General features: G+C 28.9%; 4 protein-coding genes across 6 annotated transcripts; 2 read left to right on the forward strand and 2 right to left on the reverse strand.

The window, feature by feature from the left end:
• Positions 1 to 11706: 11706 nt before the first annotated feature.
• LOC129975777 (angiopoietin-4-like) lies at positions 11707 to 64540 on the forward strand. Its single transcript, XM_056088992.1, has 9 exons — positions 11707 to 11727; positions 29311 to 29488; positions 31976 to 32137; positions 35201 to 35317; positions 37295 to 37426; positions 39234 to 39424; positions 47545 to 47651; positions 51572 to 51736; positions 63311 to 64540. Exons 3-7 carry the CDS (start codon positions 31981 to 31983, stop codon positions 47635 to 47637), a joined length of 690 nt encoding a protein of 229 aa, XP_055944967.1. The 5' UTR covers positions 11707 to 11727; positions 29311 to 29488; positions 31976 to 31980; the 3' UTR covers positions 47638 to 47651; positions 51572 to 51736; positions 63311 to 64540.
• A 4332-nt stretch (positions 64541 to 68872) lies between these two features.
• Positions 68873 to 73940, reverse strand: LOC129976601 (protein transport protein Sec61 subunit beta-like). Of its 2 annotated transcripts, none has more exons than XM_056090243.1 (4): positions 73840 to 73940; positions 73380 to 73474; positions 71135 to 71236; positions 68873 to 69087 (listed from the first exon to the last, which is right to left on the reverse strand). In XM_056090243.1, the coding sequence occupies exons 1-4, from the start codon at positions 73840 to 73842 to the stop codon at positions 69000 to 69002; spliced, it is 288 nt and encodes a 95-aa protein (XP_055946218.1). In that variant the 5' UTR covers positions 73843 to 73940; the 3' UTR covers positions 68873 to 68999. The 2 variants fall into 2 exon arrangements, with proteins under 2 accessions (XP_055946218.1, XP_055946219.1); XM_056090244.1 differs by lacking the exon at positions 73840 to 73940 and adding an exon at positions 73732 to 73756.
• Positions 73941 to 74142: 202 nt separating this feature from the next.
• Positions 74143 to 97899, forward strand: LOC129976600 (tropomodulin-like). Its single transcript, XM_056090242.1, has 10 exons — positions 74143 to 74249; positions 78669 to 78811; positions 80570 to 80729; positions 81773 to 81901; positions 83857 to 83946; positions 88556 to 88686; positions 92502 to 92609; positions 93293 to 93436; positions 94713 to 94860; positions 96947 to 97899. Exons 2-10 carry the CDS (start codon positions 78683 to 78685, stop codon positions 96976 to 96978), a joined length of 1071 nt encoding a protein of 356 aa, XP_055946217.1. The 5' UTR covers positions 74143 to 74249; positions 78669 to 78682; the 3' UTR covers positions 96979 to 97899.
• Positions 97900 to 98797: 898 nt separating this feature from the next.
• Positions 98798 to 105829, reverse strand: LOC129976337 (immunoglobulin superfamily containing leucine-rich repeat protein-like). Of its 2 annotated transcripts, XM_056089851.1 has the most exons (3): positions 105144 to 105829; positions 103328 to 103479; positions 98798 to 99037 (listed from the first exon to the last, which is right to left on the reverse strand). In XM_056089851.1, exons 1-3 carry the CDS (start codon positions 105182 to 105184, stop codon positions 98886 to 98888), a joined length of 345 nt encoding a protein of 114 aa, XP_055945826.1. In that variant the 5' UTR covers positions 105185 to 105829; the 3' UTR covers positions 98798 to 98885. The 2 variants fall into 2 exon arrangements, with proteins under 2 accessions (XP_055945826.1, XP_055945824.1); XM_056089849.1 differs by lacking the exon at positions 103328 to 103479.
• Positions 105830 to 115168: the final 9339 nt, after the last annotated feature.

Here is a 115168-nt window from a genome sequence, read left to right on the forward strand (position 1 = left end):
ACAATAAAGTAAATAAAAGTGGTGTTTAATATGGACAACATCAAACACATTCTTGAGTATAAGATCAAGAATTAAGTGGGATCGGGCTGTAGTCGATTGCTTCCAACTGGGCGACGTTCATAAGGTCTCTTTCATATTTCCTTCATACAGGGTTAATTTTTCTTCCGCCTTGACATGGATCTTAACAAACATAAAAAAATCCTAGTAGTCTTTTTACGAAGGGTATTGTATGTTCGTAACATAAAATTTACAGCTACTTTGTCTATTTAGTAGGGGAAAAAAAGGGAGGCACGAGAAGGGCATTGGGACCAGACATTTCCGTACGAGTTAAACGTCCAATAAATCATTCTTAACTCATTGAAAAAAGGGGCTAGGGAGTGATTAGTCTTTGCTAAAAACGCATAAGCCTGCTGGCAAGAATGTTTAGTGAGAAAATGTATTGGTATTTTAACTAAATTTTGGTATTTAAACATAAGGAAAAAGCTTCTGTCTGCTTGTACATGTGCTGACTTTACAAACCAGCCTTTTTGACATGTATCAATCAAATTTGGCAAATATTTAGTTTGGTGGGTAAAAATGTGCTTTTCAGAGTGATTAAAAATTTTTTAATTAATAAATAATTAAGCGAAATATTGGTCTTTATTCGGGATAACTTTTTAAAAGTTTACAGTAGAAAAATAGTTTTTATAGCATTATAAAATTTATATATATATATATATATATATATATATATATATATATATATATATATATATATATATATATATATATATATATATATATATATCCTTTTAATGATACCAAATTTGTTTATCATACAATTTTTCTTACAATATTTAATAAATTTTTTGAAATATATTTTAAACGTATTTTGCAACAATATATATTTCACTGTTGAAAAAAAAAGCTCAAAGCCGTTTTCAATGTTACTACTAATTTTGTATCAGCTTTTTTTTTTTTTTTTTTTCCTGTTTTTATCATTGTTACCAGTTTTTTGTCTATCATTGTTTCTATCTTTTTTTAGAATTTACAATTTAGAAGAATTCGGAAAGTTAAAACTCTTCAGCAACGGAAATTATTAACTTCTAGTCCACTTAACATGCTATTTACTAATGGATCTGTGGCGAAACTTTTCATGAGCAGAAAATAAAAATTTCAAGGCATTTCTTCTTTAAAAAATAATTAGCATTTTATGCATTGGATTCTGGTTCATTATAAAAGTGGTGTTTTCTATAAAATTTGAATAAAGGATTTTTTAAATAAAAGCCTTTTAACTAGGAAATGTGAATTTATGAAATTATTGTTCTGCACTGAATTTATTCAAAAACAAGATATTTGTTCTTAATTCGAATGCTCCTGTAATCCTGAAAGGTTATTTTTAAGAATTTTATTTTAACTTTTGCGAGCTCAAATGCTCACAAAAATGAGTTTTTTTTTTTTTTTTTTTAAATTTTTTAACTTTTTTCCATTATGGTAGATATGGATATTCTATCAACATTTTTATTTATTAATCACCATTTTAACAAGGCGCATTTATCCATATGTCATTAATGGGAACATTTGGAATAATATAGTTTTTTTCGTGAAATAATTTACAGAAGGGGGAAAAAATCCCATTCCGATTTCTTTTTTGAATGAAAATATGATAGTTGAATGCTATGTGAGGAAATTGAAGAATGCCTTTGGAAATAAAATAAAATTAAAAATAAAAATAAAACCATGAAAATTTTGAATTTCTGGCTTGTGATAACAGATAAGACGCAATTCAAATTTATATATTCATCTATGGATTCTCTTGACAGTTTCAGTTTCTTTAGCATTTGTAGAAAGAAAGTTTTCCAACTTGAAATTAATTACGATCATTAAATCATTAATTATAAAACATACTTACGATCGTTAAATCATTAATTATAAAACAAACTTACGATCATTAATTCAGCAAGGAAGCTTAAATTGTTGGGCAGTTATATCGATTGGATCTGAAATCAGCTGGATTTAGGATTTATATAAAAAGTTCGCAAAAGGAAATAAAAACAAGAAAAATTGCTCCCTAATAATAAACGACAATAATGATCTATGAATTTTCAATTATTTTTTATGTAAGTCCTAAAAATTATTTATTTCTGACGATGTTCTTGCATTTCAATTTTCTTTTTGTACCAAATAAAGAATTTTCATAAATCTTTGTTAAGTCACTGAAATAAATAGTATAGTGACCTAATTACTTATTACAAATAGTATACAAATTTTTGTTCATTTGTTGGCTAGCTTATGTGCATTCATGAATTAAAAATTAAAGCATATGTTTTAAAGTATATATAAATTTACGAGTATGTTTGGTTTATTAATCCGTGTGAGAAACACGTTTTAATCATTTTCTATTGAGCGTTAATTTCTATTTGTGATTTCCATTCTATTGCTGAGTTATATCTATAGCAACATTTTATTTAATACTAGTCACCGAATAACTGGCTAGCCAACGTTAATGGCCGCTAAAATTTTCAATTAAATACTTTACGTAACTGGGTCTTAATAGCTTCTTAAGCAAATTATTTATAAGCTTCAAATTTTGATAGATAGTCTATAATAAATATTATATTAGAAGACTTCTATGATTCTATTCATTTTAGTATGCATTTTCTTTATTTTCTGCCAACGCCACTAACCATCGTGGATGCACTTTGGTATTTTTAGTCTTTTAACAATACAATCTAATTTCTAACCTAGAGTAAAACAAAAATTGGCATTTTTCTTCATATTAAAAATATTTTAAATGTAAATTTTTCAGCTTTTTTTTTTTTTTTTTTTTTTTTTTTGCAGAATTAGATAATTATATTGCTTACTTTCCTGAGATCAGCTTTGCCAGTCATAATTTTTTTAAAGGACAGAATAATAATTTTCACAGTAAAACGAAAACTGAACATTTTTTTGCAAATTTAATAATAACTTTGGTGTTCATCAAGAATTCTTATGCTTTTGTATAATTATTCTTGATACGCTTAATATTTGCTCAGAATTCTTAAGATTTTTGCTGGAAAATGTGCCTAAAATATTTTTAGAAAATTGATTAAATATGAAAAAAATATTTATACTGCAAAAAATTACAATCATAGAAAAAAAATTCTGAATATATAAAAATAACATTTATACTGTAATATTTTCGAAAGTTATCGAGGGGAAAAAACATCAAGAACTTGCTTAATTTTTAATTAATTAAAATTCTAAATGAAATTTAAAAAAATTGCTCCGAAGTGCACATTTTATCCATCCAACATAGTAAGTGCGTACTAAGTTTGGTAGCTATATGTCTTACGGTTTGATTAATAGAGCGTCAACACCCAGATATACAGACGCAGAAACACATATTCATCTTTATTATTAGTAGAGATCGCTCTACTAATAATACGCTTTATTATTAGTAATAACGCATTTCATGTTTGTAAAGATGAAGTTTTGTTATGGAATTTTTATTCACCCACTCAAGTGACACAGTTCAAAATTGCACTACACGTTTGTATTCTCTATGACTATACATAATTTTGCTAGAAATTAACTTGTCAATTTACTTAATTTTTAATTTCACATGAGTAGTGCCATCCGGTACTGAATATGAGAAGAAAAAAAACCATTTATTTTTAAATTACATAATGCATATAATCTGCACTAATTATAAAGATAAATTTGTGTGTGTTTGTATTGGTACTGTACAGGGAAAATCGTTTGATCTATAACAACCAAATTTTGCGCATATATTCAGTGCAGAAATTTGAAATTTCGGTGGGATTTTTTGAATTTTCAGTTAATTAAAATTTGTGAAATTTTGGTGTTTTTGCAATAATCTCTGAAAATATTATAGCAGAAAAACAATTTGTACAGCATCTTAAAATTCAAAACATTATCTTTTTAATGATAAAAAATTTTTTGCCATATAATTTTTTTTTTTTTTTTACTTTTTAAAAGTTTTTAAGTTTATTTTACAACATTGTATTTTATTACTGAAGAGAAACTGAAACCATTTACATTGTTGCTCCTAATACTTCATCTTAGCCTTTTCCCACTGATATGACCAAGATATGAAGGTTTGGTTTATTTTCCCATGTTGAGTTGACTTAAATATGAGACATGCTTTTAATAATTTTTCTATATATATTTTGTTATATTATATAAAAAAAGTTCGCCCTTTTGTGACCAAAACTGAGTGAATTATGACAATTTGAATGTCACTGTTTTATAAAAACGCGGAACTCCATTGACTGCCTCGAAGATACAAAATCAGTGCCCTGAGTTTCCCCAAGATTGATCAATCTAAAATAATTACATTTTTGATTGTCCTAAAATAAGGATATTCAAGGCTTTATAGCTCGGTCAGATTTGCCGCAAAGATGGAAACGTTAGATGGTCAAGATTATTTTACTGAATAGGATTCCTAGGTCTGAAGGATCGTATAAAATTTAGACTTCATAATCGTTTACAGAAGTACTTTTTTAATTGAAATAAAATAAAATATTACGTCATTTAAATCTTTTAGAAAGCAAAATTAAAAATAAAATTTTATGACGAGGCCAAAGAAAATATTATTGAATTATGTTTTTATTTAATTCATAAAATATGTAAATATTCTGTAATACAAATTAGATATTAATTCTGAACTCATATATTTTTTAAAGACGTGTTTGGTTTTTAAAAAATGTATTTATTGAAGTTTTATCAATTCCGACTTCAATTTCAAGTTTACATTTTACGGGAGCTCATAGAAAATTAGAGAAAGGCATCGAAGAACGATTAGAATAAGGAAAGGCTTCTATAATAGTATCGGTGATATGTTTATAAAAATTTGAAGCTTAAAAACATTTTGCTTGAGAATCTATTAAGAGAGCAAGTTACATATTTAATTGAAAAGCAAATGTTAATTCTAGGCAAACCAGCTAGTTGCCAAAGGGGAATAGTAACAATGAATTAACTTCCAATTAAAATTTTTTTAAATCTACTTTTAATTCACTAATTAGAATATCTTTTAAAAAGTGTTTTTTTTTTTTTACAAAAGTTATTTTATATAACTGGTAAAAATTGTCTAGAAATAAGTATTATAGAAAATAGTTTCAGATTGGGCCTCGCGTTTTCTAAGACCAACCCTGTAACAAAGGTACTAGAAAGTATTATTATAAAATATTCTTTAAAATATTTTCAAATATTTAATTAAAATATGAAAAGAAATTGCACAGAAATAAAATTGATATCACTGAATAATTAATATTTTGAATTTTAAAATGGCATAAGAGTGACTTCTATGCAACAATATGCTCCGAAGTTATTGAGACGAAGGGTTAAAACGTCAATAAACTTTTAAAGAAAAAAAACCTATTTGCAATTTTAAAAACTTTTCTTAGTGAACATTTATTATTCAAATTACGAACCAACTTTCGGTCGAACGGTCTAGCCTTCAGAAATCTCGAATATGTTTTTGCCTTATAAATGTTCTAACTTAATTCAGAGACAACATCCAATGTATAAATTTAATCATGTTAAAATTTTTGTAAATAATGCAATATCCTTTTCAGAAAAATCAGACATATCAACCGAATGAAAAATTGAGCCCAATAAAAAAAATAATAAAAGAATAAATAAAAATCGATATTTTAACTTGAATTTATTTTTGCAAACGATTGCCTTTATTTGAGAAGCTACTTTTAAGCGATTTCTTTCTTTGATGAATACAATACCAAACAAGAAAGGGGAAAATATAAAACTCATGTTATTAAAATTTTTTGGTTAAAAATCTTCATCATTAAGCAGATTAATAAAAATAATAAAAATTTTGCTATATGCTGCCTTCCAAATAGATCTTCTCGGTCCTTTTTAAAGAATATTGAATCAACAGAATAACGTTAGAGTAAGATGCTGATACCCGTTCGTAATTTCAGTCTTACTGAAGAAGAATATAATTATTAATGTGTTTATCTATATGTTAACATGAGTTACAAGACAGACTGCCGCCCCAAAGCTTAACATTTAGCAAACGTGATTTAGAGGAAAAAAATGTGTACTTTTAGGCAATTTATCAAAATTTACAACTATAATTTTAATTAATCTCTCTCTCTCTCTCTCTCTATATATATATATATATATATATATACATACTATATATTAAAATAAAACTCATTCGGCGTGGTTGTATAAAAAATGGTTTTGTCCATTATTGCTATCAAAACATTAACTATATTAAAATGCAGCTCAAAACAGCGAACTCAAAAACTGACTAAAATACATGGATAAAAAAGTATTAAATAAGAAATAAATCGTAATAATAATTCCAATATTCTTTATCAAGTGTTTGTAATATTTATATGCTACAAGGGAAAAATAGATTCAGTTTAATCAACTTTACTTAAAAATCATCCATTCAAAATGGATATTCACAGACCAATGCGAATGTCAAATACTTTGTTATATCATTTGTGTAAACAAATAACTGTCTGTTTAATTATTCCTTAATTTGTCTTTTTTTTTTAATTCAATAAAAATTTATTCATTTGCCTTTATAAAGTGAAGGCATTTGTTTGAAGGAAATTAGATCATGAGTTCACTGAATTTTCCCATCTCCAGGCATGGGTTAAAGTGTAATTATCAAGTTTCGCGTGGGAAAAATGTTGATTATCCCATAAAAAAGAATCATTATCCATCAATCACTCACATTATAAGAATGAGAAATATGCATTCCCTACAGCTTTTCTAACTGTTTACCAAGTTTTCTCTAAAAGGTAATTAAATTCCGTTAATCCTACAACTTTAGCACATATGATACTAGATAAGAGCGCACCTGCTTACCACCACCCGGTGGTTTTGTTGCCGTAAGCAAATTGGGGTAGCTTTTCAAAAGCAGCAGAGATAGATAAGTAGATGGAAGTGGAAAAATCAATTACAGAACTGTCATAAGTATCTATTTCTCTTTCTTTATGCTCATAAAAGCATCGGTTACTGCGCTATCTAAGAAATACTTTTCTGCAAATAAGCTTTCTTTGAGAAACTACATTTAAGCAATTTTATTTTGTTGATTAAAATGCTAAAGAAAAAAGAGAAAAATATCAAAATAATATTTATTAAAATTAATTGATAAAAAATAAACCCTTCACTTTTAAATAGAATAGTAGATGAATAAAAATTTTACAAGATGCTGCATTCCGGTGGACATCAAATGAAAGAATAACATTAGGTCAATATACAGATATGCAATTGTAATTTCAATCTTACTGAAAAAATATATAGTTGTTTATATATTTATCTATACTTTAACATGAATTATAAGACAGACTACCGACTCCAGAAACTGAAAATCTATCAAACATGTTTTAAAAGATGAAAGCGTGTGCTTTGATGCAATGCATCAAAATTTCCAGTTATAATTTTAACTAAACAAAATGTTGATGTTTTCCTCTTATAATTCCCAAATATATTATTGTACAAAAATGATACTAACACCATTTTCCAAACTTAATATCAAAATCCTTTTATTGATATCAATTTCATTATCATACAATTGTCTTTTTAATATAAATAAACTAAAAAAATATTTTAGAATGTATTTCTACAATAATTTTTATTATTGTTATAAAATTCATTTCATTCCCAAGACTATCAAAATTTAACTAATCAAATAAAGATGAATTTATTCTTTTGTCATTAATTTAAACTTGTTTTTTCTGTCACTCAACATTACGCGTTTGTTTGTATGCAATATAGTGATTATATATAAAAAAAGTATGACACCAATAATATTATTTGATAACAATAATCTTTGAAAAAAATGGAATATTATGTTTGCAATAGTAGCTGAAAAATCTACAAACGAGGTAAACAATTCCTTATGACATCTTGAAACAACACAATTTCTCGTACCCTTCAAGATATTTTATTTGTTCAATAAAAATGCTTAGGTAAATTAACACAGCCATATTCGAAATTTCGTTAAAATACCATTTTATCATTCAGATTTAGTATTTAAAACTTCAAAAAATACATTTGGAAATTATGAAATTTTCTTCTGAAGCATTAACCAAGGTTTCTTTTATTCGCAAAATAATTATTTTTCGTCAAAAGTAAAATTTTCTTTTAGTGCGAGTTGATTAGTGATGGCATTCCGGTATCTAATTTTAAGGATAAATATCCACAATGGTTATTTATTTTTCAATTAATTGTATTCATATAAAAAAAAACTGTATGATCTTATATGCTAATGTTATAAAGAGGCAGAAAAAGTATAAAGATAAAAGAGAGAAAGGGAGGGAAGCATATAATTTTTTTTATTTCATAAAATTTTTAAAAAATTAATAAAAAAACAAAGAATAACACATCATACATTTAACATACTTAATTTAAATTCTTTTTAGTTACGATGAATAATAATGAGGTAGACGATTTTTTAAAAAGTAATTTTAACTAAGTACAAAAGAAAGATTTTTTTTTTTTTTTTTTATTTAAAATGATATTGGAAACAAAAGTGAAAGATACTGTTTACAGTTTTTTTCCTTCCAATTTTCAGGCTGTGGTTTAAGCATTAATAAGAATCATGTTTTAGAGGTAGAATTTGAATTTTGAGAGGAGTTGCCTAGATTATCAGCTTTGATACAATATTTTGAGAATATATTATATCATATATTCCAATTGTAAATGATCGTGCTTTCTCTTTGTTCATTAAGTTTATTTATTTTTTTTTCCCTGTCAAATTCTCTTTATCTCTTTAGAAGTTCCCAATTATATGATACATATCCAAGTTCAACTGCTCTTTCATATGCTAAAAGATTTCTTTTTTCTTCTTTTGTGAATACAATGGCTCAGGAAATTCTTTCAGTTGCATTTAAAATGTACAAAACTACTTTGATTTTTAAAATACTGGTTTCATACTAACTCCTTCATAAAAACAATGATCAGAACATATTTTGTGATCCTTCTGATATTATTCATATTATTCTCTGTCCATCCTTTTTTCTGTAATGAATAAAATCTGTCTTCAGTTGCCATCTATTTTCTTTTATTGATCCAATTGATATATGTAAGTTAAACCACTCAGACAGTTTTAACCTACTTGTGTCAGTAGTTTAAAATTTTTACTGAAGGTGAATTGAATCAATACTAAATTATTTTTGGAAATTAGCCTTTCTTTACGTTTTTGTAATGGGGACAATGGAAGTTGATTTAAAGTCTCCAAGTGACTAAAGTCATATTCTCCAAGTTATTAAATTCCTATTGAACAAATAAATTTGCAGATAATTTGATTCAGAGATTATGATTATTTTTATTATTGATTCTAAATTGTAAATATTTTTTTTCAATTAACATAAACAGTGTTAAAATTCATTATTCCATTGTAATTATTCATTACTTTAAAACAAAAAAAATTATTTTCCCCTTTTATTTTCCTAAAACATTTTTTTTTCTATATTCTCATAGAAATTGTCTTTTTTAATAATTTAGTCAAAACCTTAATTCTAAAAGATAAAGAAGGTATATAAACTATATAAGTTTTATAGGTTTTAAGGATTTTCATCATCCTTTATAATTTTTTTTTACACAATATCTCAGAACTATTCATCACATGGTATTTATACACTCATTTGAATCAGTTAAAACAATATTAGTATAGCATTTTTTAAGGTGGAGTAAATGTTTATTTTGTTAATGGTTTGGTTAACTAATATACATTTGTATATTACAATAATGAATGCTTATGAAGCAAATCATTTTTATTTCATGAATTATTATTGAAAATCAAAATGAGAAGAAATTAAGCTTCAAAAAACTAAGAAAAAGAAAAATTTCTTGAGAAAATGTAAGTGTTGAATAAAATATGACTTAAATATTATGCAAAAATTAACAAATGATATTTTACAATTTAATTGAAAATTCTATTGACTAATTTAGAATACACTAATATTTTTATATTAAATTAAAAAATATTTTTTTTTTTTGAAATTAAAAATTACATTCCAAATTTTCTTTAAAAGTTTTAACTTCTGTGCATTATTATAAAAGTAGAAAATTCAACATTTAGAACAAATTTATCCACGATATTAGAATTTTTAATACAAATTTTCTTTTAAAATATTATTACACCAATCGTATAATTAGAAATAATTGATTCTATTACCTTTTCAAATTTAGTTTGGCTACTTTCAATCAAAATTCTGATTTTTAGCATTAAAAGAAGAATTAAATTGCTGTATGCATAAATAAATGTATTAAGCATTTATGAAAAAAAATTAATAAATTAGAATAAGAAATATATGTATTGAAAAAGTACATTTTAAAATCATGTAATATTAATCAGCTTATGCATATAATTTTTAATTCAATATAAATCTTATTTTAACAAAACAAAAATTAGTTTTTATTAAATAGAAATATTGAATATTTTGATTATTCCTTTGAGGATTTTTGGTTATCATACTTTCTTAACAGAGAATAAGCTATATTTTATCAAAAACTTAGCTAAAATTATATATATCTTTACAATGCATATTTTTACAAGTATGAATTATTCAATTTGAAAACAAATTTTAAAGAGTTCATCTTGCACATTATCAACATTAAAAAAAAAAAAAAAAAAGAATGGACAAAACTGGAAGAGATTAGATTTTTATTATTGCAATTTTTAGACCACAAAATATAAATGCTTTATTGCTACTATAAATACTTGCAAATAACAAAATCAAAGCATGCCTGCAGTTATAAAAAATGTTTTAAATGTTCTATAACACTAATTTATTACTTAATTAGGTAAAAAAAAATATATAATTTTTTAAAAGCATCATTTAAAAAATTTTTTAGCTAATTTTTAAAAAAAACATTTAGCTTTGTACAACAACAAACAAACAAAATATGGGCATTAAAATTAATAATATAAAAAACTAAAATACTTTCCAATGAATACAGCCAAATTGCAAGAAATAAAATTAAAACTACATCGAATTTGTATTCCGAATAAAGCGTCATTTTTAGCTTCCATTAAAAATTTAAATGAAACTTGTAAGTTCATTCCATTTTTTTGTGAAAACTTTAAATTTCATTTAACAAACCAATAGAAGATAGAATTTAATTATGAGTTAACATATTAGTTTCTTGCCATTTAATTAATTATAAATAGAAGGCGCCTGTAGAAAATTCAGCTTTCCCAAGTTCCCACTGTTCTCAGACACAGTCAACATTAATTTCTAGTCAAAAATTAGATTCATAAAACTTAATTATGAGCAAAAATAAATATATTATAACACGGTATTATTCTTTTATTAAAAAAGATCGTGCATAAATAAGGTCTGCCTTCATCATAGATCCAACCGACATTCGTCCACACTCCAACCTATACATTCCAAAAATGCGCTTCATTCTTGGCGTGTAAATCAATTTTCAAATTTTGGCGAAAAAAGCTTTTCCGTAAGCAACCATACATCGATTCCCCCATTTCCATCACTACCGGAATGAAATCCGTCCTCCAGTGCTGCTTCCCCCGACTGCTCCCCCCCTTTCAACTTCAAATGGGGGGTTCAAGCGGCCTCCGGTTAACGAGTCTCTTGTTTTTGTGCGTTTATTTGTTTCTGTGTTATATCAATTACTTCTTTTCACAAGAAATGCTATCAAATATAGCATTAATCGTTTCATTATTGGCGGGAACTGAATTTTTATTTCATCAAAAAAAATATTGACTCTTTTCTGATTGATAAGATTGCATGAGTTTAAGTAAATATTTTTTATGCATATACTAGAATATTTTCTGAATGTTGTAATTAGTAGTAATTATTTTCAATTACTGATATTTAAACTTATCTTATGGTCATTTTGATGATTCATGCATTAATAGTATCGTTCAGTGAAAAATGTCAATTCTTTTATTAGTATTTTCAATATCCATTAAAAAGTGTTTCAGTATTGCTAATGAAGAAAGATAACTGATTCATAAATCAAATAAGGTAGTAACCTAATAGAAAATGCAAATAATTATTTAAAAAATAAAAATAAAGAGATAGTTAATAAGATTAATTTAAAGAGAGACAGTAGGCAGATAATTATGATACAGTGTTAAAATCATTATGTGAGCATTTTGTAACATGTTTTTCCTACATTTCTGTATCTAGAAAATTAAATAATTATATAAAAATCATTGAAATTAAATAATATAGTGTATTATACCATGATTTTCATATTATGAGCAAAATTTCTTTTATGCTTTGATTTGTTTATTCATTTAAAGAATTAATGTTTCTGTGATTGATGATGGACTTTTTCTATAAAATTCAGTTAGGCTTGAATATTAATAATAGTATTATGAGTTTGAATTTTTATTTTATTTCTTTGTCTCTAAGATTTGTATTTTGCAGACGTATTAATTATCTATATTAGATTCTTGGTAAATATGATTTCAAATTAATGATAAATTAAGTTTTGTTTAATATATCACTTTTTAAATAGAACATTATAAATTCAGCTATGCTTGGAACCACCTACGTGTTCCTAGCTCTTTTATTCCCTTTCGTTGAGCAGTCAACAGAATGTAAAATTTTTTTTACATACTTGTTTCTCCATCCCTCTGTACTTTTCCTTTTTTTTTTTTTTTTCATCAGCCTCACACATTGACCTTTTAAGAAAATTATTTTTATGATGTTTAAATATGAAATTCAGTAAATTTTCTCAATTGTTTATGATTTTACATTGATTTCTGAAACAATGGTTGCACATAGGCTAAAATATAGAAAAAATTATAGTATCAGGCTGTGTGACTGAATGTTCTCACATATTCATGAGTGTCAAACTTAACACAGTTAAATTTAATATTTTCAAATGTTAATTATTCAGTTATATAATAATATTGTGTAATGAATGTATAATATTTGTAGATTCTATTAATTTATTATTTTATTGGGCTATTAAGGTATTAGTTAACAATAACTGTGAAAAAGTTTAGATACTGTTTTTTTATTAATTGTTATAAATTTTGATCTATTGTAAATAAGTAAGGTTTTATCCTTTTATTATTTAATTTGCTTCAGACTTCTGTGCCTCCCTATTTTTTTTTAGATTATCTTTTATTTACTATTTTTCAAGATTGCTTCAAGTAATTTTTAAAAGTTTAGTTTAGAAATTGACAGTTATTTGCGGTGTATTTCAGCATTGCACATAATTGTTTGCCTTTGACAACATTTGCCATTCAAAAACAGGCATCTATGGTGTCAAATGATAATACTGATGATAAAATTATAATTATTTTTTACATTGGTCTCCAGATAAACATTAGGAATTGAGAATGACAAAGAAATTCTTATAATTTTTCAAATTATTTTATATTTCTTGAAAGACAGTTCTTAGTTAATTATGTTAAGAGTACTTATCCTAAAGAATGTGAGGTATGCTTAAAATCTTATTCCTCAAGATCCTCTTTTGCAAATCATTTAAAAGGCTATAAACCAAAGGTTTGTAATGTTTTAACTCTGCCAAAAAGCAATTGTAATAATTTATTGGAGGCTAGATTTAGTTCTCAAGCAGAAATTGTAAAAAAGCCCAAATTATGTTTAGTGCCAGTCGAGAGAACTTTAGATAATCAATATATAACTGATAAATGTGAAAATTCTCCTCACTTGTGTCTGGAGCATGGTCAATTTTATAGCAGTAATGAACACAAAAAAATTTGTACCGATAACAAGAAGGATGAATCTTATTTTTGTACAGAATGTAATAAAGCTTATTTTAGTGTATGGAATTTAAATAAGAATCTTAATGTTGTGCATGACATTAAAAACATCAAAACTTATTCTTTCAATTCTAGGACAAGTTTTAAAATTTGGTTAGAATCTGAAACTGTTGGTACTCATATTTATTTTAAAAAATCAGCTGGTAAAAATATTTGCTTTGAGAAAACATTCTGTTATTCATGTGAATTTTTTCATCCGTCATATCAATCAAGGATTAATTCGAGGGCAGAACGAAAAGGTGAACGTAAAAATAAAAAGGGGGTAATTCCTTTCAGTGTAAGTTGCCCCATTAAGATTTGCGTATGTGAACAGAAGAATTTGATATAGGTTACATATTATTCCATTCATAACTATCAAGTCGGTTACAAGAACACTAAATATCAAACCCTTAAGGAAAGTTCATGCAATTTAATTAAATCATACTTATTACTTTCTTTTCCCATTGCAAAAATTATAAGTTTATTATGTGGCGATCCTGGATGTCGATATAATAGAAATGTTTTTCTAAAAAAGGAAGCTTTCATATCTCGTAAAACTATACAGAATTATTTAAGTGCTTGCACAGTTCAATTCAGCCAGCCAATGATGCCATGCCTGTTTCTTGTATAGTAGAGTAATTAAGGAAAGAGCCATAAATCCTATTTTATTCTTTTTAATTTCAGAAGTCAAAAATAATTTGGGGCCCTGAACATTTAGATAATTTGCTAAATTATGAAAGTTCTTTTGTATTAGATTTACAGACTAAAGCACAAAGGAATATGTTAGTTAAGCATTCAGATAAAATTCTTTGTATTGATGCAGCTCATGGCACAAACTTTTGACTTTTATCTTCTTTCTCTCCATGTTCAGGATGTATATGGTCAAGGTTATCCAGTTGCACATTTTATCACTAATGATCTAGATTACCATACCTTAATTGCTTTATTTTCAAGTTTACATTGTCGGATTCCTGATCTGAATGTAAATACTGTAATGACCGATGATGATGGTTATTCCTTTAAAGCATTTAATTCTGTATTTGGTCCAAGTATAAAGCATCTACTATTATGTTTTTTGTGCTTGGAAAAGGCAGTTAACTTCTAAAGTATGCTATAAGTTTCGCCGTCAATAAATGTCACACGAGTTATTAAAAATAATGAAGGAAGTGTCTGAAATAAAGTTTAAAACTAAACTTTGAATGTTAATCGACTGCACATGCAATTTCCACATGGTAATACTAATACTAACAATTATTACGAATCTTTTCACAATCAGCTAAAAACAATATATCTTGAGTGTAAGTCTAATAGGCGAATAGATGATCTTGTTCCAACTCTTTTGGAAATGGAAAGGGATCGAATTTTGAAATATTCTTTTAATGTTATTAATAATATTCCTACTCATTCCAAGTTCACTAAAACTATTAAAGAGAAACATGACAGGCCTGTAAAGATTCAGAATATAGATGTCATTGAATATGACAATCATTAGGTGGTTAAATCTGAGTCTGTAAAAGGAAAGATATATGTAGTGAGAAAAATTGCAGATGCTTGTGTTTTATTGGATCATTGCAGCTTTAAATGTTCAGATATTAATTGTATGGCATTGTGCAGTCATTTGTATCATTGCTCTTGCGAAGACTGCAGCAACTTGTGTAAGCACTTACATAAAATTCATTTAATGTCTTAGAAACCTAATATGTACACAACTGATGATTTTCATAAATTTGATGAAGAAAAATTTTACAATTAATTTTGATATTTTAAGTGAAACACTAAATCCCAACATGTTATCTACCGAGAAGTGCAGATCAGATGAGGCAGACTTCAAAACGTTATGTTTGGAAATATTAGAATTAATAGAAATTCCTCAGATAAAAGAAATCATGTTAGATAATATAGTTAGTTGTTTGGATAATTTCGTAGCTGGTATGTGTGAGACTTTGAATCTTAAAAATAATCCGGCTTCTGTTGTACCTAAATTTTATGTTGCACTTAATGAAAAAATTAATCCTCAGATTCAGTTTTTTAAAACTTCTCATAGAAAGAGAAAGGAAATACTCGGCCAATGAAAATTGCAATAAGAAGCAAAAATTAAATGAAGGACTTCTTCATGAACCTAATAATCTTTTTGAGCAAGAGGCAGATATAAAATCCTTTTATGTTAAAAATTCTGAATGTGTTATTCTTGATGTGTTTCATAAATTTAATGTCACAAATCCTACTCCTACAATATTAACTAATTAATAATATTGATCTTTCATTTTATATGTTAAAATCTCTAGATCCATATGTTACTGTTAAAGAAGAAAAATATCTTCAGTCAATATCATCAAAGGTTGGCTATACGATTCAGTTATTGATGCATTTAATTTTGTATTAACTAAAAGATTCACAAATTTCAAAGCTATAGAATCTTTTCACTCTCTTTTTATTTTTAGTCAAAAAATATTCTTCAATTTCCTTAGATTCAAGAAATAGCAAATTTTGACTTTTTAATAATTCCCGTAAATTTAAATTCCCATTGGACATTAATTATAGCTGATTTGAAAAATAAAATATTTGAATATTTTGACCCATTTTGTTATAAGCCAGATAAGGATACCTCAGAATTAGTAAACTGTTGGTGTATAGTATTAAATTATTCACTTGATTCAAATAGCCACTGGCCAATTGTTTTTCTATGTCATGTAAAACAAATAGATGATTTTAATTGTGAATGCCTTCTCAATCGACTGAAAAAATAAATTAAATGACTCGGCTCTCTGAGGAATCGGAATAGTTAGAGTTTTATTACTCTTAATCAAACTCTCTACATTACACTCTGTTCCGATTGTTTTAATGTTATTTTGTGATGGCTCACTCTCTTGAGATTGTTCACGCAATTTTGCAATTTCTAATTCCCTTTCTAACTGGGACAGTTTAATTCTCTCAAATTCTAGTTGATTTTCGTTTTCTAATTTTTAGCGCTCAAGTTTATCTTTTCTCTCGTTTATTTCCTCAAGTACACAGTTAACAATAGTTTAATACGATTCTTTATCTGTTTTATAAATCGTTCTCTCCTGTATTAATCTAGAACTTTAGCATTATCAGGTATAGGTAATTTTAACTCCTCGGCAATAGCCTTTAACTCCTCTTTTTTAAACTTAGTAGTACTCATTTTCACAAAAATTAACTCAATCACAAATGAAATTAATGAAACACAAATTAATTAGGTCTTAAAACACTTGATATAACAATATCAATATCATAAAATTTGAATAACTAACCTCTCACCAAGTAACAATAACAACTGAATCTCCGTGAAACCCAAACTTGAACTCTGAACAACACAAGACTATCGCTTTCGTTTTCAATTAATTTTCGATGCACTATTTTCAAAATTTTTGTTCTTCGGTCCCAGCCACAAAAATTAAACAATTTATCATTGACTGAAAATTTCAATATAGTTGCTTTTAGAGCATTAATGTTTGTACCAATCACTGCAGGCTTAAATTTTTAAAATGCTAGGGTTTTTTTTTTTTTTTTTTGAATACTCATTTACAGCATTGTATGCTCACGACATTTCTTTAAGTAGTTAAAAATAATGGGAATTGGAATGTACACTATTAATATTTTAAACTTTAAATTAATAAAATTCCGAATGGTTGGGTTTAGGTGATTGTCCAGACATTTTCTGGCTTTCACTTAAGCTTTTAACTTTTAGGAAAAATCCTTGTTTGTTTCAGTAACAATCAAATGCAAATTATCAGTGTTGCATTGATGTGATAATGGAGAACCCAACTTCCTAGTAAGTATATGGAATTTTAATCTTTGGTATAAATTAAAAGATAATATGTGAATTCTAGATATTGAAGTTTGTGCTTTTTTATGTGATTGATGGGTTGAAAAAATTATTAAGCATTCATGTTGTTGCTTGCATTATTAAAAGTCCCATTTTGTTTATTTTGTCTTCTAATAAAGGAATAACATTCACAATGGTTGGGTTTAGTTGATTGTCTAGATATTTTCAGGCTTTCTCTTAATCCTTTAACTTTTAGGAAAGTTCCTTTTAAGTATTTTAGATTCAGCTGAAGTAATCAATTCTGCATTGAAATTGAAATGGAGAACTAATTTTCATGAATGTTCAAGAACCTTTTTAAATGTGGGAAGCTTTGTTTAATGTAAGCTGAAATGTACTGCAAATTTTTTGAGTAATCAGAAATGAAAATTCAATTAAAGTTGTTTTCATTGGCACCTGAAATAATCCTCTAATAAAAATTGAAAATGTAATCATTTTTTTATTAAAATTGTTACATTTTCTTGTTACTTATAAACTTATTAATTAACAGCCAACTTAAAAGCCATATTCACTTTCTTTATCTTATTTCTACATCTTTTTTTGTTGTTATTTTGGCAATAACCTTTAAATATTACAACAACAAAAAATAATTGTTTTCAATTTTCAATCAGTTTTTAAATAATTTAAATATGTGTTTCAATAATATGTTTGTATATATACATACATACACACACAAGTCATAACATGCAAAAATGCGTTATGCTTGTATGAAGGGGGAAAAAAAATGATTTTTCAATGTTTTGCTATCATGTTAACAAAAACTCAAATTAATAGGCTACAAAAAACTAAAAGTAATAGGCTCACAAAAAAACTAAATCTAGAAAAATGTAATTCTTAACACGTATCTATGAAATAAAATATGAAACATGACATTATTTAGAAGAACAATTACATGTAAAGAATTTCTGAATCTTAAATTACCTTTTATTTATTCGATAGATATAGTCAGCTCAATGCCTTTGGAGTTTTCTTTGACCTATTAATACTTATGATTGCAATATAAATATTTACTGATATATATATATATATATATATATATATATATATATATATATATATATATATATATATATATATATATATAAACTGAGATTTTATGATTTGAAATGAAAATGTTAGTTATTAATAAAGATAATTTTTAATAATTTTATTTGCTGAAAAAAAATTGTAAATCATAGGATTTTATGATGTTTTAGAACTCTATATATTAATCAGAATTTGATCATTGTAAAATCAAGCACACCTAAATTAAGTATAAATACCAAAAGCTGTGATTTTATTCATCTGTTTAGTATAGAAATATAGCTAATAAAAAAATCATGTTAGAATTTAAAATTATCAACTTTATTAGATGTCTTTGCCAACATGGCTGGTTTGTCAGGATATTGGTTGTACTTAATTTCAATTATGTCCTACATTTGACACTGTAGGTGAAATGATGTGGCCTTTAGAGAGTCAACACACATACATTCATCTTTATTATTATTATAATAGAGATTATTTTTTAAAAAATGGATCAGAAGTGATATATCTTGTGCTTTCTCCATTTCTGACAGAAAAATAATTTTAATAATATGTAAATAAATAATGTATTAAATGAAAATAAATGCTAGATCAAACGATAGTTATATATTATAAAAGAAGCAATAAAAAAAAGAAATGTATTTTTATGATTATTTGAGGTGTTTTTTTTTTAAATTTAAAATCTAAAAAAATGCTTTATTTAAAGATTTGTATCAGTATATGTTTTGTTACTTGAAGTATACAAGGAAAATTGACAAAAAATTATTATTCCTCTTAAAATTAGGTTAGCAATTTCAAAAGCATTATACAAAAGTAAGCAAATATTTAAAATGATATTGCTTTATTAAAAAGATTCTTTACTTTTAATATTTGTTTATTTCTGTATAATGTAATTAAATTTATATGTGCTGTACTAATTTAAATGGTATGGCATGGAATTAGAAAGATGAAATATTTAGAGAAAACTTCTGCACGCATTCTAAGAAATGTGACTTAATTTTAGAAAATATATTCTTATAAACACATCTATCAATAATTGTCTTGTACAAATGTTTATAATAATAACATAAAATTTTAATAAAATCACAAAGAAAGATACTACATATATATATGCTCATTACTTTATAATTTCTTTCATAACTCAGGATGAGAAACCCCATTAAATAATATAGAACATAATTATTAACAATTTTCATGTATGGCAAAAACTGTGTTAGTGATAATGATTAGAATAATTTTATTTGCCTTGTATGCCATTTTTGATGAGAATTTTTAGAAGTATGCAAGTATACATTTATCATACAAGTTTGTGAATTCTGTTATTGAATGGTTTTAGAAATTTGAGTGTAAAAATGTGGACAAATTATTCATTTTTAAACCATCACATATCTTATTCCTCAAAACAACAGTCTGAGCCACAGTAAATATGTTAATGGTCCAGTATCCATAACAGTATATAAAAAAATTGTAAATGCATTTTTACTGTAATTTTTAAAATTCATAATTAAACTCTTTAACAGATCAAGTTCAGGAGAAACTGCATGGTATCAAAAATATACAGGGAGGGGGGGGGCATTTTCAGGCTAAGAGTTTTATATGAAACAAGTTTTAGGATTTAAAACCCTTGGAATTATAGTTTTATTCATTTCTTGAAATTTTTTCCATAGATATAGAATGTATATTTACCAGACAGATTTGAAAATTGAAATATAAAATTATTTCCCTCTTTTGAAGTAATTATAGATATGAGCAATTATTTTCACATGACATGAAATAAGTTCACTGTCAGATACAGAATTACTGATATTCACCTTGTATCATTTTGAAATGAATACTATTGACAACATATTTCCTGAAATAGGAATGAGGGTAATTGAAGATGCCTCGTGCAAAGAAGGAAGCATTGATATCAATCTGTCTTTCTTCTTTTATATGACATTTTTGAAATAGGCCAACTTCTCCAAAAAGAAAAACATTTTTTTTTTTTTTTTTTTTTTTTTTTGTCTTCTGTATAAACCTTGTTTAAAATGAGTTTGATATCTTTGCTATAAAGAATGAGAAGAATTTATGAAAGAGTTAATCACTTGAAAATGCAATTGGAACAAGATTTTGTATAAATATTTAATATAAATTATTGAAACCATGATTCAAGAATCCTTTTAATTAAATAAATGTTGATTTGGTGTTACCTATAATTTGATGCAACCTAATTGATACTAATGTCATCTTATTGATACTGATAATTTATTGTCAGCTAATTACGTATTTCATTGTTTTTTATGATGTACAAGTTAAAAATTTTGAATTTTCATTCCAAAGAGATATTTAACCCTATAAGCCCTGACAGTCCGATATCACCCTGTTCGATAGGCGCCTGCTTTAGGCGCTTTGGGGCGGTTAAATGAGTTTAAACTAGCACTCGTCGAGAAATACTTTTCTCCCTTTAAACTCATTTAACAGCCTCAAAGTGCCCTGTTAAATGATTCAATTACAATTTTAGTAATAAAATGACCTACTAAATTTAAATTGTTGCGACTTAACTTATTGCATTTATATGTATGTTAACGTAAAGACAGATAGTTAGTTTCCTGATGGTTCTAAATATGATACGTATCTATATTTTAGATGCTAAATCACATTTTATCCATCTAGCTTTTTATATTTTGAAATTATCGTGTTCACCTGTACCTTTCAGTAAAATTAATTTCATTTCCAGTGATTTCTAGATTTTTATGTTAAAGTAATACTTTTTATTATTTCAGTCATTTTATTTGTTTTCAGGTTTTTATTTAGTGACGATACTAAATACATTTATTTTCGTACATATTCATTGCTATTTATTTTAATTAGGAGAAAATTTCCAAAATAATAACTAATCAAGTTTAATACATTGTCATGCACTGAGTTTTTAAATTAGAAGTATGAATATTCTTTAAATTTTTTAAGCACTGGTTGTGACAATTCTTTAGAATACTCATGCTGGTGACATTCTCTCGCATATTCTTTCGTTTTCGTAGCATGTTTTTATAAAGTTGGTGGAAAAATGACGGAAGAGCTGCATTTTTTTATTACTTTATTGCTTAGTAAAAAAAATTTTTCAACGCCTTCCGGTTTACTGACTGAAATTTTTCAAAACCAAAGATAAGAAAATTTTCAAATTTTATCTTCATAAACTGTCAAATGGAAAGTGAAATTTTTTTCTGAAGAGACAAATATTTGCATGAAAGACAATTTGAAGTATTAATATAAAGTCTTATCAGTGGTTTTCAAGCATTATGATTTCTTCAAACTTCCACTACATTTTCAATGGAGATATTTTATTGTAATTCGAGGAATTTTGTCGATCTTTACTCTAATATTCATACTAATCAAAATGTTTTTTGAAGTCGCAATCTTAAAAAAATCGCAGCTAAACTCAATGTTAACAGAAATACTCTTCCTGAAACGTTTTCATATACTCTCTAATAATGATGTTATCATCCCTCCTCCTACCACAAAAATGGACCTTAATAAAGGTCGTATACATCAGGAGTATTCAAATTTTTATTTTCAGAGCCCCGTAAATGAGAATATTGTGCTTCTTAATATAGCTATGCAAATTGCGTATGTATTTTAGGAAAGATTTCTTCTACCGATTGGACCCCGAATCCCAAATATAACAGAAAAACAGGATTGCAATTTTAGAAACAATATTACCTACCAAATTTCATTTATTTTGATTGAAGTTATCGCATTTAGATATTATTTAAAATATGATATGGAACTATATTTTAGGTGTTTTCTATAAAATCTTATAATCTATCTCTCTACGTTTTGTACTTATTTTGTTCACCTGTACTCAAATAGACATACAGATTTCCTGAACATGGATTTCGTTAAAATTTGATAGAAATCTACAAATTTAGAACCAACCAAACTTAAAACTATGCCCCAAATGTAGATAGCATGTAGATAGAACATACAATTATGATTCTCGAAAAAAAATTTAAGTAAATTGAAAGTCATGATTTTCATTACTGTCAACGTTTCATCTTCCCGAGTTTGAAAACATGTTTTTAGAACAAGATAACTGAAAACGATTTGAGCTACATGTACGAAATTTGGTGCATGAATTTTATACTAAATTTGAAGTTTTCATTAAAATTTTGATCGAAATCCATTCTTAGGAAGTCTGTAGGGGTACTTGAGTACAGATGAACACGATAAGTAAAAAAGCGTAGAGAGTTATATAATAAAATTTTATATAAAGCGCGTAAAATTTAATTCTTTATACATCACAAACATAAACAAAATCCTACGAAATTAGGTTTTAAACACTGGCAATAAACAAATAGCCAACATTAAAAAATAACAATAAAGTTTTTATTTATTTTAAAATTATTTTTTTTTTACTTTCTCATTAACGAAATAAAGAGTTAATTATTACAATCTTTAAAAAATTTGACTCGAGATTTTGAGAAATCTCTCCGTTTTTAATCTCAATGATTGCAAAAAAAAAAAAAAAAGTATAAACGTCTTCTGTTTGTTTTTCTGTCCTGGAACGCGATAACTCAATAGCTCTTAGAGCTCGACAAATGAAATTTGGTTCATGGTATTTACACCAAATTGGTTTTCTACCAAATTTTGTTCGAAATCCATTCAGATATAGACTATCTGTCTAGCTGTGCGTATATAAATTAACATGATAAAAGGAATAGAGCTGGAGGGATAAAATTTGGTAAGCAGATTTAACATGTTATGTATAGATATCTATCACATCCGGAACAAAATCAGTCAGTTGAACGTATATTAGAAATATAATTTTCACAAGCATGTAAACTCTAGTTGCTGTAAGAATTTGTGACTACAATTATAGTTTTGTATCAAATTTTGTTTTCAATGGATTGGGGGAAAAATTCGTCTAAAACACAAATTTGATTTCCGGTTTCTATTAACCGCATGCTATGGAGTAATCCTTGAAAAAAAAAACCATGGAAAATCACACGAAAAATTCACTAAAAACACTACATTTACGTCAAAGATTTAGATTTCATAACCGTTCTTTGCGAATGCTATAATAAAGATGCAAGCTTTTATCCAAGATACGCAATTTTATGAGGGAATAGGGAAAGGGATAACGCCCTTATTATAGCATAATGATGAAGTTTTGGAAAGATCACTCCAGCTGGCTTATTTAATTTCAAAATAAGATTTAATTTAAAATAATGTTTTTTTTATTAGACAGGGCCCTGTCTATATAGTTTACTAGTATTCTTAAGTCCAGTACTAAGATTATTTTGCAGAATTTCCTGTACTTTTACCTTTATATTAAAATTACTTTTTACCCTATTATCTGAAAGATATTGTAATGCTTCCTTAGTAAATAATGCCGCATTGAAGAAAGACAGTCGAATCTCCATGGCCGAATGGTCATGGTACTGGTCTCATAATCAAGAGACCGTGAGTTCTAATCCCGCTAGAGACACTGCGATTCATAGTGTATGCAAGTATTTAGTTCCTTGATTTTATGTTTCCCTTTATTTCATGTTCCAGAAGATACTGGACATTTCTTTAGTTTACCAGACAAGTGTTCTGGACTTTTCTTACTGTCTCCGGAAAAGTATTCTGGAACTTTCCCTGCTTGTATAAAAGCAGAAGATTTGTCAGTCACTGTATTCTCAGTTTTGAGTTCAGTTAATAAATCGGTTTAACTCTACCCCTTGTGTGTGTGTGTGTGTGTGTGTGTGTGTGTGTGTGTGTCATTGAGTTCTATATCATAGAATCTACGTGACATTCTTTGGTGGAGGCGCTGGGTGCGATTCCAGTCAGCGTGGAAACGAATTTACGAAGAAGCGATAGCATTAAAGGCTTTGAACCAGAATTTGCACTTTATTTCCCACCACCCAGAAAGACAAGGAAAATGCCTGTAGAACAGGAAACTAAACCTGACATCTGCACAGCCACAATATAGAAATCCATCTGTATTTAAAGGAGACATTGGACAGGACCCAAACAAATGGCTAAAAGAATATGACAGAGTGTCGAAATTCAACAGATAGGATGACATGACTTGTCTCGCAAATGTGTTCTTCTTTCTGAACGGCACAGCGAAACTATGATTTGAAAACAATGAAGACAAATTGACTTCTTGGGATGTTTTCAAATCATTGTTAAAAGAGGCATTTGGAGAAACGCAGCACTATGCAAAGAAGGCAGAAGATGAGCTAAAGAATAGAGCTCAAAAACCTGGAGAGAACACGCAGTCGTACATCCGAAGCGTGTTGGGCTTATGCCATCAAGTCAAACCAGATATGTCAGAAGAGAAAGTGTCTCATCTTATGAAAGAAGTCGCCGAAGATGTTTACCAGGCACTACTGACGAAAGAGATAACCAATACAGAGGACTTTATAAAATGGTATAGAAAGATAGAAGAGATGGAGCAAAAGAGGATCCGTGGTAGGAAATTTGAAAGGCTCCCAAATGTGGTACCAATGGCTGCAATTGACCAACAACTGGATCTGGTATCACTAGTACGTCAAATAGTGCGAGAGGAGGTCCAGCGCCTCGTATCTCCAGTAGTCGATCCTGAACTCTAAGACAAAGGCATTGAAGGCATTGTTCAAGAGGAAGTGGAAAATGCTTTGGCTCCTTTGTCACAGACAGCACCAGAATGAACAAAGGTAAAACCAAGACGCCAACCTACCTATGCTGACGTTGCCAGACGACCTACACCCGTAGCACAACAACCGCAGAGGAAGACAGATGTCTGGCGCTCTCCTGATAGAAGACCCGTCTGTTTCCATTGTGGCCGCCCTGGCCATGTAGTTCGATACTGCCGAGATCGCAAAGCTATTTTTGAGGCATATCGGGTTAATAGGAGAGATTTCGGCCGTCAGACGTCGAATGAGGGACGCAATGCTGACGAGTACAGCCGACCAGCAGTCCGAAGTTTGTCGCCCAGGCCATCACGAGGACGATCGCCGACACGCCGCTACAGATCTCCGTCTCCATATAGAAGATCCAGTCAATCTCCTAGCAGCAGAAATGAGGAAAACTAGGTGGTGCGACCTTCCTTGGGGGTGAGGCCGCTAGTGACAAAAATCCACCGATTGCCGCAAAGATGTCAGGAAACAGCATTGAAGTAATCGTCGACAATGAGCCAGTACCTACCCTTGTGAACTCTGGAGCCTCATTTTCTGTTATCTCGGAGGAGTATCGTCGCTTACTGAAGACAGTTATGTTTCCAACAACTAACAATGTTCTTTTAAAAGTCGCCGATGGAAATTACGTGAGACCAGTGGGAAAATGTACGCTTCGTCTCGAAATCAATGGTCGACCTCAAGCTTTTGAATTGATTGTTTTGCCGCAATGCAGTCACGATATTATCCTTGGTAGGGACTTTCTGGGCGCTTCTCAAGCTGTTATAGATTGTGGCCGTTTGGAGCTTTTGTTTCAAGACGTCATTCGAGAATCCCAAACTCCAGACTCCAGCCGTTTATTCACGTTGGAAGACTATACAGTACCTGCTCGTTCTATCAGAAAGATTACTGTCTTAGGCAGTAAGAACCATCGAGCTATCGACGTAATAGCAGAGGGAAATAGGATGCTCCTCTTAAACAAGGAAGTTGTCATTCCATCTACTATTGTTACGCTCCTTAATGGTAAAGCCGAACTATAGGTCACCAACGGACAAGGAGAACCTCAGATCATCCCTAAAGGCACGTGTATCGGGTATGCCGAACTCTTACGCGAAGACTGTGTAAATACCATAGACGAAGGATAGCTTCAAAGGCAAGATTGGGTGTCCTCGACTGTACGACGATGATAGCTCCAGATCTGAGGATCGACCAAAAAGAAAGAATGTTGCACCTACTCCAGAGGTTTTCAAAAATTTTCGATCAAGAAGGGATGTTCAAAAACGGAAATCAACTCAATGTTAAACACCGAATAAACACAGGCGACCACTTACCTATCAGTCAGAGAGCTTACAGAGTGTCCCCATCTGAACGCCGCATTATCAGTGAGGAGGTAACCAAAATGTTAGAAAAAGATATCATTCAACCATCAGAAAGTCCATGGTCATCTCCAGTCGTCTTGGTCAGGAAAAAATATGGAAGCTGGCGTTTTTGTGTTGATTATCGCCGACTCAACAAAATTACCAAGAAAGACTTGTATCCATTGCCGCGTATTGACGACACCTTGGATTGCCTGAAGGGGGCAAAATATTTTTCGTCTATGGATCTCTACTCCGGTTTCTGGCAAATAGAAGTTGATGAAGCCGATCGTGAGAAAACAGCTTTTATAACACCTGAGGGAGTTTAAAGTGATGCCATTTGGCTTATGCAACGCTCCTGCAACTTTTGAAAGGATGATGGATAATCTTCTGCGACATTTAAAATGGTCAGTGGGCCTTTGCTATTTAGATGACATTGTGGTGTTCTCAGAAACATTCAACATTCGACATTGAATGAACATTCAGAATTGTTCAGATTGTTCAGAACATTCGACAAACATTCGAAGAGGTTGAATACCGTCCTTCAGTGTATACAGAACGCCGGCCTTATCTTTAATCCAAAAAAAATGTCGCTTTGGAGCACAAGAGATAAAGATCTTGGGACACCTAGTATCCAGTGATGGCGTACGACCGGACCCTGAAAAAATAAAGACCGTGAGTGACTTTACCGTGTCTATGTATATCCATGACATCAGAAGCTTTCTGGAACTCTGCTCTTACTATCGCCGATTTATAAAGGACTTTTGCCATAAAGCCGAACCTCTACAGTCGTTACTGAAGGGGGACACAAAATTCTGTTGGGGACCTGAACAAGTGAAAGCTTTTAATACCTTGAAGAATAATCTTACCTCCGATCCTGTCTTATGCCTTTATGACGAAACTGCACCAACGGAACTTCACACTGACGCGAGTGGATACGGAATCGGCGCAGTATTAGTCCAAATCTAAGATGGGAAGGTAAAACGAATGCCGAGAGAGCGGATCGAACCTACGGCCACTGGTTTGCAGGTTTATCCTCGGATCACAAGGCAACATACGATCCGTTGGGAGATCGAATTTAAAACCACATGTTTATTTATTCATTTATATTCTATAAAGGTTCAAATCCCTGCAAGACAGCCATGTGCAAATCTCTTCTAACTGGCAAAAGTTATGGGATCTGCAGATCGGAAATAAATTGTATTCCGTGAAAACGGACATTGTTTTGTGGCCTGTTCATCCTATATGTGAGATGATTGTTAAATTGACTCGTCTCAGTATAGGGCATACGCGCTTCACCCATAAACATCTCAAATCATTATAAATCATAGATCTTCTAAACTTTTGACGTTTAACGATGTATCCTTGCTTTATTTACACTTTTATCTTTTTATGATGGAACTGTTTAAATATCCTTGTGGATGGCGTAGCTTGTCCTAAATTGGACCTTGTGCCAGAAGACCTAAACTATGCCATACCATACCATACCCATAAACTTCTCCTATTTGGAGAAAATGCACCTATGTGCAACCGTTGCAAAGTTCCTTTTACTGTTCATCATATGTTAATTGAATGTCCTGTTTTTAATTCTTATCGTGCTCAATTTTTTTTACCTCGGCATCTTTAACATTACAAGACCTGGAAGGTGAAAAATACCACCCAAATATTTTTAATTTTTTAAAAGCTATTTGTTTTTTCACTTGCATTTAACATCTTTTTTCTCCTTTTGTATTATAAAAGATTAAATGAATGACTTCTTTGTGTTGAATTCTTATTAATCGGTTTTAAATTTTAAGATTCTAAACATATTTGTTTCATCATTTTTCATGTGTTTTTATCTTTATTCCCCTGATCTTGTTTTTTAATAAATGAATGTTTTATAAACTTTTTTATAATTTTACCATTTGATAGGCGCAGCATAGCCAAGCATGGCTCTTGCGCCAGAAATTAACACCAAACCAAACTAAGCATATGATATTTGGTATGTTGTTGTGTTATGACTTACGGCACTTTTCAAGCCCCCTGACAGTATTTGGTATGTGATTTACAATTGTGAATGTATGACAAATTTTTCTTTCAAATTCACCTTTAGTATGTAAAAAAGTTTTTAGAAAACCACTTCAGATAATTTACGAGACTTTGAAAAAGACATCCTTATTGTATAATTATATTATTGCATTAAGTATAAGTAACAAGTGGGTTTAGTTTAGTTTAGCTATATTTACTTCCCGTTTTAAAGCAACACTAGGGCTATTTTGGAACGTACCTCATAATTCTGAACCACGGGCAGATGACGAGGGGGACACCTGACCTGGCACTTCCCTCTCCAAGCTTCCGCACTACACAAGCGGGAGGATGTTTGGCCCCGACGGATTTACCGTGCACCAGACCCGCTTACATGACTGTTAGTTAGTAGAATCAGTCTCGAACACGAAATTATGCGGTTTAGAATCCGAGACCTTACCACCAGGCAACCGCGGACCTAAAATAGCAAGTGACAGAGAATGCGCGAATTTTATATTCTGAAATATTCTATTTTTCATGCAAAATTTTTTATTCTGAAACTAAATGTTAATTATTGACTTAAACTACTTATATTGATAGAATTTTATATTTTGATCTATTCAAAGTAATAGGAATTAATTGCACTGTTTCATCTGATAAATAGTAGGTTGCTTCATATTACCTATTTCAGAAAGTATCTCCGTTTTAGTGTGGATTTCCTCCGGATACAGCTGATATCTGATAAATCTTTGCTTTCAGAATATTTCCTGATGTGCTAATAGTAGTGCAGATCAACTTCCTGTTTTAAATGTCGTCCCTTCTTCATGCAATTTATATTCTATTTTGACATCGCACGTTGTTTGCATTTCGTAGGAAGTGGAAAAAGTGAAAGCGAGCTCAGAAGCACACTGAACTGATCTGTGTCTGTATTTATCAGGTATGCGATTTTTTTTTTTTTTTTTTTTTTACTTTTATCCAAAATAATTTAATTGCAACTTTGAGGCCAAGAAAAATTCTAATGTGTTCATTTCTAAAAAAAAAAAAAAAAAAAAAAAAAAAAAAAAAATGTACATAAATATTCATATTTGATGATGTAAGATGCAGAGAGTCTTAAAAAAGAAAATTTCGGATTTTTTCTTATCTTAATTCAGAAGAGCAACGGGCTTGCAAAAGAAATTTGTTAACATACTCTATAAAATAAAACTCTAGACGTGTAACAAATTTTCCAATTAGAAGATCTTTTTTGTCCTTAAAATGTGTTTTCATTTCGACTCGAACAAAATGAATAGCTTTCAAATATCATTCATACTGCTGTTTGTGTTTTCAGTTATTTTATTTACCTTTAGAAGAGCTATGTGATAAATAGAACGTATGCAGCTCAGGTAATTCGAAAAATGCTTATTTTCGCACTTGGAGAGCTCTGACGTGTCGATATCTATCAAATTTTCTGATAGTACAGAATGTGATGACATTGATAGGAGACTGAAAATACAATAAGTTGAATTACAGTGATAAAATTGTTAAGATATAATTTAAAAGTAATATATTGAAACATTTTGGAAAATTGCAGAAAAAAAATCAATAAAAAATTATCATTCAAGAAGGGTTTCTTTTTAGAATATCAAAGCATTAAATTTTTATGCTGCATAAAATAATCTAACTTTAACAGCTGATAAACATTGAAATTATGAAATCAAAATAACTGGCAAAGCTTATTTTTAATTATTTTATTTATTTCCATTTGTTTACTCAATACACAGGACGATAATATTGTCACGTAGATACTATGATATAGAACTCAATGACACACAAGGGGTAGAGCTAAACCAATTTATTAACTAAACTCAGAATACGGTGAATGACAGATCCTCTGCTTTTATATTAGCAAGGAAAGTTCCAGAATACTTTTCTGGAGACAATAAGAAAAGTCCAGAACACTTGTCTGGTAAACTAAAGAAATGTCCAGAATCTTCTGGAACATGAAATAAAGGAAAACATAAAATCAAGTAATGAAATATTTACTCAGAATGTGAATGACATTGTCTCCATCGAGATTCGAGCTCACAATCTCTTGATTATGAGGTCAGTGACATGACCATTCGGCCATGGAGATTCGATTGTGCGGCAATATACATATGCTATCATTTTTATACAATCTTAAGCTTAAATTTATAGGGGAAAATTAGCAGACGATCACTCTTAATTTGTTTAAAAACATACACAATCATACAAAATGAAATCTTAAATACTCTGATCTAACCAAACATTTCATGAGGTATGCAAAATGCTATGAAAAAAACTTCTTCAAGCTAAAAGGCACCCAGAAAAAAATTCAGTGAAAAGATCATTGTAACCTTTAATTAAAAACAGAAATGTATAAAAGCTTTGAAAGACGGGGGAGGGAGGAGTGTTGGCATCGAAATCTCAAGATCCGCAATGGGTGTGAATTCATTTGAATTAAATTCGACATTATATTGCAGGTCATTTTGATGTCCAATAAGAACAAAATAAGGTGCTCTAAATATTGCAGAGTTTTGAGCACTAAAAAATGTAATTTCGTGAGATAAATGGTAAAGAAAATAAATAGATAGCTTTGACTGAGGCTTTTTCAGCGTGAATGCTCTCAAAAAAACTTTAAAACGAGATTTAAAATTTTAATGCTTTTTGCCAATTTTTAGAATTTTCAAATTTACTTTTTACCTGTTCGCTGTGCTTCATTAGTTATGCATTTAATTTACAAAAAAAAGAAGAAAAAATGTTTTGAAACTGAGCCAATGTTTACCAATTATACTTTTTTTTTTAAATTTGACGTAACACATAAGAAATTACTTTTTCAATGAACATGTTTGAGCCTTTTATTAATTTATTATAAGCAGCATCTTTTCAATTATTAGCATGTCAAAGTATATGTGTAGCAGAAAATAATTTAAGTTGATGTAAAAATATCAAATTCGTAAAATTTCTTTCTTTACTCACAATAAGTCGTAAATGTATGTTCTGAGGAATGTATTGTATTGTATTTGTTATTCAAAGGACTTCCTAATTATTGAAGATAATAAAGACAAAAGGAGTTACTTATAAGAAAAAACGTTATGCTTGTTTCTAAAATCTTTGATGCAGCGGCTTCTTTTTTCTGTTCATCAGATGGTATTTGAAAGTCAGATTTACAATTAAATTTGACTATTTCGATTATGGACTTCCGCAGTGTCGTTAAATTGATAAAATCTGACTTTAATCAAGCCAATTAAATGAAAAGGGAAATGCGTTGTATCAGAAAACATTTTAATATCTGCACATCAAATGTCACAAATGCACTATCTGAGGATTGTTGCAAATCTGTACAATCGGATATATTGGTCCTGTCATTTGCTTTAGCATATTGTTCAGAATAGTTTTTAAAATTGAAACATTAATATTTTTCCAGGTTCAATGGCCGGCGTCTCCTTAATTTTGTTTCTTCTGCTTCTATCATCAATCAAATTAAAAGCGAATTCTTCGGAATGTGTGAGAAAAGAAAAACATCTTGCTATTTTAGCCCTGGCGGAAGAATCGGTTTCAAAAGCAAGACAGCTTCATCCAGATTGTGGTAAGCACTCAATTGCACGACATACGAAATGAATTACTAACTGCACTTAAATCGTTTTATACTTTTTGAATCTTGGAGAAAAAAAATTCTTCGCTCCAAATTTGATTATTCCTTTGAATGCACTAACCCGATGTATCTGCCACATGAGTATTGAATACAGAGATATTTTAAAATCATGAACACACATTTAGAAGCATCAATCAGGTAATATGTATGCGGTTTGTAAGAGGTTTCTCAAAAACATGCATCTTCAACAAAATTCGTCCAGAAATGTGCTCCAGTCTGTGATTGGTACTTCGAAGGCGCTTTTTGTGTAAATATTAGGGTATCCCATAAGTTTCTTTCCTATTTCTAATATGAAATGAATACAAAATATTTACTGTTTAAGATATTATTTATTTTGTCTTATAAGAACCCTTTTGCTCTATTACCTTCTTCCGTCTCTCAGGAAGCCTCGTTATGTTTTCTTTCCAAAATTGTTGTCTTTTGGACAAGAAATAATCCTCAAGGAGCGCTTTTACTTCGCTCAGGGATTTAAAGCGCTTATCGAGAAGAGAATTTTTTAAAGACAGAAAGAAGTAATAATCAGATGGAGCAGGATTTGGAGAGTATGCAGAATGCGGTAAAAGATCCCGATCAAACCGTAAAAGCTTCTCTCTTACGACTAATGCAATATGTGGTTTCGCATGGTCATGATGAAAAACAACGCCTCGTCGGTCCATTAATTCTGGGCTGGTTTTTTCCCCCTTTCTTCTATGGCAGCTTTCAATTTATCCAGTTGATGACAGTATTTCGTAGATAGGCTGTTTCACCTTGAGGATGGAGCTCGTAAAAAATTACGATTTCCCAATCCCACCAAATGAACAAAAGAACGTTTTTGGGATACAAGAAAGTATGGCTTTGCGACAGTTGAAGGCCTATTATCCTTAAACCAAGTGCATAGACGGCTAATAGATAAGCTTGCATGTTTACACAAGCAGAGCCAGATAAAGCCATTTATAGCGTGGTGAGAAAGAAACTTTTTGGACACCCAAATATTGTTGCTATGAAGAAGCTCCCTTAAATGATGCGGTAAGGTGACTGTTAGAGTTTGATTTTACTGTCTCTTAACGCGTGAGCCAATTCTGTCCATACAATCCTATCTAAAATATGCCTATTTTAATGAGTTCTTAGAGCTCTCCCCTCGATACTAGAATCACCCTGTGTTGATTATCTTTTAAAAAGACCATGCTCTTATCAAGAACAATGAAAAAGACAATTAACATTCCTATACTCTGAAGAAACTTTTTGACTGATCTTCCCACCGATAGGTATATATATACAAAATAGCGGACAAGCGGCTGATACACTACTAGGGTTAGCCTCTTGTCCCTCTTCCGTTTCGGTAAACTGAACAGAAATCAAAGAACTCCGGAAAACTACATAAGAGGGGAAAGTGTGCCCTGTCAGCAGACTCACTGTTCGTTAGAACACGGTTTTATGCTTTGAAAATTATCTGGTGTGAATTGAGAGAAACGCTGATATTGTGATCAGCCAATGTTTTTATAAAGTGGTTTATGGATCGTATAAATTGAATCATTTTTTTTAAAGATGCTCTTATTATTAGAGTTTCCATTGAAAGAAAAGTTATCTTTAATCAGTAGTAGATTCATGTAATATCATGTAAGGTGATTAAGGAAAAATGTTGTACCGTTTTGTGGAACAAACCATCATCTTACCTTTAAATAATATAATTATTTAATGCAGCTACGTTTCCTCGGCTCGAAAGTAAGCATAAATGCTGCGACCTGTAAAAGTGCCTTTAATTTTAAGCTAGAATCCTTGGATTCAATATCGAATATAAATGTTCTACATTTTAACATGTCATGTACCATATCAAATCATTTACTTAACATTTTGCTTTACACTAATAGTTTATGAACTAAAAAAAATAAGCTTTATTTCTATCCATCGTGTTTCAATCGATAAACTACATGAATGCGTTTTGAAGCATTAAAACAACTATCGAATATTTCTAATAAATAGATTATTTATTCTTTTCATTCTCTGCTGAACATATTAAGAAATTATTATACAAAATTTGTGCTTTAGATTTTAATTTATGAAATTTTTCTTAAGAAATTTCTACCAAATATAAGGATTTGAGAAATTTATAAAGACGTAAAATAGCAACAAAATGTAATAAATGTAGGTAGGAAAATCAATGCATGGACTTGGGAACAAAATTCAAACTATTTTATAAAGAAAGCTGTTCGAACACTAAAAATATTAATCAAAAAAATTCATACTTTTGCAGAGAATCCACTTTTTAATGTCAATGATACATAATTATAAATCATTCAGATTCTAATCTTATTAGCATTTGATTTTTACTGATATAATTCACCGTACCATTTGACCAGTAACTTCTACCATACTATTAGATAAGCATGGCCAAATCTGGCCCTTGCACCAAAAAATCCCAAACTAACTAACTAACTAAGATTCTAATTTTATTTGTTTCATCATTTTTCATGTGTTTTTATCTTTATACCCCTGATCTTGTTTTTTCATAAATGAATGTTTTATAAACCTTTTTTTTTTATATATAATTTTACCATTTGATTGGCGAAGCATAGCCATGCATGGCTCTTGCGCCAGAAACCAACGCAAAACAAAAACAATCCACTTTTCAATGTAGTCACTTATCTATGTTCCTAAGGATATAAGTAAATGATTTTTATATGTATATAGTATATTTCTAGATGTTCCTAAGGATTGCTAATATTTTACTAAATAATATATATGACTCATGAATAAAATAAGAGCCGAAGAATGATTTAGGAATAGAGCTATCTTTCATTTTGGAAAGGAATTTTAGTTATAACAATTCTAATCATTTATATAATAAGCGGTATAAGGCATTATCGAAATAATTATTTAATTCCATCGATTTTCCATTAAAAATATTGATTTAGTAAACTACAATCAATAATTCACCATTGTAATAATGATGTATTATAATTAATTGTATGTAATGATCATCATTATATGTAATCATTGTATGTAATGATGTTTTTGCAGCTGAAGATGATAATCTTTCAAATTCCAGCAATTGCTGTGAAACTGACAGAATAGCAGCTAACTTGGATATTGCTCTGAATTTGATGACAAAAGTTAAGGAAAATTATCCAGACTGTGGTAGGTCGGTTTTTCTTGATTCATTTCTAAGTCATTTTTAATGAATTATGTAATTTTGAAACACATAAGATTCTTCTAAAATCTTTAGTGAATATTAAAGGCAAGTAGACAGAACAGGAATCACTGGATTTTGTAATGAGAAGGAAAGAAACGTTGGGAGTAACTATTGCAAATCGTCATTTCTTGTTCAAGCTTAGCTAAAGAGATCAAAACATAATTTTACAACTAAAATGAGACAGCATTTACTCAATTATTGTGTACATAAAAAATATTCAATATATTTCTAGGAAATTATGCTGGAAAGAACGTGGTGGAACCTGGAAAGAAACGGATTTCAACAATCCAGTTTATTGAATGAACAACATGAGCGCCTGTTACTTGATAAAAAAAATGTAGATTTAAAAAAATTTCATATTAAAAAAAATTGTAAAAAATATTTCCTGTTGCATTTAATAAAAATTGAACGGACACATCGAAACATCTCTCATCACCTGTTTAAGTTCAAGGCAAAAATTAGAGGCAAATAAATTTATGAGTAATAAATAATTTAATAAATAAATGAGCAGCTTTCAATTTAGAAATCTTATAGCATTCTCTGTTAAATATAAATTAATTCTTGAAATGAATGTTTGCATTATTATCAATCATTTTGCTAATAAAGAGACAAAGAAATTTACTTTGAAATACATTTCTACTGTTCGTTCCAGTATTCTGAGACGACCCCTTTTCGTCGATTCTATCTCATTAAGGGGAGATACGCGGAAGGTGAGCGCATTTCCGGAATTCCTCGTAATTCTTTGACCTTGATTTTCGCCCAATTAGATACTTTTTTGTTCAATTTTTTGTCACGTGTATGTGAGTATCGTGTCGTTTCTGACCGAATTATTTTAATTCAGTCTGCGAGTAAGCCGAGTTTATTTTATTGTTAAATGAAAACATCCCCACCTTTCATCTTTCCTCTCACCCCTATTTTGACGAATGAAACCCATCCTAACGCATGCTGAAAGGCGCGGAGGGTTTTAGAATCCGTTGCCAAACAATAATATACTACATTATTACATTAGAAATTATTATGCTTTTTATGTAGGATATTTTGCATTAAAAATAGAATAGGTTTTTTTTCACAAATTTATTTATTTAAAACTTGAATCACTGAATAATTTTTAATGGAGGGATTGGAAGTTCACTCCGGGTGGCAAAAACTAAGCAATGCCACCGTTTCCACGGGCAGATTTGAGGAGTTTGCTTCGCTATAATTTCGCTGAAATGCAACTGATCTATGAAGCAAACAACATATTTTGAAGAAAGACGACGCCCTATGTGTAGTTGCCGTTCAAACTAGGTAGAACATACGATCGTAATCGGCATTTGTGTGTCATGCTAGACCAAATAGGGATGGAAAAACTATTCCTAATAGTACCGCTCGGGTTGTAATCAGAGCAAATATCAAACACAGTGAAATTGAAAAAATAGCTACATCAACGGACGCCTCACTACTTTCGATCACCTCATTTCCAATAACGTATTCCACCCTAAAAGAAATCTTATATTAGTCTTTATCGCTTATTTAAAATTGAACCTTTATTTTAGAATCGTTATTTGAATTCATAAAGAAAAAAAAGTTTATTTTTGGTATACTATTTTTATAGAATGCTGTTTTTAATAAATATTTAATTTCTCGTTGTTCATCATTTTGTTCTAAAAATTATAAAAACTTTATTAAACACAAACTGAAATTGTTAATATTTTAAAGTGATTATATTTGTCTGAGTAATTAGGGTAGCGAGTCATGTATTTCATTTTATTGCTTTAAAAAATATTTTTGTGAAAATAATAAATACTTTACTGAAGAAATTCTGAAAATTGAAGTAGAATGGAGAATAGGAAAAAAATTGAATCGTCTGTTCTAATCCTAAAAAAGCAAGGAAATTTTGATGGAGTAAAAACCTTTTTTGTTTATATTGTTAAATGTTGTAGGTGGAAAAAATTATGTTACTAACGAAGAATACTCATCTTCAAACCCAAGTGAATGCACTCTTAATGATGAAGAGCTAGAAGATTTAATGGGAATTATAACGCCTCGGTCCAAGGATGATTCGACAAACTGCGGTATGTTTGCTTCTATTTAAATCTCTGTTTTCAATTGAATTATTGTGAGTTTGTTTTATGAACTTGTTATTATATTTACGTATAAGAAATTAATGTATGATAATCATAAAATACTACGACTCTTTTTAAATTTTTACTTCATATTTTCCATTTCATAAAATGAGATTTTGTTGAAAATATTATAAAGCCTTATCTGTGTCAAAAATGAATCAAAATGCGAAGCATATCTGTAAAATTATTACAATTTTCATAATTAAATAATTTTCTGAAACATTTTATTTTAGCGTATTAGAAAGTAATTTTTTTATTTTAGTTTTTATCTTTTTGATTATAAGTTATTAAAAATATATACCATAGAAGAATACATGGAAAAAAAGTAAAAAAGAAAAACATACATTCCACTCATATGCAAGTAAATTTGCAGTAAATCTGATTTATAAAATTATTTAAGCTTCTCACGTGATATCATCTCAAACCATATGATTGGCGCAATATAGCTCTCTTGCGCCATTAAACTTGAATTAACCAACCAACCAATAACATTGTATCTTTCAATCAATAAATATGCCCCTGCCCGGTGAGACTCTAAAATGATGCTTCAGAATTCGGTCGGACAGTATTTCGATTTTCGAAAGTTCGTTCAAATCAACATCAAACGCTCGAAGTAATTTTAAACGGAGGTAAAAATTCTAAAACATATTAGTAGTCAACGCTTTTCCATTGTCCATTTCTGAATGCGTAGAAACTACAGATTAGACATTCCATTCACATAAAGGGCATTTGCCATTGTAGATTTATCAAGGTAGTATAGAAATTTTATAAAGGAAAGCTCTGGAATATCCCAAGATGGAAAGGTCAGTAATCTGGAAAAATAACATCGCTTGGGCTAGAATTATGAATAGCGTCTTTAATCCTCTAATTGAGAGGAAGAATGTGAAAGGTGCTGACATCTGAAGTATCTAGAAAGAAACAGAGAGCTGAGGAGAAATCAAATGCCCAGGAACACATAATATTCGAAAATAATATTGAGCGGAATTTTTTTTTCTGCACAAATCAATGTTATGTGCCAAAGCTGCAACTGATGGCACATAACAAATGGGCTCTGCACAGTTGAGGTACAGAAAGCTTTTTTATCCCTTAAAACAGAATTATATAATACTTCAAATGCCGTAAAAGCTATAAAAATGAAATGATATCTTGCCACAAAAATTGTGAAGTATCAATTTAAGTTCAATATGTATATGGCGAAAATTCCAAAACCTGCGTCTTGGCATAGGAGTAGCGCGTCATCCACATGATCTGGACGTCCCGGGTTCGAGTTCTTCATCCTGTGTTCCATGTGTGAGGTGTGAAAGACCCCCCACCCCTCCCCACTGTAAAAAGGGGGTTGTGCAAGCGATTGTGTGAGTGTCATCTTTCTATGAGCTAGAAGTGCCCTCCGCTACTCAGGGGTCTTTACCCTCAGAGGCCAATGCATCCCCTTTCCGTGGTCGCGACATCATTATCAAGAGGTCCAAAATAGCATATATTCTTTTCGGTGCAGAACGAAACACGTTAGAATAAAGAAGATGAGAGGAGAACGCCCCCGTTATTTGAAGGAAAATTGTAGAGCTATATTTCTTGTCAATGAATGAAATTAATAAAATTAATGAAAACGAAACAAAGCGCTATAAATTTTAATTGACTGATAGAGAGTGTCAATGTTTAAACTTGGCTGAGATTGTCTCATAACGATTGTAAGAACTTGCCAATTTTACAGTGTTTGAAATTTTTGATGTGTTTTTATATATTCTCCCCTTTGTTGTAGATCCCAAAACTGTGATTATCAATAATACTCAGACTATATGGCTGTATAAAAAACCCATGGACTGTTCTGAAATCTTAGAAAATGGAAACAACAAGAGCGGCTTGCACAGAGTTTGGTTGAGGAATCGCATCTTGAAAGGCAAGGGCGTCCAAGTATTTTGTGACATGGATACTGACGATGGGGGTTGGACGGTAAGTTGAAAAGATGCAATTGTTGCTACGGACTAGTTTATTTATTTTTTCCTTTCACTGGGATGGTTTCATATAACCACTCTAAGAACTTTTTCATTGATAGGTGGTAGTCTTTTGATGGTTTGTTGGTCAAAATATGTATTCTGAAATCTTATTAAAATTATTATCATCCTTTGTCTTTATATATTTTTATGCTTATCCAAAATACTATTTTGTTCTGACGTGCTAGTTATCATTTGCTTTATCTTTATAACAATACATTGAACTTATATTAATTATTACTATATTCTGTTAGTATAATATGAATCAGATGTTTTTTTAATAATAGCTTAAAAATCAAAAAATAAGTTGAATAAATAACTTATTGGGGTATAAATAACATAATTTCAAACCTTTGCTATAGAAATCGGAACTAATTTCAGATTAAATTACTCATCAGATGGATTTTCTATTGAAAGGTTTTTATAATTTATATTATTAAGTAGAAACATTCGCTGGAATCTATTGTGCGTTTTAAGATAAAAAAAAAGAAAAAGGACTTCACAAATAAAGTATAAAAGTAATGCATGAATCCTATAAGCTAGAATCTTTAAGTAAAACTCCACAGAATCGATTCATTTAAGCAAATTTTATTTTCAAAGTATCACATCGTTGATAATTTTAGAAGAAAAAAATTGATATCAGAATACCATGAATTTTATAGCAATGAATTATAAATAAATAAATTTAATTTATGATAAAAATCGCAAAAGAAAACAAGGAAAATTATTAAAACAAAAAAAGAAAAAATGTGTGCCTTTCTTCATTGGCCCATCAGTCATGGGTTGGTTTTGGACACTTTCCAAGTTTTTCTAGCCAAAGTTTTCCAATTCATAATCTTTGAAAATCTCAGATTTTTTTCAAGCACTCATTCTATATTAAGCTTAGGACTACGACATATTCTTGTTCTTGACACATATGTTGGTCAATTAAAAGACGATTCTTGATTGTTCTAATTATAAATCCAGCCCATTTTAATCTCTGTTGTTACTATTTTTATTAAACATTAGTAAGGTATGTATTGCCTCTCATTGTATAAATTACTGATTGCGCCTAATCCTGACCAAATTTAAAAGAATTTTAGTTGATTCTATTGTCTTTGTTTAAGTATCATAGTAAAACACTGTTTTGCTAATCATGAATAATTTTGCTCTGTCATGAATCTTCCTTCTGAATACCATGCATATTCTGTGGAATTAAGGTCCAGTGATTATATTGATCACTCTACTCGGTATTATATCACATCACAATCAAGATTTTTTACTTCAATTCCATACCTTTCTGTGACGTAAAGTTGTGCACGTCTAATCATCATTAAACTTGCCTGGGCCATTCATAACTATCTGGACAACTTCCAAAATGTAGATGAAAAAGCAGACATTTCTGGTTGGCTAGTTGATTCAGCATTTTTGGTGCAAATATTATATTTGAAAATTAAATGTGGAGAGACTTTTTTACCAAATTCAAGCTGAATGTATTGAATCGGACAGTGAGCGGATTCCTCTCTCATGTGTGTGAATAATATACTTTCCCAGTGCTGACCAGTTCAGTTATCTTGTTCACGATATCACTTGTATCTTTCCTTTTTTGTTGGAAATTCTCGATGGAATACGTCTAACTGGTTTGCAGGTAAACAAATCATTAATGTTGCATCTCTTGTCAACTGCGCCATTCTAGAGTTAATGCTTGTCTTTATCTCTTGTCGGTTTCACAGAGGTTATCCGATAATTATTTTTTATTGGCTGCTATATTTTTATATAACGATCCTTATTCTCTAATAAGAAACCCTTCGGACCATTTAATAGTTTGAGCTAATTAATTTAAAATTCCTAGTCACTATTCCAGTTGTATAAAAATTTTTATGGGCATCCAATAACTCTTTGGAAATTCTGAATGCATTATCATCATAATTCGCAGACGGCTTGGCCTAGGGGTAGCGCATTTTCCCAATGATCTGGGCGTCCAGCGTTCGAATCTTGGTTCGGGCATGGCTGTTCTTTACCTTGTGATCTATCTGAGAGGTGTGCGAAAGAGCCCTCCTCCCCCCTGCAAAAAAAGGGGTTGTGCAAGCGAGTGTGTGAGTGTCATCTTCATATGAGCTAGAAGTCAGACTTCTGCCCTCGGCTGCTCAGGGGTCTTTACTCTCGGAAGCTACTGCACAAACTCGGCTTAAATCGCTGACTTTGTCAGTCGTGTTGTCTATGGCAAGTGTCAGAAGTAACAACAATTTATAATTCTTACTATGGTAAAATCGCTTGCAAGTGTGATTTATGTCATTTCCTATATCAAAAGAAGATAACATAAATTATGCGCTATATCTAATAATCAGGAATTTAATTTTTTTGTATAAATATTTTATTTGTGTACCTTAAGTTATGGACCTCAGTGTTTTTATGGGTTGATTCTTCTCGATTTATTTGGGACCTTTATACCACCAAAAACTGCTTTCTTATCTCTATTTCAATGGTATATGAAAGAATGGGTATAATAAAGTTTTTGTAAAAAAAATAGTTTCATTTCTCTTTTGATAAAATTTGACCTCAAATATTTCTACAATATTCCTCTTTCCACAAAAAAAAAAAAAAAAAAAAAAATCCTTAAAAAATAAAATTATTTTTTTAGCAACTGTGAAGAGATTTCAAATGTTTTATTGTTAAATTCCTAGCTTAATTATTTAATTCTGCAAACGATATCAAATTTGTAATTTTTTATATATATCATCAGAAGGTTTTAGATAGTGTTTTAAAGCGTAGCCCATACTTGCCAGAACTCTCTTTTTGGCTATTTTAGGTGAATTTTATTTGTTTAGTAGTTTATATATATATATATATATATATATATATATATATATACCTGTTTAAATAGGATTCCAGAAATATAGAGCATATATTTTATCAGCATCAATGAAAAAAAAAATTCTTTAGAGTTGATGGTTGAAAAATTCATTGTATTTGGAAGGATCATTTTGTTGTTACTTAAGGCACTTTACAAGCCCTCTGACGAACTGTCAGCGATTTAAGCCGAATGTGTGATAGCTTCTGAGGACAAAGCCCCTGAGCACCCGAGGGTAGAAATATGACTTTTATCTCGTATGAAGATGGCGCACACATTCGCTTGCAAAACCCCTTTTTTACAGGGAGGCTTTTTCACAGATGGAGCACAGAGAGGAGAGCAATCATGCCCGAACCAGGAGTAGAACCTGTGACGCCCAGATCACGGAGAAGATGAGCTACCCCTAGACCAAGTCTTCGAAATGCTTCTTACCATTTGATTGGCGCAGCATGGCGAGATATGGCTCTTGCGCCAGAAAACCTAAACAACCAACCAATCCTAGACCAGGTCATCTGCGAAGGATCATTTTAAACAGAAGAAGAAAAAAGTTGTGCATTTCTCTGTCTCAGATCGTTTGAAATTATGATAGGTTCTGATATGCTGCTTGGAGTTCTAAGTTTGATTTTAGATAATATAAAAGAGCCTATCTTAGATGCTTATAGGAGATGTAATAAGAAATTTTCTTCTTTTTAGCACACTAATTAAAGAAAGATTTTAGAAAGCTTTTAAAATAAATTTATTAATAAAATGGATTTCGATATCTTAAACTTTTATTTGACAGCGATTGCAGTGTGTTGAAATTTATTTCAATGGTAGTATATATATATATTTTTTTGATCGTATGTTTAAAACTTTTAGTTAGTAACTTGCAATATATAGTTGAGTAAAACAAAATATAATTTAAGTATTTAATTAATCCAGGATGAAAATTTATATTTAGGTACTTATTTATTGGGATTTGGATTTTTTACTATTCAGTTTCTTGGTATTCTGATCCAGCACGTATTTATACAGGATGGGCAAACAGTCTGTAAAAACTTAAAAAATGTATAAAATCCAGAAAATTAAGCAGAATGAAAAACAATTTGCAGATTTAGCATCGATAAGTCACGGGATTTTTTTTAAGGTAAGAAAAAAAAAATTAAAAACAGTCGTTTGGTGGCGTTTTATACATAAGTGAAAGAAAAGACAGACAAATAACAAAAATGTTACAAATAATTTATTATAGCAGTGTATGTTCCACAATTAGACGACATTTCTATACTTAGATTCTGATACTAATGTTTCCAATTCGGCAACGCATTTCCGAACGTGTCTGCATTAGACTTGGTTGTCCGGGCCTTACCACAACCCCCGATAGACAAGGCCTCTGCGGGTTTCCGTGACGTCACGACGAGACGGCACACTCCATTCCCTTAACGTCAAGTTTCTGCGCGCTAGAGAGTGAAGAGAAATTACTTTTCACTTGTTAATATCATTTTATATACTTCCATATCATGCAATTCAACACACATATATTGTAGAATTCATTAATAATTAAAATGCAGCCGCTTTCCACATCACCCTGGAGGTACGGTGCTTGGTATGCATTACTTTTTTTGCATTAAGTGCAGGGCAGGTTTCCCAGTAGGTGTATCTCCCTTAGATTTAAAACTATTTTCTTCATTCACTACATCATTAAAAATTATATCTGTTAAATATTTTTGATTAGAAAATTTCAAAATTTCTTCTTCATATATGGTACATAAATTTTTAAATTATAATATAAAAAATACATTTGCAATGCTTTTGTTGATTAATTTCAAAACAATTCCATACAATAATGGTTTTATGAATATTTGCCGTGGCGTCAACTCCAAGAAAGCAATAAAAACAATATTTCACGAAACAGTATTCTATTGAAAAAAATATCCAATAAATCTTTGAAACATTAGAAGAGCTTTCTTATTTAACTATATATTTTATCATTACTTTGTTAGAAATATATTTACTAAATTTATCAAATTTTCTTTCCTTTCCGGTTTTAGAAGAGCTTTTCAAACTATCATGTAATTATTCAATGCATTGACTGCAGACCAGATTGCCAATCTATAAACATTTTCCGGTTTATGTCCTGAAATGCCTTTGCCATAATGATGTACTTCTTCTTCATTCACTACATCATTAAAAATTATATCTGTTGCGAAATATTTTTGATTAGACAATTTCAAAATTTCTTATTCACATAAGGTACAGAAGTTCTGAATTATAATCAGAGCCGGCCTTAAATATAAAAGAGATTGGGTGCAAGAAACCATTTGGAGCCGCAATTTTTTTTAAAGTAAAAAAAATAAATTACAAACATTATATATAATGCTATTGCCTGTATATTTGTTAAATGAATTTGTTTTTGCTTTTAATTTCTTCAGAAAAATCACCATTTTTTTTCGATGATTTGTATAGCAAATGCTTGTAAGCTTCTTCACGCCTTGACCAACTACACTTCTTCCTTACTTTTAATTTGCTGAATTTAATTTGAAATTTTTTATATTAGTGATTAAATTGACACATTTTTAAATCTACCTTCTCTTTGTACAATAACAGTATCAATTGCTGTGATATTTTTAATACCCAAATTCTTTAACTTCATCTTCTTTGATTTCGGTATATGATCTTTTTCTTTTTCAAATTCGTGTTTTAAGAAAATTTTCTGAATTATTCAAATTGCATTCTATCACTTTTGATTCATCTAAAAATGTGTTGAATTTTGTACTTAAATTTTGAACTTCAGTTTTAATTTTACTGATCAATTTAAAATCCGAATAAAAAACAACTGTTTTTAGTTGAAATAGTTCATTGGTAGTGTTAATTTTGGGCAATATTGAAAACTATACTATTAAGTATAAAATAAATGGCATTTCTTTTATTGATTCCAATATTTTTACTTCGCATACCGCTGTACTATCTCTATTTACCTCAATAAATTCTTCTAGGACATTACAAATTTTTTCAAACTGTGTATACATTGCTTTAACTGAATCCATTCTGGCTTCCCAAAGGGTATAAAAAAAGCATATAGAAGTTAAAATATACAAAAAAAAAAAAAAAAAAAAAAAAAAAAAATTACAATATATACTGCTGGAAATGGTATCACAAATTAATAAATTTAAAAAGTATGATGTGCAAGACATATAAATTGCACGTGGATTTAGATCAACTATTCTAAATTGCAAAACTTTGTACTTCCGTTTCGTGTTGCTATCTTTGCCTTACGCCTATCCTCTACAATTCATAATATTTAAATCCAGCTCACTTAATCTTTTCAACAGAGGTTTTGCTAATCCTTCTCCAGTCACAATGATTACTTTAATAACCCTTATAAACGACGCATTTATATTTAATCTTTTCTCTTCAATATTTTCATACCTAATAATGACTGAAGTGCGTTTGTTCTTAATGGGGAAAAATCAAGATTATATTCCATTTGGTTACTGCTGTACTTGGATGATTTTGAATAGACTTTAATTTTGCTAAGGATTTCCTTTCATAATGCAGGAATATTTTGTTCATTTGATCGCAGTGCTAAATGATGCCCAATTCTAATTTTCGAATTTTTAATTCTGTTTATATGATTTATTAGCACAGTTTGTATTTACTGAATTATTCGATTAAACATACAAAAATTTCTATTATTAGGAGTTTCTATTATTTTCATGGTTTCCACGAAATGAAAGGTTATTACATGATAAATATATGGAATTGCTCCAATCACTAGTCTCGGATATTTAAGAGGGGCACTTAATAATTTTCCTGACTTCGAATCAAATAGACTAGTTTCTCTTTCAATGACATTTTTTTTTAATGTAATTCACAGACCTACAGTAAAGGAAATTATTCGTAAATATTGACTTCCTTTAATGTTTAATTTAAATACAGTAACAAATATACAACATAAAACAATATATAATTATTATTGTTTACTCTCATGCTTTTATCGTTATGTTATATAATAAAATTTACCTATATAAACGTAATTATAGATATAATAGTAAATAAAGCATGTAAACATAATTACGGCAAATATTATAATTATTATTGACAATAATTACAGACATTATTACCTGCATTACAGCATTTTATAAAATAATTCTTTTCATAATACACTTGATTAAAATCACGAATAATGGATATTACTGAGCTGTTAAATTTCTAATGTGAGAATAAATGATTTTTCATTTAGAAACATTAAGCATTAGTTTAAAATAATTAAATAAGCTTACCCTACTATGCTGCGTCGGATAAAATCCTTCACGATGTATGGCACTTAACCACTTCTTTTTAAGCTCTTCATTTTTAGGAAAGGCAAAAACACTTACTCTTGGGCCATTCCTGTAATTTCCATTACAGTTTGGAACACAACAGATCAAAGGCATTTCTATTCCTTATTTTTAGTAATCCAAATGATTTTTCTTGCAAATAAGAAATAGCGCTTCCTGTCTACTCAAACACAGGAGGGCCACTGGCTAAAACATGGCGTGGGAGGAAATGAGTTCGTTTCTTATCAGTAAACTTGAAGAGGGTGAAATTCCTCCCTCGGTCCCCCAATTCGCACCCACTCGTGTAACCTCTCGGAGCGACGTCATTACTTTCTGTGACGTAAGTTTTCCGGCCTTGTCTAACGGGGGTCGTGGCCTTACACGATCTTCCAGCTATCCAGTTTCCTCAAATCGCTGAACAAGCTTTGTGAGGCCTGCCCACTGTTAAAGATCCCTTTCCACTTTTTACACTTTTCTGGTGTTGGAATTTACACAACAGTAAAACAGCTCCACCAACAAAGCTTTATCTTTTACACTCAGCATCCTTGTTCACATATATTTTATGCAACGAAGAATTGGTTCTGAATGGAGAGCGAAAGTATTTATGATCGCCTGTCTTATTTGCATACATCCAATTAATTTTTTCGTACCACTACCATCTGTCAGCTATTTTTTAAATTTTTTCTTATCTTAAAAATAAATCTCGTCACCTATCATTGCTAAACCTGCAAATCTTTTTTGGGGGGTTATTTTTTGAGGTTTTATGAATTTTTAGACTTTTTGCCCACCCTGTATATTAGATAATAAGGATAATTGTGTCTGTCCTGTATCTTGACATAACAATTGTTGATGGCAATAACTTACAGTGATGCTTTGACAAGAAAGAACTTGCATGCGTTTTAGTAATGAAACATTATAATTTTAATATCTTTAATTGAAATTTCTTGCAAACAGGTAATTCAGAGGCGTGGCCGATTCGGTAACAGTGAAGATTACTTCGAAAAAAAAGTGGGAGGAATACAAACACGGATTTGGAAGTTTAACTGAAGAATTTTGGCTTGGTAAGTTATAAAAAATTCCATGTTTTGTAGCCTTTCAAATTTCACGGTAATCATATTTTTAAATAATCGTTGACTTTTTTTTTTTCTGCATGTTTTCAGAATTAAACTGAATTTTCAAAAGGCTTTATTTTTCTTGAATGTAGCCTTTAAAGCTTTTAACTAAATATATGCGACATGGTTACATAAAAGCAGATGAGTTAGTTACATTACCTTGCTATTTATTATCTCACAAAATACGTTTTGGGAAATGACTCGCAACAGCAGAAGAAACCAAGATGAGTGAAGTCAAAATAATGAATATTTCTTAAAGGAAGAATATTTCTGAGACAATGCACGAGATGACTAAATAAAAAAATTAATAAAATGATGATTAGTAAGTAGAAGCGTACCTACTCATAGAATAGAAGTCGCGAATATTAAACGACTCTGTAAATTAAGTGACTCTAAATATCGTTGATGCGATTCTATTTCAAATTTCTGGTGCTAGATTCATTCTATTTCCTGAACGTAGTTCACTAAGATTCCAGAAATATGCCATAAAGTAAAAACAGTAAAGAAAATTCCATCAAAATTTAAATTCTGAAGTTTCCAGTTTATAGAAGGATAAAACTGCATCTGATGATCTTGTGTTTATATTGTTTCAAATTGTTTTCAAAATGGTCTAAATTTCACGATTAAGAAAACAATTATTTGTAAAATTTTACAAAGATAGATAATATTGAGACTGATTGGGGGACCGATGCAGATATGCCGAATTAAAAATTGGAAAACGTAAAATTTTAAAACTTTGAAAATCAAGTAGTATGTTTGACGGACATCAGAAAGATGCATTCTGAAGTGGAAGGCGACTGCAAGTAGTTGATAATTACGGTATTAAGTCGGTCCAAGATAAAGCTATATTTGCGATTGAAATTTACTAGCAAATTTTTGTAAATATATTTGATACCAAACAGTTTGCTTTGCCATTTTTGATCGAATCATCTTTTCTATTAGGTAGATTCTTTCTGACAGACTACCTGTTGCAAACGGATCTTATGACTTGACTTTCAGAAAATTTCTGTCCATCTTCACCGTTTAGGGTTATAAGAACTCAAAACTTTTCCTCAGTCATTGATAATAAATAAATATAATAAAGTCATTTTATTTATGTTTATTAAGTCATTCTTTTTTTTAACCATTTATAATCACATTTAAAAATACTTTAACTTTTGAGTTACTCTTCCTTTGCCTCTCAGAGTCTGAATATTGCAACTTTGCCTAATGTTGCACATACGCGAGTTATCAGGTAAAATTCCAAGTATCAAAAATGTATCGTTAGCTTTTTGCCGGGGAAAATCCAGCCGCATTCCAGTTAGAACGCGATTCACAGAATTCTTCTTTCACTTCCTCTCTTTCACCTCCGTGCTGATATTACGCTACTCAGGTTCCTGGTCTTGGTTCGAAAAAAGGATTTTAAAATCATTTAAAAAATTAAAACATTAGCTTCATTATGATATGATTTCAAGAAGAAATAATGATATGATTTAAAACATTTTTCTCCTGATTATTTTAACTACACACGCACACACAAAATACTTTTCCCCTATAAATTTCTGAACAATACAGCGAGTAATTTTGATCGGATTTGATTGAGCAAGGGATACATACTACTTAGAAAATATCTTATCATATTGTAAAGTATGGTTGTAGGAAAATCAAAAGAATTGTATCTTGCTATAGAATATAAGTTCAGAAAGGCCAAGTTTAGATGTTTGAGAGAGCTGGCCAGGTATACGCTTCTGTAGAGCTGCCCATGAGCAAACTGGAATGGTCAGCAGTTATTTGGTTGGGAAACGCTTAATTTTCAGACTGACTTTTTCTTTCTGTTTTCAATCTCATACATCGGATGAGTATATGCAAGTTGTTAACTACAGGTAGTTTTGAATATTGGCACAAACTCAGCATAAATTGGCTCCTAACGTTAGTGGTAGATGTTACAAACAGTTATTTTCGAAAGTATGCTCTGTAGCAAAAAAAAAAAAAAATGAAAGGCAAGAAGAGATTATTTTGACTCCCTCTGCCACACCTACAATTTGGGAGGATTATAAGTCATGGACAACTTCACAGAGGATCATTCATTTCAAAAAGGAGGGATAGTTGTGGATAGAAATTTTCATTTCCCTATCCCTTTTACTATCGAAGATAAAACGATTATTGAACTTAGGTGAGTCATCAAAATGTAATCTTATATTAAAAGTTTTTATAACTGATATCCATTAATTAGGAATCAATAATCCCATTCATTAAAAAAAGCATCACAATATATGTTTTAATTTTGTTAACGATTCGCCGAAGGTGCAATGACTTCATGGTAGAATCTCGGTTTCGAGGTAGGAGGTGCATAAGATGCGAGACTCGATCCTACGGAAACCTTTAGAATTTATTATTAACTTCTGATTTGTCGATGAGAAATTTACTAACGTACATATAAACGAGCTGGCAAACTTTTTTAAATCACAAGGTGTAAAATGATTTAAAAAGCCCTTAATTATTTTTAAGGATAGCAACATAGGAAGCGCTTTATATTTTACTTTGTTGTTGCATTGGTTACCAACATGAAATATCTAATTTCAACAGCAGAAAACATTCCCTTGGAAATATTTTTGTAAAAGCCTATAATATAAAATTCCAAAAGGTAACTTTCATAAAACGGATTGAGATTATTTTTTTAAAAACGAAGAAACACTATACAAAACTTTTTTTTCCTCTCTAAATCTGAAGATTTATAATAACATTTAAGGTACTAGAATTTTGTTAATGTGGGACCTAAAAGAAGATATACTTTGGACTTTAGTTTATTTATGTTAACATCCCGTTATGGAATAACATGTACTCTATTTGAGGAGATTTTGTAACCATGATCAGATGCAATAACGTATCGACCGGAGGGGGGGGGGAGCAAGGGGGTAATAACGCGGGCGTTATCGGGACAAAGCATCGCTATGCTAATGTCCCTTTTTAAAAATGAAATATCCTGAAGGAGCGAATGGATAATGCCATGTTCCAGGCGCCATCTTATTGTAGGAAGTGATGGCCAAGAAATAACAAGTTCTAGTTGATAATTGTGAATTTAATGAATGACAATATAGTTAGGAAATGATGATACACAAATTATGATGACAAATTTACTGGATGAGACTACAATAATAAGGTTCAGAGTTAATATAAAAATTCGTATTTTAAATAACACGTCGTGATAATCCGTCTTCAGCCCGTTCCGTCTTGGCGTTAACTACCAGCGATTCACGTTTATTACGCCAGAGGCGCTGCTCAATGGCGGGAAGTGAGGTCAGAGGCGCTGCTCAATGGCATGAAGGGCCTAACACTACATTGTTTACTAAACCACTGATGATGAATGGGGATGAAAAAAATACCGTATACCGCTGGGACCCTTCCTATATCACGGATCAGATAACGAGTAATGCATCAAGAAAATGATTTTTTTGTATACTTTTCTCCTTGTGAATTGTCTATTAAGGCTTGATAAAATAAGATTTTTTTCCCAGAAAAATACTGATATTAATATAAAAAGGAGTATTCCTTATCTCAGTGGTATTATATCGTTCACATTTCGTAACAAAAAATAAAGCAATGGAAAATATTGATAATGGTCTATCTACTGTTCTCTGAATATTAAAATTGAACATAAGAGATCCTTTTGATTGTAAATCGAAACATCTAAAACAAATGAAAATAAACTTAATGAATAAAAAAGGTCTGACATTAACAGCTTCGTAATTTAATCGATTTCTGTCTTCCGGAACATTAGAACTTATAAGCTTATACAAAAAAATAATTGTCAAGTTAAAAAAATATATTAAATCTTTGAATGAATAAAAGAATCAAGAATATTTGTAATAAAATTATATTAATGGTTCCAGGAAATGACAAGATATTTGCTCTCACTAATCAGGGCCAATATTCTGTGAGATTCGATATGGTGGATATCAATGGAACTTCTGCATTTGCTGAATATAAAATATTTTGGGTAGAAAATGAAGAAAATAAATACAAATTGCACATTTCGAAGTACAGTGGAAATGCAGGTATGTATTATGCATAAAATACGATAGCTTTTATAAAGTGATGTAGGATGCTTACTACTGCTGTTTACTGTTAGCAATACTTTTACGCTGCTCTCTTTCAAATTGTTGGAAGTATGCAAATATTCGTCGAAAGTCTATAAATAATATATCTTCGTAAAGAGAAATAAGTCATTTTCAATTATATAGATTTTTTTTTTTTTTTGAAAATTGAATGAGTTTTTCCAAAGTTATGTTCTGAAATTTTATCAACTGTTTTCGGTGGCCTACTTAATGGAACTCCATTCGGTTATGCTTAACGGACATTGGAAATCAAGAAACTATCGCACATCACCCTCGCTTACTATTTTTTAGAATTCTACCTGGAGTAAAAGATGTTCCGTCAATAAAAGGTCAAAGGTAAAAGGCGTTTGTATTTGAAAATTCATCTGAATTTAAACTAAGTTTTTTTCTTTCATTTCCAACAGTCAGTTTTAGGTCTCCATAGTAACTGTTTTGATCACCCATACATGCCAATGTTTATGCTTTTCTCTCGCCAATATTAATGTTAAAAAAGTGAATTTCCGAACACGTTCAGGACAAAATCTTGGCGGTTTTCTTTCTGTTTTCAGGTTTTCTTTAAAAAAATACTTTAAAATATATATAATATATATAAAATATATATAATATAACATTCTTTTTTTAAAATATAAAGTCAGATATGTCTCAATCATCTGACATTTTAGATACAGCAGAGACAGTTAGAGTTATCAATGCCTCCAAAACAATAAAGAAGGATGAAGAACAAACAGCTTTAACATGCTTAGATACGGTTGTATCTATCATTATTCAGACTAAATCCAAAATTAAAAAGGCAGAACAAGATACAATCAAATCCCAGCTCGATAAATTGGTAGAAATTATATTCTCTCAAATGGAGAAAATTTCAAAATTAAATGGCAAAATTGAAACCTTACAAGACAACAACGCCAAAAATATGGCTACTTCTCATCCGGAGGAGACACCTACATATGCCAAAATAGCAGCCAAGTCCAAAACAATATTTAAAAAGATTCCACCTAAATTTAATTTACCCTAAAGAAAAAGAAGGTTGAACTGGAGTTTAACCCCCTTCTTAGCCAAGTTGCGATAACGCGCCAAAGCTGGCAATCTTTATTATGCACTATGATTGGACATCTGCTCCCTTGCTTTTGAACATTTCTCAAGACCGTTGTTGGCGAATTTTGAAAATTTCGCAAAGCAGGGGGTTAAACTACGGTCGTACCGAAAAAGAGATATCTTCAGAAGAAACAAAAGCATCTTTGTTAAAAAATATTGCTCCAAGTAAAATTAATGTGGGAGTAAAAAATATTACAAAAATAAGAAATGGAGGTGTGGCAGTCGAATGCGATTCAGCAAATAGTTTAGAAAAATACTTCAAGAAATTCAGGTGAATCCTCAACTTAAAGGAAAAATAGATATTAAGAAACCCAATATGAAAAAACCACGCTGCATTATTTATGATGTGGATATTGAAATTTCTAAAGAACAGCTCTTAGAAAAAATTATGCAAGCAAAACGAAATAAAAAAAAGAAGACGTTTTGGTGCTCTTTAAATTAAATAGTAAAAACAATAATAAATGTCATTGGGTTATTCAAGCAGAGCCTTTAACATTTAAGCTTTTGATGAAAAAGAAAAAAAAATATATTTAGAGTGGTTTAGAGTGATTTCGAGTGGTTAGAGTGTCGACTATCTCTCAGAGAATTTTTAAGACCTACCAAATGTTACAAATGTAACAGATTCGGACATATAAGTACTAATTGTTCCAATATGGAGACTTGTCCAAAATGTGAACAAGTGGGACAAAAACATGACTATTGCAAAAATTCACGTAATTGTATTAATTGTGTTGAAGCAAATAGTAAATTTGGTTTTAATAGAGATGTAATGCAAATGATAATAAATGCCCAACTTTAGAGAAAGAAATTGAGTACTTAGTTAAAAGAATCCAATATGCGTAATTTACTTTTTTCTGAACTTAAAATTGTGCAACTGAACTTACATCATGCAATTAAAACCCTTAATAAAAGAGCAGAAGATCAAGAAATTAGTATTGCATGCATTCAAGAAATTTATCAAAAGAATAATAGACCAATTGGTTTTCCCTCCAATGTAAAAATTTTCTTCTCTGACCGAGACAATCTGAAATCAGGTATCATAGTCTACAATAAATATCTTCAAGCAATAAAGGTTTTCTCTTCCAGTAATATCATTGCTGTAACCATTCCTTTTCGCAAATCTATCTTAATGATTATCTCAGTTTACAAATATGAACAAAAATGTTGCTTCCCAGCAATACTGATCGTATGGTTGCGAAGAGACGTTCACATTCTATCTGGACGCCAAAGGGAAAAGCAGGAATTCGACCCCCGGCCTTGGCGACAAATTTGGCGTTTGGCAAAGTTTCTTACCTTGTACACGTTATTTCCTCCGAAGGAGTGAAAACCGTCCCAGAGGAAATTAAAGCAGTGGCTGATTGGCCTCGTCCATAGACAGTACACGAGCTTCGAAGCTTTCTTGGACTCTGCACCTGTTATCGTCGATTTGTAAGAAATTTCTCCACAATAGCTAGACCGCTTCATAAATTAACGGAAGCAACATTTAACTTGGATAGAAGATTGCCAGAAATCTTTCAGTAGTTTAAAGCAGGCACTGACAACTTCACCTGTTCTGACCTACCCCCCGACTGACGAAAATTTTATTCTGAATACGGATGCCAGTAATGAAGGAATAGAAGATGTGCTATCCCAGAAAATTGGGAACGAAGAGTTTGTCATCGCTTACTTTAGTAAGAGCTTGGGTAAGCCGGAAAGGAATTACTGTGTCACCCGTAAAGAACTGTTAGCCATTGTTAAATCTATAGAACATTTTCATCATTACCTCTGTGGACGGAAATTTCTTTTGAGGACTGATCACGCTTCCTTGAGATGGCTTTTAAATTTTAGGGACCCTGAAGGCCAGGTAGCTCATTGGATTCAACGGCTTCAAGAATATGATTTCGAAATCCAACATCGCAAAGGAACTTCTCATGTTAATGCAGATGCCCTCTCCCTTAGACCCTGTAAAGTAAGCTGCAAACATTGTGTGAATGCCGAGAAAACGTTTGGATTGGAAGTGGATATTTCCGTGAGAGTTCTAACAACTACAGCTTCTGATTCTTGGTCTTCAAGTGATATCCAAAAGGCTCAACTGGAGGATCCAGACATTAAGTTAATTCTGGAGAAGAAATTAATTTCGGCCGATCAACCATCTTGGCAGGAAATCGCTCCGGAGAGTCCTACAGCAAAACGGTATTGGGCTCTTTGGGACTCCTTACATCTTAAGGATGGTGTTCTATACCGTAAGTGGGAGAGTGATGATGGAAGCTCTTGGCGATGGCAGCTTATTCTCCAGAAAAGCCTTATTCCAGAAGTTCTGCGAGAGATTCATGACAGCGCAAATGGAGGTCATTTTGGTGTCATGAAAACGTTAAGTAAAATTAGAGAGCGATTTTATTGGGATCGACTTCGAGCTGAAGTTGAGAAATCGTGCAGAGAATGCCACGCTTGCGGAGCCAGAAAAGGACCCAAAACAAGAACTAAAGGTCGCCTGTAACGTTACAATGTAGGTGCTCCGTTCGAAAGAATGGCTTTGGACATATTGGGGTCTTTTCCTGTGACGGCAAATGGCAATCGATAAGTCCAAGTATTAATGAACTATTTCACGAAGTGGCCAGTGGCGATCCCTATTCCAGATCAAGGAGCCTCGACCGTAGCTGAGGAACTCGTTCGTAGCTGGGTTTCGTATTATGGCGTGCCTATGATATTACATTCAGATCAAGGTACAAATTTTAACTCTGAGCTCTTTACCGAGCTGTGCAAGCGCTTGGGAATTCTGAAAACTCGTACTACAGCGCTACATCCAGAGTCTGATGGCATGGTCGAGAGGTTTAACCGAACGATTTTAAACCATTTGTCTTTATTCGTTTCGAGGAATCAAATTGATTGGGATTGCATTTGCCACTTTTTCTCCTCGCCTATAGAAGTGCTGTTCACGAAGCGACTGGATGGACTCCGTCAGAGATGCTGTTTGGTAGAACGCTTCGACTTCCCTGTGATATCCGCTTTGGACGCCCGACAGATACGCCTTCCTCGCCGAATAAATACATGAATGACTCAGAGGCACGTTTGAAAAGCGTACACGCATTTGCCAGAGAGCGAATAAAACTAGCCAGAGAAAAAATGAAGACTCGTTACGACTCCGGGGCGACAGAGCACTGATTTAAGGAGGGTGATTCTGTATGGATGTATACCCCAAAGCGACGGAGAGGACTCAGCCCGAAACTGCAACAGAACTGGGAAGGCCCCTACACTGTCGTCAAGAAGCTAAATGCCGTTGTCTACAGAATTCAGAAGTCGCCGAATGCTAAACCGAAGGTCATTCACATTAATCGGCTAGCTCCATATCAGGCGACTAACAATAGTTGTTCACAATGAGACTGCCGGGACGTCAGTCTTTAAAGAGGGGAGCAGTGTTACAAATATGAAATGTTGTTTCCCAGCAATACTTATCGTATGGTTGCGAAGAGACGTTCACATTCTATCTGGATGCCAAAGGGAAAAGCAGGAATTTGACCCCCGGCCTTGGCGACAAATTTGGCGACAAAAATTGGCATCACGAATCTTCAAGTAAAACCTAGTTTCGTCGAGAAGTTTAAAGAATAGGACCGGAACATTGGAGAACTCTCTATGTGAAGTCACATCCGGTCTTCAAGGTATAAATAGACAGAGCAGCTGATCATCGGGGAGTTAGTCTTTCGGAGTGAAAGCGATTATCTTGATTGCTTTGCAAACTGAGTGATTTTGTTCGGACTACGTCTATTTAAAATTGTGGATTACTGTTTTATTTTGTGCTGCAAATTTGTGCAAGTACGATTTTTGTTGTCATCTGTTCTTCCTGTTTTATTACTTTTAAGGAATAAATTACTGTTTTTCTAGTATCCTGCTTGTCGGATTGTTCACCTACACACACCGGACAATTTTCGTAACAGAACAATTGGTTTTCCCTCCAATGTAAAAGTTTTCTTCTCTGACCGAGACAATCTGAATTCAGGTATCATAGTCTACAATAAATATCTTCAAGCAATAAAGGTTTTCTCTTCCAGTAATATCATTGCTGTAACCATTCCTTTTCGCAAATCTACCTTAAGGATTTTCTCAGTTTATTGTCCTCCTTCAGAAGATATTGAAACTACTTTAATTGAATTGGAAAATTGTTGACAGCACTCTCATGATAGAGTATTGATTTCAGGAGATTTTAATGCAAAAAGTACAGTATGGGACGGTGATTTTGAAGATTATAGGGGTCGTATATTAATTGAATTTCTCTTTTCAAAGGGACTTGATGTTTTAAATGATGGAAATTCTCCTCCAACTTTTGATGGTTCGTTAGGAAGATCATGGATAGATATTACCATTAGTGACCCTATATTATCAGAAAATGTTTTTAAATGGAAAATTGATTTAGAAACAACCTGCAGCAACCATAATAGCATAACTTTTTCACTTTATACTGAACGACCAAAAATGTTAAAAAATGATAGAATTTACATAGAAAACTGAAATTTACAAAAATTTAGAGTTCTGCTTACCAAAGATTTCCAAAAGGTGGAAAATAACGAAAAACAAAACATGGATTCTTATGTTGAGAATATAACAAAAACTATAATATCTGTCTGTAAAAACAGTAAATTAAATAAGTTAAACAAACGTCTAAAGAAAAAACACAATTGGTCGTCTAGAAAACTAGAGGTTCTAAGAAGTGATGTGAGAAGAGCAAAAAGAAAATTGTTTAAGGCCAAAGATATAAGAGACAAGAAATATCTTCGAATACTGGTTAAAGAAGCAGAGGCGAAGTATAAAATGAGTTTAAATTGGGCAAAAAGAAATGATTGGTCTAATTTATGTGAAATCAAGTGAGCCATTTGGAATTCCTTTTGATGTGGCTAAAAATCCAGACAGTAAATCCTTCCAACTTTGTGCAATTAGAACGACTGAGGGTTCTTTAACCGAATCTCCTAAGGAAGCGATAGATACTTTACTTGAATTTCACTTTCCCTCGGATGATGGTGATTCTACGTTTCTTCATGAAATTATTCGAAAAAATAGTCGAATTCCTCCAAATTCACCAAATGATTCTCCATTTTCAATTTTTGAAGTGGAACGTACTATCAACAGTTTAAATAACAGAAAAGCTCCAGGTCCGGATGGTATTTCAGCAGGGATTATTAAAGAAGCATTTAAGTGTAATAGCAAAATTTTTGTTGATCTTTATAATAGATTCCTGCATCATGGATATTTCCCTTCAAAATGGAAATTAGCACAAGTTGTGTTGTTTAACAAGTCAAATAAAAAAGATACAGATCCAGTAGCTTTTCGGCCTATTTGTCTTCTTGATTTCAGTGGAAAAATATTTGATAAAAAGATTACACAGAGAATATTCTATCATTTATTAAAAAATAATTATCTTCATCAAAATCAATATGGATTTATTCCTGGGAAAAGTACAACTGAAGCCATTATTCACATTAAAAATTGGATTGCGGAGGTAAGAAATAACTCAAAACATAGTGTTATAATTTCTTTAGATGTGAAAAGTGCTTTTAGTCGAGTTTGGTGGCCATTAGTGCTACACAATTTGAAAAATATGAATTGCCCCAAAAACATTTATAATGTGGTTTCAAGTTTCCTCAACGACAGAAAGGTCTTTCTAATTTACGGCGATCAAATTTTTAATAGAGAATATTCCACTGGATACCCTCAGGATTCTAATTCTGGACCTCTGTATTGGCTTCTAGTAGCTAATGAAGCACTGCAAATTAGCTTCGGAGAAGATAATAAAATAATTGCATACGCTGATGATTTTTATCTGCTTGTGGCAGCAACTAGCAAGCATAAAATTCAAGATCTGGTAAATTAAGCATTAGAAAAATTAGATTGTTGGAGTAAGGACTCTAAGGTTACTTTCGCACATGAAAAAACGCAGCTGATTCCTTTTGGTAAAAAAGGGCGTTATAAACACCCACCGTATTGTTCTTATGCAGGTAAATCAATCAAGCTTACAAGAAATATGAAGATTCTTGGGATTATTGTTGATGACAGATTAAATGGTATGGCCCATATAAATCATGTGGGAAGCAAGATGACTAAAATTTTAAATAGACTTACAGTTGCTAAATACAATAGAGGAATATCAGAAAAAATTGTGAAAATTTTATACAAATTACCTCTGGAAAGAATTTTAGTATATGCAGTTGCAGTCTGGTGGAAGGGCACTAATAGACAAAGACAAAAGATCAATAGTATACAACGTAAAGCACTGTTGGCAATAACAAGGGCTTATCGTACAACATCTACAGCAGCTCTGCAAATAATTAGTGGACTTGAATCAGCACATCTGATATGTGATATTGAAACCGCTTGGTATTGGATAAAAAATCACCGTAAAGACATCAATATTTTTGGCCAAACAATTCAAGACTCTAAAATGAGAAGTTATGAAAATAGATGGGTTCACCCCAGAAAGATTCAAAAGAGGCAGTGGGATGTTTCTGCAGTGACAGCTCCGCATTCCATCTATACAGATGGTTCGAAAATGAATGAACAACTTGGCGCGGCTTTTTATATTTTTGAGGGCGAAGATGAAGAGTTTCAGTACAAGCTTGAAAATCGCTGTTCAATTTTTCAAGCAGAACTTTTTGCAATATGGCAAGCTTTAAATTGGAAAAACCGTATTTGCGTTATCATCTATTTACGGACAGCCTTAGTATTTTAAAGGCTCTTCAAACATTCAACCCAAAAAATAATTCAGTAGAAGATGCTAAAAATCTGGTAGATGGTAATATTTCATTACACTGGGTTAAAGCCCACATTGGCATAAAAGGTAATGAACTAGCCGCTCTGTCAGCCAAAGCTGCTTCACTTAAACCTGCAATTGACTATCACCTTGGAGAATCTGAAAGAACAATCAAAACTCGTCTTCGTAAAATTCTCATCGATGAATGGCAATTAAGATGGGGAAATAATGAAAAAGGCCGCTTTAGTTTCAGTATATTTTCTCAGGTAAAAAAAAAATAATAATAAATTAAAAAAAAATAGATGCATTGACAATAAAAATTTAGCCCATTTAACTACAAACCATGGATTTTGCCCGCATTATCTTAAAAGATTCAGTTTGAGAAATTGTAGTTGTAGTTGTGGTAACGATTATGATGACATTCCACACTATATTTTCCATTGCCCTATTCTTCATCATTTGAGAAAACTTATTAAACCTCAACTAAATATTTCCCAAATTCTATCAAACAATAAATTGACTTTAGAAGCTCAAAATATTTTGGATTTCCTATATAATAATGAAAACAGAATTTTCCAAATTGAACAATATTCTGGTTTTTCAAGCACTGTTAAGAGTGGACAGTATCTAGTGAGTACAAGGAAAAAAATGCAAAAAGAACTCTATCAGGCCTTTTGTCCTGATCCATTGACTCTACCTTAGACTGATCCATTGTATATATTTATTTTTCTGTTTGTTTATTTTTCATTTACTTATTTTTTTATTTATATTTTTCACTTTTTTTTTGTTTATTTATATAATTTTTTTAATTTATTATTTTTTTTCTTTTCTTCTAAATTTAAATTGCCTATCTTCGGTAAATTTTATTATTTACAAATTATGTTTCAATGATGCTGTTGGAATATTTTGTAGACTCTTCTGCTTGGGCTATTTAGACCTCTCCACTGTTTCTTTTTTATGCCTACTCTTTTTTTTTTTTTTTTTCCTTTGGCTGTTTTTAGCTTCTAGTACACAAGATTATGAAAAAAAAAAAAAAAAATTGAATAGCTAATCCTTTGATAGCTTTTTAAATTCTATTTTTTTTAATTTTATTTATGAGCTTTTATCGGTATAACGCCACTTTTGGCACACACCTAATCATCATCAGAATAAAGTGATGTAAGGCATGTCTATTTTGTAACTTGGATCGGATAACTCAATAAAGATTATTTAAATATGGAATTTTTTCACCACTAAAGTTATTAATTCAAACAGCATAAAAGCAATTACTTCATTTTTCCATTTTAATTACATGTCTATATCCAATGGATTAGAAATTAATTATCAATTAACCATCCTGCTTTGTCTATAGAATTTATCGGCATGTGATTTTATTTAGAATTGATTAAAGTGTGTATAAACATCATACACATATACAAGAGAATATTGACTTTTGGCATGTGGGAGTACAAAATCCATCATTTTCAACTCCCAAAACATAAAGAAACAATGTCCCTAAAACAATAATTCATAATTTGTTTAGAGCGGCATCTATTGGTAATCTCCAATTTTATTTGCTAGTGTTCTTTACCCTTCTTTTCAATGAGAAACACTTCAAATATAAAATATTTGTTCATATAATAAAATGAGAAGTTACCATTATTTAATTTTAATTTTTGGGGGAAATCTCGAATATAAATAGAATTATATTATTCATAAGGTTATAGTAATAGGATTATTATAATTTTATCACATTTTTTATAAAATTCCTTTTTTATTGCATTTCAGTATACTTTTAAAATACTTTTCACAGAATTTCGTTATTGCTTTTCACAAAAGAAACAAGTTTAAAATACTAAGTTGATTTTAATCACTTGACTTATTAACCCGCGGTGGGGGGTACCTCTGAATAAAGGCGAGATGCTTCCAGCATGGTGGTTGGATCTCGCCACCCTAGAGGGTACACGAAAAGATGGGGATCTGGCTCCTCCCATCGATGACGGGACGTACTTCTTTAGGGAAGGGTTTTATCGTGGCCGGTGATGGCCCTTAGGACTCAATCACAGTTCCCACCGGTGTTGCTGTTTCGGCGTTCCGGTAATTCGTATTTATTTTCCGTGTGCATTCGGAAGAGTTGGAGAATCGGTAATATGAATTACCCACTTGACTTACCAAAAGATTCAGAGATGAGTTTGCCAAACAGACGACCGTAACTCGTAATGAGGCTATACGAAGTATCTGACACTTTATAGAAACAGGAAAAAGATTTATATCTTCTTGAATTAATTTTCGACCTCAGATTGTGCTCTGGCAAACCATTTCAGTCGACGGGTCATTTTTACTTCTGCGTTATCCTACGACTTGTACATCATGTTGTTGGCGATTTTGTGATAAAAGCATTTCGTCATGCTTGGCACATCTTTCCGCGCAAATGGCTGACTTGATATTCCAGTTTTGGACCATGCAAGTCCTAATTGAATTGAGCTCGTATCCTGGGTTATAGAGAGTATTGGCTTTAGAAATGTATAGCAGGCGTTCGAAACCAGATTCGCCATATGCGTTAATTTATTCCTAATCAAATTTTTCCAGCTGTTTTAGCAAGGAAATTTGGAGAACGTTTTAATGATTTTGCCGTCATCTCACCAAGGGCTCATCTTCTCATAAAGACTGTCACGAAAATGTATCTTCAAAACAGGACTTAAATGAAATGTGAATTTGTTCTTTTTGTCATTTAGAATATATCTCACTATATTTTGTAATTTTGACGATTTCGATTATCAAATAGAATAAAACCCTTTTACTTAACTACAATGATGCTAAAAAATCACTAATAAGCTCTTGTTTTCCTGAGTAATAAATATATATCTTAATACTTCCTCTTTCCCATTCAGTCATATTTCTTTAATGATTAGCATTGGAAAAAGAGACATGACCCGATACAACAGTTGCACATAAACTTACGATAAATATGAACCGCCTGTTTTTAATGATAGAAACTGGAATAAATCAAGCCAATTGTAAGAAAACCTTTGATATTAAAAAGTTTTCGGACACAGCTGAGGATATGAGGAATGAACTGGTGTTTGTTATCAAATGTTGATTATTTTCTCTAGATAGACAAAATAACTGAATTCGGAATTTTATTTATTAGAACTCATAATTGTGCTTTGAATATTTTAACTATTTCAGTTCTCGAAAGCCAATAAATTTATTTATTGAATCGCGTGCTAAAAAGCGCCAAATGAATTTTAATTAAAATCAAGATTAACTCATGCATTCATTAGAAGAGAGAGTATCGGGTTTATTGTTACTATTATAAAGTATTTTGATTTAAGTTAACTTGTTTCATGTTTGTGAAAGTGAAATTTTGTAATCGGTTTTCCACTCATTTCCTGAGAAGCCAGCAGATTAAAATTATATGCGTTTTAATGACAATGATATAGATAATTAATATAGATTATAGATAATTAATCAGATACTATTATCTGTAAACAAAGAAATATAATTAGTTTCCTGTTCGAATTGTGCTACTTTGCAATGCATTTAATAAAAGATTTTAAAAAACCATTATATTTATAATAATGAATTATAATTTCTCCTTTTGCCTCCTGAAGGCAGTTACAATTTTTAGTTTTCAATTAAAAACTCTACTTCTTAGTAAACAAATAAAGGTGCAAGATAATTTTTTTTTTACAAAACTGTTTCTATATCTCTTCTGTGATTAGGTGATTCCTTATCAACTCACAGCGGAGCACATTTCTACACCGTCGATCATCTCAATCAACCAAAAGAATCCAAACCAGAATGGAAAAGATCAGGCGGTTGGTGGCTTAACCACATCATGACTACCAGCTTGAATGGTCTGAACATCTTAGGAACGGACAAATCGCAGTCAAGGGATGGCATCACATGGCTCACTTTTGGAGGTTTCCAGAATTCTCTGGCATTTACTGAAATAAAAGTACGACCAAAGAAGTTTAAAATTTAGAAGAGAGAAAGACAAGAAAGGCGCCATCTGGTTTTCAATATAATACTATGTAAAATATCCGGTACTCTTATTAGAAACTTAAAGGATGCAAGTAGCGGCGCAATGCTAATTACTGTTATTACTTTAAAGACTGAAATCCTAATTCAATGGTGTAATAATAGTTTATTATACAATATATTGCATTACTTGTCTTTGCTACATGGCTAAACACATTTTCGGTTTTCTCTACTTTTAGAAGATTGTAAATTAAAATTTCCTTCTTATTTATTAAATGTCTTTGACACCATTTTGGTGCGGATCGTCAAACAATTCATTATTTTTAGTTAGCAAAAACACATTTGCTAAATTTGGCAGAAATTGCTGTAGCTTTTCTACACACACATGCTTATTGTTTGACAACGGACTCTGAAAACCTTAAGCGCTTTTGCGTATGCGTTAGGATGGGTTTAATTCGTCAAAATAAGGGTGAGAGCTTACATTTAAGAATAAAATAAATTCGGATTACTCGCAGACTGAATTAAAATAATACGGGCAGGAAAAAAAATTGAACAAAAAAGTATCCAATAGGGCAAATATCAAGATCAAAGAATGAATTCCGAAAATGCGCTCATCCTTTCACGTCTCTCCCTTTAATGAGATAGAATCGTCGAAAAGTGTTCCGCTTAGAATTCTGAAACGAGCAGTAATAGGGTTCCAAACAGTTCATCAGAAACTACACCACATTTTAAAATTCGAATTGAAGTCATTTTTTGTATGCATTTTTACATGTATTTAAGCGACTTACTCCTATCTTACTTAAAGGTGGGAAGGTGAATTGAGCTTTTTTTCCAAACAGCATTTCTAGTTATCGAGCAAAAAACATAAACAGATTTCAAGAAAAGTCATTTGGAAGTAATGATAGGAAAATAAATTCACTGCAGACCATAATTTTGTCTTATTTCTTGTCATTGTTACGTAATATGTTTAAATTTATAGCCATGCTTGTTTACATTTTTTTAAATACTTACAGTTTAATAATTAAGAGTGTATTTCAATTAATGACGATTTTCTTCGTTTCACTTTTAAACTCAATCACCGTCTACTGATTTCGATCCACTTTTCTATAAACGAATTTAACTTCTTTGGATTTCAAGCAATTGATATACAAAAAGAGTAAAGTTTTTATTTATCTTGACTGATTTCAAGTCTGTATACATAGGCTTGTAATCCAGTTCCGATGAGCTAATTTCAAATGTATTAAAAATGCTTTGGTGTACAATATTTTAAAATTTCGCTAACACATCGAAACTGTGATGAAGATTTTATCATTGAAAATATAAAATGAGACAAATTAAAAGATATTCTACGTTATTTAGCCTTTAGAATACAATTGAAAGAAATCGCTGGAATTCCTCTCAAAACATGGAATTTGGCAGAGAAACATGAAAGTTGTTTTATCTGCTTTTCAAGTTAGCAGATAAGACTCGTAACTCAGTCTTTTGGCATTTGTGAATTTATTTTCTTCTTGCCTTTTATTTATCATTAGCTATTAATTCACTCATTACATATATGATGATGATGTAATTTAAAGAAGTAAAACAATCTGCAAAGTGATTGGAGTTTGGCAACACTACCAATGAGATGAGTAGACTACACTACCAATACGTCCACAAAGAAGGAGGGATTACTGGCATTTCAAGATAACCACTGAAATCGGAGGAAAAAAAAAATCCCAGTACTTATATGCAGTATAAGGGGAAATGTGCGAACAGCGTTCATGTGCTCGTTATAATGGAACAATACTCCATTATAAGTTTTAATGAGTGGAAAAAGCAAAGTCCTTCAATAAATATGGATTTAAACAACAGGTTTTGAAAACACTAAAATGTTCTGGCATGTTTTCAAATATTTGTATAATATTCTTTATAAATATAAAACACTTTGGACAATGTTTTTCATTAACTGTTTGACAAAAATTAAAAGATTCTCATATAAGAAAGGCTCCATTGGTTCAGATGTTTAAATTCTTTTAAGAAATGGCTGAAAAATATTAGCAGTACAAAAGAAGATAATTTTAGTAAGAATCAATATATACTGATAAGCATTTATAATTTATCACTTGTGGCCAATCCAAGAATTTTTTTAAAATTGAGACCAATGTATTTCTTTATGCTCTCAACTTTTAGAGTACTTTTGGAAACACTGATATTTTTTACCCAGCGGAAAGAGCAAAACTTCAATAACAATTCAGAACCAATAACTTCCAGGAAATCGTCACATCTAATTGGTCTATCTTTAAATATTCTATACATTGCTCTTAAAATGACATCTATGTTCATACTGAAATGCTCAATGGATTATGTATAGCCCATAAATACACCAAGATCTAAAATTTTTTAATTTTTATGCGATTTATTCACACTAATTTGCAAAAGTAACTGAATGCCCAAACTTGATATAATTTCTTTTCAGATTCTCAAACAATTCTTGAGCAATGGCAAGCTTTAAAGATATTGAATTTCTATACCTTGTGAAGATTCTATTAGTTGATTCACACCAATATCTTACAGTAAAATTCATTTGATATTTCTGTGAAATGTGGTTGTAAGTTTCGTCAAAACGTATTAAAAATGTCCTAAGAAATAATTGGGAAAAAAAAAAAGAAAGAAAGAGCTAATCTGTAACAAATAATGCATGATATTTTTCTATGACTTACAGAGCATTTTTTTGCCAATTTACTATCGATGAACATTTGTGAAAATATTTCCGATATATCGATGAATGCATTAAAGGACGCAACAAGTTTTAATACCCATAAAAATTCAGTTTTAAATGATTGTTCTTAAACTAAAAACAAGGTTCAAAATCAGGTTATTTTCAAACATCAAATTTGACATTTTTGGATTTGGTATTTAAAAGGAAGATGATATGCCATGTACAATATCAATTATGACTTTTTTTGAACTGGTGCCCAACTTTATATGCTATCTTTTTTTTTCTTGGCATGCTAATAATATTACTTTATTTCTCCATATTACTTATGCTTATTATCTTCTTGCAAAAAAAGCAGTACGCAGCAAACAGATTTTGTGGAATTTCTTTAATCCATTCAGTAATGTCAGGATTCATATTCTTATCTGTCTTATGTGTATTAACATTGTTTTGCAGCAAAGAGTAATTTAATTTTATGAATTGTCAATATCATCATCTTTAGGTTTACAATTATTTCAGAACTATACCATCTAGAAACTTTTTAATTAAAACAAGACATATTCAATTTGCAGCATGACTCTAAGGCTGGAAAGTTCCTTAAAACTGGTTAGCTGGGATTAATGCCAGCTAAAGTTTTCCAGCAAATATTTTATGAAACTTGGCCTTTTAATAGCTTTTATAACAAATTAGTTAAGTCTCAAGCTTTGATATATAAATTATATTAAAAAAGCCTTGAACATTCTGTTCATTGTAGAATGTATCTCTAATTTTCTATCAATTGCTGTTTCAAAGTTTGAAATGACAAACCAATCAATACAATTTTTTTTTTTTTTTTTTTAAATATATGAATGCAGAAATTCAACATTGAAATCTTACCTGCACTACAGATTATCTTTTTAACATTTATGTAATATCACAAATTATTCAATAAAAATTTCTAACAATTTTCATAAAATTAATTTTTTACTTTTCATTTCAAAAAGTTCAAAGTTCATTCAAATAATATTTTATTTTTTTCAGTCAATAAATGTACTTCTAAAAAAATTATGAATTCTAAATATTATACTGTCTTCTGGTTCCAAGGAATCATATTCAGTGCAATATTCTTGATATTCCAACATTAAATTTAAAGAAAAGAAAAAGTTTCCATCTTCTATGACCAAATTTGATTGAGTTATAAAGTTTTGAATATCAATATTTTAGGACAATTAAAATTTAAAAATAATTAGCCTTGGGACATGCATCAATCAACACATTTAATGTTAGATCACATTAACTAAATTAGTAATATTTAAATTTTCATAGTTATTTCAAGTGCAACAGAGAAGAGCATCCTTTTTATTTAAAATGTTAACTATCTCAAAAACATTTTACAAAATAAAACTTGCAGGACCAAAGATCTGCATAATTATATAATTAGCTATTCACCAGAATCCTTATTGGCTCAAACTGCATAAAATAGTATTCTTCACTTCATTTGGACATTTTCCCAATTAGCAATAGGAACAAATACTAACTGCTTAGAAATAAGGTGTTGGGACCCAATTAGAGTAGACATTCTATATATAAACCATGTTTGGCTTAAATACTGCAGAATTATTGAATTAATATAGATAGTTAAAAAGTACACAAAACTTTTTCTTCAACTTATTTTTTTAGAAAATATCTTTTGCATTTATTACATTTTTATACTGTAATATCTTGTGTAGGGAGTGGGAAATCACTCCAGGGCGCATATCCCTCCAAAGCATATGTGTGCTAAATTAGGTAATACATCATTATTTTAAGTAAAGATTCCTTATATATATATATATATTAAAATGAATTTAAAATGAGACAGTATGTAGTTTAAATATGAACTACCTGTGATAATTCTTCAAGAACATTAAAAAAAATTTCATGTTTATTAGTTTGAATAATAAAATTGATCATAAAAAACATTTTCTTTGGACAAACAGAGTTATTTAAAATGAAAATTGGAGCAAAGAAGTTCAATCTTTTTTAAAATGAACGAACATGAAACATAATAGGGGTATATTAAAAGAAAAAAAAGAAGCAAATTAAAAATTGCACACACACACTAAAAAAAGTTACAAGAAATGCCCAATTTCAAAATAAAGGTGCTAGATCTATTTAAATGCAAAATCTTTTATCACCTATGTAAAATGTTTGCACTTTTGATTTGAAATAACTATATTATGAAATAAAATAACTAGTTTAAAAGGGTTAAAAGTTAAATATTGTTAAAGCAAATGAAGCTTTTTTTTTTTTTTTAACATAGCATATTTACACTTAGTACTTCCTGAATATATGTGCAAAATTTCAAAGTTAAAATTACATGAAAGGAAATCTGCAAACAAATTACTTATTTAAAATATACACAACTGATTTCATTAAAAGGTAATATTGGCTAAAACTATATTTTACATAAAATGCTAAATAATCAAGATAAGTTTTTGTCAACGGTTTATTATACGACAGTGTAATAATACATAAGTTAGTCTGAAGATGCCGAATGGAACATGTAACAGGCTTAACAGTGCAAGAAATTGATTTAAAAATTTTGCCAACAAAACAAAAGGCTTCAAAAATGAATGTTGCTTACACATACATATCAATATTTTATTGAATGTTTGTATAAAAATTCATAAAAAATTACTTCAATCTATTTTGGAATGAATGAAAATACAGTCCCAGAGATGGTATTTTGGAATTTTTAATTTATTGAAGCATTTTTAACCTCTAGTGTATTTTCCCCATATGTGCAACATGAACACTGATGCAATGAACAGCAGACTCATAACCAGCACTGGAACTGGACCACTGAAATAAAAAGATCAATAGGCTTTGTTTAATAAAAAGGAAATAAACACTTTTCAAATCATCAAGTTTTAAAATCAAATCATATACACAATACAGTTTTATACTCAAATTCTTCTGATTTGAAAGATACATTTGCATACATAATCTGACTCGTATTGAAGGCGAGAGGGCGAGACAAAAATTAAAGACTAATATATAAACATTATAAAATCACTCATTTAAGACAATATAAAACACTTTCCCCTTTAATGTATAATTACTATTTTCCTTACTGCTCTAGATGCTTAAATGAGAAACACTAAGGACACCCATTATACTCGCCTCGAAAGTGCATTTTAGGATCACAATGCAAACATTCTTACCATCAGCCATTGCATGGTTCACTACTAGATGTAATATTTATGTAAACTACTACTGGGTTCTCATTTCATAAGTATATTTTAGTTGAGACAAAATTCATTGAAAAATTTCCAAGAATTTCTTACTTTTGACCAGTATTTGGAAAAATGAAGACAGTGTCACAATAAAATATTTTGAATTGTTATGTTAAAGCATCGATTCCCATCACTATCCGATTCTACTAGGCATTGAAAATTTCTATACTCTGCCTTTTCAACTACTCAGTCTTCAGACTTCTGTAATAAGGAAACCAACTTTAATTTTCATTCTTGTAGATTTTAAACCGTTTAGTTCATTTGTTTCTTTCTCTGATTACTTTGAAATGGATACATGGGCAAGCAATTAATGCATTTAAATAGTGCTTCTTAATAACGCATTTTCTTTTTCTGATAAGACATCCTTTTGCATTTCCACTATCAGATATTTAAATTCTCTAGAATCAGAGCCTCGTCATTAAATTATAACAATTGCAAATGTAAACACAAAGATCTGACATTCAAATTTCTTTGCCATTTACGATTTGCTTTCAATCATTAGGAAACCTTTAACAGTCAGTAACTGAATCTTATAATTTTGCTGATATCTGCATACATGAATCTTTGCTTGAATAATAAAACATGAAAAGTTTTCAAATAGTAATAGTAGTTTTTTTTTTTTTAAACAGCTAATGCCAAAAATGATCAACACTTATCTCTTTGGCAGAATCTTAAAAATGATTGGATAATATTTTTCACCGACAAGAAAACTTCAGTTTGACAGATACAGTTGGTCCTTTACTACATTTTACAATAAAATTTGCCAATTAAAATGCAGCAATTTTTTCCCAATTATTAATATACAATACTAAGACTGCTCATTCAGCAATAACTGCATTCTTTAGCTATCTAATATTGTAGAAACTTTTGGGAAGATTCTCATCTCAATCTTAATTTTAGTTAATCCCTCCCATTCTCAAAAGTAAAGCCTTTAATTAGATAAAAATATGACGAAATTAGTATACCTAAATGAATTCCTCACAATATGCAGACTACAACTACAAATATTTTTTTAAAACAAAGTTGAATTATATATATTCCAGATCGACAAAAACCTTCAAGTCCAATATATTTTTGAAATTATGAAAATCTAGTAAAAAAAAAAAAAAAAAGTACGAAATAATCTAGTAAAAAAAATCTACCAAAGAATAGTTCATGAAAATCAAAGTACACATCTGGTTTTCACTTCTAAAATCAATATACAAATATATTGGTCTAATTTAAAAGAATTTTTTGTGTGTTTGAAATATCTAATTATACATATTAAGATCACACAGGAACTTAAAACACTCTTAACATACGGATGAATCGCAAACAAAACCAAATAAAATATTGTTTGGAGTATATTTCTCAGAACATGTGTGAAATTTTGCTGTTTGAGTTAAATTTATAATAAATCACATGTACTTCAAAAACTATTTTAACTCTTCATATAAATATTGTGATGATACATTAAATGACATATCTTAGATTAGCAACTTACAACATTTCTATAGGAACTAATAGAATTGTTTATACTTAAATGATATTTTTAATACTTCTGAAAGTGAATTTTATGAATATTCAAACAGTAACGAAGATTGTGACAACATTTCTAGAAAAATCAATCTTACACTTTAATTCCAGGAGAGTCATCAGTATAAAACCTCCACATGCCAACACTGTTGGATCCAGACGCCCTGGATCTACTACTGGCACTAGTACCACCAGTCTTCCTGTAATTTAAACATAATTTATAATAGGAAAAAAGATAATATGCTTCAAAATAAAGCTATTTAATAACAAAAAAATGTGTTAAATATGCCAATGTATAATTAATGTACTAGTACCACATATTATGATACTACTTTTATACATGTTGATTACATGCACAATTTTAAAAGCAAGAAGCAAAAATCAACTCGAAACCATTAAGACAATTGTATCATTTTAAACTTAGTTACAAGAAATGACTGAAATCAATTAAAAGTTATAAATAACTATTTGTTGGCATAATACTAGACACTATCTACATTTCTTTAAAATAGATAGATGATATTTTTATTTTAAATCTAACCACAGTGAAAATTTCAAAACGAATGAAACAAAAAAAAAAAAAAAGTTGTAATGACTATTGAGCAGAAATTATGTGCTGCATCGCGAGTAAACAACAGAAATGGGCAACTGCTTCAGTGATTCATCAGGCCGCGTTCATATTCTACTTGGCTCGAGATAAATGGAGGGCTTAGTATTCAATAAGAAAATATTTATTTTAACAATGAGTTTTGGTATAAAAAGTTTGCATTCTGGTATTGATGGTCAAAGAAATGAGTTCATAGAACTCTCACTTTTTTTTATAATTCGGCCTACCCTTTTGCCACATTAGGCCAGATACTCGGGAAGGTGCTGCATTTATATCTATTTGTTGTCATAGATGTCCTTGATTTTCAAGTAAATATAGTACTAGTATTCAATTCTTTCATTTATAGAAAAAAATTCCATATTAAAATAATACATTTTGATGGCCTACAAAAATCAAACAGAAAGATTTAAAATTAATAACAAGATATTCTTAGTAGTACTGGAGTTGCAACTTTAAACTTGTCGTACAAATTAGGGTTTTAGCTAGCATCTTTAATTTATTTTCTTAGAATTGTTACAACAGAAACTAGCTGTTAAAATGGATATAATATAAACACGTAACTTTTTAACATATTTTTATTTTCATAATGGGTTTAATATCTTAAATAGGTAATATTTTTCAATGCCTCCCTCTATAGATTTAGTGATAATAAATTATATTTTAAAGCATTTTTTCGTTCGAGGATATAATGATCTTTACAATAGCCAATATAAATAACTTTAGCTACATCAGAATTTTAATATCAAGTTATTAAAACAATCGACATTTTTATCAATTAGTTAAGAACAATGAATACTCTAATTTTACTTAGTAGAATCCTGTTTGATATATAAAGAAACAATTTAAAAAATAAAATAGTTTAATTAGAAATACTGAAAAGAGTACAATTGATAAATTTCATACATAACAATTAAGAAAAAACATTTTCAATGCCTTTTAAAATATTCAAGCTTATATTAATAAAAGATTTAAATGTATATAGTTTAAAAAACTATACATATTTCATAGCATTCTTATATTATATATATAACATATTTTTGTAGTTATGTGGCCGAATAGAAGAAACTTTTGGTAATTTTATAATTTAAATTTATTCCATCACAGGAGGCATATTATGTACAAGGAAGAAGCAATTAGAAACCTCAGTCTATGTAGTGACAAAAGCAAAAAAGTCTAAATTTTCTCTCTTCACTGGTTTTACTATATTTTGATAAAGATTTCTTTAAAACCTGTAGTCTTAAGAAAAAAACATTTAGTTATCTTTAAAAGAATGTGACAAGAACTAAGGATTTTTACCCCTTCTCCCAGAACATAAGTACCTGCTGAATTCATCAGTCTTTTTATAATGTGTGTTAAAAGTAATTTAATAAAAGGTGGAATTGGATCAGGAAATAAGACCATTTTAGAATGAAGTTAATATAGGCCAAATTAAGATAACAATTAGGAAATCAATTACAATTTAAATTAGATTAAGAAATATTACATATATTCTGTTTTATCTAAATAAATAATTTTATTGGCATAGCTGCATTTAATTCAGTACATAAAAGATGATAATTATAATTTTTGAAAATTAAAAAAATTGCACACAAAATCATTTACAATATTGATATAGAAAATCTTAAATATTTAATGTATTAAATTGAAATATAGCATCAATAAAGTTGATACATGTCTCAAATTATCGAAAGGCAGAGATAACACATTTGGTAATTTTTTTTCTCCCTAATTTATACCTCTGTTTCACAGTTGAACCGGATCCAGCTCTAGGGGCCATGGATTTCGGCGACCTACTACCAGCACCCACAGACGTTGCACTAGCAGGAGCAGGCTATAAGAAAATATGCATGAAATGTGTTCCCTAATTTGGAATCAAAACATATATATATAATTTTTAAAGATATCCAAGGAAAAATATACAAATTATAAAAGCATATCCAATTATCAATAGCACATGCAAAAAATATTTATATAGAATTTTACATATTTATATTATCAAGTTAAATACTGCTTAGTTATCAATAAATGTACAGATTCAGTTAAGGAATTCAAACTATTTAATTTAGAACTTTAACTACTTTATTTTACCCAGAGAACATTAAGATCTCTCTATTATTAATAGAAAATATAATGATACAAGTTCACTTTAAAATGTTTAAGTTACACTTTTTTAAAAATTAGTGAGATAATACAGACCATTGTCGATTATATACGTGCTACTCTTAACAAGAATACGTGGCCGATACCAAACAGTAATTTTCTGACATGCAAAAACGGTGACGAGAGCAAAATAGAAGTAGCAGTTGTTAGTGGCAAATATGAAAATAAATATTTAAATACTCTCTCACTATAATTAAAATGAAATAAATTTTATTCCGTTTTTTATTAAAATGAAATGATTTTTTGGTTCATATAAAAATGATTTTACCATAAAACAATAATATCTGTATTGTCAGGTCTTGACACAGATAATCAATAACGGAAGTAAAACAACTAATCTTTGAAGGAACCCCTCCCGAAAAACTTGCAAAGTTTTGCATTCACAAATATTTATTTTCGTCTTGAGCTATTTTAATCATAGCTTGGTTTTCGGAATCTTAGGCGAGGTAAGGGTTGTTAATAAAAAATATATGCGTTTATTGTATTTCATTCAAAGATAAAATTTTCTGTGCGATCATATAATTTTTATTGTTATATATAAGTTATTCGTAAGTCGGTCAAATTTCGAAACATGTTTATATATGGGCATTTCATTGAATAAGTATTCGCTGTTTTCTAATTCATTTCCAGGTCGTAGACCTAACAGTTAATTATTGACAGTAAAACTTTTGAAGGGTCTTTTTACTATATTTGGAAGATTAATTAGAATTTTGTCATATTCATAATGGATATCCACATTTAATTTGATAGTGTATGATTTATAATTGCATGCGCCGCTGTTTTTACAAAATATAAAAATTTTATTTTTGTAATATTGATTTTAATAGTCATTTATATTGTTTCTCTTTATATATATGGTCTCAGTTATATTGAAAAGAATCGTTATTTTAAAGTTTTTAAATTACATTGTCAATATATTTTTTTTATATCGAGCTCTTTAACTTAATTTTCTTATCAAGAAATTTCGCAACGAATGTTTTGAATGTAAGCTTCTATTAAGAATTTAATCTATTACTAAAAAGGATCTTAAGTGTTCTGTAATAACATTAAAATGAAATGAGTCTTGTTTCTTAAATTTTGTTTTACTCGTGACTCAAATTCTAATGAAAATTTGAAATTAGGAACAAAATTATATGTCCTGTATTAAGGGGGGGGGGGGATAATCTAAATAAAAGATCTAATAGAACTGATCAGTTATATTTAATTTTAATGTGCATTTAAGAAGTCTTGCTTCCATTAACTGTGATTGTATTTTAGTATTCTCTTTTAACTTGCAACAAAATCTTGCAAGTTTTTAGTTTTGAAAAGACTTCGATATTAAAAAATTTAATTGTAAAAGTTCTTATAATTTTTTTAATAGTTTGATTTATAGAAATTGATATGTTTCAACTAATATATGTGACAGATAACAACTTTAATATATGTGACAGATTTATTTCAGTCTTCATAAAAGTGTTGTCTTTTCATAATTTGATGAACATGTAGTAATTTCTTAATGCATACTTAAAAAAATTTTTAATACTTTATTTTTAAAATTTTAACTCTCTAAAAAATAAAAATCATTCTTTTTTTTAATTAAATTTATCAAGTATGCAAAGAGAAATTATATGCTACTGTTGCATTTTCTATTTTTTTTTTTCTGTGATGTCGAGGATTCTTAACTTTATGAATTGAAAATAAATATTGCTTACTGCAATTAGTCTAATAGTAATCCACTAGTTGCCTACTCCAGCAGAATAACGGATGATAAGCTTTATCTTTAGGATATGTTTTTGTTGTTGTTTCTGATGGTACTTGTCATGGACAAGTCTGCTGATTCGAGGTCAGCAATTTTAAGCCTAGAGGGAGTTTCTCTTGTTTTAGTAGCGCCAACTAGGGTCAAGAGTACGATTTTGCTACTCGTGCATCACATTCACACATCTCGCAAATAGAACCGATGAACAACCATGTCTGAACCGGGACTCAAACCGAGGACGCCCAGATCAAGAGGAAGACATGCTACCCTATGCCAGGATGCCGGCTGGATATGTTTTTAATTAGTTTTTTTTTTCAAAAACTGCTGAAGTAATGTGTATTTTAGTAAGAATTGTTTGCTTTATTTTTTGAAAGTTTTCTTTCTTGGTGGTAACATATCATACATTTGAACTAAATTAAGAACTCTACCTCAAATGAAGCTTTGGTGTTATGTAGTTATTTTGAATATCAAAAACTGACATCTTACTCTTCATTCATAAACTTGACTAGTTTATCTTGATTGAGTTAGAGGAATAATAGCAACAGCATATGATTGTGCATGACTTATACAATACAACTGAATCATATATTGATATGTTATGATTTTTACCCTTTCAAATTAATCTTAATATTTTTAAGTGTTAATGAATATATATATATATGTTAAAGAATCATGCAACATTAGTTTTCTGTCATATTATTTCTGTAGAAAAAGTGACATGTTATTTCTCCTTTCAATCTGAAATACTTATTTTAACTTTATTTTCATCCAAAACATAATGCATTGACTGCTGATTGGTGAATCAATAAGAAAAGGAAAAATTTATTTATGATAAATTATAAAGAATTCTATTGAAAGCAGTTACTCTGCAGATATTGTTATGTTTCTGGCCTAGGTATTTTTTTAAAGGTTTACACATTTTTATGAATTTTCAGTCTTTATTATTGTTCAATCGCTTATTTGCAATTTTGTCTTGCTTTAAAGGGGTTTTTCAGGGATTCTTTAAAAATAAAAACTAAAAAAGATGTTTCACTCACTTTTTTTATATTTCCTAGAGAACATATAGTTTATATACCGATCAAAAATATATTTATTGTTGTATGAAAAATTGTTGAAAAGAGAATAAATGTACTAGTCTCCCTTGCCAGTTGTAATGAAAAACAAGCTAAAATAGATGTTTTGTGTTTCTTTAAAATAAAATTTTTGAATGAAAATTGCATAGAATTTTAGATGCTATATTTTTATTTCATTTTTTGTTGTTCTGAATTAGAAAGCGTCTCATTTATTTTAGCATAGATAGGTAAATTTGTGTAAATGCCCTTTCTTTTACCTCTTTTAGTTCCATTGTTTTTTTATATGTAAAAACATATTAATAAAAAAGTTTCAATACAAATTTTTTATGAACATTCTGTATTTTTTATAATTTAAAATATTCTATAATTATATTGCTAATAAATATCAAAAGATTGAAAAAAAGTTTTTCATATTTATTTTCTGTTGTCTGTACATTTCTTTTTCCATTCTTATGCCAAGAGATCTTGAGGATATTATGACAAAATGATGTGTGAAGAATTGCATATAATCATGAAATTTATAAAAAAAAATATAGAAAACCTAACATTGCCAAAAAAATAAAATCAGATGGTTGAGCCATATATCTATGTATGTCTATATCTATCTATCTGTATATCTATCTATGTATAATCATTCTCAAATTAAAAAAAAATTAAGAATAGAAGGTAAACAACTATGATAAGCACTTGCCAAATAGCTGGATAGTATTGAAATGGATCTGAAAACGAATAGGAGTGAACTGATGAAGAACTGCTGCCCTGGATAAGGTCAAATGGGGTAAATTTGTTAAGACAGCTTTGGCTTATAATAAGCTGTAGTGCTTAAGAAGAAAGTGTATTCTGTAAAAATACTTTTCTTTGAAGATTATAAGAAATTATTAAACTTTTAATTAGTTTATATATAGATTATTTATTTTACAAGAAGAATTTATTCAATATTTAAAATATATTAAATGCAAGTCAATTTTTTAAAAAATTGAGCTCGTAGATTGTAGCATCTGCTGCAAAATTCTGCTGTCATTATGAGCTTTGTATCAAATCTTTAAAAGTTCATGAGCTTATAAAGAGCTGATAAATAAATATATTGGTTAACTTTAATCAGTTAAATAAAAATGAAAAAAATAATTTTGGTATTAATAGAGATTTGATTTTTATTAAGGAAATTAACATTGAAAATGATACTGAATTACACATCTAGAAAAAAATTTGTTAATTTGAAACTTAAATTTTACATAAGGAACTCTTCAGTATTATTTTTGACATAAAATGAAAATTCTCAAAATGTTCCAAATTTGTATTAAAATGAATGAAAGTGGTATCTTCTGTTAAAAAATTAACCGACTCCTTTTGATAGCCATATGTTTTTTAATTACAGTTAAACAAATAAAAATAATAAAAATTGGGAAAATATTTTTATCTTGTAAATTTTTTTTCCTTCTTACTGATATGCATTAAAAGTGAAAGGAATAATGCATTTAAATTGCAATGGAGAATAAATCAGGAATAATGTTTATGTATTCTAATTATCTTTGATTATAAGTTGATGTCCGTTTTTGAAAATATGTTAAGGGAAAAACAATTACCTACCAATTTGTACAAGTAATACTTATTAAACTATCTTATTTATTATCTTGTGAAAAAAATTCTATTTTTCATTTATTTAAATATTTAAAAAGAACCTTTAACAATATTTAAGTATAGAAAACCTATAACATATTAGCTAATTTAGTTCTCCTTTAATGCATAATACTCGTTTTTTTTCATACTAATGACTAAAAAAAAAAGAGAAAAGATTAATAGTTTTATTTTTCTTTTCAGTATCACTGAAAATAAAATGCTATATAGGATTTTGATACCATATTTAGAAGAGCAACAACATAGAACACTAGTTTTTTGTTTGTTTGTTTTCCCTATAAGAAACTGAATGTTTTGTTTGCCCAATGACAGATTCTTAAGTTTTTGTTAAGCACCACTTATGTGCTTGACCATTTTTAGATGATCCTAAGTTGTTTTGCCTTGGACATATCTGTGCTAAATATTTCAAATTTGGATTTCAGGAACGAAAATAAAAATGGCGTTCTTAGCCACAAGGTTGATTAGTAAAGAAGTAAGAGAGCTGGATGACAAGGATATTGATGATTTGTTAGCTTCTCTTACTGCTGAAGAACTCGAACAACTCAGCAATGAAGTAGATCCTGATGTATGACACATTTTATGATAAAACACTGCTATTTAACTTTTTTTTTGTACATTTAAACTAGTTGAAGTATTATGTATCTATTTACTTTTTATTTATACTTAAAAAAAATCATTAAATGGTCGTATAGTTTCATTTCAAGTTTATAATTGTACCAATTTAAAAACTTGTGGATTTTTATGATGATAATTTGTTGGTCAAGGTTGAATTTTGTTTTATATATATATAAATGCTTGTTAACTATCCTTAAAATATGTTAGAAAAATATTTATTTAAAGCTTTTGAAACTTTTCTATTAATTTTTACCAATGTTATATCTTTAATGTTACAAATTTTAATTTATTAATCATTCATATAATTAAATTGGTACAGTTGTTATAAACTTGGTATTATTTAAATATTTATGATTAATACTTGGTATTTATTATAAATGATTAAGATAAATGTTATTTAAGTTTTTATGGTATTATTTAAGCATTTTTTATTTTTATTTTAAATTATGATCAATGTTTGATTTCTTTTTCTTTTTTTCACCCCTTTCTAGAATGATGAAAGTTTCCAAATTGAACTATCCCATTCCGAATGCTCTTTCTAATATAATATTGAATGAGTTTTATTTTTTAATTTGATAAACTTTATTTTGTAGATGCTAAATAAAGATTTATATATTATTTAGTGTACAGATTTTTTTTGCAGTAGGTATTTTACAACTTTTATATTTAAAAATTAACAAAAGAAAGTTTTAATCGTTTAGTTTGTTTTAAAGCATAATGTTTGTCAATTTTAAAATTTTGATTTTAATTAAGAGTTGTATAAATCTAAAAAGAGGGAATCTATAAATTAATTCTGATAATCAAATTCTGTTGGGAAAAAGGATTATAAAGGCCTAGAAAACTGTTAATGTTCTGCTTGTACCACTTTCTTATTTCTGCTTTTTGCTGCTATTTTGACTTGGCATAACAAGCTAATCACTCAACATCATAGAAATCCTTTGAAACCATCATAATATCCTTTGATATCTTTTTGCCATAACATATCTTGTCTAATATTAAGTTAGTGGCTCCATTATGAAAATTTGATCTATCTAAAAAAGTGACTTGTAAATAAGACAGATGAAATAATTTTTTTACTGAAATTTATAATAAAGATATATTTTTAATATTTAACAATTTTACTAATATACAATGAACATTTGAACACCATATTAATAAAAAAATTATTATTATAGTGACATTAGAAATTGGTATAATAAATAAGCAATATGAATAAATATACAATCCTTTGAATACAACAATTGTACAGTAAAATTCAAAATAAACATTACACTACATCAAATACACAAATTTTTAAAAGTGAATTTTTTAAAAAATACTTTTGTGATTAAATATGTTATACTACAATAAATCGTTGAGTGAATGAATGGCCTAAAATTTCACCTATGATTTCTGTTAGCACAAAAACTGTTTTTTTTTCTTCTTTTTTCTTTTTACAGTTTTCAGTGTTGACTTCAAATTAACCAAAATAAACTCACTGCATTAATACTCTAATGAAATATTTTTTGAAATTATGGAAATTCTTTGAATTTTTTATGTGATTATATACCTTTATTTATATAACATCATGTAGCAAGTAATTTTTAGCCCAGTATTAAGGAATGAAGATTGTAGATAATTTATCTTATGCTGTCCTTACTAATAGTTTCTTTTTAACCAATTCTATTTGCTTTATCAACATATTTACATAAGTTTGTATTTTCACCAGGATTCACTACTTCCTCCTTCACAACGATGTAAAGATCAAACAAAGAAGGCTCCTACTGGACCTTTAAATAGAAAAAAGCTGTTGGATTATTTAGAAAGAACAGCAAGAGAACAAGCTGATTGGCCTGAAGCAAAACCTTATGAACCTGGGACGAAACGAGGTTAGTTATAATTTTTTCTATCTTAATATTTTATTACTGATGATGAGGGGGAGGGGATTCTGCTTGTTGTCTTATTTTTATAAATGCATAGTCTTAAAAATGTACATGTACTTTGAATGAACTAATATCATTTGCCAGTCCATTGTTTAAATTAATCAACAGTTTATCATTAAAATTAATATGATTATGAATTTTCAGTTGAAATATGTATAGACTATAGTAGATGAGTTGAGATTAGCACCTATTGAAATAGAATGAACTCCAAAAAACCAATTAACATTCTTAGCAACATTTGATATTCTATATTCTGTGCAATCTATAACAGTGCCTGGATAATAATAATTATCATTTTTGAATACTTCTAATAATTTACAAGATCTTACATTTTTATTGGATTTTGAAACTTTGATTGTCTTTCATTTTTAATGTAATTCTGGATATTTATATATATTTTTTGAAATGTTCTATGTTTTATAGTTTTTTGGATTTTTATATATTTAATGAGTTGACTAGAAAATATTTTACTAAATGTCACCTTACATAGTAATGTTTTCATTGCTGAACATTATTTTATAGTTGTTTTCATTCTTTTAATTTTACTTCAAAAATTCTGCAAGAATTTAATAATAATTTATGAATTATGTATTTTATAATAATTTATGAATTATATAAATTGGATGACCTTAAAATTATAAAAATCTCTAAATATAGATGTGTAAAAAGTACTGTGTAATAAGATATAGAATTTGTGTGTGTGTGTGTGTTTTTTCATTTTTACTAATCATCATTGCAGTGTACTTTTAAACTAATCAAAAATATTACTCATTTAATCATGATTGAATGTAAGGAAAAAAAAAAAAAATGGAGGGAAAGCTTATCTGTCTACTTCTTTCTGTTTGTAACGGTGATTATTATTAATAGAAAATATTATGTTTCATATTTAAGAAGTCATAAACCTAAAACTTATGAGTATAAATGCATTGGTATTAAGTTTAATAACATTTTCAAATATCTATTTTTGATGGATTTAAGTTATTTTGCAGGCAAAATATGGAAACCAAAGGAAGTGCCAAAACCTAAAACTGATGATTTGCAGATTGAATTGGATCTTGATGATGAATATGAACAAGCTCTAGATACTGCTGAAGAAGCTGAACTAGTAGATTTAGCTGGTTAGTGTTTGGTTTCGGTTTAAATTAGTCTCTGACATACCAAGTTTTGCTGAAATACTTTCATGCCTTATATCTTTACTTTAAAATTACTTCATATAAAGTATTATATTACACTTCTCTCATCATCTGCAATGGTCTAATTGTAAAGTGTCTTTGGGGCTAGAAGTTTCAAGGTTTGAAATCTATTTCCATTAAACAACTGTCATATATAGGGCAAGTGGATATTAAATTGGTCATTATGGGTCAGATGTTTTTTCTTTGGTGTGATTTGATGAAGTTGTGCCACCTATGTAATTATAGTTCACAATTACAAGTTCTGCCCCTAAATAGTACTTGCATTTCGCCGAAGTAGTTTGTTTGTATAGCTAAATTCACCATCTGTGACTTTTTAATAATAAAAATCGAGAAATAACAATAATAAAAAAATATAAAATAATTGTCTATAAAGGTCAAGTATGCATACATTTTGGCATTCATTTTTATTATAGTACATACAGATTTAGCACACGCGCATATATATATATATATATATCTGGGTTGCCAAGCCACTGGGAGAACTTGTAAAACCGGTAAACACAGGAAATTAAACATTGACAGAAAAAGTAGAAAAATTTACAAATTTTCATAAAACTGGGAAAAGGCGGGAGATTTTAAGTTCTTAGTTATTTTTTTCCCCATCTAGGAAATAGTGATCTCTAACATAAGAATAAAAGATCATCTTCACAGCTTCCTAAAGCAAAATAATGTTATTCACAATTGTGTAATTCAGAGACTCATCCCTTTTCTCCCCCCCCCCCACAAATTGTCACCCAGTTTTTCCTATTGGTCCAATTTTCTTTTATATGCAAGATTATGATCCGTAGATACATTATCAATGGTTGGCTATTTTTTACCACTCTCTGTTTATGAAGGAAATAAAAATTAAAACATTTCATTTTTTAAGGCAGGAAACCTTGTCAAAGTTATCCTACCATAAGTGTTATACCAATTTCTAAAATTTGTGTTTCATATTATTGCTTACAATTTCTAGATATGTTATCAATGAGCATTAAATTCTCCATTTGGGTGATATTGCGAAATAAAACTTCTATAGAAACCTCAACTTTAACAGCTTTGTCAATTATCAACTTGAAAATTTCTCTAATCAGAGTATTGTTATTGATACTCAAATAAAATTTATAATGATACTTTTGTTTGATTTTACTTATCTTAAGACAAATGTTCAATTACAATAATATCTTACCAAAGTTGATTCATGTGACTAAATTAATTTTATTAATACTAACAACTTTCATTGGTCATATAAGTAGTAACAGTGTAGTCAGTTTTTAACATTTTTGACTAGGAAGCTGTACCTAGATTTTCCCCCTCAGAATTTGTAGTGAAGTAATAGTTTTGGGAGTTTGTTCTAAAATGAACAGTGGTTGAATTTACTTTAATTTGAGTTTATCCAGATGGCATTAGCTTTCATGTGAAATAAAAGTTGGTCATGTGGTTTTTGTTGGGGACTGTATATATAGATGATGAGCAAACAGCTAGGGACTGAAAGTGGTTAGTCTAACTACTGTTCTTTGATGTCTTAACACTTCTTTTGAAAAATGGTAAGAATATTCCAAACCTGAACCTGAATTAACCCCAGCTGTTTTATATATTGTATGTTAGCATTAATTTTCTCTATTAAGTTTGTCCATTTCATAGTTCTTTGCCTGTTTGTGAAGAATTGTTTTATGATCGCTCATTAATGGGTTTAGGGAATAATTATTTCATCTAACATTTGATGAGCTGGGAATTACTAGTTTATTACTCATAGAAACTAATTTCATCAATCTTTTCATAGAATTTTAAGGATTAAAGATATTTTATGAAATAACAGAATTTGCACTTTAATAGTATTAATTGTACTGTATGAATTGAGTGTTATATTTTAAAAAGTTTTAATTTTTGTTTTTTTTAAGCTATTCTTGGTCTGCATAGCATGCTTAATCAAGATCAGTTTCATGCTTCTATTTTGAACAAAGGTCAAAAGATTGGAGACAGATTTGAAAGTAAGTTTTTTTATCACTTTATAATATTAAAATAACTCCATATTTTTAATTTTAGCCTTTTACAAACAATTTTTTTTATAAAATTTTCAGCTTTATTTGTGTTTAAAAAATAGTTTGTTTAAATTTTTATTTTATTTTTTTAAGTTTAGCATTATCTAGTTCTATTTGTATTTGACAACATTTAAGTTTTAATGCCTTGGTTGAATATCTTTGTTAATAATCTTTTTTTTTTTTTTACTTCATTTTTTTTCATAATGAAGAGTATGTATTTAATTTTTGAATTTTAAACCATTTTTAATTAAAGAAAAAAAAATCCTTACATTTCCCAGAGTAGTTAAATATTATAATTCTGATTTGGTTATGCATTGTATATGCATATATTTACCATATTTTTAAATTTATTAAATAAAATACAAGCCATCTACAGTTGTTAAAATTCAATACAGAAATTAATTATTAAAGTATTTGGTGAACTTCTTTCAGTTAAATCAAAACTATAACATTATCCCTTTAACTCAAGGTGTTTTCTGATTTTTTAATAGAGAAAACAAAACAATTAATTAATTAATGCTGTACTGTGTGAAATTTTTTGTATTGAAATAAACTTATGTTTAAAAAATTGAAATATTTGAAATATAACTAATATGTATTAAAAAAATATTTTGCTTATGGGAAATTATAAACTTTGTTTATTTAGAATTTACTATTAGTGTAATGCAAAACTGATTTCCATATTATATTATCAATTATTATAAAAGCATTAATTGATAATCATGAAGTATGCTGTTTACAACTGATGAATTCTTAAATCATTGATTTGTTGAATATATAGTTCTCAAAGAATTTTCTGTAGTTGCCTGCTAATTTGTAATAATCGTATATTAGTGGCTTTCATAATTTTTCATTTATTTTCAAGGCATGCACTAATTTTTTTCTATAGTATATCCTTTTAATAGCATAAATAATCAACTTTTTTCTTATTTAAATAATTGTTTTGTATAAAAATTTATTTCTTAGTGTTATAATTTTAATTAGTTTTTATTTTTGTTTTTATTAAAATTTTTATTTTTCTTCTCATGGAATTTTTAACTTTTTACCAGTTGAATATTATTAATTCTTGTATTTTTCTCTATTCAGTATCTCTTGTATTTTTCTCTACTCCTTTAATGGTGTAATTAGCTGCCTGTTTCAATTTTTAGTTCATTTGGAATGTAATGAGCTTTGTATGAACTTTTATTAATGTCTGCAGACTAATTCACAGTAAGAGGATTGCAGAAATATAAAAATTTATTTTGAATCTAATTGTTTTGTTGGTTGAAATCTCTGCTTAAGAAATGTGTAAATAAAGCTGATATTCATCAGGACTGTAAATTTGACTTTACAATTGAGTATGTAAACTTCTTGTATATTTTTCTGAAAATACATTTTAATTAGAGTAGATGGAGCTTACTTACTTTTATTATATGTTTTTGTGCTAAATTGCAAAATTAGATTCCTTATATTGTAAACAACTTTATTTAAAGTAATTGTTACAATCAAAACATATTCCTAGCCATATTTACTGCTTTGAGTTGGATAATTTTTATTTTATTTGTAAATGTATGACTTCTATATCAGGGTTGCCATGGCACTAGGAAAATACAAGGATTTTAAAAATTATCTAAAAAATAAGGAAAACCAAGACTCATGCCAGTTCAAAAAAGTGATATTTTACATAGTGTCTAAATAGAATACAGGAGAAGATCACACATCAAATCTGAAAACATAAAATTTGGTGCAAGAAAATAAAACAGTTTGAATTTTTTAGTTCAAGAATAATTTTTTAAAGCTGAACTTTTATGAGCATTAAAATTTGCTGCATCACATTCATCCTTTAATGCCTTCAATGATATGTGCAAATATTTCCAATATATGTTCACCAATAGTGAATTGGTCAAAAATATGTATATTAGGTGGTACAAAAATGTCATGCATTATTTCTTGCGGATTAGCTCTATTTTTTTTAATACTCTTAAGAAATCTTTAAACAATTAAAAATTTGTAATATGCTTTGATAAAACTTTGAACCCAAATATCTCAAAAATATCAAATGGATTTTATTGTAAAATATTGATTTTGAAACAACCAAGAATTCTTGGTGAATTCAGTCAAGCTATTGAAATTCAGTATTTTTAAATTGCCATTTTTATTTTATTTTCAGCCATTGCTCAAGAATAGTTTCAGAATCTTGAAGTTATGTCGAGTTTGGATCTATAATTAATTTTACACACTAGTATGGATGGACCAAATAAAATTTTTAAATTTTTATAAAATGTGTCAAAAAAAATTCTGTATAAAAATTACTGTAAAATTTTAGATCTAGGTATGTTTGTGGACTACACTTATTCCATTTAGCATTTCAATATGAACATAAATCTACTGAAATATATGAAATAAATCTACTGGAAAATATATGTCATTCCAAGAATGATGTATAGAATATTTAAAGATAGTCCAGCCAAACATGCTGATTTCCTTGAAGTTATTGATTCTTTTGAACTTTCACTGAAGGTTTGCTCTTTCCACTGGGTAGAAAATATCAGTGATTTTCAAAAGTTTTTGAGAGCATGAAGAAATGCATTGGTTTCGATTAAAAAAAAATAACTTCTTGGATTTGCCACAAGTGATAAATTACAAATGCTTGTCAGAATAAATTGATTCTTACTAAAATTATCTCCTTGTACTGTTAATATTCTTCAGTCATTTCTTAAAAAAAATTAAAGCATCTGAACCAATAGTACCTTTCTTATATAAAAATATTTTCAATTTTGTTAAATTGTTAATGAAAAATATAGTCCAAAGAAGCATAATCGAAGAGGTGAAAACATTAGACAGCTTATACCAATAATGAATAAATCAGAAAAAAATACCATACTGGAATAATGACTGCATCTACTTGAATATTAGTGGTATTACTAAAGCTGGGGGGGAAGGAGCATTTTTAGCAGTTTTTTATATTTGTGAAAAATACTATAAAAATATTTGAACTCAGAAAAATTTTATTTCAAAAGTTGAATCTTGTTTAAATTCATATTTAATAATGAACAATGCATTACTATAGTTCATTTGCTTCAACTTTGTTCCAAAGCTCAAATTTCCACGGCATGTTGAGAATGTACAAAGTTTCAATTTTAAATTTTGCAGAAATAAACTAGAAGTGAATGTGAAGAACATCTTGATTAATTAAAGGAAAAAAATTCATTTGGATTATTTCTATTCTAATATTAAGAAGTCAAAAGAATTTCCTGATATTTGGTAAAAATAATTCTTGTATTCTTGTCACATGGCAATGCATCTGTGGAAGGTGAATTTATTATCAACAAGGATATGCTTGTTGAAAATCCAGAAGAATTCTTTAGTTGGTATAATAACTGTGGATGATGTCATAAACTTTTATAGAAGTATAATAAATGTTCTGATCTCAAAAGATTTGCTTCAGTATGCTAAATTGGCACATGCAAGGTATTATGAAGCTTAAAGCAGAAAAAATGTTCAAGAAAAAGAAAAGGAGTCCAACAAACATAAATTGCAAAAGAAAAAAAAAATGAAGCTGACAATTAAAAAATCTGCAGAAATTAATGCCAAAATATATCAATTGGCAAAAAATAATAAAAATATTAATTTTGCTTTATAATTTTTGTTATTAAGTAATCATTAAATTGTTTGAATTCTGATAGCAAAAAGGTTACTTTATGTTTTATTTCATCCGAGTCCTTAATTTTTTGTAACTTACAATTAAAGAGTATGAGTGGTGATCTATTTCTTCACTCTTCCTTAATATAATAATTTTGTCATGCCAACTTCTATAATAAATAAGGAGAAATTGTATTTTTTCCCTTATGTAAATATAATCATTCTTTTAATATACTATTATTTCAAGTAATGTTCAATTGTTATTTCCTTTCCTTTCATTTTTTTACTCAATAAATCTATAAAATATTTTTATCCCATTATAACTAGGACATGGTTGCTATTCTCGCACTTTCTTATATTTTACATATATGTACAAGGGAAGCACAGAGAGTTTATATATTTTTTATTTTCCATATTTGAGTGCCAATCCTGTAGATCGCCAGTAGTTGCCTACTTTCCACCACTCTTCATTTTCTATAGAAATCTCTGTTTCTTTGGTTTTTTTAATACTCTATTTGGGAAAAAAAAAAAAAACTTTGGCAGTCCTTTAGTCATACCCATTGTAAACATTTACAAATTTTTATTTCATATGAAAAATATATTGGAAGGTCATCAATATTTGCAATTTTTCTATTGCTCACCACTTAATGAGCAGTAGCATAAAATAGTGGGCTCCTGTCTCAATAACTGGATTAATTTCACCAATTTGTTATGCCACATTGTAAGTATAGCTGATTCAAAATGGCCTATTGCAGAAATCAATGTTTATAGCTTATTGAAAGTTTTACATTAACTAAATTCTGTTTATTTAATAGACAATGCGGTTGATTACCAAAAGCAGGAATTTGTTAAAATTATTTTTGGGGATTGAAGACCTCAAGTTCATGAATTTCAATGAGTTCTACCTTATTAATACATATTTCATTTCATTTTTAAGGTATTGTACATGCTACAAAGCCAAAAGTTTTGCCATTAGAACCTGATAATGATACAGATGTGGACAAAACTCTTGAACAAGTTTGCAATAATGATCCTTCTCTGAAGAAGCTGAACTGGAATAATATTAGGGTATTTAATTTTCAGCTCTGATGGTTTTTTGTTTGTTTAACCTGTCAGTAATACTGAATTAGATTTAAAAAATTGTCTTGTACATTGCTTAGTTTTAATTGGACTTGTTTAGTATTTATAAAAATAGAACTTTTTTTTTATTGGTTCTGACTTACTGATGTATTAGAATTTTGAAATTTTCTTTGTATTCTCAAACATTAGATTTATGACTGTGGATTTTCTATTTTTTTTTCCTGCAATGAATCAAACTTCAGTTTGATTCACTCATCAAATTAAGGTTATATATATATATATATATATATATATAATATAAAAGAATGAAACAAGTTTTTGAAAAAGTCTTATTGAAACTATATTTTACATTAATTTTTGTCAGTAATTTTTATTGCATTGAGCACATATGTGGTTGCATCTTAAATAACATTCTAACTATTCTATTATATTATAGAAAAAAATATATGTGTGTGTGTGAAACTAATTTAATAAACTATCAAGGAAGCTTATGGATCATTTATTTTTAGAATTTTTATTGGGACTTTCTGTATGCAAAACATGTTCATTTGTTTTATATAGCTATTTATGAAATTTTTTTATAAGCCAATTTGCTTCATGACAAAAAAAAAAAAAAAATGTATACCACATTTTAAAATCCTGATTAAAGATTAAGCAGAGAAATAATTTATTATTTACATATATTTCTTTATATAATAAAAAAACTATGGCGTGTTTTTAAAAAGATAACTTTCTGTTAATAATATATAATTATACAATGTGCCCTAAAACATGCAGCAAGCATTTAAGTCTTTAATTAATGCTATTAGGCATACCTTCAATTGTAGAGTTTCATATAAAGTATTTTGAATTATGTAGAGCCTGATAATAAACTATGGTTATACAAAAATTAAATTTCTCTACTGTCCTCACAGTGAAAAAATAAACAGTTGGTAAAGTATTTCTCTTACACTCATTTATAAGTACATAAACTTCCATGCTTCTCTCCGCAAAATGGGCAGATATTAAAAGAAATATTTATTGACTTAGATCGCTTTTTATACTTCAGAATGGTGCTTCAGCAAATCTTTGGCTGTAGAAATAAATCATATATTGTTATACGTTATTAAAGGATGGATTGGGAAGTAATAATGCATTTATTAACTTTTAACAAAAGGCTTAAATAATACCTTCAATTAAAATATTTCCTAAACTTGTTCAAAATGAACATTTTTATGTGAAGTTATGTTCTAACAATATTTGTGTACATGCAATCCAAATCATCTCTTGTGACATCAAGTCAGACTTTTTAAATGTGTTGGTAAAATTCTGGGACATTTACAGGAAGCATATTTTGCACAAAAGTATGTTTACAATTCAAAATTGACTGTGTATAGTGATCACCATTTAGCATACTTCTCCTGAAAATTAAAATTAGTATGTTGTACAAATTAGTATATTTCTTAAAATGCCATGCCGCATTTTAATAGAAAATTGTTATTGATGTTGAACCTCTTTATGAAAAAAGAATCTTTGTTTTAAAAAATGCTTGTTTTTTAATTGTTTTTATCTTGATTAAAGCGACATCTGTCTGTCCGAATTAACATTTCATCATGAGGGAAAGATTTGATTCTGTCTGAAATGGAGCCCAAATTACAAAAATGTAGACGTTGATCATGGTTGTCCGTGAAGTTCACAAATTCTATATTGATGCTAGTTATTATGTTAAAATATTCTTTGTACTGCCATTTTTTTTTTTTTTTTAATGTTGAGATTTTAAACTAATGTTTCATATTGTAGCATGAAGGCACTTGATAAATTAATCAAATTGTCAGTTTTTTTTCTGTATATAGCCTCATTTTCCCTAGAGAAGTAAGAATTCTGTCGCTTACAACTGCTGGATTGTTCTGTAAATACATCTTTTGAAAGGACATTGGGAAAATGACATTTGTATCCTTCTGCTGTTAGGCCAGTATTATGATTAAATGCAGCATGATTAATCAGCATTTTAAAATTTTCCTTTTTACCAAGACTTCATTTTTTAGGAAAGATTAGGGTCATGGTGATGATTTTGGACAAATAATTTTATTCTTTGATATCATATTGTATAACAATATAGTAATACAGTATCTCTAATGCTCAGTTTCTCAAGTTTCTCTTCCATATTTTATGAGGTCAAAAGTGCAACTGTCGATAATCAAAATGAACAACGATATGTGTTTAACAATTTTTTTTCCAACTTATCATGATTCGGTTATGTATTGCTACATAAGTATTTATATGTGACACTTTTTCTATATTGAACAAATTTGCATTTCTAAAATAAACATCTTAGTTGAAATTTTAGGTAAGTTTCTTTAAACTTAAGCATACTCTTAAATTTTATAGATAAAAGCATTTTTATATGTATAGGTGAAGTAAGAAAAACATTTTATTAATTGCCATTTTCACACTATGGAACCTATATAAAAATTTAATATTTTAAACTTGCCACACAATCCTTGCTAATCCATCAACCTTGCTCATTTTACTTAGTATAAGAGAACAGTTCTTCATAGAACAACTATTGTGAAAAAAGCAATTGAGTTTAATTGATTTACAAATGTTAATATGATGCCACTTAAATCATAGTGCAGGACAACTTGAAAAAGATTGCTTTCTTAATTTTGTGAGTATTTAAAAGACAAACTTAACAATCAAATTATACTAAATATGCAGAGAATCTCCTCAAACAAATAATAATTCTCACTAATAAAAGATAAATTTATGATAACAAAATTTCAGCTAGTTTTTATAATATAGTCTTCAAACTTGAATATTTTTTTGCTGATAAATTATTAAATGCAATAACCTGATTTGTGGCCTAGAATTATATTTGGTAACAAACTCATACCTATATACATAAGTTTTACCTTTTCTGTAAACAAAATTATGCGAGTCAATTGGAAGTTTGAGCAAATTATTTCTTCTTTTTCTTGAAGGCTCTTAAAATTTTCTATGATTCACTCATTTACAGATTTATTTTCTCCTTTTAATAATATTAAATATAATGCTTGGAATTTAATTGAATTCATAGGAGATAAAAACTTAGCCAAATCATCTTTTATTTATGTTTATACAGTGGGATCATGTAATCCATCAATTCTCTAAGTGTTTCTAAATATTGTGTGTGAACAAAAGAAGATATTATTTAATGTTATATGTATAATATTAAGCATAGCAAATTAGAGATTTTTCCTTTGAATTGTATTTATTTTCCAGATTTTTTTTCACATCAATTTTGATGATATATTGTTTTTTTTTTATGGCTGATAATTGATTGTAAAATTCTCACTAAAGGCATGAAAACAATAACACAACAGTGGTAATTTATTCTAATAAACATTCATTGGTTATATGTTTGAAACAAGAAACCCAAAAAGAAATGACTTATTTCCTATGAAACTTGCAATTTTCACTTGAAAGCCTCAAGTAAAGAAAGATGATTCAAGTTTTATGATTAGACTTGGTGAATAATAACTAGTTTTATATTTAAATTTCGATTTTTAGAAAGAATTTTAAATTTATGTAAAAATCTATGGTAATAGAATCTTGACAAATTCACTTGCATCATATTTTTAAAATTTAATTGTTTAGTTTAAATTTTATTTCTTTTGTGATATTTGTAATCAGTTTGAGAAAAGTTGATTCCAAAATATTTTAGTATATGCAATAATGCATCAGAAAAAACAAAAGTTTTAAAAATTATTTTTAAAAAAATGCCATTTTTTCATAAATTAATAATTAAAAAAAAAAGGTTTTTATTGACTCATACAAATTTTCAGAATATATCCAGAGAGAAAATGAAGAGACTTTTTGAAGGATTGAAAACCAACACACATTTGGAATACTTAAGTTTGGCTAATACAGATCTGTATGATGTTTCAGCTGAGGTTGGTACCAAATGAAGCTTTAATATTTTATTTTGTGTTTAGTTTATAGAAATGTTTCATTTATATATTTGGATTTCTGAATCTGTACTATTTATGAATTTTCCTGATAAATCTATAAATACTTTATATTCAATTAAATTAAGCCATATTGTTGATATAAAAGCTCAAAATATGAATCAGTTTTCATTTCATTTTGATTTTCTCTTTGTGAAACTTCAAAGAAATATTTCAGCAAAAATTATTATTTATTAATTATAAATTAAAAAAAGTATTTGTTAAAATTAGGATGGTTTTATAGGTAATACTTAAATGTGAAGTGTTTAATTTGATTTTTTTTAAGGGATACAATTGTTTTTTTATATTTATAGAATCATTTGGATTGTGTGATAGCCTCTGACATGATAAAGCTAAAAATTGATAGTTCAAAAAATTGGCAAATAATAATACAATCATGTAAAATGGATGCATTTTAATTATTATAGATTAAATATTTTATTTTTTTCATTGTTTTTAAAAGGACTAACAAAGAAATTGTAGTTTTTGAGCACATTTATTTAAAGACTTCAAAACTTTTATGAATATATATATATATATATGTAAATGCAGAATTCTAGTAACATATTATTTGTTCTGTTTTAAAGTTGTAATTATTTCTTTAGTATATAATGATAATTTTCATATAGGTTTTAGTTGAAGCATTGAAACAAAATAAGTCCTTAATCTCTTTGAACGTGGAGTCTAATTATTTGACTGGGAGTATGATCCGTGACTTGATCGATGCTTTGTTGACAAATCAAACTGTTTTGGAATTCAGGGCTGCTAATCAAGTATGTATATATATTTTTTTCATTCTTAAAGAATTTTCGTAAACTAATCATGTTTTATATATTTTGAAATATTTCATGAAAAATTGTTATACGTTTTAATTTGTGTTTTTTCTTTCTTAAATAATTATCATAAATTTTTGACAAAAAAAATCTTTTTTGCAAATATGATAATTGTGCTGCATGTTGGTGAAATGAATTTTATGAGATTTTAACCTAAAATTGCTGCTTAATAACAGTGCTTATTTATTTTTTTAAAAATCATGCTAATGAGATTGTTTTGTCTTGAAGGTTGATGATGTCTACAAAACCATCAATATAAAAAGTATTTAACAGCTGTTATGGGTTCAAAAATAACAATTGCACTTTTATATCAAGAGTTTCTCAGAGTAATTTGTTTGCAAATGATTCTAAATATGAAGACCTGCTTTTGTAGTACCAGCTAAATTATATGTTTTATTTAATATTAGTAGAAACTTTTTTAAAATTCATTTCAAACCAACTTCATTTAAAATTTAATTCTTTCATTGTTTTCTGTCCTGAAGCCTGTTAGAGGTTGCATTTTAATTCACAACAATAATTTATTAATCTGAACATTAATCTTTTACTTAGCTGCTTTATGCAATTGTATTGATTTGTAAACAAATTTTATTATCACAAAATTTAAATTTTGTGAAATCACAAGGATATACCTTTACAATCAAGGGGGAAAAAAATTAAACCTCAACAAGTTTTTGCATAATTAGCACCCCTTTGCTTAAATTATGTAAATGAATGTTGGTCAATGTTCTGGGCAAAATTGCTTATTACATAGTAGTTGATTGTCAGTGTGTTAATTTTTAAATTCATTGGTATGATATTGCTGAAGGATTCACTGAAATAGCCAATAGCAGGCCCGGGTAATTGCATGTTATTTATAATATAACTATAATATAACCTGGTAGTTTCCTTCCTTGGCTTGAGAGGTTTCACATTGTAATGCAGTTTCATAACCATCAAAAAATGTGCATAGCGTAATTTAACCAATTATTTAATCCAAATTCTTATTTACCAAAATTCATTTTACCATATTGAATCCTGAGCTTTTTCCGAGGTTTCAATAGTTCAAACGTTTTGCCTTAGATATTTTAATTATTGATGTAAATACTGGAAAGGCTGTAACCCTGCTCCCTTCATTATCTTTTCTTATTGGAATTAAATAAAATGATTTTGAGCATCCTAGGGTAAATTTGATTTCTGGATCTGATAAATTGCATTATTGTATGTTTTTATTTTTCAGAGCCCTTCTATTCTTGGCAATAAAATAGAAATGGAAATAACAAAGCTGGTTGAAGAAAACAAGACTTTACTAAGGTTAGGTTTGTGTTTTGATGTTCCAGATGCTAGAGTTAGGATTACAGAACACTTACAGAAAAATAATGATAGAAGTAAGTGCCACAGAATTTTATTGATTATTATGCATACCTTTTATATCAAATGATACAACTTTTTATAATTTATATAGCATATTTGTTTTCTTATATATTGATAATTTAAAAGAAGTTAATTTTTGTCTAAAATTTGGATCAATTTCACAGTGTTTAGAAACTAAACCTAGACCATATTGCCAATTAATAAAGCCATACTTATTTCTATGCATTCCATGATTATAAATAGAAATCTGAGAAAATGACATTGAATATTAAAAATATTAGATTACCCAGTATTTTGATTACTGGTGTATAAAATGTAATATTTAAAAAATATATCAACTATTTTTCATATATTAATATTTAAGACTGTTTAATAGGATATATTGATGCATTACATAGATTTCTCGCGTATTGTCAATTTCATCATCATTGGTTGTAAATATTTTAATTTCCCATGTTAATAGTTTTCATGTATTAATTTGGAATCCTATGCATTTGCTGTTAGTTACTGTGAAAATATCCGAAATGTAATTAACCTTTTTAGCAGTAGATGTTTTCCTTTCTTGCATGAATAGAAAACATAGATAATTATCTTTATCTTAATATTTTCTTGAGATGAAATGAATAAAACATTCTTAAGATTTACAGAGATTTGTCTAAATGCAGAAATGCAGTTTATCCATATTAAAGTCTTGATTTTTTTAAATCTTAAAACTATAAGATCAAACTAATTTGTTGCCTAGATGGTTAAATTTATATCATTCTATACGAAATCAAATCCTCTATTTCATTCTTATAATTATTCCTCTATTTTATTCTTATAAATTTGACTGAGACATAATTCTCATCCAAATCTTGTATGGGAATTCTATGTTGCTAATCTTGTATAAAGTGCTTGATATGCCTTTGATTTTAATTACTTTTGCCTATCAAAAGTATATACAGATATTTATATTGTGGCATCCACATAATTATTTATTGTAAATGTATGAATGCTATAAAAAGCAGATAAGAGTAACTACCAACTGTGTGACCTTAATATAATACTTATGTAAAAACATAGTGTATTGACACAGCATCTTCAAATCAATCATATGCAACTCTGCCATAAACCAATATTTTTGGGTAACATGAGTTTGGACCATCTTTATTGATAAAAACTTGAATAATAAATTGATGCTTATTGTACTGTATTTTTTTCCCACCCTATTGTTCTAACAATTTTTTGCAAGTTGATAGGGTTAAAAATATTTACATATTAAAGAAATAAACACTTAATGAATTGCTACAAAACTATCTTTCTGTGTTTATGAGCAAACTTTTAATGCTCATTTTATAATGAATATAATTATCACATATAAAATTAGCTATTGCAATAACTTTGTTTTAATAATTAGCAAGAAATTCAAAATTTATTTTATTTCATGCATTACCAAAATGATGTAGATATTAAATATACATATATGTTCATTGTGAAAAATACTTAATATAAAATTCTGTCATCAACAAATTTATTTTTAATTAAAATTAGAATATCGATTGCACGATATAATTTAAATATTTGTGGCCCATTCTGAGCACTTTTCATATTCCACTAAAAATGGATTTTAATTTTATTTATTTATTATTTGTATAAGTTGATAAATTTTAAATGTTTAAAAGTAAATGAAATAAGATCAAATTAAACTTTATAAGAGGTAACTTAATGACAAATGAGTAAAATGATTTAAAATTTCTGCAATCTTATTATTTAGTAGAAATAATAATGCTAAAATTATTTCATTTTTTAATTGTGGAAATATTTGAGTATCAGTTAGTTACTGTTGTTTTAAAACTTAAACATAATAAATTAAATTTTTTAATAGCACTGCTACACACAATAAATAAGGCATGCTTTGAGATAATTAACTTTACTAGAACTTGAAATACAAAAAGAATAAATAAATTAAGATTCAAATCATTTAGAATTATTTGCTTTAGACCATCTAAATATCTTATTGTAATAAGTTAGTTGCATTTGTGACAACTACAATTTAATTTCAAAACTTGAAACATTTCAAATGTATTAAATTACTATGTTTTATTTATTTATTTTTTTCAGTTCGTCTGAGACGTATCGGTTGTGAGCCTTGAATACTTTATCTGAAGGGAAAACATGTCTCTATCTCTAAGCCATAGTATTAGAAAAGAACTATGAACTGACTTGTGTGCTTTGTGTTGTGTTATGTATCCCTTCTGTATTATTGTTTCAAATGGAGTATTTTAGTATTGTAAGATATATTTTTGCAATGATAGAAATTGGTGTTTTAAGTTTTCAAGTTTGTGACTTTTTTTTTTTTTTTTTTTTTTTTTTTTTGATGTTGTGTTACATGTCTTGTCTGAGAGTCATTTAAAACTCTTTGACCATGAGTATCTTATCTTTGAAAGTTTAAAAAATTCATGTTTTTTTTTGTTTAAAATGTAGTATGCCTCCCCCCCCCTTTTTTTTTTTGTATTTCAATTTTTATAATCAGTATAAGTATGGCTTGTTTCACCTATTTGATCCTTTTTTGCATTTACATAGTTTGATATAAGCGATTATATTATTTCCTTTTGTTTTCTGATATATATTTTAGTACATTTAAAGATCTGAAATATTTTGAAAATTAAAAAACAGATTTTTTTTTTTCTCGTTATAGTTTTGTGGTATTTTTAAGTATAAAATTCTTAGTTAAAAGTAATACTTAAAATAAATATTATTGTAAATCTTGATTTAATATATATATTTTTTTTAACTGGCTAGCAAAGCCTTGAGTTACTTATAGAATTTCTTTTGAATTATTTGTAAAGATTATTCATGTTTGTAAACATTCATTTGATGGGTTGCTTTTTGAAATTATATGCTTCAAACAGATGCTTTGCTGTTTGTGTTTCTACCGGTGATATTATGAACATGTATGCATTTTATTTTATTGCATGACATTTTAAAATCTAGCATAATGTCCTCAAGAATATTTAAAAAAATATTGCAACATAATTTTTTCTAAGATTTTGGGTATTTAATATTTAAATATAGAAAATTTGTAATTATTATTTTAAAATCTTAATTTGTGTTAAAGTTTTAAATCTTTAAAATTATTAAATACAATTTTTTTGAAACAATTACAATTTTTAATTTGCATTATTTGAAAACTTTATAAAATATGAAATGAAATAAATAAAATATGTTTGAAGTAAAAATGACTGATATATATATAATGAAGCAATATATTTCTGTATTTTTAAATTTATTCTGCTATCCAAAATGTTAAACTGCTCTAAATCAACTATATCTTTGTCGAGTAAAATATATTGCTTGCTTATGCTTTACACTGCCAATTTATCAATGTAATCATTTTAAATAAATGTGTATTTTATTTCTCATCATCTTTCTATGTAACAGCTGTTTGTAATTTTTCAATTATACTATAATAAAAAGGCTTATAAAAAAAGTGTCTTTTTTTTTTTTTTTTTCGTCAGTGCATTTTTTAGTAAAAACTATGTGTTATTATAAAACCGAAGACACCGTTTGCTTAGAAAATATGCAAACTTATGTATGCATAAAGTTGCTTAATCTTTTTGGGTAAGGTGCTTAGAAGTTCTTAATTTTTGCATCAGTTTCTCACTACGCACTCTGACGATGTATTGGCTGTCTGATCTGTACATTCCCGAGTCGTCATAAATCTGACTGCCTTGCCATGCCTTCGTATAATGTATTGCCTTGCCATGCCTTCGTATAATGTATTGCCTTGCACTATAATGTATCGTGCGTACATACCATCTTCATGCTTCATTTCTAATTCTATATCGATTGAATTCTACATGCTCTTTAAATGACAGAATCAGCCACTACGTATGAATTTTTCTATTTATTTTTAAATATTTGTAGAATAATTATTTCATTTTTTTAGAGAAATACTTTCAATTTCTCTTATTGTTGTTGCAGGAATAATATCGATATAAAATGACTTTTTAATACATGCTCATAGTTTGGTTTCTTTTATAAATTAAACATCTTTTGTTTACTTCGGACAGTAGTTGAAATCTCCTGGAGTGAGCTGTATTAAATTGTAGTTTCTCAAGTTTTGTGGTTCGGCACATTTACCTGTGACTCGAACAGATCTTCGCTTTTTGGTGTACCACTTGATACCGCAATCGCACACGATTGGGTTATCTGAAATAAAAATAAATTGAATCAGTTTCTGAAGAATCTTTAATAGCTTAGGGAAAATAAAGTTAACAAAAAGCAATTTTAAAAACATATTTTGCACTATAATGTATTCAAAAGCAGATTTTACTTTTTTTTTAAACAAAATATAAATAGAGTAATACTGTATTGTTCTCGAAATTTTGATGAATCTTGATGTCATATACAGGGTAAGCAAAAAGTCCGTAAAATTTTTTAAAAATTCATAAAACTCGAAAAAATAACCAATATAAAAAATCGTTTTGGAGGTTTAGCATTGATAGGTCACAGGATTTTTTTTAAGATGAGATAAATTAAAAAAAACTGCCGACAGATGGCGCTAGTGAGGATGACTTAGTTGGAAATATGTGGGTGGGAAACAGTGACAGTAAATAGTGTTATTTAACGCTTCTGCGCTAAAAGGTTGTTCCATGTTTGCGTGAAAAAGATGTGCTTTCTACTGTTACGTTTATGTAAGACTAGCCGCCTTTGGCGACCAGCCGGTTCGCCAATCTTAATGTTCGTTTAAATTTTAATAATTAAATAGGTTGAACCGGAGTTTAACCCCCTTCTTCGCCAAGATGTGATAACGCTCCAAAGCTGGCAATCTTTATTATGCACTATAATTGAACATCTGCTCCTTTGCTTTTGAACAATTCGCAAGGCCGTTGTTGGCGATTTTTAAAAAGTGCGCCAAGCAGGAGGTTAAACTCCGGTTGTACCATTAAATATTTTACGCAATTCCAACTTTAATAGATTATTCAGCAAAATATTTTAAAACTTCAAATTTTGATAGTCATATAATTCACTCATAATATTATAAAGGCCTTCAGTCATAGCGTGATATGTATCTCTCTAATTTTCTGTTACCCCTCGTAGAAATTATGCTTTAAATTAAAGTGTAAATGATTAATCTGCAATTAATAATATTTTTTACTGAAACAAAGCATTCTTTTTAATAATATGATTACTGATAATAGAGTCACTGAGCGTTTAAACTTTATGGGCACTAAAGAATATCTTTCTTAATTTATGTAATATCTCAAGAATTTGTCAACAAAAATTTCTCAGATTCATCATGAACAGATCGATTTATTAACAATGTTTAATTTTAAATGCATCAAACACTAAGAAAATAAAATGAATCGTTTAAAATAATCGGTCGAAAACAGGTTAAAAAAAACTACTTAAAAAACGATGTACTTAAAACTATAAGCATATTTAAAAAATATATAACTAACATAAATACAATTTACTTACAAAAGCATGCAACTAACCTAAAAGTAATTTTAATCATCCGTTGATAACGGTTGTCATGGCAACAATCAGAATGCGCATGCGTGAATTTTCTTCGCCACTTACGGTAACGCAAATGCGTGAATTTTTCTACGCCAGTTGGAGTAACGCTATGCAGATTAGACATTTTTAATTTCCTTTATTCTGTGTTATTTTAATTCAAAAGTACTTCAGAATAAATCTGAAACATGGATTAATTAACAATGTTTAATTTTAAATGCATACAACATTCAGAAAATAAACAGAATCGTTTGAAATAATCCGCCGAAAAATGTTAACCCTAAACTCATTACTATTGGGGAAAAATAAAAAAAATAAAGCCTTACTCATTTGGCTGTGGGGAAAATGGAAGATTTTTTTTGGCGGAAAAGTTGGCGGTGGGGAAAATGGAAGATTTTTTTGGCGGGAAAGTTAGTTTTTAATTAATAATTAAAATTTCAAAAAAAAGGGGACCCCAGGTGCACATTCCCGACCTCTAAGGTATACATGTACCAAATTTAATAGCTGTATGTCAAATGACCTGGCCTGTAGAGCGCCAACACACACACACATTGAGCTTTATTATAAGTATAGATATAGATATAGATGGAGCAATAAGTCGCACTTCTATTCCAGTGAAGGGATTCATGATACAGTTGATGGTCTCCAAATCTGACACCGCTGACTTTTGGCTATGGAAAATTTAAAATCCTGGTATATCTATCCCGTCTATCCAATCTGTCGGAATTGAAAATGCAATCCACCGAGAGCTGTCATATATACATGCTGCACTCTGCCGTTGCTGGATTTGTGACACGCCTGCAGTGTGTTATCGCCTGTAATGGTAGACATGTGGTACACATATTGCTATAATAAATGATTTTGTAACATTAATTTTGTTATTTTCGAGCCTTTTCCTTCACTTATGTACAAAACCCCACCTATTGGCTGTTTTTTTAAATTATTTTTTATTTATCTTTAAAAAAAATCTGGCCTTCTCGATGCTAAACCTACAAACCGTTTTTTATGTTGCTTAATTCTCCGGGTTTTATAAATGTTTAAACTTTCTTCGGATGTTTTGCCCACCCTGTGCCTCCGAACCCAAAGAAGCCGATCTGTCTGCCCATCTATGAACGAGACGCAACAAGCCAGATGGATGAAATTTGATATCATTTGTTTATTTCTACGAGATTTTGAACGAAATCCATCCACAAGAAATCTGCCAGCATCTACTTTTGTATACGAACACAGAAAATGGCCTAAATATAGTAAATTAGTACATGATTTTATTGCCGTATTTGTAGATATGAATCCAATTTTGGATCAATTACTTCAAAGGTTTGACCATCAGCCCATCCGTTTATGCGGGCAATTCGAACAGGGATTGCTCACAAATGCAGCAAACTGCTCGAATGAAATTCAATTTCTCACTAAAATTACAGAGTAGCGTCAAAACCTAGGAACAACTGATAAAACGAAGAGAGGGCTGCGGTGGTCAAGTCTTGGTTTCGGAACCGAAGGGTTTCAAGTTCTCGACCCGATTCCACCGAAGAACCGTCATGTAAGCGGGTTTGGTGCACGTTAAATTCGTCGACTGACATTATACATTTGATGTGAATAAGACCTATCGTAATCTCTACAACTCCATGACGAATAAAGCCTTTTTTTTTTTTTTTTTTTTTTTCCTTTCTTCCTCTCAGAATTCCATTTTTATTAAAGTTTATCATCTTCGAAATTACAAAAATGCTTATTTTTTTTTCCGAATTTACCTGTAATCATTCATTTATAAATTTACAATCACATTATTATATTCGTAAGAGGAACGATTAATTTACAATGTAGTGTTCGTAAATGGTTTCATCAGAATAAACTCAATTTTATGCGCTTTTATCAAAAATGTTTATTTAACTTAATTTATTTCATACTTGTAATTATTAAATTTTGTAGTTGAGTTTTTTTTCTTTAACTATTTATGTTGTAGAGTTTTGAAATTTTGCATATTGTTTTCAATGGCTAGTCTAATATTTTCAGAAATTAATTAAATTAAAATAGTCGGTCGGTTAAATTTAATTAAGATTTATTTCCTTACGGGATGAGGCAAAGTATTAAGTTTTAGAAACAATAATTCTTAAGATTAAAACGAAGACGCTAGGTAAATTAAAAAAAAAAAAAAAAAAATCTGCTTTTTTAAATGCTAATAAATTTTGAAAATTGTTTTTACTCTTTTTTTTTTTTTTTTTTTTTACTTATGTTAGTAAAGAGAGAATTTTTTAATAAATCTTCCACTCACTTCTTAACATTTTTTGGGTTTTGAAACTATACACATTTACTTGCTCCCGATGCAACATGTTTTTTTTAATACTTTCAAAACTTTATTTTGAGTTAATTAATTTGGATAAATTAAATTTTGTTTCAGAATAATGAATCAAAAATTAAATAAAAATCGGAGACATTTAAAAACTATTTTTTTAGCACATTAATGAAAGTGCATTTTAAAAATGGCTTTTATTAAATTTATTTCTTTTATGTATATTTAATAAAATCAGCTTTTGTTCATGCGATAAACATCGCATGAGCCTCATTAATTAATTTTAGAATCCTGTGCATCTTTTAAAGTAGAGAAAATGAGATTTAAAAACGCGGAGAGCAATGAAAATATAGTTTATCGATGTTACATTCTTTTATAGTTATGAGTTCATTGTTTTACAGTACAAATAATAATTGGTTTTTTTTTTTGAAAATAGCCATATTTTATTTAACCAAAAAAGTTTCTCGAGAATAAAGTATTTTGGTTTAAAATAAAATCAAAAATCTCTCCCGTTTTTTTTTACTGTCCACTAAAAAAAAAATGGGTTCATAAATTGTATTTCTATAACTGTTTATTCTTATCTAATATTCCCATTTTCCTCCTAATTCTGAATTCCACTATCATACCATTTTTTTTAACATATGCCATGCATATCTCCTATATATGAAACTACAATTTTGCAATGTATTAGTTACCTGCTAAAGTTACTTGAGAGAGATTATTATCAATCAATTTTTCCCAGGTGCGTGCAGGAAAGGTTTTGAGACGATTACCCTCTAAAAATACATCTGTCAGGGTGGGCATATTGTTAAAGATATCATCTGGCAGCACTGAAATTTTATTCCACCTGCAAAATGTAGAAATTAAGTCAATCAATTAAGAAATCAAAGTATAATGTAAGCATATATATATATAGGCTTCGCAATAGTTTAAAGGAGGTCATGGGAATTTCTTTTCTGCCAAAAAAGTTCGAAAACTCACCACCAGGGAAAAAATGGTGCTGTATGCAATATTGCTAAGCAAAATACGACATGAAGGTATTGGTTTCAAATGTATTTAAACGTTTCTGAAACGTGTTACAAAGCATGTTCAATGTGTGATATCTCAAAAAGCACTGTCTATGGTGATAATCTAAATAATTTGGTGGAATTGAAAGATGTGGTACACCGACATGTGCGTAACATTCCTCCTGATATGCTAAGAGCTACTGTCGAGAATGCAGTAACGCGATTTAACTTGCTTTCAAAAAATGGTTGAAGCCACATTGAACATGCTTTGCAACACGTTTCAGAAACGATTAAACACATTTTGTCCTATTTTGCTTAACAATATTGAATATAGTACCATTCAACTTCCTAATGGTGAGTTTTTGAACTTTTTTTTTTTTTTTTTTGGTGGAAAAGAAATCCCCATGACCTTCTTTCAATCATTACCAAGTTTGATAATATTTGGTCCAGTAGTCTTTTTTTATGACTATTTCAAAGTGGAACTTTAATTATAACCACCCTCTCTCTCTCTCTCTATATATATATATATATATATGCTCTTATGAAAGGTTGATTAAAAATTTTTTGGAAGTATTATTATTTATTTAAATATTTCGTTTTTAAATTTTTAAAATATTTCCTTTTATCCTATTAAAAAATGTTTTGATTTTTAAAAATAATCCATAAAAAAAACATTAAAAGGAGTACCAGCATAGTTGTATTTCGCATTTTTTCAGAGAATATTTTTTTTAACAATCGAAGGGAAATCGTTTTGGAAGTTACCATTTGTTAAAAAACAGAACAAAGACTCAAGCAGGATTTTTTAACCAAATTTATTTGATTAAAGGTGTTTTTAATTTTTCGACATGATTTTCTCTGGTTTTCCAAACGTGATTTATTTCATTTAATTTCCTGAGCTTGCAGATACATTTACTAAAAGTTTCCTGCTGGGTCATATTTTGATAGGATCATATTATGGGGGAAGAAAAGTTAGAAACGAACATAAAATTTTGAAATATTTATTTCTATTGCTAATCTAATTTATTTTTCTGGTTATTTCATTTCAGAAGATGAATAATAACATAATACAAATTTAAGAGTTAGAGTGCACAAGAGTTATAAATATTTTATTTGCCTTGCATAGAAAAGGAGAATTTGAAAATAATAATAATAACAATTTTTAAATGCTGTTTTATAGCATACTTGAAAGAGGATTTGTTTTATTTGAATCATTTTCTAGTTTTATCGATATTTTTTAATCTTTAACTTATAATTTATAAAATTTTGAAAATGCGTTATTAAATTTCGAAAACATTTAACCAGTGTATTCGCATCGAGAAGATTCAAATGTGAAAAATTTCAAAAGTCACTTTACGTCAGTAAAGCAGAGAATAAGTAAAAATATTTCATATTTACAAGCATGATGCAAATCAAATAAATCAAAAAAGTTAATTAAAGGTGTTTAAAAGTATGAAAACATTTGGCAAAATAATATTTTGCAGAGAAAGAATGCCTAAATACTTACGAGAAATCTAGAATTTGAATGTTTGCTGGAGTTGGAAACATGGATCTTTGAATTTTTTTTAATAAAATTGTGTGGCATTACGAGATTTTTCAAATGAGTCAATTTTGCAAATGCATATGCATGAATGGTAACTATTTTCGCCGTGTCAAATGTGATTTCAGATATTGTAGGTTCCATGTTGTGTACAAAAGACGATCCAATTCTTTTGACATCTGTCCTTTCTATTTGAATCTGACCAATTTTCAGACCTTTAAACATATCCCAGTCGAACCCTCTTTGAAATAAACTCTCGATAACTTGAAACATCTGCATCTCATACGATGCCCCAACTGGCTCATCAAAGATAGCATACATTGTAGAATGACTTATCAACAAGATGGTCACATTCTTGGCTCTCATCAAAGCAGTGGGGAGGTAGAGAAGAGTTGAGTTATTGATCACTAGAGCATGCAAGGGGTAATCCAGAGACTTGTTAAATATGCCTATCAGCGTCTCTTGCGGCCGTATTCACCAAACCGGTTGCTAAACATCGGATCGTTCAACCCATGATCAACGATAAATCATCAACCAATGATCATTGGTATTCACGAACGGTAATTTCACGACTAAGCATCAAGGTTACGACAAGCAGCTTTTTCTGCCTTTTTCAACCGGAAATGGATCTTCATTGGTCTATATATATCACATGATTATCAGCGCTGTTTCGTGTTTTTGTTGTTATTTTGTTTCTTTCCCAGATGTCCACTCTATTATTATGTAATAAAACATTTGAGCATTTGCTCTCTTTTGAATTGAGAATATGCATATTAGCTGTGCTTTGAATAGTTTTCCAATGAATTAAACTTTTACAAAAGGTCTATCTGAATTAAATTTTTGAAAAAAATGCATATTAACCTTAAATTAGTTCATTTACTTATGGAAATATTTAAACATTTTTTATATAATTATAGAGTATATACATAAACAATAGAAATAACAAACTGCTGCAAACTGATTTCGCAAGTGAGGAGTTCATTGAAGTTTCTTCTAAACAATGAATTTAACAAAAATTGTAGTATCCTGTATTTTTAATATAATAAAAGAGGAGGAAATGTAGTGTATAAAATCTTGCTTACAAGTATTATGACTTCCATATTAGTAAATAATTTTCATTTACACAAAATATTTCAATTTCCAAAGGTTATTTAAATTGTAATGAAAAGCAATGATATCTCTGACAATCCCATATAATTGTTTGCATGAAGTTTATAGCATATATTACAAACTTCTCTTTAAGATTGTTATTAGACTTTCAGCATTTATTTTTAAACAAATAGGTTTTAAACTTCCACAATATATTATATTTTAAAAAAATACTAAGATTGTTTTTGGTGTCAATATTTAAATATGTATTAGCTGTCTACATATTCAGTAGTTTTTGAGATAATTTTTTTCCCTCAAAACTGAATAAAAGTAAAAAATACTTATTCTGTGGTATGCTTTTATTTCTATTGAAAAGCAAATATGGAAAATTTTTCTTTTATTAACTATCAGAATATTAAATTTTTACATATATTTTGTTAAAAAGATATAAATTTATAGTTATAAATGTCAGAATATATACATATAAGAAGAATATATACATTCAGAATATATGCTGCAAATCAGAAGATTCAAATTATAAACAAAAGTCAGTGAAAATTGTATATGAATATTGAAGACCAACAGCTATTTCACCAAAATAAATATTCATGCAATAAATTTGAATAGTATATAGTTATTGTGGAAGTGAAGAAGCTCATTTATACCTCAAATCTAAAACTTTTTGTAAACAATGAATTTGGCAACTCTTTAAATTTGAATGGGCTAATTGTTAGCTTGACAACATGTACTTGACATTACAAATCAGTATAAAAATAATGTAAATATTGATGAAAACCATACTTATTTTAGAATTGATATCCCTGAATGAAATAAATGATTAATTTGCACATCATAAGCATTCACTTTTGTTCAAATAAATTGAGTGGCAAAACATCTACAATTAACAATAAATTTTTTAACACTTTCTGCTTGATGATTCAAACTTAATGAAAAAGCAACACAGTTTAACTTGATTAGCCTGTCAGAAACTAGTAATGATATTTTAATTCTTTCAAGTAAATGTGAAATTCCATTTGTTTCAACAAGTTTTTGCCTTTTTTTTTATTTTTTTTATTCCCAGGATTTTGTACCAAAAAAGTTATTAATTTTTTGATATTTTAACATTTAGTTTCTACTCATACTTGAATAATATCTGTCACTTTATTATATTAATTTCCAACGATGTTTTTAATTATTCATATCTTCATGACAATCATTACTTCCTGAAATCATAAACCTATGAGCACAACATCTAACTAAATACTGTTAAGTCAGCATAATTTCCTTTGTTTAATTGTCAAATTTTTCAACTCAGGATCTTGTGTATTTAAACAAGGAATCTCTTTCTATATTTAAATTTGATGAAAGATGATCCAAATTGAAATGTTTCAAAAAAGTAAAAGAATTTTTCACAAAATTTTTTTTCTTGAAATCATCTTAAATATTATTCTAATAGGTTACATTAAACTGTCAGTTAAATTAAGTTGAATTTTTAAAATAAAAACCTCTTTTTTAAAATTTTATATTTGCATCATAATTTGTAGAAATTTGAATTAACTCGGATAAGTTATTATCTATACTTGTTTTTCAAATTCCAAAATTTTCAAATCACAATTAATCTATTTTCTTTGTTTTTCACACACTTCTCAGAATGTCTTAAAATATGCAAAATTAAAAAAGGACTTCTGTATACAAAAATCTATTTTATTCAAATTTGACTCGAAAAGTAACATATATGAATTACAAAAGAAAATTCTGACAGAGAAGTTACAGCTTCTACAAGCATTAAAACAAAGTTCCATTAAAGGTACTTTAAAATATAACATTCATGCTGATTATTAATTCAAAATTCTTCTACAAGAATTACAAGAAAGTGTCAATAGAGGTGCAACATTAATGCTGATTCTTAATACAAAATTCTTCTATATGTGTCTTTTTATTTCTCTAATACATATACATATTGTAATAAGATAATGAGCACATAAAACCACTAAAAAATAACTACACTGATATGAGTCATACATGCATGTCATTTTCTATAAATCATAAAAAGAACAACATCAAATTAAAAATACATTTGATTTTCAAAGATGGGAATAAGGAATTATTTAGTCATTTCTATACAGATAAATTCAAAAAATAATCAGGTAGAGAATACATTAGAAATAATGTTAAAATTTGTTATGTAATGAGAAGGAAAACATTAATAAAAATTGGTAATCATTTTCAGCAGATAACAAAGGTCAAAATTTGATTTCTTTAAAAAATGTTAATTTTATACACATTGTTGAAGATTAAAGCTGAAGTAAACTGATATTGTAAAAGAGATTAGCTATATTGAGTAACTAAGCACATTATTATATCACACAATTTATAAGTAACAAAAGTAATTTCTTTAAATTTCTAATTATTAATGATAATAAAAACTGCAATAATTCTTTTTCTATAAAATAAATAATAACATAAAAAATCAATTTACTAAAAAAAAAAAAAAAAAAAAAAAACTTATATACCCATGTGAAAACAGTGTACAATCATGGAAATGCGTCATACAGGAAAGTTTCAAAAATACAAAAAGCAATCCTGTATAATCATCACCAGACAGATGAAAAAGATTTTTTTGTTTGTTGCTTTTCTTTCTTTCTTTTTTTTTTTTTTTTTCAGGAGGAAAAGGCTGTTCCTTATTTCTTCCATATCTTTGCAAGTCTTTAATCTGAGAAATGTGAAATAAGAATTAATTATATTATAAATAACTAATGAAAAAAATTGCTAATTTAACAATAATACTTACATGACATACTTAAAAATTGATAGTATAAACACAAATATTATAATTTATTTGATTATAATATTAAATTTTTTAAATATTATAATATTTGATATAAGACAAAAATTCCATTTTTTGTAACTAAATTTAGAATTCATTTATAAAGTACTTTTTAAAACTTTTTTATATATATAAAAAAAAGACATAAGATATTCTATTCTCAATCACTAGAAATGTGCATTCTAAAATATTTGTAAGTGATTGCAGATAACTTTGGAAATATTCTACAGAAAGAATATTTTTTTTCCTAATCTTTTATTATTTAGGTGGTTGTTTCTCAAAAACCCTTCTTGCTTTATTCATACAAAAATCTGCCGCAATCTTTGATATACAGTGGTATAATGGTAGGGGTAGAAGAATAAGATTTTTCAATATGGAATAAAGCATAATTAAAATGTTAAGTTTATATTGCAAATAATCTTTAATACTTGAATTCTTTATTATATTTTTACAGATTTACAAAATTGAAAAATAAAAGGAGCAAGGTTAAAATTGATTAACATGTACACTGTCTATGTAAAGAATGGGAAAATTTTCTTATAGCATAACAAATGCAAAAACTGTTACAGATGAATTCTAGTTATAAAAGTAATATTAAAAGTTAATTAAAAATGATTTGAAAAAATATTACATACATACATTATCAATTTTTAATAACTTATATCGCCATAATAACATAATTAAAAAAACTATAAGACTACACAAATGATATGAATATGTATAGATATGAAATAACTTATTTTATTAGCAAGTCATTAGATTAACCAGATAGAAAATATGCAATAAAATGTTTTTAATGGAAGTATTTTAAGGAACAAAAAACTGTAAAACAGTATTGACAAAAAACAGTATAATCGTACTAAACTTGATGAGTTTTCTAAAAGGTATTAATAAGTTTAGAAAATTCTTTTAATTATAATTCCTTTGCTTCAAAAATTTGAATGTTCACGGAATTATACAAATGACAGATTCTAATTTTAATTCCAGAAAATAATAATCAAAAATCAACTCGGATATAATACCAATAAAAAGGGATTCCCATATGAACGATGTAAAAGGGATAAATGTAAACATACCTCAAGTCGCTCAGATTCATTATTTGGTAGGTAAATGAATCTTGGCCTCATTTCAGCTATACATCTAGATACTTCATTTATAGCCCGGCAACATGATGACTGGATAGTTTGATTGAAATCACCAATTATTTGTTGATGACTTCCTGAAGCAAAAAAACGTAAGGCAATACACAATTTCTCTTCAGTAGTTACAGCACTGTTTCGTAAAATATTGATGCTTAATTTCTCCTTCTCAAATATAAAATGCATTGGAAACAAAATTACATTCATCTAACAAATCCAAATCAGAAACTCTGTCAGTGTAAATTATTCACCTCCTATCTGATATCAACTGCAATAGTTCCAATGTATCTAAATCCTCCATGTTTGTTTGAAAACTAATGTAACAGTTGTCCTTCTTGAGAACTGCGCATGCGGAAAACCGTTGATCAAATGTGATCATCGGAAGTCCATGAATCAAAAAATTGGGGAAAACAGGGGGAAATTGACAACGGGTTTGGTGTGGTGAATACCGATTTGACTGCTGAACAGCGTTTAATCATCAGCCGATGTTTAACAACGGTTGGTGAATACGGCCGTTGGTCTGCGATATGGTCACAGCTGTAGGTTACTGGCCAATAAGGATTGGTGCACTCACATGGCTTTATGAGCTCGGGTGGAGGGCATAGATGTTGCGAAAGTACTAAACCCAGAATCGTTAGAAAGGACGCAGAGATAAACGAGACCTTCATTTTCTTTAGTGATTCTGTTGTGTTACTCCCTCGCGATCACAAAAATCTGCGACTTCGAAAGTCGAATATATCTAGCAGTTGCTGACACAAACAAATGCATCATTCATGATGAAGATAAGATGACTAAAATTGTGTGATTTTCTTTTTGATTTGTCTGATTATATTTGATACAGACGCTAGTTTTGAATGCATCCCAAGCAGCAAAAGATCGTTGGCCAACCATTGGCCAAGCATCGCCCCACGGAACGAGCGAGATTGGGGCGAGATCGGAGGCGATCTCGCCCCGACATTGGTCATGTCCCCCGGCGGTTCGCCGCCCCGACTTGTTTTCGACGAATTTGCCGATCCTTTGGCGACTTGTTATTATCACGGGCGACGTTATACCAAGCATTTCGCGACCTGTTTTATCAATGGGCGACCCAATACCAATCATTTCCCGATGTGTTTTAACAATCGGCGACCCAATACCAATCATTTCCCCATGTGTTTTAACAATCGGCGACCCAATACCAATCATTTCCCCATGTGTTTTAACAATCGGCGACCCAATACCAATCATTTCCCCATGTATTTTAGCAATGGGCAACCAAATGCCAATCAATAGGCAATTTATTTCTGAACACTTGCTGGTGTCAAATTGAAATATTAGTTTAATGGTTATTCAATTTTCTCAAACTCTAGAAACTAGTGTCATAATATTTAAAACTATCATACTTTCAAAATTTTGTATAGTTTGCTTTTCTTTTTTACCTATTAATAATAGTGTTTGTTATTTATTTTGATAAATTTAAAATTCCATAAAATACTTGCTTTTGATAAAAATTCATGGAAAATGTCATTCTAATAATTCTTCCAACTTTTTTTAACTATTATTATAGCATAGATTTTACCACAACCTTACCCTATAAAATGTTTAAATGACATTTTTTTACTGCTCTTTAAAAAAATAAACAAATGTTAAAATTATCTGAAATAATTTTAAATTTGATCCCCTGAACATCTATCTACATATAAGATTTATTTCCTTCATTGATATTTCCTGTTTATTTTCATTGTTTAATGCATGGGAAGAAATGTTAACATAATCATAGTTTCAATTACATAATTAATCAGAATGATTTTAACTGATATTAGAAATTTAAAAGTAGGTGTATTACATATATTGCCTATATCATCTGTTTTTAAAAGCTATTTTAAATTCGAAATAGAAAAATATATAATTCTTATTAAAAAAATATTTTTTTTTTACTATACACACTTTTATATTGCTTAATGTGAGTAATCAACAAATAATTCCTAAAGAATAATGAATAAAACACAAATTCCTATTTTAACACCCTAAAATTTAATGCATTGATTAAAAATAGTTTAAAACACTAAATTATATAATTCCTATTATATGTTTCTTCAATAGAAAATATTTTACAAGCACAAATTATTAAGTTACTTCAAATTTCTAATATTTTCATAATTTATGTTTAGTGAGGTTTAGATTCTTAGCAAAATAACCAAATTTGATCTATGTTAAACCCCGAATATTTCACAAATATGTTTCATAAAAATTCCATATACAAAAATGTAATGCTTCTTTCAATTTTACTGATTCTATTTACTATTGACTTTACAAAATTACTTCATGAAGAAATTTTATACCTCATTATAAATTTTAGTGTTAGCTAATGTCCAATAGATAACATTTTACAAGCACAAAATAATAATTTACTTCAAATTTCTAATATTTTTTTTATTATCTATGATTAGTTTGGTTTTATGGCACAAGAATTAAATTTGATCTTTGATTAACACTGAATATTTCTCAAAAATTCCATACACAAAAATGCAGCACTTCTTTCAATTCTACAAAATTCCTTATATTTACTATTAACATGCAAAGTTACTTCAAGTTGTAGAAATTTTACACATTATAAATGTTAGTGTCAGTTGATGTCCAACATACAACATTTTACAAGCACAAATTAATAATTTACTTCAAATTTCTAATATTTTCTTGATCTATATTTAGTTGTTTGGTTTTGTAGCACAAGAACCAAATTTAATTAATGATTAACACTGAATATTTCACAAAAATTCCATACCCAAACATGGAACACTTCTTCCCATTATAGGAAATTTTATTTACTATTAATTTACAGAGTTACTTCATATTGCATTAATTTTAAACCTCATTATAAATGTTAGTGTTAGCTAATATTCAATAAACAACAATTTACAAGCACAAACTTACTTCTTATTTAATAACTTACTTCAAATTTCTAATATTTTTATAATTTATGTTTAGTGAGGTTTAGATTTGTGGCAAAATAACCAAATTTGATCTATGATTAACTCTGAATATTTGAAAAATATGTTTCACAAAAATTCCATGCACAAAAATACAACACTTCTTTCACTTATACGAAATCTTATTTATTATTAACTTACAAAGTTACTTTATAGTGTAGAAATTTTATACCTCATTACAAATGTTAGTGTTAGCTAATGTCCAATTGATAACATTTTACAAGCACAAATTAACAATTTACTTCAAATTTCTAATTTTTTTAAATCTATTAGTTTGGTTTTGTTTCATGGCACAAGAAGCAAATTTGATCTATGATTAACTCTGAATATTTCACAAAAACTCCATACCTAAAAATGTAAACACTACTTTCAATTATACAAAATTTCTTTAGATACATATTTTTTTAATTATTATTTTCCCCTCTTTATTTTTAGGAGAAAAGAAAAACAACTATGCAAAACAATTTATTTACAAAGACCTTCATTAAATAATATTTTAGAAATACAAAGTAAAATAATAATTTAATTGAAATTTTTTACTGAATTTTCTGTAATGACTTATACACCCAAGCAAAATCCTGAAACTATGACTTATAATTTACAAGAATAAATAATATTGACACAAAGTCATTTATAAAAAATTTATTTAAACTTTATTTATTATGTAATACTTGAAGAGTTTGAAATTTCTAAAAATCCACACACATTTATATAAATATTATATATATGTATAACTGAATCTTCAGCTACATATAAAGAGAATTATACATTTATTTATACATTTCATTTTTCCTTTTTGATTACATTTGATGAACCTAGAAAACAATTATAATAGTAATTGAGATTCCGCTTCATTTAAAAGTACAAATAAAACATTTGTTGACAATTGGAGATGAGTAATTAACAAGCAAAAGTATTATAGAACTTCATAAGCATAATATTTTTGTTCTGATACTGGACTGTGTAAGCAAACTTTATAATAATGTTTAGGATAATAAAGAAAAAAAAAAAAAACTCAAACTAATGGGAGTAAAATTTATGTTACTGTTTTATGAAATGTGAAATAATTTGAAATTATTCATATAAGAGTACTCAAAAGTGCCTGCATAATCTCAAATTTTAAAGAAAGTTTAAAATAAATATATTCTGCTAAACTTTTTTTAGCCTCATGTCAAAATAAAAATAATTACACAAATGTTATTTCAATACCAAAATATAAAAATGTTATTTAATATTTTATTAAACTTCTTTCATAGAAAAAATGTAAATGAAAAGGAAAATTAACTAAGCTAAATAGAATTAAAATCACTTGAATTGTCAGTCTGCAAAAATAATGAGGTTGCCATTAAAAAAAATTTATTCAAATTATATAGAAAAATAAAATTTGTACAAAACAAAATTTATGCCTTTCTAATTAAGGCAAATAAGTTTTCAGATAAAAAAATCAGAAATTAAAATCTACCTACTTGTCATTCAAGCCTATCACATTACAACATTTTGAAGTTTTACTACATTTTTCACGAAAAGACATTACATATTTTAGCACTTTAACACATACATCTGATAAATCCTTGATTGCTTCCACTGATCTGAGTAATTGCAACTGACCAGAGAGAAATTTTGTGATTTGGAATAACTTCAATTCTAAACAAGTTCTTAGGATATAAAGTGAATTGGGACATATAATTGTCTCGCATATAATTGTTTTAAATTTCCTTCTGATGTTCCAAGTTGGTAGAAACCATATTCCGTCACATTAATTGTAACTTCCAATATTTTGCTCTTTTTTGAAGTCAGGAATAGAAACTTGCACAGTAGTTTCCAAATAAATAGTGAGAATTTTTTTTTTGTTTATATTTATAGATCAATTTTAAAATGTATTTTATCTTTAATTGCATTTTCAGTTTTGAAACAAAGGTTGCACAAAATTTTTATTTTATTAAATGAGAGATGTATTTCATACTTTGC

The sequence above is a fragment of the Argiope bruennichi genome, chromosome 7, assembly GCF_947563725.1.
Source record: "Argiope bruennichi chromosome 7, qqArgBrue1.1, whole genome shotgun sequence".
In the NCBI taxonomy this organism is placed as follows: domain Eukaryota; kingdom Metazoa; phylum Arthropoda; class Arachnida; order Araneae; family Araneidae; genus Argiope; species Argiope bruennichi.

Bases quoted from the DNA above. Each gene is read 5' to 3' on its own strand.
- LOC129976600 (XM_056090242.1), top strand. From the start codon at position 78,683: ATGGCGTTCTTAGCCACAAGGTTGATTAGTAAAGAAGTAAGAGAGCTG. The intron at 83,947-88,555 runs GTAAGTTTTTTT...TTCATTTTTAAG, and splicing joins GATTGGAGACAGATTTGAAA to GTATTGTACATGCTACAAAG. The intron at 88,687-92,501 runs GTATTTAATTTT...ACAAATTTTCAG, and splicing joins TGAACTGGAATAATATTAGG to AATATATCCAGAGAGAAAAT.
- LOC129976337 (XM_056089849.1), bottom strand. From the start codon at position 105,542: ATGAGAGCCAAGAATGTGACCATCTTGTTGATAAGTCATTCTACAATG. The intron at 99,038-105,143 runs GTAAGTATTTAG...TTTTTATTTCAG, and splicing joins ATTCAAATTCTAGATTTCTC to ATAACCCAATCGTGTGCGAT.
- LOC129976601 (XM_056090243.1), bottom strand. The intron at 71,237-73,379 runs GTATAAATTAGG...TTTAAATTACAG, and splicing joins GGTTCAACTGTGAAACAGAG to GAAGACTGGTGGTACTAGTG. The intron at 69,088-71,134 runs GTAAGATTGATT...TTTTTATTTCAG, and splicing joins GACTCTCCTGGAATTAAAGT to TGGTCCAGTTCCAGTGCTGG.
- LOC129975777 (XM_056088992.1), top strand. From the start codon at position 31,981: ATGGCCGGCGTCTCCTTAATTTTGTTTCTTCTGCTTCTATCATCAATC. The intron at 32,138-35,200 runs GTAAGCACTCAA...ATGTTTTTGCAG, and splicing joins ACAGCTTCATCCAGATTGTG to CTGAAGATGATAATCTTTCA. The intron at 35,318-37,294 runs GTAGGTCGGTTT...TAAATGTTGTAG, and splicing joins GGAAAATTATCCAGACTGTG to GTGGAAAAAATTATGTTACT.